At 38.4% G+C, this 127,266-nt stretch overlaps 2 protein-coding genes and 2 pseudogenes across 4 annotated transcripts; 2 read left to right on the top strand and 2 right to left on the bottom strand.

Moving 5' to 3' along the window:
* Positions 1-24,750: 24,750 nt before the first annotated feature.
* Positions 24,751-58,763, bottom strand: DSC2 (desmocollin 2). 2 transcript variants are annotated; one of them, XM_047087038.1, is made up of 16 exons: positions 58,695-58,763; positions 52,089-52,173; positions 51,000-51,199; positions 49,931-50,050; positions 48,597-48,752; positions 45,196-45,340; positions 44,100-44,266; positions 39,441-39,575; positions 39,007-39,192; positions 37,208-37,464; positions 36,944-37,086; positions 32,129-32,356; positions 29,017-29,253; positions 28,524-28,648; positions 25,736-25,993; positions 24,751-24,948 (listed from the first exon to the last, which is right to left on the bottom strand). In XM_047087038.1, exons 1-16 carry the CDS (start codon positions 58,761-58,763, stop codon positions 24,751-24,753), a joined length of 2,709 nt encoding a protein of 902 aa, XP_046942994.1. The 2 variants fall into 2 exon arrangements, with proteins under 2 accessions (XP_046942994.1, XP_046942995.1); XM_047087039.1 differs by lacking the exon at positions 24,751-24,948 and adding an exon at positions 25,045-25,080.
* Positions 58,764-71,819: 13,056 nt separating this feature from the next.
* Positions 71,820-71,920, top strand: LOC124517664 (uncharacterized; annotated as a pseudogene).
* Positions 71,921-82,388: 10,468 nt separating this feature from the next.
* DSC1 (desmocollin 1) lies at positions 82,389-110,428 on the bottom strand. Of its 2 annotated transcripts, none has more exons than XM_047087008.1 (16): positions 110,366-110,428; positions 107,581-107,665; positions 106,031-106,233; positions 104,707-104,826; positions 103,558-103,713; positions 98,202-98,346; positions 96,494-96,660; positions 95,883-96,017; positions 94,281-94,466; positions 92,180-92,439; positions 91,954-92,096; positions 87,641-87,853; positions 85,954-86,196; positions 84,204-84,322; positions 83,458-83,703; positions 82,389-82,586 (listed from the first exon to the last, which is right to left on the bottom strand). In XM_047087008.1, exons 1-16 carry the CDS (start codon positions 110,426-110,428, stop codon positions 82,389-82,391), a joined length of 2,682 nt encoding a protein of 893 aa, XP_046942964.1. The 2 variants fall into 2 exon arrangements, with proteins under 2 accessions (XP_046942964.1, XP_046942965.1); XM_047087009.1 differs by lacking the exon at positions 82,389-82,586 and adding an exon at positions 82,678-82,713.
* Positions 86,969-87,439, top strand: LOC124517602 (60S ribosomal protein L27a-like; annotated as a pseudogene).
* Positions 110,429-127,266: the final 16,838 nt, after the last annotated feature.

Here is a 127,266-nt window from a genome sequence, read left to right as displayed (position 1 = left end):
ATGAAAACCCTTCCTAGGGTTTGCTTGCTTGCTTTTACTAGTCCTTGCTTACTTTTACTACTTCTCAGTAGTTCGTTGAAGAAGTGTAGGATTTCACATGTAGCCAATCCTATAGCTGGCAAAATGGCAGATTTCTTTTCCTTAAATCCTTAACCTCTTTTCCTATTGCTGTTACATATTTTATCTCATGTATGTCCTCGTTAGGACCTCCCGTAGCTGCTGAATAGGGACAGCTATAGTGACCATTGTGGATTTGTTTCTAACTTTAAAGATAACACATTTACCATTTCACCATTCATTATGAGTTTCCTTCCTGCCTGCCTTCCTTCCTGCCTTCCTCCCTCCCTCCCTCCTCCTTCCTCCTTTCCTGTCCTTTCCTTTCCTTTCCTTTCCTTTCCTTTCCTTTCCTATCCTGGCCTCTTTTCCATTTTTTCTTTCTTCCTTTCTCTTTTTTTCAATCATTAAGTATTGTTAGGTATGCTTCAGTATGTTAAAAAAATAAAGTACATTCCCCTACACTCCTAGTCTACTAAGAATATTTTATAGCAATAAAAATAATTTCTTACTTAGTTTGAAACATAATAATATTTCTCTCTGAATATATTACTATGTTAAAATACAATAATAGATTTTCTAATGTGAAACCATTTTTCCATTCCTGAGACAAATCTTGCATGGACATGCTAACTTTTTAAATATGTTATTGGTTTGGCTTGTTGGTATCTATTTTAGTACTTCAAATATATGTTCACAAGTGAGATCAGGCTACTATTTTTCAATATCATAAATCCTTACTAAATGCGTTAAAGACAGTTCCACTTTTTTCTGTCCTTTGAATCAATTTACATAAGATAGAGATTATCCATTCCATATAATTATGGAAGAATTCATCTACCACAAGCCTGGACTTGATGAATATATGAAGGTGTCTGTGTGTGAAGACATTTAGCCTTTAATTCAATATCTTTAATGGTTTTAAGTCTATTTAAGTTTTGTATACCTCTTTGAGCCAATGTTGGTAATTTGTATTTCGTAGGAAATTGCTCATTTTGTCTGTATTTTCAAATTAATTGAAATAATACATTAATATTACTGTTTGTCTAAAACATCTGTCTTCTCCATGACTGTACCTCCTTTTATTCCTAATATTGCTTTATCTGTGTCTTCTCTATTGTTTACTTGCCCAATCATAATAGCATTTGTGTTTACTTTCAAAGAATAGCTTTTGGTTTTGTTGATTTCTATTGCTGGTTTCTTTTTTTAATGTTCTTTGTAAGACAGAGTATACATACAAAAGACTATATATATATATATATATATATATATATATACTTACATACACATATAGCGTACATGTGTGTTTTAAGAAACAATAAGATGAACACTAGGGCACTCACCTTCAAAGTTAAGAAATAAAATATTACTATTATTTTCAATGTTTCTATATATCGCTCCTCAGTAGCATTTTCTTCCCTCCCACACCCCCTAAAACTCAGGTCATCACTAATGGATGATTTTTGTGTTAATCATTTACTTTCCTTCCTCTGCTTAATTTTATCCCATGTATATGTGTCTTTTTTTTTATTTTTTTTTTTAACGTTTATTTATTTTTGAGACAGAAAGAGACAGAGCATGAACGGGGGAGGGTCAGAGAGAGGGAGACACAGAATCTGAAGCAGGCCCCGGGCTCGGAGCTATCAGCATAGAGCCGGGCAGGGCTTCGAACTCACAAACCACCAGATCATGACCTGAGCCGAAGTCGACCGCCCAACCGACTGAGCCACCCAGGCGCCCCTATGTATATATGTCTTTAAAGAAGATACAGTTTTATTTTGCCAATTTTTAGCTTTTACGTATATGCAGCCATATGCTAATTATATGCTACTTGATTTCATTGCTCAAATTATGTTTGTGAAATTTATCCATGCTGAACATACAGAGAGGTTCATTCATTTTCATTGCTATATAGGACATCATTAGAAATAATGCACAATTAATTCATTAATATAATTTTTGAAAGGGATAATATTCATATATAAATTTAAGTTATGTCATGCTTCTTAAAACTATAAAATAATTTGATACTATATTTGTGGAGATTGGACATATTATTGAATGTAAAATTAAAAATGTAAAGGCACCATTAGATTTTCAATGATGAATTAATGACCTTTAAAGTTAATTTAAAAATAAATTTTGTATGGAAGAATGCCCAATTACAAAATGCAACATCCAAAAATAATTTTAAGATTAATGAGTTATTGGGGTGCTTGGGTGGCTCAGTCAGTTAAGTGTCGGACACTTGAATTGGCTCAGGTCATGATCTCACGGTTTTGTGAGTTCCAGCCCTGCTTTGGGCTCTACGCACTGACCTCGCAGAGGGATTCTCTCTTTCCTCTCTCTCTGTCCCTCTCCCCTCACACTCTGTCAGTCTCTCTCAAAATAAATAGCTTTAAAAAAAAGATTAACGAATTATGGATTGACAATTTGAGTTCAAAAAAATCTCTTTTAATGGAAAATCCTCCAGGTCAACTTTAAATATCTCATTTATAAAGCTGAGAGCTGCACAACTTTAAATTAAAATGTAGCAAATGGATTTTTAAAAAAGATAATATAAAGTATCCTCCATGTAGTCTGGGAAAAATAATTAATTTGTTTCATTTTACAGTATCATCCAAATTTTATTAATTGTATGATAGAAAGCTATCATACTAATAATAAATCTTGATAAGAAAATTAACGCCAAAAGGAGAGTGAAAGTGAGAGGGGTTATCTGAGATTGTTTTACTTTTCCTGTGGACAGTTTTACAGTGAATTCACAGGGAGGCTTTCTAAAATGACATCCTTTTTCAACAGAGGAAAAAGAAGCCAAAGAATGGAAATTTATGGAAAGTCCAAAAAGTAAATGGGATCTTCTTAGTTGAGCATAATAGTTATGGAATTTTAAATCTGTTATTTCTTCTCTAGGCATTTACCTTCTGCAAAATGGAAATACTACTTTCAAATTCTCACCAGCTCAAAGGTAAATCGTTAAGACTGACTTCTCTGGGGCGCCTGGGTGGCGCAGTCGGTTAAGCTTCTGACTTCAGCCAGGTCACGATCTCGCGGTCCGGGAGTTCGAGCCCCGCGTCAGGCTCTGGGCTGATGGCTCAGAGCCTGGAGCCTGTTTCCGATTCTGTGTCTCCCTCTCTCTCTGCCCCTCCCCCGTTCATGCTCTGTCTCTCTCTGTCCCAAAAATAAATAAACGTTGAAAAAAAAAATTAAAAAAAAAAAAAAACTTTGAAAAAAAAAAAAAAAAAAAGACTGACCTCTCTGTAACTCTCGGTACTTAGGTCATGCCATTAAATTTCTTTCCAACCAAACTCTTTGTAAGGCAAGAGTTCTAGTTAAATGAAAAGCATGATGAACCACAGGTAACCACAGGCTCCATATATGGAATGGAAACTGGCAAGGGGATTACAATAGGACCAAAAAATGTGCATAGGCTTACATGTATTTAGTGATTCAGCAGGTGTTTCAGAATCTAGCTGTATCTCAATATGAACATCAACAATCTACTTTCAAAAAGGTAGCTGAGGGGTGCCTGGGTGGCCCACCTGGTGAAGTGACGGACTCCTGCTCAGGTCATGATCTCACTCATGGTCTTGAGATTGAGCCCCGTGTAGGGCTCCCGCTCTGGGCTCTGGGCCTGGAGTCTGCTTAGTATTCTCACTCTCCCTCTCTCTGCCCCTCCCCTGCTTGCTCTCTTTCTCTAAGAAAAAAAAAAAAAAAAGATACCTGATAATGCACCCACTAAATATATACCAAAACTTGACTTTCTTAGGATTATGATTTTAAAATAGACTAGTTCTCATTTACTTCCTTTATTTGCCTAAGGCTTTTTATCACTAATGCAAAAGCTAATAGAAATTATTGTACTCTTATTTTTAAAAGATTACTACATCAAATGTTATCAACAAGAAGAACAACAAAAAGTCTGCTAAAGCAGTCACGTTATTCTTGTTAATTAACGCTATAAAATCGGAAAAGCTAGAATGCCCATTTGTCAGCATAGATTACAGGCAGAATTCATATATTCCAAGGGGAAAAAGTATTCTATGCTAGAACAAAAAACCTATTTTAATTCCTTTTGAAGGAAAATGATAGATTAACTGTGCCCAAGTCCATACTATTTAAAATATATAATAGTAATGATTCCCCAAGTGGATTTGAGGCAATGAACAATATTAAACGCATATTTGAAAGGATCCCGTTATTTGTAATGGGACAGAAGGAGAGCTGAGCTCATGCAAATTCGTTTTCAATTTTTGTTACAGTCAGAGGAGAAACATTTTAAGAGACATTCGGTACTACACTTTCAACAGTCCAGTGATGGTCTGATATATTTATTTTCTAGTCCCCAATCCCCACCCCTGATCTTTTTTTCTTTTTCTTTTTTTCTTTTTCTTTGTGTCTGGGGGAGGGAGTGGCGGTGGCCATTAGGAGTTGTATTTTGTGGCAATTTACAGAGTACTGAGGACAGAGGGCTGTGAAAGATGGAGAAGGGTGCAAATGGGAAGATTCCTCAGCCTATGGGCCAGCTCAGTGGAAAGGCTAACCTGTTAAAAGTCTCAGTTTTGTGTTAAAGACTTGCTTTGAAGCGCTCTCCCTTCAAACAAGGAATTGTTTTTGAGATCCGTTAAGGTATCTATAAAAGGAAAAGTGTTGTGATTTTAATATTATACTGAAAAGTTGACGGTCCGATGAATCAAAAGGAAATACAACAGAAGATGGTCAGTAGAGACCTTAATTTACCCATCAGGGAAGAAATCCAAGGTATCTGTATACTGGGGATTTCGGATGAAATAAATTATTCTATATACACTCTCCAGTATTCAAGTCTCCTCATTTAGTCTAAACTTTAGGAAATTCTTCTTTAAAGCAATCCTAAACGAATATGTCATATACTAGAGCTGATGCTATCTCCATTTAGAGTAACGCACACTCCTTTGCCTTGCCACACCCCAACACCCGCACACCCCCACCCCGCCCCCGTTCTGGGCACCGCAACAGTTCCTTGAATTCCACACCCTCCCCTGGGGGAATACAGGGGAAATCTTGGCAACACAGCACCTTTGCAGTTTCCTCTCCCCATTCTCTAGTCCCTTTCGCAGAAAAATCACACAACACTAAACCCACGCTTTTAAACATCAAAACTGGGAAACTCAAATTTATTACAAAAGATCACACTTTGAGACCAGTTCCTATTTGTAAAGAGTCATTTCATCAGCTCATTTTGTTGGAACAGCTGCCTTGCAGGGCGACGCGCTCATTTGTACAAGTCATTGTCCATAAATTAACTTAGATCTTAAATACCAACCCAATATTCATAACTCGCTGATTCAAAGAGAAGACAAAGCTTTGATCCACTAGCCCCAAAGGCAGAGGAGCAGCAAGAATCCGTGTAGCCACAGCCAACCTACTCCCCAGCTAGGTAGGTTCTCTCCGAATCCGACCCCAGGCCCATCCTTAGATTCGGGTTTGCTGGGTCGCGCGCGGCTCCTTTCCACAGCACAGCCTGAGCGCGACCCTGGTCTAGTCTGAATCTCCGCACGTAATCGCGCCGACAGAGTTCTGGCTTCTTCGCCGTGTGTCTCCTGAATTCTCAGAGAATTGTCCCTAACTTCCTATCCAGGTGAATCTGGTCCTGGGTGGCAGGTTTCCGGGGCACGTACGGCCCGAAGGTGGACTCTGGGTTTGCGCAGTCCTTCCCGGAGCTGGACACTGGACCACCCAAGCCCACGCCTATCCCCCCACTCCACCCACCCGGACTCTACGCTCTCTGCCCACCCCGACAGTCCCCCCTCCCCCGCATCACCAACCGCGACCCCAACCGCAGCCAGGATCCAGCCTTCCCACGCCCCCCGTCCCTCAGGCACACTTCTCCTCCGGCCAGGAGACTCTGGGGTGAGCTCCGAGTAACACTTAGCGGAGGCAGAATCTGGAAGCCGGTTTTCAGAGTTCACTCCACGCCGGGACCCAGAGGCACCGTTCCAGCCCCTCCAGTCACTAACGTCCCCATCCCAGGTAAGCCTGGGGTGGGGCAGCCTCCTGAACCCCATCTCACACCTGTGTTTCGCTCACTCAGGGATCCTGAAACACCTGCCCAAGTACAGTTCGTCGCTCTCCACACAGACGTGCCACCCCCTCCCCCCCCCACCTTCGTCCCTAGCCTGGGGAGCCAGGGGGAGGACGTGAGCCCCAGGCACCGTCGACCGCCCGGGAGAGCGCAGACAGGCCGGGGCGCGACCGTGATGTCCCAAACACAAAACCCCGTTCCGAGTCGTCCCTCCAAGACTCGTTTTCTGCCCTCACCCGTCCAGGCCCAAACTTGGCTGGTCCTGCCCCGCAGGACTGAGCGGAGGCGCGGCGGTCCGCTCTCGGTCCGCTTGGCCCGGGCTCCGCTCTCCCCGCGGGACAGGGCGGGTCCAGCCCTTCCCGATCCCGGCTCCCACTCACCACGAGGGTCAGCAGCAGCCCGGAGAGGGCTCTGCGCAGGGGGATCGGACGCTCGGCGGCGGCCATCGGGGGGCGGGAAAGGGGCCGCGAGGCAGGAAGGGGGCCGCGGGCGCCGGGCGGGAGGCCAGAGACCGGAGCGGGCGGAGGTGCAGCGGCGCGCGCGGTGCGGGCGTGCCTCGCTGCCGCTCCTCTCCAAGTCCCCTTGGATCTGTCAGGCTTGCCTGCCCGGGAGCGTGTTCGCTCCTGAGACGGGATTGGACGCGGCAGACGCCGGGCCGCCCCTCCTGGTTATTTCTCAAGTCGAATCACGCGGGCAGCCGGGGAGCTGCCCGAGCCTGCCCCTCCGCTCCCCCGGGGCCGCGCCGGGCGCTGGCTCTCGCGCGAAAGCGGTCCCAGGCCCACCCTCTGCCGCCTTTCCCACGCCCCACGCCCCTCGTCCGCCCCGCCTTCCCTCCGCGTGGCCCGGGCCGCCCAGACCTTCCCGGAGCGAACCCCCTGGCGGACGCCGCCTGCGCGCTCCCGCTGCAGGACCCAAATCCGCCTGCAGGGATCCCTGTCCCAACACGGGCGCTCCGGGGTGCCAGGAACACCTCCGTCATTGCATCAGCGCATCCTCCCTTCATTCCGCTCCTGATCGAATGCCGGCCAATGTCTCCCGGGTAATAAACCATTTATGTATTCTTTACAGATTTGACTAACATGGTAAGATAAACGACCGAGGGAAGATTATCCCAAGTGGCTTGAATAAACTGGCATTCGGTATACCAGAAATCAAAACCAAGTAGAAGAAACTCCGATATCTGACCATTTGAAGTGTCCAAAATATGAGTGATTACATGAAGAGTCTTCTTTACCGCCAATTTTGTGACCTTATATGAACCTTCTAAGAAAGAATTTGTTCTTCTATGTGAAGTATTGATTTAGTAATTACATGGTAAGTGTGCTAAGGTGCCATTTTTCAGTCTGTGGTAAAAGGAAAGTAAATCTACCACCCAAAAGCTTCTACTCTAAAATGAAGCTTGCAAATTCAATATTACTCAATAAATGTCACCCAGGTCACCAAGGCATTGTGCGAGGGGCTGGAGGAAAGAGAATGTACAAAACCCAGTTGCAGCCCAAAGCAACCCAAAGTCTAGGAGGGCATAAAGGCATCTTAGCCCAGCAGGGTAAATGTTTTAATGGAGAGGTAGCTAACAACACCTGGACACATTCCTTTATTTCCCTCTCGATGGAATTTTGTATCCCCAAAGCCCCCACTTGTCGGATTCAGGAGGAACTCCTTCTTAGGTGCGTTGCTGTTCCTCAAAGTCTATGTACAAGTTCCAATGTCAGAACCCTCAGATAGTCTAGATTAATCAGGGAAGGTGCTATGGCCTTCATTCATCCCACCCTGCCCATCCAGTAGGCTTGTAAACTGAAGTCTGGGGCTTCCCTGAAACTCACAGGCTCTGAGGATTCAGACACTAAATTCACTTCCAGTCCCAGCTCCGAGGCACCCATCAGAAATCCTGTCTCACCTCTGGAGGCCTCTGAATGAAAGAAGCCTTCCAGTCTCAGAGAAAGTTCTCCAAACTTTTCTCCGCCCCAATCATTTTCCTGTTACCCAAGACCTCAGAAAAAGGCTCTCAAAGATTCCTCTGGCTCTAGACAGCCTTTAGAAACACAAGTGAATCATGGCTTTCCTGTAACATAGGTGATACCGTAGACTGAACTGTGTCCCCTCAAAATTCATATGGTGAAGAACTAACCTGCCTATGACTGCATTTGGAGATAGGGCCGATGAGGAAGGAATTGACATTAATGACATTATGATGGTGGGGCCCTGATCTGATGGAATTAGTGTCCTTATGAGAAGAGACACCAGAGAGAGCTCCCCTCCTCTGTCTTTCTGTGTCTCTGTCTGTCTCTCCCTGCTCCGTGTGTGGACACAGTGAGAAGGTGGGTGTTTACAAACCAGAAAGAGAGTCCTCATCAGAGGTCAAATAGGCCAACACCTTAATTTTGAACCCTCAACCCTCAGAAATGAGAACAAATGCTTGATATAAGAACCAACAGAGAAAAGGAGAGGGCAGGACCATGTTCCAGACAAAGGCAACAATACTGGTGTAGCACTGAAGAGCCTGGTAACACCTTCCTACATCAGGAATACAGGAAGGGAGATTCTTCAGAACCACTGGAGTTCAGACGAAGTCCAATGACTGGGAATTAGGTTAGAAAGCTAGGCTTGTAAGAAACCAGGTTGAGGAGCTGAATTTCATCCTGGAAAAGATGGAAGAATCATCTACTCAATCTATAATAACAGTTGCTAACTACAGTTACAGAATTATCACTTTGGGTGAGTTAATGAAGTCATTACCTTCCTTCATAACCTGTTTATGTCTTCATATAGCTTTCCTAGGGAATAAAAGGCTTGAAATGTTTTCCTTTATTCTAAGTAGTCTTACTTTTCAGTGATTTCGGTTTTATCTACTAGAGCGAGTCTGACCTATCTATTACTGTCATCCAAATGACTAAAACTATAAGATAGCTATTATCTGCTTGTTTCAGCTCTACTGGGTAATTGAGGCGATTGTTAAGCCTACTGACTATGTAACAGTTACTCTGAGCTTCCATTTTTAGCTCCTACAAAATAAAAGTTATAGGAATCTATTCCAGAAATATGATAAAAAAGCATATTGGGGATATTTTCGATTTAAATTGCAAATTCCGAATAACAGACGTACTTTTAATTACCGTGTTGACATTTCCTGTTTTGCTATAGCATGTACTTGCCCATCATGAGTAGATTGGTCTACGCTCTAATGAAAATGCATTTTTATAGCTTAGAAGAATCTTCCTACGCAGTTATAATTATAAATGTGACTTGAGGATAAATTAAAATTACTTTTATTTTTCCTGTGTAAATTATAATATAAAATGAGTTTGTTAAAAATCTATTTACAATATGAACCTCAGTTTGAGCATTGTGAGAACTGGATCCTTCTGTAATCAAGTCAACTTTAAATCACCATGAGACGTCATAAAGCGTAAAGAGTTATTCTGAAATGTCTTTATTTTAATACTCATTTCCCAAGCTGCCAAATCAGTTGGAAGTCACTCCTAAAAGGATAATGTACAAAAATGGGAAAGAAGCATTATTTCCCCTTGTTACTTTCTTAGTCTGAGTAGCTGTAATAAAGGTAAGGGCAGCAATAATAAAGGATCAATATGGGAAATGATTTTAGGCTGAAGTACAAAACTTCAGGAATCCAGGTGAATTCGAAAATGTTCAGTAGAAAGCAAACCTAAGATTATTAAGAGTTCTCTGTACTTAGGAGGGATCTCTGGCCACAGAAAGAGTGGAAGAGAGGTGGAAGCTAACCCCCGGCCCACTGACAAGGCTGCCTTGCACAACTCAATGCCAACAGGCTCTGGTCTCACACACCTACTCGCCCCTGTGGCTTGCATGGGCGATGACATGGCAAGTGTGGGTCTCCTCAAACCACGCCTATAAAATACAACCAGGGCAACTGTATGATTTTTGGAACAAACTTGCTAGTAAGGAAAGAAGTGTATGAAAAGAAGCCTGAATTAAAATCAAGTGAAAGATTGGTTTGAATAGTGCTTCTGAAGACGTAACATGAGTTCTGCCATGAACTCAAGTTCATGTAGCACTTTTAGAATAGTAGCTCAGAAGCACTTTTAGAATACTGCTTAGGATAAATGGTCACAGTAATAAACAGTAATTGAGCAAATTACTTGTTGAGTCAACAGTGAGGAATACCATACAAATGTGTCCTCACATGCTGGGAGCCCTTGCAGACTTTATTTTTGGGAGTTAGCTCTCCTTAGTATACCCACTTGCTCTTTCGGAGACACTCCTTCCTCATACTTGGGAACCAAGTGGTCATTTTCCTTCAAGAGTAACCACCTCCTGCTATTGCTACTCAGGTTCCAGGAGAGGACACTGCTTTTCCTGTATCACCTTTCCAAAGTGTGTCTAGAGGCTCTCCACTAATTTCCCAGAACACCACTGAGAACAGCCTTGACTTTTTGGTCATTTAAAAAGACTGCTGGAGACTTGGGGATACTAGACAATTGAAGTCAAGAATAACATAAAAAAAAAAAACAAAACAAAACAAAAACAAAAAACTATGATACTGCATTGCTGCCCAGAAAAAGAGCCATCCCAGAATCCCTGTCTGCCTCCTTCTTCTCCTGTCTTTCCATGGCAAGTACATTTCCCCCATGGAAATTCTCCAAGCAGCTAAGAGAACCTCAAGTCTAGACCAGAATGACCCTGGCCCACCAGGCAGAGAAGTTTCCCCTTCACATTTTCTATGCTGGGTCTGTCAGTGTCAGGTCACTCTAGAATTCGTTTCTACCCAGAGTGATTGGCAGAGGGACTACACATGCCCTTGAGGAGAAAACTTACTCCCATCCACAGGGGTGTAGCTTTTCACTATATCCTTGGCAGCAATCGTACAAAAATTGGACCTTTGTACATTTCCCAAATTCAGAATTGTCCAATATAAGTAACACCATGACGATCATCCAATCCAGACAGAATGTGCCAGGCTCAGAGAGGCTCCTTTTAGGAGCGCCTGGGTGGCTCAGGCAGTTGAGTGACCGACTCTAGGTTTGGGCCCAGGTCGAATCTCACGTTTCCAGGGTGTGAGCCCTTCGTCAACCTCCACCATGCTGATAGGGTGGGGTCTGCTTGGGATTCTCTTCCCCCCTCACCCTCTTTCTCTGCCCCTCCCCCACTCGCACTCTCTCTCAAAATAAATAAGTAAACATTAAAAAAATTTAAAGAAAGAAAGTGTCCTTTCAGTCTCTCCTTATTAATTAATGATTCAAGAACTATTATAAGAATTTCAGCAAATCTTCTCCCACTAAAATCTTGAGACACCCTTACAAACATCTTCTGCGCATGGGCCTTTTTAAAGCAGGGAAGTGGTCTTCCAGTGACTTCTCACTGGGCTGGAAGGAATGGTGATTTCCCCTGAGAAAACAAAACTCCATTGTATGGGTAATAACTCCCTCCAGGAACCGGATAAAAGCAATGTAACAAAGCTCTGGTACAAGGTGAAATTTTAGTCCCTCTCATCCATCGTGGAATCATCCCATGATTCTTCACTTCCCTTTACTTCAGAGTGGAACTCTCCTCCCAGCGGGTGAGGCTGTCGTCTCTCCTGGACATTCTCATGTTCCTAAGAGCTCATTGTGCGCATCTGTCTGTTCAAAGGACATTGCTCAAGCATGAAGGTTTACAGGTGTGAGTGGGCTGACATCCAGATCTCCTGTGTCATTTATCTCCACGTCATCCTCTGATTCACTGCCCCATCAGCCTTCTTTTCTCCCACACGTTTGAGAGGACGGTTCCTCAACCACAGCTCGAGGAAGCAGCATATCCCCCAGCTCAAGTGCCTATCATCTAGCTCACAACTAGAAAACTGCTTTTCCCACCAGTTCCCTATATGGGCAGTAAATTATTTCTTCAACATGTATTGATTTATTGTTATTAATTCATTTTATTGATCATCAATGATCCATTCGTAATTTTTATTTGCTCAAGATTTATTACTCTTGATTTGTCTCTTCTTTTCAGCCTGCCCAGTTTCTCAAGCCCTCTGTCACTAGATGAGGTTTTCCACCAATGAGCTATTCAGTGTTTGCTAAATTGTTCAGCCAGTGCCCCCATTCTTTCTTTGCATTCCTTTCAAGGGTCCTATTTGTTTGCCTTTCAATGTTATAAGCTGCACAATTTCCTAAACGGTAAGCCGTAGTTTTTGTTTCTTTGTTTTTTTAAGTTGGCTCCACACTCAGCGTGAAGCCCAACATGGGGCCTCGAACTCCTGACCCTGAGATCAAGACCTGAGCTGAGATCAAGCATTGGACCCTTAGCCAGCTGAGCCACCCAGGCGCCCCTGGTAAGCTGTAGTCTTAATGTGCATGTATCTATGTAAGATTATACCAGAATCTTACTCCTCTAAACAACCCTAATGCAATGGTCCTTCCTGAATATTTACAAAGATGTAAACAAAAAGACGGAAGAGCTAGTAATATTTCTAGTAGGTATGTGAGCGTGTATCAGGAAAGCTATTTTGTTGTCACTTTCCACTAACTTTGTTTTTTAAGTTTGTTTGTTTGTTTGTTTATATAATCTCTACATCCAATGTGGGGCTCATGCTCATGACTCTAAGATCAAGAGTCGCAGGCTTTTCCAACTAATCCATCCAGGCACCCCCTACTTTCGACTAACTTTGCCAGTGTTCCTTATTTTTTAATATTTTTATTTATTTAAATTTTTCTTAATGCTTTCTATTTATTTTTGAGAGAGAGGGAGAGATAAAGAGTAAGAGGAGGAGGGATAGAGAGAGATGGAGATACAGAATCCGAAGCAGGCTCCAGGCTCTGAGCTGTCAGCACACTGAGCCACCCAGGTGCCCCTGCAGTATTCTTTACATGTTCAATAAAACTGGCTGTCTCTCCCAGATTACAAGTTCTATTCATATGGTGGTCGGAGAAAGGTCTAATCTGAACTATAATATGTCCCTTTTAAACAAGAATCTTTGGCCAAAATCTCCCTGCTAGGCCCTCAAAGTAATAAGTATTTTTTTTTACAAGTCTCAGAATAAATGATTCCAAACTCAGAGGCATCCATAAGAACTTTATTTCCTATTCAAGAGAACATTTAGGTAGCAATCAGATATTATCTGGAACAGCTTTTTAACATCTAATGACGAGTTATCTGACCTCAGCTGCTGTCCTGTTCCTAAGTCTGGGCAGAGCCTGGAGACCACTGTCTCCCACACTCCTCTCATCCAGAAAGGGGAGACAAAAAAGAATTGGGGAGGAACAAGCACTATGGATATGGCTTGGACATCTTTTGTCCTTTACGATGACCTGCCTTTCTGTAATATTTCTAAGATAATTGACACCAGTGTCACCCAATCTCACGTGTTCCTTTCTCATTTGGTACAATGAGATTCAGGTTTTCTCTCTCCAGAGATACTGGTAATTGATAAGCACACACAAGTTCTTATGACAAAACGAAAGACAAAGGATATATTGTTTTCTGCCATGTTCCCATATTGTAACATATAGATGATTCCCTGAGAATAAGGTGGCCTGAGCCTTGCTGCACCAGGCTCTCCCATGACAGTCTTCAAAATTCATCTGTTTATAGAAGGAAGTACTGTGTTGTGGCAGTTGGCCAGGAATATGCCAGGTCCCCCTCCCCCCAAGTTTGTTCAAAGGCCTCGAGTTTTTTCCTCCCCTTCATTCCCTCTTTTAATTTTGAACAAATGGAAACAGTGGTCTTTAGGTCACAATAGATCTTTGTACTTGGCTATTGTTGAGGCAAAATGAAAGAGACTGTTTTGGCAACAGCATTATATTAATAAAATGAAGAAAAACACTTCAAAAATAACAAGAATTCAAGGGGTGACTGGTTCTTTCAGTCAGTAGAACATGTGACTCTTGATCTCAAGGCCATAAGGTCAAGTCCCATGTTGGGTATAGAGATGACTTTAAAAAATAAATAAATAAAAAGGAAACAAAAGATGAAAATTTAAGTCAGCATGACCTGGGTATTCTAGCTCCATTGTTTAGAGATTCTAAGTAAAGTTATAAATTGTTTGTTTTCAACATAATTGTCCTGGGGTAACCCTATTTGGTTTTGGAATCTCTGGCTTTTCCATCGTGTGAAAACATACAATTCTACGAAAGTTTTTTCCTTCCCATTTGATCCAACTATGTGATTGATCTATATACCTGAGTAGGTCCCAATTTACCTCACCCAAATGGTCAAACATGATGCTTCTGGAACCTTTTATTTTTCTTTATTGGGGTATAATTTACATAGAGTACAATTCATAGACCTCAAATGGACACTTCAATAAGTCTTGACAAATGTATATATATATACTGGTGTTACCATCATTCAAATCAAGATATAGAACATTTTTTGGGGGGCGCCTGGGTGTCTCTGTCAGTTGGGTGTCCACCTCTTTGTTTCAGCTCAGGTCATGATCTCACAGTTCCTGGGTTAGAGCCCCACATCAGGTTCTGCACTGCCTGCCTGGGATTCTCTCTCTCTCCTTCTCTCTCTGTGTCTGTCCTTCTCTCCCTGCTCCTCCTGCATGTTCTCTCTCTCTCTCTCTCAAAATTAAAAGCAACAATAAAAAAAATTAAAAAGAAAAAGAAAAATGTTTTGACCCAAGTCAATACCTATCCCCATGCTGAGGCAACCGCGTTCTGCTTTCAATCATTAAGTAATTTTGACTTCCTTGTAATGTCACATAAATGGAATGACATGCTGCATTACCATCACACACAGTTATCTATTACTGCATCACTTTTTATCTATTGGACATCACTTTTGCAATATTCCACAATTTAGTGGTTTAAAACAAGAACTCATGATCTCACAGTTTCTACAGAATGCAGGAGTGGCTTAGCTAGCTGTCTCTGGCTCAGGCACTCGCAAAAAGGTGTTTAGCTGACATTGCCATCATCTCAAGGCTCCACAGGATCTGTTTCTTAGTTCACTTATGTGACTTTTGACAAGCTTCCTTTGAGACATCAGTTCCTTGCCACATGGTCCTCTCTAGGGAGAGGCTTCCTTCAGAGCAAGCAAGAAAGATCAGGTAACCAAAGTGGATGTCACATACAGTCTGTTTGTAATCTAGTGTCGGAAGTGATCTTTTAGCTCTGCCTAATTATGTTGGCTAGAAGTAAGTCACCAGAGATACTCTAAAGTCAACAGAAGATGATTACATAGGGGCATGAATACTGGGAGGCAGAGATCTTTGGATGCCATCTTCTAGGTTTTTGTGTCTAGGCTTTTGTGTCCTTGTTCGTCCTACTAATAATTAGAATAATGATTTGTTTCACTTAAAATATAAAAACTTTCACAGACAGGTGTTAGAATGTTAATGTTGTCTTCTCTCTTTGATGGTTTATACTATCAGAATAAAAGAGTTGATAAGCATTTTGTTTATTTAACTCAAGTTTATATCCTACCCACTTTTAAAAAGGCTTATCAAATTAAATTATATAAAGCAGATAAAAAATAACCAGGTATCAATAAAGCAATTGAGGTGGGTTATTTACTATCATTGAGTCCTAGATTTTGCTTATTAACTTCCTGGATATTCAGGCAAAGTATGATACTTTTAATTTTGGAGTTACATGGCTCTCATTATGCAATAAAAGAGAATACAAAAGTTCATCCATAGTGTTAAACTTTATCTTAACTTTGTATTAGAATGTTAAGAGAACCATTAGGTGAAAGCAATGAATCTAGTTTTCAAATATGCTTTTTCAAAAACGTAAAGCATTATTTGAACATGATATCCTAATATGGAACATATTCAAATGCAAATGGAATTTATATGTAATTTCTGTCCTATCTCAAATGGGATGACTTTTGAATGTAGGGCCATCCTTCTCTACAATATTACCCATTAGCACAGGGAGCCCTGGATCATATCAAGACATCTGCTGGGAAGCCATTCAGTTCATCCTTTCTTTAGAGGGTTAACTTTACAAGGCTTAATAAGACTTCCTTTAAAGGAAAAATGGTAAAATGACTAAAAAAACAAATGATGGAATGTTGCCATCTTAAATTTCCTATACAAATGCTGAGATTCAGGGAGGAACTTTGTCTAAGTTACAAGAGACTAGAAATTGCCAAAAATATTATTGACAACTTTACTAAAGAAACTCGTATTGAAAAATCAAAAGGGAACTTCCTTAGGAATTCAGTTTCAGGTGAAGACAAATGATACAAATCCAAGCATCAGAAGAGTCCCAGGATTAAGACAGAGACCTATGCATTTGTCAGCTAAAGACATGTTATCAGGACCACTTACCAGATTCATGGAGGTGTGGAGCTAAAACCAAACTAACCCAATCACTACATTCCAAGTTAGTAAGTATTCCCAAGTTAGTAAGTTAGTTTTAAGTATTACTAATACTGAATTACCATTTCACTCATATTTAATTCATATAAAACCCTAGAAAATTATACCTAAAAGTGGCTATATATTTAATCTAGTACAATTTCTCATTTTATTGAAGAAACATATACCCAAAGAGGGAGTTAGGTGACTTACCTTAAGATGAGAAGGCTTAGATAACACTCCAGAATTTTAGACCCCTATTCCTTTCCCTTAAAAAACCTTATGGAGACAAATGAATCAGCTAATCAAAACCAAAATGGTTGAAAGCAATAGTGTTGTTTTCTTTCTCTCCTGCTTAAACCTAAAATGTTTTGGCAAGGCTTAAATTATTATCATTCTTGGAAGAAATAGTACGCCCAGTTATAACTGTGGAAAACAAAACTGAATCTGCAAGTTAAGTCCTGTTCTGATTTCTAGGAAACTATCCAAATTCTTTTATTGTCCTATAACTTATTTTCTGAAGCCTTATGTGCAATGAACTATATGGAGCTTTAAGAAATATTTTTATTATGTAGAAAGTTTTAAAAATGATCTTTATATGCTTTCTATATGTGTTATGCAAAAAAAAAAAAAAAGGGAATTTAAATTAACTGATGTTTGGGGCGCCTGGGTGGTTCAGTTGGTTAAGCATCCAACTTTGGCTCAGGTCATGATCTCACAGTTCGTGAGTTCAAGCCCCGCATCGGGCTCTGTGCTGACAACTCAGAGCCTGGAGCCTGCTTCAGATTCTGTGTCTCCCTCTCTCTCTGCCCCTCTCCCACTCATGTTCTGTCTCTCTCTCTCTGTCTTAAAAATAAATAAAACATTAAAAAAATAAAAATAAATTGACTGATGTTTATTTTAAAAACTTTGTAAAAGGGAACATTAAAATATAATAGTGTTAGATGCTGAATTTTTTTCTTGCTCCAATTCAGTCATTTACTGTGAATATAATATGTTCATTGTAGGCTTGACATAGTAAGGCTGAGATTTAAGGCTTTTCTTCACGGTCAGCAAATCTTCAAAAATCCTAAAGCCTATGAGTTTTTTGTTTTGTTTTTTTTTTTTTTTGTAAGTTTATTTATTTATTTTGGAGAGAGAGCATGAGCAGGGGAGGGACAAAGAGAGGGGGAGAGAGAGAATCCCAAGCAGGCTCCCTACTGTCAGTAGAGCTAAATGCAGGCCTCAGGCTTAGAAACAGTGAAATCATGACCTGAGCCGAAACCATGAGACGCTTAACTGATTGAGCCACCCAGACGCCCCTATGAGCTTATTTTTCCTCTATATTTCATTCTATTAATTTCTCCCATTTGTAAATAGTAATGTTCATTATAAAATGGAAACATGGAAACATATAATAAAGAAATATTCCCACCACCCAGGGATTACCACTCAATATTTTAGTGTATTACATATAATCGTATATTTATAGGAATTTGGGATTAAACTGATTTAGCAAATTATTCTACTTTTTCATTAACACTGTATTTTATGCCTGTCCTTATTTAATTAGTCTTCAAAATAAAATGATTGCATTATATTCCCTTATCATCATTGTCACAAAAATGACAGTAGCTACCATTTATTGATATATTCAGGAACCAAGCACTAAGATAGGATCTTTATGTATTTATTCCTATTTTGTCCCCATATTGTATGTAAGGCATCTGAGGCTTGTGTGACTTTCCAAGGTTACTCAGTTAGTATGAACAAAGCTACAGCTCGAATTCAGTCTTCCTGACTACAAAGTCGTGTCCATGATCATTATATCCATTATCCTCAATTGCGGTACATTGTATTATGGTAATATATTATAAATTATTTACTTTTTTGTTATGGAGCAATTAGTTTATTTCCAATTATCCACATATTTAATGTCACTGAGATAAACATCTTTGCATGTGTATGGGATCTTTGTGCCATCATCTTACTTCTTTAGGATAAATTCCTTTTATCTGATTTGACTGGTAATTTTGCATTGAAGCTTGTATGTCGACACCCCCCCCCCCCACCACCTTCCATCTCTGGCTTTCTGAACTCATCATTCCGTATGAGATCCCCTCATGTTTTTGGTTCCTAGAAATTTTCCAGTTGGCCTCCTTCCCATGGAAACATTCCTTAGACTGAAAACTCTTGACTTTCCCCTTATGCCCCTCTCTTGTTTCATAGGCCCCTCTGAACGTCCTGGCCATAATAATCACCCAGTGAACATCACCTGTCACCCTACCTGACAAGGCTCCCACACGATGGCATAGTGCTGCCAAATAGCTACCATGGACAGAGTCACCAGATGCATCTGCTGTTGACCTCTCTGGTACTATTGGTCTCTGGATATTTGACAATTATTTTTGGAAAATGTACAATATAATTTGGACGCATCTTATTGGCTAGCCACATTTATGTAGCAAAATTAGTTCATTTTTATTGAGCATTTACTAAATGTCCTGGTCCCGTGGTCCTATCCTAAGATTATGCCACCGGTTCACTCCAAGTGGTGAGTAGGAATCATGGAGTAGAGTACATTCTAAAACGGTTCATTTGCTGAAAGTGTGGAAGTTTACTAATCAGTGTGTTTCAACTCTTTGGTATAATCCCAGCATCTTGTTTAATGCATCTTATATGAAGAAAGAAGCTGAAAATACTTAAGTTTCATAAACCTCCAAACCATACATAGACCCAGTCAGTAAATCCCTATCAATGGTTCTCAAACTTGAGAGGGTGTAAAAGTCGCCTAGCAAACTTCCTAAAATTGAAGTCTTCCATACTTCCTCCCTGTCCTCCTTGTGATTCTGATTCCATAGTGGATCTTTATTTTGACAAACACCAAAGGTGATTGGGTGCAGATGGTCTGTAAACCACACTGTAAAAAAAGTAATGCAAATATTTTCACAAGTTCACTCTAATCTTTGTCAACTGCAAAAGAAACAATATTCTGCTCTGTCCTCTCTCCTGTATCTTAACATAATAACTTAAAAAAAAAAAGAGAGAGAGAGAGAGACAAGTAGTAGAAACTCCATAGTTCTAACCTCTTACCTATGTCCAGATTTCCTGCCGGGGAACGAGGGTATAGTCACAGAGCTAAAGAGTGGCCCAAAACAGCCCTTGACTTTTGCTTCCAACCAAGGGCCACAATGAGATTCTTCTCCTGAGTCTCATATATAACAAGAATGTAAAACATACCAGATGGGTTTAAACATAGAGAGTATGTCCCAAAGCCACGACACAGTAATATTCCTCTATAAAATGTGTTTTTTAACAAAATCAGATCAAAGTGTTCTGCTTACTGCACTAGCTATCTGCAAAACACTAGTTTCCTTTTTATTTCCTGTTTTGTCAGCACTCTGTTGTTTTGTTTTACATGAAGACATTATGCTGTGTGTTTAATTTAAAATGCAGCTGGAGGATGCATTTATTTGCTCTATTTTAAGACGTTAAGCAGAAGTGACTTAAATCGTTCAACTATTGAGGTAGTAAGGGGCAGGGTGAAGGTGAGGACAGAGGACAGGAAAAACAGGATTTTTAAGATTTCAGGGGTGCCTGGCTGGCTCAGTCAGTAAAGCATTGATCTTGGGGTCATGAGTTCAAGCCCCACACTGGGTGTAGAACTTACTTAAAAAAAAAAAAAGACATAGTAACTTATTAAGATTTCAGTCTGAGGACTGAAATCTAGACCCTGGGGAGAAGAAATAATAGAGGAAGGCATATTAATGATTCCTAAAACCAAAAACCCAGAAGCATAGCTGACTTGCTATTTACTAAGCCTTGCCCACCATTGGCTGGATAGGTCTGTTCCTTATAACGGCAGGACAGTCCTCTCTATCTTATGTGTTATCTTCAGGCAACATTATCAGCTCACAGTGCAGTATAGTCATTGCCTCCCAGGCTCACAGTTGCACATGTCCTTTCCTTTCCTCAAAAGGTTTCCTTCTCATGGTGTTCTTGAGCACTGTGGTGCCCTGTTACAGAATGTTGTCCCACTCTAACTCAGAGGAATCGGAAGTTCTTAGATCTGCACCATTCCCTTGCCTTCTCGTTCCTCAAGGTACTTTTTAAGTCAAGGCCTGACTTTCAACCATCACAAATAATTAACCTGGCTTTGGCAAACCCATAAGAATCATTTGTTGGATTTCTAAAATATAACTGACGTTTCGTTGCTTTTCCTCAGGAAGTTAGTGAGCAGTCCTTGAGAAAAACTAGTGTTAGAACATGCTGACAATGAAATGATGGTCACAACTAAGATTTGCACATTGGTCAATGAGTTTCACATTGAGGAAGAAATGGCTCTTTACACAAAGCTGCAGTCCAATCTCAGTCAGTACCTATGTGAATCCATTCATCCATTCATATAACAAACACACGGAAAGCCTACTGTTCTATATGCTGGGCATACAGTGGTGAAGATGAGGAAAAACCTTTGAGGGTTACATTTCAGGGTAGTGTAGCTGGTTCTGAGGTCATGCAGTTGCTGGAGGCGGGAAGGAATTAGCTAACCTGAACCACAATGTACAGATAGGATCTGCCACTCCCAGGACCCCAAGGGGAGAAGCAGAAGGGATTCCAGAACCTCACCACCTCACTTTCTAAGTAGTGAATGCATATGTTTGATATTCTGTGCATTCGATGTCCAGTGTTGAAAAAAGAATTCAATGCAGAATCTAATATACATCACATCTTTAATGGAAAACCTATGTCAAGGGAAAGTTATTGTGGTGTGCTAAGAATCCGATAACTTAATTTGTAATCTTTCTTTTTTTTTTTTTTTTTCCCTTTGTGACCTGGGCAATACAATTTGACTCATCAGAATGTATTGATGGCCAGAGTTCAATGTGCATACAAATGAGAACACCTTTCTTTGTCTTCAGTAAGCTTCCTATATGACAGAACATACAGACACACATGCACACACACGTATGCGTGTTTGCACACACACATACAAACATACATATGAACATACATATAAACCTAAAAATGAACATTTTACAGCAATATGCTCTAGACACATAAATGTTGTATGACTAAAAAAAATGTCATATGCTAAAGAAGTGGTTTTTGAACTAGATCTTCTAAAAAGTACTTTTGCAACAAAGAAGTGGATAACAAGTAAATAAAAACACTGCAAAAGGAAACCCTATTATGAACAAGGCACAAAGAAGTGTGTGGGGTACAGGAAGATTGGTATTTGAATGTGATTTGCATTTCAAATTTATCCTTCAAAGCCCTTAGGCAGGAGAATGCCATGGTCGCGTGTTCTTTGACAGGAGGTGGAAGGAGAGAAGGGGGAAGAGATGCGTGGCACAGTCACTGTTGGAGCTCAGTGGCACCAAGGATGGGAGCCGGGGTACTGGTGGGAAGAATGTATGAAGAGAGGAATGGAGGACAGTAGAGGTAGGGCACTCACGCTCAAAACGCTTAGCAGGAGAGTAGCAGGAGCGTATCTTCACTCCCTAGAATTCTATAGTTCTTTTATATCACCTGGAATTTTTTCACCTATATCAAGCACTTACCATGTGCCAGGTATCATGCAATGTGTTTTACAGGCATTGGACCATTCCATACCCACATCCACTCAATACTACACCCTATCTTGTCTTGTAGTAGAGTGGGTGGGTAGGGAGAGTAGCTAATTCATCTTGCACAATCTGCATTAGAAGGCTACACTGGGAAGGCATTAAAGGACTGTATGCAAAGGAATGAATGAATAAACTTGTATTAAAACTTGTATTAAACTTGTATTAAAAATTCTCAGAAAGTTTGGCAGTTTGGAGGCAACAAATAGGATGTGTTGTGCTATGCAAATAAGATAAAAAAGGAATTGAGTTGGGGTGCCTGGGTGGCTCAGTCGGTCAAGCACCTGACTCTTAGTTTGGGCTTAGGTCACGACTGCACAGTTCATGAGTTCAAGCCCCGAGTCAGGCTCTGCACTGACAGCACAGAGCCTGCTTGGGATTCTCTCTGTCCTTCTTTCTGTCCTTCCCCAACTTGCGTACATGCTCTTTCTCTCTAAATAAATTTAAAAACTTAAAAAAAAAATTAGGTAATGCTTTGCAGATGCTTCAGAAATCTTTGCAATGTATGTGCTAAAACATTGGATATAGAAGACCCAGGCATCAGGTAATCATTATGAAGAGACATATTCTCAACTGGCAAACATTCTGAAGTAAAACAAAGCAAAACAGGCTTTCGATTATCCTATTTTCTTAATGGATTTTAGTGAATATGAAGTGGGGTTGTACATGTGATATATTTTAAATCACTTAGTATTACAGGAGTGCCTTTTAGGTGGACCACTCTGTATGAGTTTCATGCTTAAAAACCATTTTTTATTCAAACGTCTTACAGCCACCCTAGGAAAAGAGTTAAGTTATTATCCCCCGTTTTATGATGAAATTAAAAAAAAAAGACACAGAGAAACTATGCAACTTAACCAATATCCCATAGCATCACAACCTTTAGAATAGCAAAATTATATACATGTGATAACCATGGACCAATGATCTCTCCACATCAAACTCTAAAATTCTAAAAAAATGTAGAACACAATTCTAAAGAAGACACTTCTCAAAGTAAGACAAATACAATCTTATGAGCTCCTTTCAGACACATGATTAACAAACTCATACAATAATATTTTAAAATTACCTGATTTTCTTTATCGTAACCAGTAATATACAACACTGTGTGCATGCTTTATTTAAAGTATCTTTAAGAAATAGTATTTTTAACTGAACAATAAGAAAACTATTGAAAAGATAAATTGATTATGGAATAATTACCCAGTGTTAATCTTTAGGAATAATTGTCATAAGCCAACCTTGCGAATTTAAGATAGGCATATTCCTAACAATCATAGATAACAGAAATACATTTCAAATGTCCATGTGGTTAGTGTACATAGAAAATTCACTGACTGAAATCAGCTGTGAAGCCTGGCCTGGAATTTGGTTGGCTGTTAAGTTTGATTTTGTCTTACTGTTTCAAAATATAAATAGTTTGGCCCACTCTACATTAGTTAAAAACTGTAACCTTAAAATATGAAAAAAAAGACTTCTGAAACAGATAGACATAACTAGCCATTTCATCTAAAAAGTTATAAAATACTTATTCCTAGAGAGCTTTCATGATCCCTGTTCTGCAAAGCTTATTTCAAAATCCCTCACTATTTTGCATTTATAAACTGTGTCCTTGCATTAACGATATGAACTATAAACATGCTATTATATACCAAATAACCACATTCCAATTTTAAATATCCTTTTGTTAACACAGAATGTTGTATCTAATAAAAGCATGACATATTTTTACAGTTTTAATGGCAGAATTAAAGTTCCTTTGTTGAGGCAATAATGAAGCAATAACCAAGATACTTGAAACAATAACATCAACATGACATTAATTTCGAGAAAAACAGAGAATAATACACTTACATAAAACAAAAACAGAATAACTTGCTTTATAAAAGAAGAGTGATGGCTTTTTAAAATATTTAGACTCTCCAACCCAAGTAGAAATTTAAAAAATAAAGAGAAGAGAAAGAGAAGTAGAGAGAGAGAAACAGACACAGAGGGAAAGGGGGAGAGACAGAGAGAGAGAGAGACCAAAGACCAAGGCCTTGCAGAAATAAAAATACATTCTTAGAGCAGTTTTTAAAACTAAATTTTCCTGACAAGGTTGGTAACAGAGAAATTTAGATTCAGTTCAGGATTTTGTATAGAATACAACCTAGAAACTAAAGTCCACCAAAATGGAATTGTATTAACAGTCAATGCCTGGTTGGGACTCTCCCTTTACCTTGAGAAAGGTAATGCTGTGAGAATAAAACATTATCAAGAATGCAATATACACACTTCATAATGTTCAGGACAGCAACAGTTTTTAAGCACCACACAATTCATTAATTAGGTAAATGAATATAATGCTAAAGCCAGTTCTCTGAAATTTTCTATTAGGTTATATTTCAAGTAGCTTATGATATATACTTGAATTAATTACATTTTATTGCACTATAAGTTGGCTATTGACATTATACCCAAATGTAAACAATAATGTGGACTTCCTTAATTTTTCTACCTGTAGACCTCCTTGGATGGAAGACAACTAATTTATAACTATGTAAAAAATGGGTAATTTGTATGCTTATTTACAGCATTTTTCTGTAAATATGCATTTGGCTAAAGAGATCTCATCAAAATAAAGAAGGGGAAAACCCAAAACATAGCATCTTCTATTTTTAAAAAATCCTGGCTTGTATTTAAAAAAGTGGGGGCGGGTGGGGGGCTGGGGAACAGATAAAGCCACTGGCTTTTGTAGACTTACTAGAATCCACTCATCTCCTTATGCACGCTTCTGCTAGTGTCCTAAATTTGGGTTCCAGATGATCCAAAAATTCAAGCCCATCTTCTTCTTGTCGTTCACTGCAACAACCTATAGAACCAGCCACTGATCCTTTTCCTTCATAGTTATACGTAAGGACGTAGTCTTGAGCATGCTTATGATTGTCATCCTGATCACACAGTTGCACCTTCTGCCAGGGGAGAAACACAATATATTTTATTATTATTATTTTAAACACCAAAACTTACTAACATAAAAATAATTGCTTTGATTTACCTTTCATTGTTTAATTTTTAACCAGAGTGTGTCCTCTAATGGATTCCTACATATAAAAAATGCACATGATTGGTCTGTATCATAAATCACTCTATAAATTCACTCTATAGCATGTTTCTAAAAATCACATATGTGGCAGCAAGTATCCTAGGGTTCACGTTACATAATCACGTCTAGAGTGAAATGCAAAATCCCATTAAACTGAACCCAAATGGTGTGGGCTCAGATCTTTCCAGATAGGCTTACTGACCATAAGGCTAGAATTGCCTCGTAGCACACTTTTGGTTTCTAAGATACGATTTATCACATGGGAAATATTAACACAAAGTCATGGGAAAAAAAATAATTTGAATGTCATCACACAGATAACTTTTGTATTTTAAAAATAAAATCACATAACCTGGGATAAAGATTCTTTTCAATTGTTCTTCTACCAAATAAATAAGAGAGTTCCTGTCCAGTAAGTAAGTAAATATCATCTAACATTATTTCAGTAAGAACTAAAAACCAAACAAAATGAGAGGAAAAGTAAATATCCACTTAATATCTGAGCATTATTAAATCAAAATTGAGGAAAAACAACTTTCCAATTAAGTAGATTAATAATTAATTGAAAATAAAGGTGAGGCCACTAAATTGTAACAATTCAGAATGCTGAAAAGATATCAAAATCAATTCTTAGGACACCGAGGGAAACTCACTTCACCAAGGCGGGGCTGGGTGAAATTATGCCACTCGGAGTAGGTGTATCTGCAGTTGTCCGTCTCCACGTGTCCTCCCCTGCAGGAATCCAGGGTGTGATGATGCCCCGTCCCCCGGCACGATTCCAGGGTCTGGTGTCCGCCTTTCACCATTTCAATGGTCTCCTGGCCTCCATTTTTCACTCCTGATCCCAAGGTGCCACAAATTCCCTGAGCCGAACTGCCCACGGTATGGGTTGTGAAGCCATTCGTGGAACACTGAAACGGAAACAGTTGGCATTGGGGAAGTACAGAGAACAACCACCACCACAACAAAAAGTAAATAATGTTATAAATTCTTGTGTTATAAGGTAAGCTCTCTGAGGGCAGGAACTAAATCTGTCTTGGCTATCCTGACCACCTGACTGTCGTAACCCCAGGACTTCATGCAGTGTCCTGGAAATCGCCAACTGTCAAGTGGTCTATCCTTGAGACAAATCAGAAAGCTTAATGTATATTCCTCCTTTGAAAACTTCTTAGAGTATTGTACAACATCACTTATTAAATCCTTCCAACATCTCAAGCCTCAAAATCAGGATTCCGTTATCAATGTCTCACATGTATTTACCCTGCTGGGTTTAAATTCATTCCCTTCACCTGCCTAGAGCAGAAACAGAAATGAGGATTGTGGGGAATAAGCTAATTAGCAAAAGAAAGATGCCTTGTTGACCCTGAGGTAGCAGGATCTCACTGTTTTAGTCCCTAGGCAGGCTAAGATAAACAGACTCAGAGCCTCGGGCATGCCAGAAATAACCACCTGCCTGGATCCAGACCCCTAACACCAAAACCCCCTTTCCTTCACACACATGAGTTAACGTTGACGGTTTCATTGTCTCTTTGCACACGTCCATCACACTTGTATGCCTTCTGATCGCAATAAAAATGGAGCAAGGACCCTTACTCGGGGCTCTTGTTTCCTCCCGAACATTAGCCTCTCTTGTATTTTAATCCTGCGTCCACTCTCTGCCTGAGAACTCCAGACCCAGAGTCTACAACACATGATCAGTATTTTTTTTTAATTTTTAAATTTTTTTTAATCTATTTTTTAGAGAGAAAGAGAACAGGGCAGAGGCCCAGAGAGAGGGGGACAGAGGATCTGAAGCACGCTTCACACTGATAGCAGAGAGCCTAATGTGGGGCTTGAAGCCATGAACCATGAGATGATGACCTGAGCCAAAATTGGATGCTTAACCCACTGAGCCACCCAGGCGCCCCGATTGGTATTTTTATTCAATGTCTAATCTAGTTCCCCTCAACTAGAACAAAAATATAGAAATAAAATTGCCATAAACATCTTGGCTAGAATAATAAATCCTTGCAATCTTGGGGTGCCTTTTGTGGCTCAGTCAGTTGAGCTTCTTGACTCTTGATTTTGGCTCAGGTCATAATCTCAGGGTTATGAGATCAAGCCCCGTGTCAGGCTCCATGCTGGGTGTGCAGCCTACTCAAGATTCTTTCCCTCTGCCTCTCCCACCCTTCCTGCTTGTGTGTACTCTCTCTCCTTAGAAATAATTAATTAAAAAAAAATTTTTTTAACGTTTTATTTATTTTTAAGACAGGGAGAGACAGAGCATGAACAGGGGAGGGTCAGAGAGAGGGAGACACAGAATCTGAAACAGGCTCCAGGCTCTGAGCCGTCAGCACAGAGCCCAACGCAGGGCTCCGGACCGCGAGATCACGACCTGAGCCAAAGTCGGCCGCTTAACCGACTGAGCCACCCAGGCGCCCCTAAAAGTAATTAATTAATTAATTAAAAATAAAATCCTTGCAATCTCAATAAACAAAAATAAATCAGCAGAGATGCTTCTCTGGCCACTAATTTTCCATGGTTTGTTTTTGTAGGAAACTCTAAGTTTTGTTTTATTTTACTTTTTTTTTTACACATTTTACACTTTTTAAAGTTTTCTAAATCTGTCCTGTTCTTATCATCATTACGCTTTTTGTAGAAAATTTACATGTTCCTCATCCACATACTAGGCCAGAAACCAAAGCTGGATCTCTGTAGTCACTGGCTAGCACTGCTGGATCATAAATTTGACCTCAGGCTTCTTTCTAACCCACATTAGCACCGGAAAGACTCCATTAAAGTTATTCCCACACAGATCAAAGCTGGTAGTCATTTTATTGCTGCTGCCAGGAAAAAAAAAAAAAACAAAACTTAAAATAATTATGCTGATGATCTGTGAATAATTAAATGAAATATTTTTACAGCACAAACAGCAGTTTCAATATATAAAAAAGACCTAAAGTTGAAATCATGAAACACTTCAAGTAGGAATAATAATGACAGGCTGAAGGATTTTTTTTTTTTTTAATTTTTTTTTTCAACGTTTATTTATTTTTGGGACAGAGAGAGACAGAGCATGAACGGGGGAGGGGCAGAGAGAGAGGGAGACACAGAGTCGGAAACAGGCTCCAGGTTCCGAGATGTCAGCACAGAGCCCGACGCGGGGCTCGAACTCCCGGACCCCGAGATCGTGACCTGGCTGAAGTCGGACGCTTAACAAACTGCGCCACCCAGGCGCCCCCAGGCTGAAGGATTTTTAGTGTGAAGTAACACCCTATGACCACAGTGAAATATCACATATCATCATGAGAACCAACCTAATTTTATCTACTTCCACAGGAACAATGGGATTTTATATATTGTAAGGTACCCGATTGCAAAAGAACTTGTCCCGGAAAGAGAATTCTAGTTGGTTAGGCCAGTTTGTCCTTTGTGTTTATTTTAGAAAGACAAACTACTTACCATTTTGTCATCTCCAGGAGCTTCAGTGTTTGACACGATGAGGTTCTGCTGGGCTAAATCATCGGGAAACGCTTTGGGCTGTTTAGCTGTCCCGGTAGCCCCACAGACTAAGGTAAATAGGATACCTGGAGGATGAGAGAAATTGCTTCCGTTTATCATAAAACAATGTGAAGTTACGAATTTAGGATGACTAATATGAAGACAGCTTTCCAGAAAACATACACACGATGGCCTATGGTGAAATCGTAGGCCAATTGGCAAGTCCGCCCTAAGCAGAGATGCCGCGAAGACGTGCTATAAGGGCTGTATTTTTGCGCTGAATTTTAGGTCTGTGCTGAGAGAACACTAGTTTCAATATATAAATTAAATATGTTGTGCTAAATTGAAATAGAACTATCTTCAAATGGCCAGCTACAGAGAGCAGTGTTGATTCAAAGAATGAGTCTTGAAAGTTATTTCAGAGGCTCTTATTTGAGTTCATGCAGGGACTTACAAAAGAGCAATGCTATGCCCAGCAGTATTGCAAGGATGGCCCATTTTCCAAGCCTCACTTCTCCGCTGCCAGTCCTTGGGTCTGTGCGAAGTGCGCAATCATTTTCAGTAACACAGTCACATAGTATAACTTTTAATGGAGTGACGACTGACAGGCCATGTCTGTCTCTAACTCTGACAGGTACTTGATATGGTCCAAATGGAAGGTCGTTCTTATAGAAAAGACGAGCTGCTGTATCTGAAAGAAAATAAAACCGAGTGATATAGAATGTCACAAATGCCTCCTATGTTAGGATGTTCACCAAATTTCTCCACAAATGGATCTTCCTGATGGGAGGGCACAGCCGGCACAGGATCGTGAATGGGAACGGACTGAGGAGTTCTCATCTACCTCGATGGTAAACATACCGCAAAGAAAACTTTATCCCTGCTGTGTCTTATAGAAATGTCTTTTGGCTTTTGGAATAATATATTTTTCCATCCATAAACAAACCTTTTCCAATCACAAGTAATAGGCTTGTTAAGACATTGGTCTTTATCACCACTTTAAAAATTTCTAAGAGAAACATACAGTGCAATTTTCATTTATACACGATTCATCATAGAGTAACAGTCTGAAATTCTGGACATTTCTCCTTACTTTGTTTGCATATATTGTGCCAAACAGTATTACACAGTTGTGACTTACTGTCAGAGACTGATTCTGACAACTTAGAACGTGGCTGACCTTGAACATACCAGCAGGCATGAGCGGTCCTGCTGCTACGGTATCTCATGGTCCTATAGGACACTGGGGCCTGTATTTGCTTTTAGGTCAAGGGTGGAAAATATCCACATCAAAATCCAGTTGAGTCTTAAGCACATATCCAAAGATATAATATTATCCTCAACGTAAACACCACATGCGCATGTCCAAGAATAATCCCCCCGCAGTGTGACAATTCCATTGATTTTTAAGGTGTTTGAAGCTGTAGATATAAATTTGGATGTTTGGGTAAAGAAATCAGTGAATAAGTCTATTATAAAGGAAAGGATGGTGTGCGCCTGGGTGGCTCAGTCGGTTGAGCGTCCAGCTTCAGCTCAGCTCACGATCTCATAGCTTGTGAGTTTAAGCCTCGCAACAGAGTCTCTGCTGTCAGCGCGGAGCCCGCGTTCGATTCTGTGTCTCCCTCTCTCTCTGCCCCTCTCCCACTAGCTCTCTCTCTCTCTCTCAAAAATAAATAAACATTTTAAAAAAGAAAACCAAATAAAAGAAAGCATGGTTAACTTGGTAAGTTTATGTGTAGGAAATAATAATAAGAGTAACAAAACCAAAATTGATGGTGCATAATGTGCCATGGTCTGATGCATTCATTATCCTGTTTACTCCCTCAAATAATCCCATTTTACATATGAGTAAGTTAAGGCCCAAAGAGAATAAATAGCATGGTCATATTTATGTCACTAATAAACAGTGGAGCCAGCATTTAACACAGCCTATCTGACTTCAAAGCCTCTTTAGGATACGTTCTTCTTGATTTGGTGTTTCCCAGACTTTGGGTTATTTCACAGATGAGTAAAACTTTAAAGTAGCAAAGCTTTGACCAACATAATCCTGCCACTGTTTTACTGTATGAAGTAGGAATATTAAAAAAAAAATTACCATCTCGTTCCACATTATCTAAAAAGAAATGATATTATGACACCAAATCAGTAGAAAGAACAAAATCTAAAAATAAGGTTAGTTGTTCCCAAGAAAGAACAGTTGATAACCTTACACACATACACACACACCAGAACAGTGTTTTTAGAAAGGCTGAAAATGCTCCTGGTCCACAGAGCAGGATTCGGGACACAGGGTCTTAACTTGTCGCCGTAGCTTCTATGTGTCCTTGTTTTACTTCCCTCTTCCTATTTCCCTTCCCTTGGCTCACAACTTTTGTTTTTTAATTTGTCATAAAAGAAATAGAGGAATATTCATTGGAAGCATGGGGTTGAAAACCATTCAAGGACACCATAAGGGCAAACCCTCTGTTTATGGCAGATCTTGAACTGTGAACGCTGAAGTGGGGGGCGACCAGGCCATCAGGGCCCGTGGGCAGTACAGTCAGGAGATGCCGAGAGCACCGCAGAGTGAAGAGCCGATGGAGTGAGTGAGGCAGCTGGCATGGAGAGGCCCCTCCATTTTGCCATTCTTACCACCATAGATCCTCTCATGGGGAAAGTCAGAAGTACAGACTAGGAACTAAGTTGGGGGAGAATCCCAACTAGCAAACAAAAGACAAGAAAAGGTCAGAGGTCAATGCAGTGCAGAGACAAGGGACAGCAGAGTGGACACTGTGACGCATACCCAGATTCCCTGCACTCAGGGACATACTGTCCTCACATTGTCCCAGCTGTTTGGGGAGGCCATAAGCTTCTTCAATGTCTGTGCCATTTTGCCAAAAGTCACGCCCCTCAAGGCACCCACTCCACTGACTGAGCCATGAAAGAGTAGAGAGGCTCAACTTGGGGCCCCCTGAAGGGCCATTAACTCAGACTCCCTGTGGGGTTAACTACAGCTGTTCTTTGACTTGGCTGCAGCTTGGCTTTTCTCTGCCCAATTCTGCTTTCCTTCCTTTCACATCTACTGATGCCAAGCAAATTCCTTATTAATACTCTGCCTGAGAAACTCTTGTCTCAGAGTTTACTTCCTAGGGAACAGACCTGCAACATATAGTGATCGCCTTACGACCTAGGAAACCATTAGTGAGTGAAGAATCTATGTGGAGGAGAGGTCAGCAAGTCAGGAAGTGATGGCATTAGACCCAGGCTAAGGTGGGATATGTACAGGGGAGGGGAATGGGGACTCACACAGCCCCTAACAGAATCTTGACACAGGAGAGATTAGAAACGGTGCAAGAGGGGCACCTGGGTGGCTCAGTCAGTTAAGCAACCGGCTCTTGATTTTGGTTCAGGTCATGGTCTCAGGGTTCCTGAGTTTGAGTCCTACTTCCCACCACACCGGAATGGAGGAACTTTCCTTCTTTTATTGGTGGTTCCCACACGGTGATTATTCTCATGTTGCATCAAGAAAAAAATATTTTAGACATCCGGATGCTGAAAAGAACAAAGTCATGTTTAGTAATACGTACCATTAATTTTTGTCAGTCTCCACATTCTTTCTATGCCTGCATCAGGAACACTCTCCAAACTGAAGTCAAAGGGTGGGCCATTTATAGGATCGTCAGGATCCACTGCAGAGATGTCCGCAGATGACATGACGGTTTTGCAGATGACCACCGTCTGTTTTGGGATAACTGGGCCATTATCGTTCACGTCTTCAAGTATAATTCCCAGTGTCCCAGTACACGTTCTCCCATCTAGAAAATTGGATATAAAAATAGAACATTTTAATGTTCTGAGTTTTAACTAGGAAATTCTACATTGGAAAAAAAAAGTTTTAAATGTGAATTTGGCACTTGTGACATATCAATGACAAGCGCAAAGCTGTGCCCTTAAGGAATGTTAAAAAAAAATTGTCACTTTCGGATGGGTGGGAGAGATAATAACTATTTAGATTTGTCATCTATTCACTATCCATGCAACTGAGATGGAAACTGTTATAGAGGTTAGTTTTGACTGATTCTTAAAAAGGAGAAAAGAGGATGAACAAGGGCATTTCTGGTATACTTAAAAGCACAAGGACATTCAGGAAGGTGGGAAAGCATAACATGCACATCCATGTTCTAGACATAATGAAGGGGAAGGCAAATTGGTTGGAGTTCAAAACCTCAGAGAAGAGCCAAGGGTCCTTGAAAGCCATTCTAAGGAGCCTGGAGTTTAATATACATCTAGGAAGTGAGTAAGGTTTTGGAGCAGGGGAACTGAAAGGTAAGACTGTGGATATGGAAGATTAGAACAACATAGTACATAGGGCCATTTGAAGGAGGAAAGACTCCAGAAGCAGAAAATCACTTGCAAACCAAACTAATCAGAGTGGCTGTAGCCTAAGGAATGCATCTATCTATATATTTATTTTATTTTTTATGTTTATTTATTTGTTTTGAGAGAGAACAAGAGAACGAGCAGGGAAGGGGCAGAGAGAGAAGGAGAGAGAATCCCAAGCAGGCCCCTCTGTGTCAGCACGAGCCTAACTTGGGGCATGAACCCACGAACTATGAGATCATGACCTGACAAGAAACCAAGAGTTGGACGCATAACGGACTGAGCCACCCAGGCACCCCTCATCTGTCTATATATATTTAATAAAAACTTACTGAATAACCACTTTGTACAGGGCACTGTGCTGGCAAACAACCTAGGGGATTCAAAGAGGAAGTGAGCATGTGTCTAGGCCACAAACCAGTAACACAGTTGCGAAGCCCGAAGCTGAACACAAATCCAGGACTTCTGTCTCTAAACCACTTATTCTTTCTTCCATTTAATAAGAAGGGCTTGGATATCAAGCGGGGAGAAGAGGGGAACAAACCTGTGCTGCCTGCTGCCTGGGGCCGTGTCTTCGATAAAACTGCCAACCTAGGAGAGCTGGAAGATGGGGCACAGCCCTACAGTCACAACCTCAACCCAGGCAACAGGACCTATGATACTTGCAGTGTCTTCAAGGGCCAGAACTGGTTCTGAAACGTGGGGCACAGCAAAGGACAAGGTGGGGGCAACTCTAAGACTCCTATGGGGTGAAGCGGGAAAGAGGGAGAAACCAACAACAGAGAGACAACCGAACACCTCCCACGTGATAGAAGCTTGCAAGTTAAAATTCCAGAATGAGCAAGATTAATGCTAAAAGGAAAACCAAAATCATCCATCAGAAGATTGATTCACCCTACACAAGACATCTTTGAAACATGTATGTTTAGTATCTTCAAAGACATAAAAAGGGCAACTACTTAAACAACAATGAAATTATAGCTTAAATTCCAGTAGAAATAAAACAGCAACATTCCTCTCATAGGGACTCTAGAAGAAGAGAACAACTAGAACGTCGGGGAAGCAGTATTTAAATACATAATTGCTGAAAATATCCCATAATTAAAGAAAAACATGGTCTTCCGTGCTAGATAAATAAAAATACATTCACACCGTAAATGTTGTATTAAAACTATAGAATGCAACCTAAGGAACTATAAAAGTTATCTAGACATACTATCCACAAAGGGACAATAGTGAGATTGACAGTAGGATAAACATCAGCAACAAGAGATGCCACAAGATAATGGAGTATGACCTGCACAGTGTTGAGGAAAAGAAGGAGTTAACTCAAAACTTTAAACCAAGTCAAATTATCAAATCAAGCATGAGAATATTTTTCAGAGCAAGTCAGGCAGGATTTAACACCTATACCACACCATTGGACGGACTAGTAAAGGACATTCACCAGCAAGAAGAAACGGGGAACCAGGAGAGAAGAAATGAGATGACAAGAGAGAAGAAACAAGCTGCCAAGAAACAATGCAACTATCTCTCATTTTGGACAACTAAACAAAGAGGGAGAAGAAGAGGGAGACAAAGGAAGCAGGGAGATGCGTATTTCATCTACCTGGCATACTTTTCTCAGGGCAGAATAATTTCACTTCTCACAATCTCTTGTTCTCACGCTATGTGCTATTTTCTGGCTCTCTCCGGAAATTGGGACTGCTGGTGGTCTTGAACACTTCTTTTCCATTTGAGTCCACACACTGAGTTGAAAGCACACGGCTTACTGACTGAATCTAATTGCATTGTCTTTGAAAGTTGAAACTCTTCCGTGTTTGCTCTTCTACTACTGTGCTGAATGCCTGAATTTCCTTCCATTAAACATTTGGAGTTGTTCAATACACTCCGTTTTTTTGCACACTGTCATTCATATTGGTGTACAATATGTAAACCAAAGATCTTAGACATCTAATTCAGTGTCTCACAGCTGTTATTCATCTGTTGATTAAATAAATAATCCCCTTATTCAGTGGAGCGTATGCATGCAATGGTCACCTAATGTCAAAGCAATTCTATATAAGTAAGTACTAATTCCAAATATGAAGTCATGCAAAGCCATGGTTTTGTGATTTTTGTGCATGGTGCCCTCCTGGTAAATGTTTCAAACATTTTTTGAAAGCACGCTCCTCCCCAAAACACGAATAATACAACAAACACAGAAACCTTAAACTGAGCTATATGGAGGAGATACTTGAGTGACACTGCCAGGAGAGCTGAATTTGAGAAGATACTGAGAAGAAGAGAAATTGAACGCCAACTGAAGAAATAGCTATGTTCAGGAGAGTGGAAGGTGGTACCAGAAAACATGTGGATAATAGAGGAGTGTGTGGAACAATTTATACACAGAAGCGTTGCAAGAGAGTTTCAGAAAGAGGAAGTAAGTGCTGTAGAGAAGCAGGAGGGTGGGAAGTGAGAATGGACCCAGAGGTCAGTGCTCACTCACGAAAGAGACTCATTAGGAAGCAGCTGGGGTGGGGGTGGGGGGGTAAATGAAATTAGCTAGTATAGATTTTAGAAAAAGGTACAAAAAAACATCCTTTTGTAGAATCTCAGTTCAAGGAATAAATAGACATAAAATTATTTATCCCCTACCCTCTTCAACAGAATTGAATGGGAAAGGCCCCACTACACATTTATTCTATTCTGCAGTGATGATTAACTCATCTAAACTCCATACACATATTTGATCTCTCAATTATTTAATCTCTTCTGCAACAAAGGAGAATGTAGAATAAAATTATATCCCAAATGTCTAATCCCAGATAGCAGTTTTATCTTATCTATCAACAAACCATTTGCCAAGTGCTATTTAAAATATAAAAAGAATAGGGGTGCCTAACTGGCTCAGTCAGTTAAGCATCCGACTTCAGCTTAGGTCATGATTTCATGGTTCGTGGGTTTGAGCCCCACATCAGCCTCTGTGCTGACAGCTCAGAACCTGGAGCCTGCTTCGGATTCTGTGTCTCCCTCTCTCTCTACCCCTCCCCTGGTTGGGCTCTGTCTCTCTCTCTCTCTCTCAAAAATAAACATTAAAAAAAGAATGTAAAAAGAACAGATTTGATTTTCATATCATTCTTCTTTTTCACTTGCCTTTGACCAAAAAGCAGGTCCTGACAACGGGACAAAGGAAGCTGAGGCCTTAAAGGGCAATCTTCAATTAATCAAAGTTAAATTAATAATAATTACAACCTTTCCAATTCAGCCAATGGATATGAACCATCTCTCATTAATTTAGAGAGGACTGAAATACCGAAAACATCTTTCAAAGTCACTTCTAAGTTCCAACTTTGTAAGACCAAAGTGTAATAACTTATGTTTACTGGAGCTGGCATATTTGGTTTATGGATGCACAAAGGTCAAACGTATAACATGTACTAAATGGGTCTCATATATAACCACTGTGCTCATACTTCCCTCAGTTTGGTAGGACTCACAGAACATTTTACATTTCATATGGTTTTATGGATTCACAAAATTTGTCTTTCTAATTTTATAATATACTATTAATTGTATCTATGATTACTTTTATATAATGTCCTTAATCAGAATTCTAACCCCCAAGTATGTTGACAGAACCGTTTTCCAGGAATGCACTATTGGGCAGTAAGTATGTTCTCCCTGCAATGAATTTTCCTTCCACAGTGAATATTTTAAAAAGAGATGACTAGATAAATTGAAGGTAATGTTACCAAAGTAACTTTCTCAATGTTCAATTATTGTTTACTTTTAATAATCCACGGTTTCCAGTATTTCTATAACTAAATTATTTTATAATTACACAAAACGGGGGGTGTTATTAGAAAGCAGACATGAATTAATAAATTACAGCAAACTTCTCACTTGCTCTATGTCTTTTGGGGGAGAAATACATTTTGAAAATATATGCAGCTGATTTAAAAATCTATAATGTTGGCTTAAACACTGAGGATGTAAGTAGGTGAGAATTGATGTAGCAGGATTAAAAACAAAGTTCTTACCTTTGCCTGATGCAAGGATTGTAATATTATATGCACCACCTCTGATGGTCTCTGTCTCTCTATCCAGGCTTCTGAAAGTTGTGATTGATCCTGAGTTTTCATCTACTGTCACCCACCCTTTTGGATCAGTTAATTTCTTATACCTGTTAATAATGATAAATTAAAATGACAAAATGGGTCATAGGCCAAATTATAATTCTGGAATCAAAACAAGTTATGAATTTTAAAAACATGGTAAATTTGGAGTTAACTAAAAGAAGATACCTTATGCCACTGCTACTTTTCGTCTCGGGGTCATATGCTTTATATCCGTCGCTCTTTGTTCCCGGTGGCGCATTTTCTCTAATTTGAACGGTTTGCACTGCAGGGCTACACTCGGGGCCCTCATCCTGATTTTTTACATTAACGGTAACTGTTGCTGTGCTCATGACTGATCGTGAACTAGCCTCTTTAGAATACGGAGCTTCATTAACTACACCAATTTGTAGGTTCACCTGTTGTCTTTCTTCATAATTCAGTGGCTACAAAAGCAAGTGTGTTGAAAATCAGATCAAGACGTTTCATGTTTGGCCATGCTAAGTGGCATACATAACTCGTGCCGGGAATAGTCCTGACAATATTAAACATAGACTCAGAAATGAGGTGGTGGTTGGAAGAGGAGAATCCTTCAACTGATTCAGTATTTGGGTGGACAAAACCAGGAAAACAAAACAAACAAAAACTGTTCCTCAACTGTAAGTAATATCAGAGGTCCTGATAATGATTGCAAAAAGTATGTGAGGTTAACACTTGAGAGGTTAGGAACTCCATAACCTAACCAATAGTTATTTTCTGCTCCATTCATTTTTGGGACAACTTATCCTACCATTCTGACATGAATAAAATTATTTGTACCTGGTTTGGGGTAGAAACTATGGGTCAAATTTTCTGAAATGTTTTTCAGAGAGAACAGAGAAGAAACTGGAAAGCTCATGGACATTACACTTTTGTTAGCTCTTCCATCCCAGGTACTTTCTAAAAAACACTGGTAGTACCAAATTTACTGGAACGTTTTTATTTTATCTTGCCTGATATTAGTTATAATGGGAATGGGTAAAGCCATTCCCTACAAGACAGAGATTTTGTCAGGTGTTAAGACTTCACAGAGATAAGATTCTTTCTTAGAATACCAAGGATTAGGGTAGGGGTTGGATGAGGAAAGAGATAAGATTCAAAGGACATTTCTTTACTCTTTGAAATACAGAAATTAACCCACAAAACTGCAGCTAATTTTCATCATGGTAAGAAGAAAGAATTCGTCACTTTTGATTCATCCTCTTTGTGAAAATGTACAAAAAGGGAAACTACACGGACCCAGGATAGAATCACATTCTAGAGAAAGATACAGCACAATGGAGACTAGGACTGTGTCCAAAACAAATGGAGCTCAGGTGGCTTTATGGGCTAACTGGCTCTGGAAATAGCAGTGAGGCCTTCTGAGATGTTGCAGAATAGTATTAGAAAGAGGTTTTACAAGTATCTGCATCTTTGAATGGTTGACGATTCCCATTCTTAACCAAGAAGCTAAGGTTGTAATGTATGCTAGATATAGATGAACAGATCTACAAACGCTCTCCCTGTGGGTCTTACCAGGAATAACTCACCATTTGGGAAATTCAGTAAATAAGTGGAGTCTCCTGACCCAGCTACAGAAAGAATGGGCCAGGAAAGTTTGGCCCCAAACTTGGCCCCCGTGGGCATCAAAGCTGTGCCAGTATTTGAACTGTTAAGAGATGTTGGTTATAAAGTGCATACTATTGACCATATGTACATGTATATACACACACATATACACACACATATATATATACATATATATATATTATTTTAAAAATCATGCCTTTATAAAAGGTTTCCCAAATTGAATATATCCATCCCATTATAGATATGGAGAACACTTACATTTACCTATATATCTACATTATTCGTATATTTACCAGAATTCTCTTCTTCTCATTAAACCCTAGTATGCTAATCTATGATATTATAAGCTACAAATAACTAATTTACTAATTTATTCTTACCTTAACCACATACAGAACTCCTTCATTGGTTCTGGGATCTGTTACAATTTTAAAATTCCCATTTTCATTGCCCTTTAAAATGGTATAATTGGCTCTCCAATTAGCAGTATTTATTAAATCCTTATCTTCAACGGTAACACGTAAGATTTCCACATCAACTCTATTTTCTTCCACTGATGTCACATACTAAAATAATAAAAAACAACAAAAAAAGGCTTAATTAGTTACTGTAACCAATAGAGCACAGTGGGAAGTAAACTCAATTCTTCTAATTTCCAAGGACTATGGTCACATGATTTTAAACCCTAAGTCCGGGTTACTGTCACGTGACTGGGGATACTGCATTTGAAATCATGCAGCATGGAGAGAGGTATGCATGTTTACCAATTAACACTGGGTCATACATTTTTCTTTTATTACTATCATGTACTTACAGAAGTACGGGTGAATGTTGGCAAGTTGTCATTTACATCTTCAACATTAATGATGCAAGTTGAAGTTGTCTGCAAACCAAAATATTGACCATCCATATCCTGGACTTTTATTTTCAGCTGGTATTTATCAATTAGCTGAAAGGAAAGAATTTAATTATTATGCAAAAGCAACATTATAAATGAAATCTTAATTTACACTCTGTAAATTTTCTTGCATTAAAAATTTAAGAAGAACACTTAAATTTCATAGTTTTCATGTACTAGCAAAAGAATAATTTCCTGACACCCGTATTTTTCTATTAATTTATTAAAATAGAGTAGTTTCTTGAATTTATTTTTATTTTTTTAAAGTTGTTATTCATTTATTTTGAGAGGGAGACAGCAAGAGTGAGCAGGAGAGGGGCAGAGAGAGAGAATCCCAAGCAGGTTCCATGCTGTAAGTGCAGAGCCCAATGTGGGGCTCAAACTCATGAACTGTGAGATCATGACCTGAGCCAAAATCAAGAGTTAGACACTTAACCAACTGAGCCACCAGGTGCCACTAGTTTCTCAAATTTAAAGTGCTACTCATAGAATATAGAAGAATTGGTTTTAGTTTTACTCACCAGAAAGAGAAGATATAGCCACAGCACATTTTAAAATTGCCTAGTAGTTAATCAAAATCTTTATCTCTTTTCCAAAGTACATTTTTAAGCGGAAAAATACATAGCAGTGACTCTCATACCAGTCTTGTAATAATTAGGTGAGATATCCTCACATAAAAAAGGTAGATTTTAAATATTTACATTTGTAAAAAGATTCGGAACTGTAATTTTTTCTCTGGAAAAAATGGAATCTGGTTCTTAGGGCTTTCTATTCATCAGGGATTGAAGAAAGTTCACTTAGAGTTTAAGAAAAATGTGTTTCTTCTCATTATGGTCTCATTTATCTTAAGTACTGAAGCATGAAAGGATTAAAAGCAACTCTAATAATAATGCCTTCTGGATGAACTTTAGAAGTCTTGGGTTCTATTCCTAACTCTAAAGTAACAAATGTAATCTCTCTGGCAGTTGGAAAAGTCATTTAAAACATTTTTTTCATGTTTATTTATTTTTGAGAGACAGAGCACGAGCAGGGAAGGGGCAGGGAGAGACAGGGAGACACAGAATCTGAAACAGGTTCCAGGCTCTGAACTGTCAGCACAGAGCCCGACGCAAAGCTCAAATTCACGAACGAGCCATGAGGTCATAACCTGAGCCGAAGTCAGACACTCAACCGACTGAGCCACCCGGGTGCCCCTGGAAAAGTCTTTTTAGCTAAGTTTTCTCTTCTATAAAATGATAATACTAATACCCTTCTTACATAATTCAACTCTTTTTTTTTTTTAATTTTTTTTTAACATTTATTTATTTTTTGAGAGACAGAGCATGAGCAGGGGAGGGGCAGAGAGAGAGAGACACACACACAGATTTCTGAAGCCATCTCCAGGCTTTGAGCTGTCAGCACAGAGCCCAACGTGGGGCTTGAACTCACAAACTGCGAGATCATGACCTGAGCCGGAGTCGGATGCTTAACGGACTGAGCTACCCAGGTGCCCCTCAACTCTTTTCATAAGACAAAATAACACGTAAAAAACCAGCCTAACCTTCCACCAAGAATGTTTACTCTCCTCTTAATTCCGTCACATCTTAAACTTTCTCGTCTGTGTGTATTGCCTAAAATAAAACTAAAAGTTCTCTATCTCTATGCTTTTTACGCGTGTAATTTTCCTGATTTACTCTTCTCTCATAATCAATCATATAGATAGAGTTAAAAATACTGGCCTCATTTAAAAACTCATGCTAGTGTACTTGCAGGAGAGAATGCATATTTTGTTTGTAGTGAACTGAGGTTTATTGAAAACAATCAACTGGCTGATAAAGCAAAGGAAGAAATGAAGTTTGGGACCTAAATATTAACTTGTGATATCTTGAGATGGAAGACAAATTGTGATGTGTAAAGCGCTTAAGTGGTTGAAGGCAACAGATGAAAGCTGGAATCCTGGCATTAATAAGTGTCTCTAAAACATTCATGGGTGAAAACACTCCCAGACTCCTTCATTAGTCCTGTGTTTTCAACTGACTTATAGAAGGATCTATTTAAGATTTGATGGTCAAAGAGGATTTGGTTTATAATTTGCTTTTCCTGAGCACACAAATTCCATGAAGAATCTGTATAATTTATAGATCTGTAGCAGTAATTCACTCATTCATTTATTCTGCAGATTATACTGTTTTCTTCACTGTCACGCACTCACAGTAAAAATAAATGAATTTATAAATAATAAAATAAAATTTTAATAAAATACAATTTCACTAAGGAATGTCTTTGTAGATGCAGTAAAAAAAAGAAGAATTTTACTAAATTTTCTTAAATTTCAACCCATAGTCTAGTGAAGAAAGGGGACATATGCATAAAGCATTTCTTCTACATAACATAGTATGTATGTTCCCTTCTTCTCAAGGGAAGTACCTGTGTGATTGTTTATGAACTGAATTAGCTATTGTGTGGGTTTTTTAAATAAAATACCATTTTTTACATGAAAGACACTGACAGTTATTTAGACTAGTGTTAGAAGACAATTTGTCATACATAAAGTGAATCTGTCACTTCAAGGAAAACAACTATGTTACCAATGATAAATTGGGGTTTTCAAGTAAGAATGAGAATTCCAGAAAGCCTGTATCGACCAATGTGGTATCAGTGGAGGTGAGAAGGTGACTTTTTCCCATATGGTATATGGAATGTATCAATATATGGAAGGAGGATCTGCATAACTCAGTGAACCACTATTTTCCAAGTGGTCAACACATGATGTTACAAAATCATACATGGGTAAACTATCCACTCACAGTATAAGATAGACAAATGGATTTTAATGTAACAAAGTACAAAACTCATTGATAAGGCACACTGCACACTGCAAAACAAACAAACAAACAAAAAACCCAAAACTGATGAAATATTTATGAAACCAAACCTGTCAAGTTTTGGTGTAGTATTAAAAAAGAGTAGCCATAATGATCTGAAATAACTATTAAAATACTCCTCTCCTTTCTAACTTCATATCATGTTGGATTTTCTTTATATACTTTAGCTAAAGCTACATATTAGAATAAACCAAATGCAGAAAGAGATATGAGAATCCACCAGTCTTATGCTAAGCCAGGTATTAAAGAGACTTGGAAAAATGCATTATAATGTCAGTCTTCCCAGCAGATTATTTACTGTTTTGGAAAATTATCTTTTATAAAAATGTTATTTATGTTAACATGTAATATATTTATGATTTTTTAAATGGGTACATAAATAAATATTTTAAACTTCTGACAGCTTTAAATACTAACGGAGTAAGTATCAATAAATATAACCCACTAAACAAAAGACCTTGGGAATCCTCAATAGCATTTATTGGTCCTGAGACCAGAAAATTTAAGGGCCACTGTTCTAATCCATGAGAAAACAAAAGAGGAAGAAGAAATGAATCTGGTACGAAGTTTTCAGGAATCAAAGATATACCTGACAAACAGGTATTTACTATATTTTAAGATTAAGGATTATAAATGTAGTATGTAGGCCAGATAAACTACTATAAGAATTCAGATGAATAGGGGAGCCTATGTGGCTCAGAACATCAAGTGTCCAATTCTTGGTTTCAACTCAGGTCATAATCTCACAGTTAGTGAGTTCAAGCCCTGTGTTGGGCTCTGTGCTAATAGCTAGAAGCCTGCTTGGGATTCTGTCTCCCTCTCTCTCTCTGCCCCTTCCCCACCTGCTCTTTATTTCTCTCTCAAAACAAACAAAAATAAACTAAAAAAAAAAAAAAAAAGAATTCAGATGAATAAATGCTTGGTGAAGGAAGTAATAGTGAATAACCAAGTGAATGACTCATTAAACTAGGATAGTTGAAGCAGAAATGGACAGAATATAACTAGAAGATAATTTTGGAAGTAACATCAACATGATTTGGAAAGTGATTTGATCAAGGGAGCAAGAGAAGACATCACATACAATTTTGAAGACATGAATCCAAGCTGACAACAGAAAAATTAACAGGAAAAAAATGTACTAATGTCACCTGAACTCAAAAACATTGGAAGAAGAGCATATTTAGATGTAAAGAAGAGTTCAATTTTATATGTATATTGCATCTTAGGTACCTGTGAAACACCCGAGTAAGGATTTCAAGCAATCAATGGAAAATGGTAAATTAGAGATCAAAGAGATAGAAATTAACTTTTCTTATAATTTATATAAGGGGAAGAACATAGATGAGATGGTTGAAGAAGAGATGACACAGGCAAAAAAAAGAAGCATTGTTATCTGTAAATAACAAATTTCCGAACATTTTCAAAAGTTTCACTTCTCATATTTGGCCTTGTTTGTACTACTATACTATAATTATGTTTATATTAGGACAATTGACCGTGTAAAACATACATTTCAAGAGAGAACAAATTAGCAGTTCAAAATTAGCAGACTGTGAGGTTAATGATCTCCAAAACACACTTAAAATACTAACTTTTATAAAATTAGATTCACAACATGCTTTTTCAAAAACACATCTACAGGTGCTAGACAGAGATCTACGATTAAATGGCCATGTGATAATCAGGTTTTGTCCGCCAGTATTTATGTTACCTCTCTGTCTAGCTGAGATGATGACGTGGTGATCACGCCTGTCGTCGGATGCATAGAAAACAGCGTGGCTGACGCTGGCAACTGCTCGATGATGGAGTACTTGAGACGCGTGTGCATCGTGTCAGGTTCATCTTTGTCAGTTGCACATACCTGGCCCACGGTAGAGCCTACATGTTGAAAAATCCTCTTCAGTATACAAACCTTTTACATTTTCAACTTTCCCCTTTTTTCACTCCTCTCCATCTACTCAAAAAACTTTTCGACCTCTTAATTATATGTCAGAGTAATAATTCATACATTTGCAGACTTCTATATGAAGTATCATTTCTTGTAAATATCCCAGCATTCGAACATTTTGGAATTTGGTGACCGTATCCACATTTACTGTATTTAATGTATAATTTATAAATGTTGACAATGCCCCTCCAATTGCCTTTGTATTTCTAGACTAAAGAATTCCAATTATTCTTTAACTTCTTTCTATTTGTAAGTCTCCACTTAAATGGTCAAAAATGTGTCCAAAATTCTTGGTTTGGTTAGATCTTTCTAGAAGACTCAAAGATTGCGTTCTGACTTCCAGCTGAAATGGTTCATTTTAATATGATTGAGAAAACGCATGATTTTCAATGACCTTTATGATTATGCTCAGAATATTGTCAATCATTTAACCACTATGGAATATCAGTAGATCTCTTCAAGGCTAAGACTTCAATTACTTAAAGACTCCTTTTTAGAGTACATTCTCTTAAAAGTATTTATTTTATCTCACACAGGAAGGCAAAATAAGATACTGAATAACTTCTCTATTTTTCAGGTACGATGCGTGGCATTCCAGGTGTATAATGTATCATTTAATCTCCATAACAATCTTGCATATCAATAACCCTTTTTACAGATAAGAAAACTAAGGTTTGTCAAAATTAGGAAGTTTGCCCAGGGTCACAGCTAGTGAAAGGCAGAGTAAAATTCCACCCACAGAGGTCTGAGTGACAAGTGCCTTGTTCTTGCCAGCAAGATATGCTGCCTCCCAATGGCCACCATGAAACTCAACTTATGAAACATTAAGTTACCGTATATTGTTAAGGTAGGTACTCACCAACTCTGCAGTTTTCAGGAACTGTAAATATGTAAGTTGTTTCTGTAAAAATTGGGTAGTTATCATTTTCATCCTCAATTCTGATTACCAGGGGCAGTGGAAGTTCTGGAGTATATCCATCTGGAGTTGTGGCAAAGGCAATCAGCTGTGAGGAGTAAAATAAGAAAAAAAGCAAAATTAAAATATGGTTTACACTTGCTTTGGCTTTAGTTTGGAAACTGTGTGGCATTGCAGTGTGAATTTTGCCATTTGTTATTGTTTTGGGAGGTGGACATGACCTTACTGTGATAAGAGGTGGTTAATCCCGTGGTATACTACAGCATTTTATGTTTATCTAATATAATAACATAGATAATTTTGGTTTCTTCACTAGTGCTGCACGTTTTTCATGAGTGTAATGGCTCTTATCATTATTTCCCAGAACAGTCTTGAAGATTGTTTTGTGGCTTTTTCTTATTTTATTTTGTTTTTTAAGTTTTTTTTTTTTAATTTTAATCCCAGTTGTTAACATACAGTGTTATATTAGTTTCAGGTGTACAATATGGTGATTCAGCAATTCTATAAATTACTCAGTGCTCATCATGATAAATGTACTCTTTAATCGCCCATCCCTATTTCACCCATCTCCCTGCTCCTCCCTCACTCTGGTAGCTAGCAGTTTGTTCTCTACAGTTACCAGTCTGTTTCTTGGACTATCTCTCTTTTTTTTTTTTCCTTTGTGCTTTTGTTTTGTTTATTAAATTCCACAGATGAATGAGATCATATGGTATTTGTCTTTCTCTGACTGACTTATTTTGCTTAGTATAGTACTTGCTACCTCCATCCTTGTCATTGCAAATGGCAAGATCTCATTCTTTTTTATGGCTGAATAATATCCCATTGTATATATCACTCTTCTTTATCCATTCAGTGGATACTTGGGCTGCTTCCACAAATTTGGGCATTGTAAATAATGCTGCCATAAACATAGGGGTGCTTGTATACCTTTAAATTAGTGCTTTTGTATTTGGGGGGTAAATGCCAAGTAATACAATCACTGGATTGTGTGGTAGTTTTATTTTTAACTTTTTGAGGAACCCCCCCAACAGTGGCCACACAAGTTTGCATTCCCATCAACAGCGCCAGAGGATTCCCCTTTCTCCACATCTTTGCCAACACTTGCTTTTTCTCGTGTTTTGATTTTAGCTATTCTGCCGGGTGTGAGGTGATATATCATTGTGGTTTTGACATGCATTTCCCTGCTGATGAGCGATGTTGAGCATCCTTTCATGTGTCTGTTGGCCATCTGGATGTCTTCTTTGGAGAAATGTCTGTTCATGTTTTCTGCCCATTTTTTTAATGGAGTTATTTGTATTTTGGGTGTTGTTTTATAAGTTCTTTATACATTTTGGATACTAACCCTTATCAGATATGTCATTTGAAAATATCTTCCCCCATTCGGTAGGTTGCCTTTTAGTTTTGTGGATTATTTCCTTTGCTGTGCAGAAGCTTTTTATTTTGATGTGGTTCCAATAGTTTATTTTTGCTTTATTTCCCTTGCCTCAGGAGACAACTCAGGAAAAAAGTTGCTATGGCTGATATAAGAGAAATTACTGCCTGTGCTCCCTTCTAGGATTATTATGGTTTCAGATCTCACATTTAGGTCTTTAATCCATTTTGAATTTATTTTTGTGTATGGTATAAGAAAGTGGTTCAGTTTCATTCTTTTGTGTGTTGCTGTCCAGTTTTCCCAACACCATTTGTTGAGAAGACTTTTTCCCTTGGATATTCATTCTTTCTTTGTCAAAGATTAACTGACCATAAAATTGTGGGTCTATTTCTGGGTTTTCAGCCCTGTTCCATTGATCTATGTGTCTTTTTTTTTATGCCAGTACCATACTGTTTTGATTAGTACAGCTTTGTAATACAACTTGGAGTTTGGAACTGTCATGCCTCCAGCTTTGTTTTTCTTTTTTAAGACTGCTTTGGCTATTCAGGGTCTTTTGTGGTTCTATACAAATTTTAACATTGTTTGTTTTAGCTCTGTGAAAAATGCTGTTGGTATTTTGATACGGATTGCATTAAATCTATAGATTGCTTTGCATAGTATAGATATTTTAATAATGTTTGTTCTTCCGACCTACGAGCCTAGAATATCTTTTCATTTCTCTATTATTTTGTTTTGTTTGAAAGTTTTAGGTGCACGGATTTTAAATATAACTTTCTGGATCTTCATTAACTTTGGTTTCTTAGGACTCCAAATTCCCCAGGTGCTGTTAACTAGAATATTATCTTATATTCTACTAATTAGGATTTCAGTTATATTTGGTAGTTATATTTAGATTTTTAAGTTACGACTTTTTAAATTCAAAAAAGGAAAGTCAGAAATAAAGCAAATGCATGGCTATACATTGTGTGTGGAATACAATTTATTTCTTTTACTTTTATAATATGAATTCTAATTCCAAGTTTTCTCATAACAGCTTTCAGAAAAAGCAGAACATCACAGATACTTAGGAGGGCATGTTGCAGCAATTCTAAACATAAATATTTAATTCTAAGTTTGCAAATCTATTCACTTAATTTGGTCTACTGATGAATAAGTAATTCCTCCAAAGTAGACGTAAGATAATTAAAACTGAGTTAAGCAAAATGACCAGGTCCTGTTGGGAAATCAATACAACATTAGATTAAATTCTCCCATATTAATGCTCACGCCACCATGGGAAGTTAACCAGATGATGAAAGACTGGATAATCTTGATTAAGCAATGTCCACACTCCTCACCTATTCACCACAAGTTAACCTTCTCTTGTTGCAAAAATACTGACATCTAACTTGCAAAGTTCACTGACCTCCCATGATATCTCTCTGTACCCTAAAGAGGTTCACAGACCTTTTATGCCAACTGAACCACTGTTTTTCAGAGTGGTATTCCCTTTTTCTTTTGAAAAAAAAAAAAGAAGAAGAAGAAAAGTAAAACTATCATGCCAAGACCCAATCTAAGAATCTAATGCTCTTGGGGCGCCTGGGTGGCGCAGTCGGTTAAGCCTCCGACTTCAGCCAGGTCACGATCTCGCGGTCTGTGAGTTCGAGCCCCGCGTCAGGCTCTGGGCCGATGGCTCAGAGCCTGGAGCCTGTTTCCGATTCTGTGTCTCCCTCTCTCTCTGCCCCTCCCCCGCTCATGCTCTGTCTCTCTCTGTCTCAAAAATAAATAAACGTAAAAAAAAAAAAAAAAAAAAAAAAGAATCTAATGCTCTTTATTCTATAAAGTTTTTTTTGTTTCAAGTCTCTGCTATTGGATGTCGCCAGAGCCTAGATGACAAACTCAGAGAACAGAAGAGGGTAAATGAATTGAGAATGAAAGATAAAGCAGCCAAGCTTAATAATTACTAATACAATATGTAACCTTCAGACTTTACCTCAAAAGATTCATACTGCTCCCGATCCACAGGACGAGTACAAAACAGGTTTCCAGTATCTCTCTCTACATAAAATAAATTTATAGGTTCTCGGTCTACCCCAGGTCCTCTGATGGAATAGAATATAGTGTAGTTTTGTGCGGTGTCAGATTGAATCTAGAAAGTAGATATTATATATATAAGAGACAAATTTTTATTTCAGCAAAACTTTCATCTATACATTCATGCAATCATGTTGCCATTTTTATTGCAATAAGTAATTGCCCTCTTTAATTCATTATCATGTACAAATAAAAAACAGGTAACAGAATAAGGAAACCTAATAACAGAAATTACAAGAGCAAGGCATGAGAAGAAAAATACAGCAGTATCTTAGATTTCCAGAAAGCCTGAGGACTACTTTAAAGGCTAAATGGTACCTATGTGGACCAAACATTTAAGACTGTAACTGTCTGAGAAAACAAAGTATTCTGAGCATGAAAAATTACCCTTTTGTCAATTTTTTAAGCGTGAATTGTTATTATATGCAACACAGGATTTGAGACTCTAGGTTTAAAGTTACTGTGAGCAGGGCAAAAACACGGAAAATGCTTTCCTTAATTAGTTTTCATTATTTGTCAACATCTTTTTTATTATAGGAGCTGAAGAGAAAGAGTGGCAGGAATGGGTGAGAAGAGGAATGATGTAATATCCTGGCAAGTATGATATTCTGGTACTTGATCCAAAAAGCAAATTTTTTCCCAAGTTGTTTTGATACTCTTAGTAAGATCTTGACTGTATATCAGGATGACTAACATAATTATTTTTAAATGATTTCTTTCTCGACTTTAATATGTTCTTCTTTCAGCTGCATTAAATTTGTTGGTGGGATATAAAAAGTTATAAAGAGACAGAAAACGTGGATATAGTCTGATCTAAGTAGTGGACTTGGGGATAAACAATTAACAAGGAGGATGTATGTGTCTTTTCCCCTTCGTGGCATCTGTCTTCTTGTCAGTAATTTTATCTTCTTTAATGGAAGATGTTGTGGGGTTTCTAGACTACACTCTGTGATACCCTTACTAACATGAAAATTCATTAAGGAACCATGTGTTTGAGAGTGCTAGATGAGTTTCACAATTTCATAAAAAGGCTTTGCATGACTAAAACTGCAAAAAAATGCATGACGGTGTAAAGATATATATTTATACCCATAAATTGAAACATACAATACACATCCTCATTCACGCATATATTCATATGCAACTGTTTTCGAAATAACTGCATACTCATTAGCCAAATTAAAAAAAAATGGAAGCCATAGACTTTCACAGTGAAAGGAAAGTAAATTGTACCTGTTGAAGAAAAAGTGGGAAAGGACCCAAGGAATTCTCTTGCATTGAACAAGGAATAGGAGCCCATCTTCTCTTGGCACGTCTTAGAACTTTCTCTCTAGAATGCCTCTTCTTCAGTACCTACATTTAGAAGACAGGAAAAAAATAATAAAGCCAATGAATAATATACTCTCAAACATTGGAACTCTGACACATCTCCTTTCATGGGGAGCTGGGAAGGTGTAAGCCCATGATAGTGCTTGAAAACCAAACTAAATGTCAACACAGCCAAAAGATAACAAAGAAATCATGGTCCTAACTGTTATCACATCAATCTTCTTGAGGAAATAACTTGGTGAGAATATGGAAGAAAGAGAGATGGAACGGGAAGCCTAGAAACAAAATTACGAAGACAAAAATAAAATTGACTACGTTACCGTTGCCATATTGCCATGCAAAACGATGGGAGGAGAGAGATGCAAAGGAAAATGAATGAAGTGAGTGATCTCCTAAATCTAGCATATGTACCTTCCACTCACCAGCAACTAGGAAGAGCCAGGGACCAACAGAGAGATCTGTGTCAGAAGGAGGAGAGAACAGTGGTGATAACTCTCAAACCGCTGCAGTGAATAATGGCCAGTGGCTGAACAGAAGTCATTTGGATCTTTGGTGTCATAATACAATAAGTTCGTATGAGGTCTGAACCTCAACCTAAAACAGTCATCTACTTTTTAAGACTACAAATTATGCTAAGATACATAAGACCTCCAGAAACAGAGTTTTAAAACTTGTTTTGGAAATCGACTCTACAAGAAAGATCAAGATAGGCTTCTCTGTGTCTGATTTCAACTTCTCATGCTGCAGTAGCCCAATTTCTCCTTTTATGTCCCAAATAAAAAGTAATTATAACCTGGAATAACTGATATGGCAAAACCCGTTTCCGCCACTTGAACACTGTTAAGTTGTATGATGGTTTTCATTTTTCATCAAGCAAAACCATCCCACATTGTTTCTGATTCCACATCTTCCCTGGTAATGTTACACCTGCAGAAACCAATTCATTATGCTGCATGTTTATAGTTTGGTATACCTTTGTTTGATGCTGTAAAAGGACAAGTATTTTCTCTTCCTCTTGGTTGTCAGTGTTGGAAAGTAATATGGTAAATTTCCTCTCCTCTGAGGACAAAAGAATAGCATTTGTCGTATAGACTGAACCATCTTCTAAAATTTGGAAGTCAGGATCACTTGAATGAATTAGACTTGCAGATTGAAAGCACTCCTTCAGGTTAACTGTGGAAAATATACAGAACAATCATTTGTAAGGTAAAACAAAATAATACATAGGTTTAACAGTAATCTATGCTTTTGGGGGCGGGAAGCCAAAAACTTAAAATTAATTACACTGACACTTGTAAATGTTGCATTTTTAAAAGTACATATGAAACCATATGGTGAATTAAGTTGTGCATAAACACAGATATCACTTCTAATACCTACTTCATATCCTTCTAAAAAAGAGACATTTGTCCTGAAATAAGGGCATGTGAGTTCTAATGTTTGAATATGTAAACCAACACACAAAAAAGTTTTTCTTTATTAACTGAAATTAGCTATAGAGTAACACATGAGAGAACTGAACTTAAACAGAATCTAGAGAATTAGTCGGCAGCTATTAGATTAAAATATTTCTTAACTCTTTGCATCTATTGTTAAAGAGTCATGATATTCTGTGTTCTCACTGGTCTCCTCCTTCCTTGCACATTTGAGTTATGTGAAAAAAATTAATTGACAAAAAACAATATGTGGAAATAAGTATCAGTAAGATGCCAAAACATTTGAGGATTAAAATCCAAAAACAATACCTTTAAACTCAAGAAACAGTTCCAATGCTATTTCTCAATTTCACAAAAGTATATTATAACATATGCCATACCTTTCATCTAGGATAAATGTTAATAATTATTACTCAAACTAAACCTTTTTATCTACGCATATCATCATGTTTGTCAAGAAAGGACAATATCTCTTATTGGAATGACACCATATGTACATATGTATTACAGATGATAAAATATCATTTTAACCATTAATTCCAATACAGTTACCCTTCTAAAAATTACACTAATTTTACAAGATCGTACCAAATTAGGATTTATTCACTTTTTTTGCAGTTTCTTACCTCTACCAACAAATTTTCCAGCATCTAGTTTGGAGGGAACATGTAGCGTGACTTTTTTGCAGGCATCACAGGCAAATGTTAAGATCTAAAATACCAAATCAATATTACACGTTAAAGAAAGATCCTTTTAATGTGTACATAGTTTATATAAATTATAAATTGGTATAATTATAAATTAGTTTATACAACTTGCAAAATAAAATTTAAAAACATACACTGCAGTAAATTCAGAACAAAATTGTATGGAGGAGAAGAATAAAACAATAGACCAAGAGTCATAGCTCCCTCCTTCACAAAGCATGTAAAGTCTAATAATTCCGTACCCTCTCGGGCTTTTTTTCCTATTCTGCAAAAGGAGTTAATAGTAACTTCACTGATTAATTTAGTGAGTAATCGAGGAATTAATGGCAACCAATGTGAGCACTAAAAACTTAGGAAGGCAGCACAGGTATGTGATTAGGAAAGAGAGAAAAAAAAATTACAGAGCCAGCAAAGTATTTCAGTTAATTGTCAATTGCACATGAGCTACGATATCAAATCAATAATATCCTAAACAAAAACCCAATGCTTTAAAATTTTTTTAATGTTTATTTATTTTTGAGAGAGAGAGAGACAAACAGAGCGCGAGTAGAGGAGGGGCAGAGAGAGAGGGAGACACAGAATCAGAAGCAGGCTCCAGGTTCCGAGATGTCAGCACAGAGTCCAAAGCGGGGCTTGAATCCACGAACTGCGAGATCATGACCTGGGCCAAAGTCGGACACTTAGCCGACTGAGCCACCCAGGAGCCCCTGAAAACCCAATGCTTTAAAGAGAAGCATCAACTCATTTCCATGGAGCAATGTGGAGATGATTTATCTATGACCTCACACAAACAAGCACGTAACTTTGAAATACGTATTTATGTTGAAGGCACATCTTCTCATAAATGACCATTAAGGTCATTTTACAAAATATATCACTTAACATTTTTGAAATGAGTTAGTGATTTGTGGTAACCATTTCCAATACAATATATATTTGAACCCACTGAAATTTAATTCTGTTCTAAAACTTCATAACACACACTTCTGAAAGATTCACAATTTTTTCTACAATTTGGAAAGCTTTTGACAAAAGCAAGACTGCTGACAAGCATTGACACTGTATTTACAAAGGCTAGAAACATTGGGGCGCCTGGGTGGCGCAGTCGGTTGAGCGTCCGACTTCAGCCAGGTCACGATCTCGCGGTCCGTGAGTTCGAGCCCCGCGTCGGGCTCTGGGCTGATGGCTCAGAGCCTGGAGCCTGTTTCCGATTCTGTGTCTCCCTCTCTCTCTGCCCCTCCCCGTTCATGCTCTGTCTCTCTCTGTCCCAAAAATAAATAAACGTTGAAAAAAAAAATTTACAAAGGCTAGAAACATAAATGAAAATAATCAAAATCTGGATTAAAATGTTTATTTCTAATACACATTTTTATTTCCACTACATATGCCAAGACATATTTAATTATCCAACTCAAATTATATAGGAAGGATTAGGCAAGGCTGGGATTACATTTCATTTGGAAATTAGGGATGGATTGGAAATTAAAAGATGAGAAGAATGTTCACTGGCCACATCCTCTAGAGAGAACAGGAGTGGAATGAGAAAGTGAAGAGTCCAGCTCAGGGTGGTTGAAAGCATGCTTCTACTTATTCATTCAACCAACCTTTACAGATTGCTTACTAGGTGGTAGGCAGTGTTCAGCAATGAACAAGGCAAAGTCTTTGACCCCATGGAGATTATCTTATAATGAGAGACAAAAAAATAAATACACAAAGGTCATATAATGCCAAAGTCACAATGCAAAAAGGTCGCATAATGCCAAGAGATAAATGTTGTGAGAAAAATAAAGCAGAGAGAAAAGGTGACAAAGGGAAGACCAGAAGCCTGAATGAAATGAGGAAGCAAACCAGTTCATCAACTGGGGAAGAGTCTTCCAGGTGGAGAAAAAAACAGAACAAAACCCTGGGAAAGGATTTTGCCTGGTGTACGAGAGGAACAAAATGGTGGTCATGGTAGTATAGCACAGTGAGGGAAGAGCGATACCATAGGCATTGAAGTGACAATCATGGGTAGATCACATAGAGTCTCAAAGTAGAAGTCTAAAACTTCTCGACTTTATTCTGAGTGCAAAGAGAAGCACCCATAGGTATAGAAACTGTGGAGAGGGGCGCCTGGGTGGCTCAGTTGGTTAAGTGTCTGACTTCGGCTCAGCTCATGATCACGCGGTTCATGAGTTCGAGCCCAGCGTCGGGCTCTGTGCTGACAGCTCAGACCCTCAAGCCTGCTTCGGATTCTGTGTCTCCCTCTCTCTCTGCCTTTCCGGCGCTCACACTCTCTCAATCTCTCAAAAGCTAACAAACATTTTAGAAAATTAAAAAAAGAAGAAGAAGAAGAAGCAGTTGTGGAGTAGCGTCAGGTGGCGAGCATTTACATAGACTCATTCTGGTGGCCCTGTGAGAACAGACTGTAGAGCAGCAAGAGTGGAAACAAGGACACCAGTTGGGAGGTTCCAGTAGAAATCCAAGAGAGGGAGGATGGTGACTTGGACTAAAGTAAAAACAGCAGAGAAGATGAGATACGGCTAGATTAAGATAATACTTTAGGGAACAGTATTCATCCATTCATTCATGCATTTAACCAATATTTACCAAATGTCTTCTATGTACCAGACACAGAGCAGTAAACATGATCCTCGTGAAACATTCAGTTCAAGGGTAAGACATAGTCATAATTTCAGTAAAGTAGGATAAATGCTCTGCTAGGGAGGTACAGTTGCTATACGATGGCCTTGTGTGAAAGCCAGGTGAGGTCACCTAAAGAGTGGCTGTACATGAGCCATGTCAAGAGGAGGCAGAGCTTATATGTCCCAAACACAGAAACAAGCCTATGTGAAACCCAGAGATGACACAGATCTGAAAACAAAATCTCGAAAGGCTGATGCTACAAGAGGGACAAAGTTTAAACTGGATTCACAGAAGTAGGTTTGGGATAGATTCTGAACAGTGTTAACAACATATGTAGATCTTTTTTTTCCTAAAGATAATAAGAAACCAAATGTTTGTTTCAAGCAGATAAATTACATAAGCAGCTTCCTATTAGAATAAGGTGAGTCTGAGCAGTGTGGAGAATGGATCAGGGAAATGATTTTCATTTCCAATAATGGCAGCTAGGTCATTCAGGAAGGAGAAAAAAACAAACAAAACAAAACAAAAAAACCCACCATGCCCAAACTATAAATGATGGATACATTTATAAAAAAATTTTTTTTTATCTTTATTTATTTTTGAGAGAAAGAAAGAGCATGAGCAGGGGAGGAACACAGAGAGGAGACACAGAATCTGAGGCAGGCTCCAGGCCCTGAGCTGTCAGCACATAACCTGATGCGGGCTCGAACCCACAAACTTCGAGATTGTGACCTGAGCTGAAGTCGGATGCTCAACCGACTGAGCCACCCAGGCGCCCCAAGAAATTATTTTCAAAAGCAATAAAAAGTTAGAATGCCAAGGAGTAAACTTAACAAGAAAGATATAAAGTCTATTGGAGAAAAATCTGAAAACATTTCTGAAAGACACAAAAGTAGACTCACACAAAAAGAAAGATATTATTTTAGATAGAAAAAAATCAACATAAATATTTCAATTTTCACTAAGTTAAATTATAAATTTCATGATCCCAATATAAACCTTAACAGTATGTTTTTCTGGAACTAGACAAGCTGATTTAAAAAGTCTTAAGTAGGGGCGCCTGGGTGGCTCAGTCGGTTAAGCGTCAGACTTCTATATATATATATATACAATTCTATATATATATATATACCATATATATATACCATATATATACCATATATATATATACTATATATATATATATGGTATATATATATATCCTCAATGGTGGGATATGCTATCCATCATAAAATTTCTTTCTGTCTAGTGAATATACAACCTTTATGGGGGTGAGAAGGAGCTGGTAATATATACCAAAAGAATACAGTCATCTATACTTTTGTCTGGCCATCCCATTTCTGGTAATCTATTCTATGCACATACCTGCCAATACATGAAGTGACATATGCACACAAGTTTATTCACCGTGACATTATTTATAATAGCAAAAAGTAATAGCAGGAGTGTTGGAGAGAAGCAGAGATATCCATAAGATATTTCTGAAGATAGACTTAACGGGAGTTAATGATGGATTTGGGCAGGGGAACAGTGAAGAAGGAAAAACAGCTTCCAGACTTCCTACCTGAGCAATAAGGTGTATAGCAGTGTCATTCACTGAAATACATGACACGAGAATAAAAGCAACATTGTCTGAGAAGATAATAAATGCTGTGTCATACATCATACTAGGGAGATATAAAGACTTACTGTTCAATGAAGACATCCCAACTAACAAAATAAATTTAGTACAAGTAGACACCTGTGTATTTCACAGACAGGACCTGTAATAGGGAGCATGATTATGAGTGGTCAGGAAGGTCAAAAGAAAAAAGGAGTGAATTTCAATAAAGACACAATCTACAAGGTGGAATTGTATAAGGAATGGTTTATATTTAGCAGTGGGGATCCCTTATGACCTCAGAGATAAAGCAGCCTCGTTAGGTGTTTAGGTAGAAACCAGCGTTCGAGTGATTAAGACGTGTGCAAGGTGAGGCAATATTAGGAAGTGGAGAGAAGCTGATGTTTAGAATGGTGAAGGATTAGTTGGGTACAAGAACAGGAGGAAATGTAAAGGGCGTTCCCCCAGTGAAGAGGAATTACTCCTTCTTATTTAATAATATCTTCCACTCAGATGCTCTTTGCACATCTATCACACTTGAGGCTCACCACCACAAGAGCCATCTGAAGCAGGCAGGACTTTGTACAGATACATGCATATGAGCATCAGACGAGGCCTTCCAGCTAGAATGCAGCAGGATGAGGGGTGCGTCAGAGCCAGCACTTTTTTTCCTGTCTACCCCACTTCTGGCCTATCCAGCTTTGAAACTAAGAAAAGCCAAGGAATGAGGATTATTCACCTTTAATTTATTCAGTTTATCGACGTTCTTGTAGAAAGGATCTGAGATCACACAGAGAAAGACTTGCGTGTAAGCATATGTAAAGCAACGCTATTTATTGCCCAGGCCTATTATCATCCATGCTTAATCACCCTTTTTCCTTCAAAGAAAATGGCCAGTGGTTTAAAAAGTGGCAACTTTATTAGGGATCTAACCGAAAGTACTTCTTTGTCATCAACTACATATTTTGCAACCGTTATTTATTCCATTCTTGGTTTTCTCAACAGTAAAATATTAACTGCTGTGCACCTGGCCCTTTCTATGATACTAATGTGCCCTGGGAATTTAATTAAGGGTTTTAAAGTCCATAGAATTCCTAGGGAAAGACATAGAATGATAGTACAACTACAATTTCACGACCTAAAATTTTAAGGAATTCACTGCAAGCTAAGAGCGACTGAGAAGCGAAATTATCCGAAAATTTCAGCCCCCCAGTTCCAGCACTCCCAGAAGAAATCTTCCTGCTGTCTGTTCTCCAGGTTTGTCCCCTTGTCCTTCAGAGGACTTGAGCTCCAATGCCTGGGGCTCAACGTGAAACGACACTACCGAGTTGAGTACTCTTTGGCACCTGGTCTGTTTAATTTTTCTCCTTGTAGAGGATTTAGGAACCCAATCTGGGAAACCTCCGATCCCAAAGTCTCCCAGGGGCTGTCCACTCGCACTAAATTCCTGAAGCATCTGCCACCCATCCCCCTCGCCCCCCCCCCGCATGTGATCCCAGTCTTTTCTGCCTGGGAGGGGTACTGTCCCTCCCCAAATAAGGCCACCCCCTTTCGCTCCCAGGGTTAGCTGGGTGGGGTCGTTGCTACAGTTCTTTAAAGTGGGAAAGAAGTTAGAGCAGAGGAATCCAGATGCCTCTGGGGAAAGAGATCCGGACGAATATTTCCCTAAAGACTAAGGGGCTGGCAACCGCACTCGGAGACACGCAATGGGAACTATACAAAGGGTCTCCTAAGGCCCGCCCATCTACCGTTTCCGGGTGCAGAGGGTCGAGACCACTCCCCTACTCTCTCTCCCGATTGCCCCCACCCCCTCCCCCAACACACACACGCTCAGAGAGACTCAGAGCAACCCCCGCAAAGGAGCGCACTCTGTGACCCAAGGGCGCGCACTTTCCGTCCGGTCCGCCCAGCGCTCGCCCCAGCCGGGGCCGGAACCGAGCACCGGGGCAGAAGTGGACCGTACCTTCCCGGGGAATTGCAGAGACCGGGAGGAGCAGCGCTCCCCGCTCGTACCCAGAGGCCACGGTTTTGGAAAGGCGTTTGCAGCTCACGCCTGCGTCTCTCTCTGCCTGCGCTGAGTACATCTACCGCCAACACTACTCCTCCCCTTGGGGATCGAGGCGCCCAGGTCGCCAGCCTCTTTCTGGCAACCTTCCCCTATTCCAACAGCTCCATTTGTTCAACCAGCCGGCGCCCCATTAACCCCCGCTTTGCCCGCCACCCCCACGCACCGCTGCTTCCAGCTTTCCCCCATCGGGAGGAGCCCCCTCGCGGGAGCCGGCAGCCGAGCGGCCACTCACCGTGAGGGTCAGCAGCAGTTGCCGGCAGAGGGCTCCGCTCCGGGAGCGAGTGGGGCGGTCTGACGCCATGGGAGTACTCGGGGACAGGTCACCCGCGCTGCACCGGGAGGCCGGGGCGAGCGGGCTCGGCGGGGCCAAAGGCCGCGGCGAGAGTCAGGCAGGGCCCGCCGCGCAGGAGGAGTGCGAGGCACAGGAGGAGGTGGCGCGCGGGGAGAGGCGCTTTCTTTTCTGGCTTTGGGTGAAGCGCCTGCCTCGCACCCAAGGGGCTTTTCCTCTGGCCCAGGGTGGGGCTCCAGGCGCGTCCGAAAGACACCGATCGGCTCCTCCTTGGGATTTTCTTAAGTCTTCATTTCTTTAAGAGCGCAACAGGTGGGAACTCCCTCTCGCCGCCACCCTTTTACCTGCGCTAGGTGTTTCTCAGCAGCGGACGCCACCTATATGCCCCATGCGCCCCCCCCCCGCGCCGGTGGCCGCCTGGAGGATTAGCAGCTGGCCCTGCCCAGCAGAAGCCCTGACTGTACAAAGACTCACTCCCCGGGCGCGCCGGGCCGCGGGAAGGGGGCGCGGACCTGGGCGCGCTCCCGCGCCCCGACTCCGCCCCGCGCGCTGCCTGCTCCGCCAGCTGTTGGGAAGTCAGTCTCAGACCCGCAGACACCAGAAGAGCTGGAGCCCCGGATTTTATGCGAACGGCTGCCCAAGTCGTACCGAGAGTTGATTCGGTGGCCTCTGCTGGAGTAAATTTACTGCAGACATCCAAGTGCCGTTCAGACAGGGTTTTCATCTGTGGCACACCTTTCTTGGGGGGTCTTATTTTTGTTTTTAGAAATTCCATACCCAATATGGCAGTGATGCAACAAAATTACCAGAAGTTAAAGACGTTAATTGATTAATTAATTAATTAATTAAGGGAATCCAGTTTACAGAATAATAATAATAATAACAAAATCAAGGGTAAGTTACACAGAAAACGGATCTCTTGAGGCCCTAGATGCTGACTAAATGTGAGCTCCTGCTGTTCTCCAAGACCCTCCCTTGTCCCAAATTAAAGCCATCCACCGACCTTCTTATAACTGATCTCCTAAAGCGGACTCCTGGACATCTACTGGAGATGTCTCTCTTCCTTTCCTACCACTGAAACCAGAGTTTGCAGTAAGACAAGAAAAAGAATGGGATGCAATTTATGTTTGGCTTGCATCGTACTTAAACTAGGTGAATTATGGCAGGCCTCAACCTGGAAAATTAAAATATAAAAGCAGTATGCTTGCAGCTCTCCAGAAAACAAGGACAGGGCATTCTGACTCCTTCCTGCACCTCTTTTCAACTGCAGACTTAAACCCAGGAAGTCCCTCCACAAAGGAGAAACTTGTCTGTCCCAATTCATTTGGTTTGTCTCCTCTGGGGTGTTTGGAGAAACCTGTTTGAAAAGCCAACCACGTCACTGACAGCATTTCAGTTCCTGAGAACATGTACCATCCTATACCATTATACACAGAGCCAAAATTATTATAATACTGACCATATAGTTAAACTCAAAAGCGATGTCAAACACTACACGGTTTACAGTCTATGCATTAGTCCCATGCTCTGTTTCGTTCATGAGTGACACATAATGAGTTGTTCTGTTATTTCCATATCCACAGAATTTGTCATTGAACCTTTGCTAGTAAAATAAGCCTGGGTCATCATCATGAGACTATAGCTGACATGCTTCTGTTTCCCTACTTTTTAACCCTCGTGTTTTTCCAGCAATGATTTCATAAACACACCTCATCCTATTAGTGACATCATGATCTCTAGCATGAAGCCTTCCAGAGGACGGAGAAGCAAGCTAGTTTCAGGTTCTAGAAATCTACTCAGGCTATCATCATAGTCTTTGACAATAGGACATTTCCAAACTCTTGTCTTGCCCTTTAACCCCTAATGCCCTAAGGGTAGCTTACGTTTTCTTCCCTCATTCCAGAAAAGGGTGGAAGAGCAATCTGAAAAGAATTAATCTTAGATATTTATTTTCATCTTTCGCAGAAGTACCTAATTGAGGCTATTAAAATGGTGATGGGAGGGGGTGTATTGTGACTTTTGTTAAAACAAAGAATGAAATATAAGGGACTTACCCGAAAGAAGCAGCCTAATTCATTCAGTGTGTTTAGATTAGGCCACAGGGTCACTGAAGTGGATTCCTCTAGAATACAGTTTTGAAATAACAGGTATAAATTTGAAGAGACAATGAAATGGGTGTAGGAGAATTTTTTTAAGAATGTCTTTTGGGGTGCCTGGATGGCTCAGTTGGTTAGGCATCCAACGCTTGCTTTTGGCTCAGGTCATCATCTCACGGGGTTCTGAATTTGAACTCTGCTTCTGTCTCTGCACAGGCAGTGGGGAGGCTGCTTGGGATTTTTTTCTCTCTCTCTCCCTCTCTCTCTGTCCCTCCCCTGCTTGCACTGTTTCTCTCTCTCATTCTCTCTCTCTCTCAAAATAAATAAACATTAAAAAATACTTATGGGGCGCCTGGGTGGCTCAGTTGTTTAAGTGTCCAACTCGGTTTCGGCTCAGATCATGATCTCAAGGTTTGTGGGTTCAAACCCACCACTGGCCCCACAGCTGGCAGTGCCAGTATGGAGACTCTTGGGGATTTTCTCTCTCCCTTTCTCTCTGCCCCCCCAACACTGTCTCTCTCAAAATAAATACACAAACAAATAAAAAATACACATTTAAAAAAATGGCTTGTCTTTTGCCTGTGAAGACGACTCTGCTGACTTGAACTGGTTTTCCAATGTGCTATAGTAAATAGTGCACCAGACCAGAAGTCAGGAGCAACTTCCTTTAAGTCTTGGATGGTTCAAGGAACCTCTCAGGCCTCAACACTCGCGCACAGTTAAGTGAGATCATTAAAGTTAACACTGGGTGCGGTCTATGGTTAACCTGCACTTCTAAAATTGAACTACTTAGACTCCTGGTGGCTGATTTTTTTTTAAAAGGCCAGCTAGAAATGAATGTTTATTTACACACAGAAAATCAGAATCAGAGTGGTCCTTAAGGAGAGGAATGAACAGCAACCCCAGGTCCACAGGGGCACATCTATGCAGCCTGGCTTCCCAGTTTCCTAATTTCAGAAACCGGAAAGTAAACATATTAATGGCGACCAGAAGGCCCAGTTACTCACTGAGGTGTACATGGAGACAGCTCTTCCCGACATGATTTCTGCCAATCCTCCCGCCGCTGGATCCTGGGGAGGAGGGTCCATGGGCACAGGAGATCCTCAGGGCAAATCTGTCTCGGCATGGTGTAGGGCACAGAATGGAACCGAAAAGCAAAGGAAGCACAGACTTACAGGGAAAAGAAAAACTAAAGGACATCACCTAGTTACTTTAGAGGTGCATGTACAGAGGCAAGCCTCTCATAGCCACAACAAAATGAACACAGAGCATTTACCTCTCAGAGTTGTTGCAAAATTAAATGGCATGATGTATGAAAGGCATACAGAATAAGACCTCGCATATTCTAAGTGCTTCCTAAGTGTTGGTTAGTTTGGGCATCCCCCCTCCTGCTGTATGTCTACAAGCCATTCATACCCCCACCCCGCCTCATCCCCACCCCAGCTCTCTACTTCCTGTTTTTCTAGTACCCACCTCAGCTCCTGGCCTGGGGCAGAACCCCAGGGTTAAGTCACTCACCACACCAAAATCCTTCAACCCCCCTTCCCTTCAACATGACCCTCACACCTTGTCTGACACAAAGGGATTGACCATGCAACACTAATATGGGATGCCACCGTCCGTGCTAGTCGTATCTTTTCTGAAAATTTAGACAATTTTTTCTTTAAAAGAATCCTTTTCTGGTAGAACATTTTTGAATGCTGTTCATTTTCCAATAAATAAAATTTTTATTTTTCTAATGCTGTCCATGTTTCTTGGAAGTTCTCCTTTCAAAATTGGCCTCAATAAAGCATAATGTACTAACCAAACTCAATTTCCATGACATTTCAAAGTATATTTTTGAACTTAGTAAGGGATAGAGTGTGAAATAAACTATAAATCAATTCTTATTACCGTACTTTTGACTTAACACACCCTCAATAAAAACAAGCCAATAAAAGAGTTTTGAGGCAATTGTGTTGAACATGACTAGAGATGGTTTGTGACCTCTGCCATTGATATATGGAGTGCCAGGAGTGCTATGAACAAATTTACAAAAACGTAAAACTACAAAATTTTCATTTGTTTGCTTTAATAATTGACTCATATGACAAGTATTTACTGAGAACCTACTATGTCCCAGGCATTGTTCTCAGCATTGGGAATGCTGTGGTGAACAAGACAAGCCACATGCTCAAGGGAAACCCCTAAGGAAAAATAAAATAACTGGGTAGGACAAGAATCACTCTCTATCTGAAATTTACATCCTGCTGACTCCTTTGTAAAAGAAAAGGTTAATATCGAGTTAAGTTCAAAATGGTACGTAAACAGCATTCTACAAGGATTGGTGATTTTAAAAATCACCAGTATGAAAATTGTGTGTTAAGTTTGTTCATAGATTATGAAATGTTACCCTTCTGTTAAGACAAGAAATGCACAGTTCTGTGAGATAACCTAGCCTAGAGGATACTTTTTTCTTCTTCCCTTGCAGACTCCACCCACGCATTCTCGTTGGCTAGCTCCTACTGCTTTGACTCCTAAATATTGACACACACAAACACATCTGCATTTTTTTCAGACCTTTGCACTCAGGCCCTTTCTACCATAGGTGCTTTGTACAAGCTCTTTCCTCTACCTGGAACTTCCTTCCATCTCTCTAGCTTGGTTACCAATCCTGTCCAGCCTGCAGATATCACCTTTTATTTTCTCCTCTTCCAGGTAAAATCCTATCAAGTCAAGTCTTCCTCATTAAACAGCTGCCTCTTATTTAGGGCACTTGTCACAAAGTTAAATTTGTTGGAATCATTATTTGCTTAATATTTGTTTCTTATTGAAGACTGTACAGTTTCCTGACTTCAGAGACTTGCTTTTTCTGGCTCAGCCTTCCAACTCCAGCTCTACCCATCATGAATCCTGGCCCACAGTAGACACCTAATAAGTATTTGCTGAATGTGTGAGTAAATGAATGAATAAATGAGTGATACCTGAGCATTTTTTTGGTAAGTAATTCTTTGTCATTCTTTCTCTGTTTTTAATATTTATTGAGCTATTTAAAGTGATGCCTTGGGTCAAATTTAGCAGGATGAGCGTTCCTAATCTGATCTCATACATGATGGACATGTATTAGTGTAGTTGCTAAAATGTGAGATGGGCCTGCCAAGGATTTCTAGTGTGTTTTTTGCTCAAAAACAGACAAATGTGCTAATAGATTTTAACTTAGAACTCAGAAAGAGACCAGTGCATAAGCGGGAACTGTATATCTGATAAAAATGTGAACAGCACAAACCACTGAGAAGAGGAGAAATTAATTAGTGGTGGCATTAGGAAAACTGAATCATTATGGGAGAAAAACAAAACTGATTCCCTACTTAGCACCACATACAAAGTGGCCTCCAGATGGGTTAAACTTTCCTGTAGTGACAAAGACATAAAGTCCACAGAAGACAATATAGGAGAATATCTACATGATCCACAGGTGGAGAAAGATTTTTGAAATGATACCTAAAAAGCATATATCATATAGTAATAATAATAAAATAAGATATATTTGATTAGATTAAAAGTCACGCTTTCTATTCAGCAAAGGACATCGTGAATAAAATTAAGAGGCTGATGATAGATTGGGAAAGACATCAGCTATGACTAAAACAGACACGGGAATAATCTAGAACATGCAAGGAATGCCTACACATCAATGGGAACATGACAGAAACTTCAATAGGAAAAAATGGCCAGAGTATGCCCAGGTACTTTACAACAGAGGAATCTCAAAGCCTGCGAAGTATATTTTTAAAAATTAGGGAAGCACACATTAAAATCATAAAACATACTCCTACACCTGTTGAGCTGACAAAAGTAGAAGCTGATTATCCCTTGTCAAAGTGACTCCCCAATTAAATCTAACTCTCCAGCTTCCCAGCTGCTGCACACTCATAGTTGAACGTGGCTAACTCTGGACTCATACCCAACTTCAGGAGTTTCACTTCAAGGCCATGGTCAGTGCTTTAAGCAGGAGTTAACACTGCCCACAGCCTTACCCTATCTGTCTGGTCCACCCACTGCCTCATTTTCCTTGGCAATTTTTTCATAACCTCCTTTTCTCTGCTCAAACCTCATGTACAGCCCCCCTTGGTTCTTACTTTCCATTCTGACCTAGTTTTCCATTTTGCAGGTGAAAGAAACTCTCATGAACTTCTACAAGCTTCTCCATGCGCACCACCTGCCTTGCCTCTGTACCATCTACATGGCCTTTTCTTCTGTGCTACGGAAGAACTGCCTCTGTTCGCAGTGAAGTTCAACTTCTCCCTTTGTGGATTCATTCCTGTCTCTTCCCACCTACTGAAGGACATTGGTCCAGCAATTCTGCTCCTTGTCTCCTATGTTATCAATTTAATCCATCACTATCCTCCTTAGTGCTATATAAACTAAACTTAAAATAAAACAAAAACAGCAACAACAAAAAACACCAGAAACCTCTACCTTTCTAAGCCCTATCTCTTTGTCCAGCTATCACACCCCATTTTTCTGTTTTCCTTTACAAAAAAAAAAATCTAGGAAAAGATGTTTTATATTTACTGTCTTTGATTTCTTTCTTTGTTATCGCTTGAACCCTTTCTAATCAGGTTTTCTTGCCTACTGCTTCACCAAATGTGGTGGTGTTTCTTTTTTAAATATTTTTAAAGGTTTGTTTTTATTTATTTATTTTTGAGAGCGAGAGCACAAGCAGGGGAGGGGATGAGAGAGAGAAAGAGAGAGAGAGGATCCCAAGCAGGTTCCCCACCATCAGCAAATGGGGCTTGATCCCAGGATGTGAGATCATGACCTGAGCCAAAATCAGGAGTCGGACACTTAACCAACTGAGCCACCCAGGCGCCCCCAAGTGTGTTTTTACAAAGGTTGCAGAGACTTCCATATTACTATTCTATCCATTTTTCAGCTTCATGTTTTTATCTTAATTGCAGAGAGCTTGCACGCAGTCCTTGAAACACATTCTTCACTTGGTTTCTGTTTTTCCTTCTCCACCTCACTGATTCCTCTTCCTCTCCAGCACGTTTAACTAGTCAAGTGCCCCAGAACTCAGTGGTTGGACCTTTCTTCTGGTTCTATCCCCACCCACTCCCTTGTTGATCTCACCTAGACTTCTAACTTAAAACACCATCTCCAGGGGCGCCTGGGTGGCGCAGTCGGTTAAGCGTCCGACTTCAGCCAGGTCACGATCTCGCGGTCCGTGAGTTCGAGCCCCGCGTCGGGCTCTGGGCTGATGGTTCGGAGCCTGGAGCCTGCTTCCGATTCTGTGTCTCCCTCTCTCTCTGCCCCTCCCCCGTTCATGCTCTGTCTCTCTCTGTCCCAAAAATAAATAAACGTTGGAAAAAAAAAATTAAAAACACCATCTCCATGTTAATGACTGGCAAACCAAAAGGAGTATCCCACACATTTCCCTTGAATTCCAGGCTCCAACTCTCTAGCTTAGACGTGTAGAAAGCATTGCAAAGTTAATCTTTCCAGTTGTGCATTCCTGATTTTCCCCATTAATGATACCCACCCCGCATTCTTTTCCCTTTCAATTAATGGCAACTCCATTCTTCCAATTGTTCTCGTCAAAACCTATTGCAGACTTCCTCTTTTTCTCTTCTACTCTAAATACAATCTGTCAGTAAATCTTATGAACTCTACCTTTAAAATACACCCAGAATCCGTCCTTCCCACCATATCCATCTTGGCCCAGATCACTGCTGTCTCCCCGCTGGGTTATTCAAAAAACCTCCTCATTGGTCTTTCTGTTTCCGACATGCCTCACTTCAATCTGTTTTCAACCCAGCATCTATAATGTCCTTGGTAAAAAATAAGTCAGATCATGACATTTCTCTACCCAAACTCCTCTAGAATGATTCCAAAAATTAAAAGATAAACAAAACAAAACCCTTGGAGGCGCCTCATCTCATTTAGACCAAATCCAGAGTCGGTCCTGTGGTCCACAGGGCCTTACGCATTCCACCGCGACTCCCAGACTCCAATTCTTACTTACCCCTCACACGCTGTGCTGCCATCCACATGGAGCTCTCAGCTGTCCCACAAACATGCTGGGCACACTCCTCCTTGGGCTGTCCCTTCTGTATGCAATGATCCTCCCCTAGATGGCCACACTGCTTGCTCTCACCTCCTTCAGCCTTGACCCTTGTGTCTCCTTCTCTTTGAGGCCTTCCTTGTGCACCGTAGTTAAAATTTCAAACTGCCAGTGACTTTCTCTGGATTCCAGCTAAGAGCCTGGTGGGTTTACTGTGGCTCCTTCCCCTGGCAGGTCTTTGTCTCTTGCACTACAAGACTGTGGAAACGGCTTTCTGTTTATCAGAGGGTTTTGCCTTAGTTTGTTAGCTTCCTACCCTATGAAGGTTTAGAACTCAACAAATGTCTTGAAGGGAAAACCAGAGGTATATGAAATCCCTCAAGTGACGGCCACTCTAGCCCTGTGCAATGACTAAAATTTTGCTCCCTGTTTCTCTCTTCCCACACAATGGCCTTATGCTTTGGCTGAGCCTAGGTTCTTAGAAGCAAGCCAGTGTCCGGTATCTTGAAAGGCTCCCTGGGGGAAAAAGATGAAGTTATCTTACAGAGGATACACTCACTTTTCCCTGGTGCTCTCCCCTCTGGAATATTAGCTTTGCTAGCTCTTGTTGATTCTACAACTTCTGATCTCTCAAAACAGATCAATTTTATATTTCATCTGGCTTTTCTTTTTGGTCTTGGTGGGAGCTTTGGTCTCCTGTGAGCTACTCCATCCTACTATCTGTCTCTCATATTTTACTGATTTTACTTTCTTGGTCTATCTCTCTCTATTAGAATGTCATTTTTGGTGCACCTGGGTGGATTAGTCGTTTGTGTCCAACTTCAGTTCAGGTCATGATCTCACAGTTTGTGGGTTCAAGCCTTGCACTGGGCTCTGTGCTGATGGCTCAGAATCTGGAGCTTGGTTCAGATTCTGTGTCTCCCTCCCTCTCTCTGTCTCTCCCTCACTTGTGCTTGCTCTCTCTCTCTCTCTCTCTTTTTCATGAGGTCTTATATTGGTCTCCACTTTCAGTGGTTATCGTTGTGCCTGTCACAGTGCAGGCCCTTAGTAAACAGTTGTTGAACAAATATGTATATAAGCTATCCAACTACCTGTAACCCATAGACTAATTATTAACAAATGATGACATTACTTTGAGATAAGTGCATGTAAAATGGTGGCTATAAGCAAACCTGAAATTTACACCAGGGCATCCGAGAAGGCATTCCATAAAGAGGCTGTGATCCTTCAAAACAATTGAAAATATGCAGTGAGAAATTTGTGTAATTTCCAGTTGCAGGAAGCGTATGAACAACATTGACAAACAGTGGTCATAAACATGAGACTCAAATTGATAACAAGTCCCAGAATTCCTAATTACAATCATTGGCTCGCAATGAAGCTGTATTCCATTCAGACAATTCTATGGAGCTTGCTCCAGAGACAGTAATAGCAGGAATTGATGGTTGGATTTTTCATCTAATCAGTTTGGGGGAAGCCAGCCAATAAATATTGGATGGATAGATATAGAGGTGGATAGATAGATAGATAGATAGATGAGAGATAGATAGAGCAAGCTATAGGTATCAATAGCTATCCTGCTGAAGATTGAAGTGTCATTATCAGGGGCTAAGAGGTAGAGGAGAGGGGGGGATGCTATTTAAAGGGTTCAAGCCTTCGGTTATAAAATGAATAAGCTTGGAGATCTAATGTATAGCCTGGTGACTATAGTTAATAACATTGTATTTTGTACTTGCAATTTGCTAAGAGGGTAGACCTTAAAGTGTTCTCACCACACACACACACACACACACACAAACCAAAAAAAGGTAACTCTGAATTGATGGATTTCTTAATTAATCTGATTCTGATAATCATGTCATGAAGTATATGTGTAGTAAACCATCACATTGTACACTTTGTGCATATAAATTTTATTTGTCAATTAAACCTCAATAAAACTGAAGAGCAAAACCGAAAACAAGTGCCGTCATTCCCCTGACATTTGCCTGGCCAGTGACTGTGCTAGAATTCCTAGCCGCCCCCACGATTTACAGTCTCAGCCGAGGGGGCCTTCTGGGAAACACAGTCCCGTCAAACACGAACCTGTTCAAGTACTTCCAGTGTGTGCTAGCCTCTTCAAAAGGTCATCTTAATATGCCGCAACTACCTTTCAAACCTTTTCTTCCTTCTTAATGTCCTGTATTCAGTTTGTTGCTGCTTCCTGAACATTTGGATGTAACTCTTTCCTTCTTTCTATTTCTCAACAACTATCACCACATAAATTAAAATAAGCCACCTCCTCTTCTCTGAGCACTTCTTTTTTTTCTCATCTCTTCTTTTTCTTTTTTCTTATAACAAATTTATTGAAATAGAATTCGTGTCTTTCTTTCTCACACTCATTTTACTTCATTCAATAGCAATCCTCACTAGCATATTGCTGGCTAGCATGATTTTCATAACAAATCCTAGAGTCTAGAGTAGGGATGAAGGGGTCCTTGAAGGGAGAGAAGGAAAGAGCTGTAAGGGGGTAATGCCTAGCTGGTCCTTGCTGAGCAGAGGAAAAACAAGACCCTTTGAATATTCATACCAAAAAAATTTATACCACTAGCTACTTAGGCAGGAAGTTAATTTAAAAGGTGGTCCCTGCCATAAATAAACTTCTAATTTGGGGGGATGGATTACTTGGATATGAAGTAATAAAGGGTGGGAGGTGGGACTGGGGAGTGTCAAGTATGTCCTTTCTGACTTTGAGACAGAACAAGCCTTCCTGGAAATCTGACAAATACCTCAAGTTTCAAATGTCTCAAACCAAAGCCATTGTCTTTCCATAAAAACAAACAAAACAAAAACAAAAGCAACTCCTTTGTGTTTCTCTTCCTTGTAGTTAATGGTTTCATGATCTTCCCACTTACTCAAGAAAGGAACCAGGGAATCATCCTCGACATCATCTCTGCTTCACATCCATCGGTCTCCAGGTTAATTGCTGTATTTGACTCCTCATCTCTCATCTGGACCGTCTTCATTGGTCTTCCATCCAGCTCTATGAGCTGTCTAATCCATCCTCCGTAATTGTGGCTTTCCAAGTGTGTTTCTTGGAACTCCAGTTTTCTTGTTTTTTGCTCGTTTTGTTTTGCTTTTGGCTGTTTGGTTGGGGCTCTGTTTTGGGAATCCCTACTTCCACTTCCACTAGAATGCCTCCTTTGATGTTGCGCACAGATCCTTCCCTAGCTTCCCCGCCTAAAGAAAAGCTTTTCCAAGTCTTCCGTGCATACAGGCTCTGACATGTGCCTCTGTTATTTGGTATCTGACCAAAGTGTTGCAATTACTTGATTTATAAATCTGTCTCCTCCGGGAGTGCATTAATTTTCTATTCTTCGTATGCTCAGATAATTGCAGAATTCTGGGTTTGATCTATGTTGGGACGAAGAGTGGATGATACTGTTAGTAATAAAGAGAAGGACGGCAGCAAAATGCTAGTTTGTGAAGGCATTAAATAATTTGCCTCTGAGGATACTGAGTTTGATATTTCTGTGAGCCATAAAGCTGGAAATAGTAAGAAATATGGATGTGGAATTCAGGGGACATCCAGTCTGGAGATGCAAACTTGATTATTAGCAGTATACAGATAACTAGGACAACTCCAAATGGTAACAATTAGTCTATTTGCTCCATAGATTCTGGTGTGGAGAGGATTGTTCTGATGTAAGAAAGTCTATGTTTTGTATCCTCCTTCTCATAGACATTTACCAGCTGAAGATTGAAATTTACATTGTAGGGGTGCCTGGGTGGCTCAGTCAGTTAAGCCTCTGACTTCAGCTCCGGTTGTGATCTTGTGGTTCTTCAGTTCGAGCCCCGTGTTGGGCTCTGCGCTGACAGCTCAACCTGGAGCCTGCTTCAGATTCTGTGTCTCCCTCTCTCTTCCCCCGCTTCCCCTGCTCATGATCTGTCTCTCTTTCTCTCTCAAAAATAAATAAAGATTTTTAAAAATTTAAAAAAAAAAGAAATTTACATTGTAGAATGTCATGAATAAGCAACATAGATTCATAGTTTCCTATAATTCTCTTTTAGGATGAAGAGGTTATAAACATTTTTTCCATTGTATTATAGATATGGAAGGCCACTTGAGGAGAAATGTTCAGGGTGCAACCATTGGTCAGACTTGCATTTAAATCTTGGCTCTATGAAAACCTACCAGTCTGAGCTTGATTAAGTCTGCTAACCTCTGTCAGCGTCAGTTTTCTTATTAGTAAATAGGAATAGTAATGCCTAAATTGTACACATATTGTTAATATTTTCAATGAGATAATATCTGTGAAAAGAAAACTCTGAGGGTGCCTGGGTGGCTTAGTTGGTTAAACGTCCGACTTTGGCTCAGGTCATGATCTCACAGTTCGTGAGTTTGAGCCCCACATGGGGCTCTGTGCTGACGGCTCAGAGCCTGGATCCTGTTTCAGATTCTATGTCTCGTTCTCTCTGTGCCCCTCTGCTGTTCGTGGTCTCTCTCTCTCTCAAACAAAAACATTAAAAAAAGAATATTCTGGAATGCTTGCACATGGTAGGTGCTCAATACATGTCTTCAAAAACCATTTATTGAGTTCCCTCTATGTGCTATGCACTGTTCTAGGCACAAAGATCCCTTCCTTGGTGGAGCTTACACTCCAATGCAGGGAGAGGAGAGGAAACAATAAACAATGAACACAATGAACAAGTAAATTCTATTTTATGCCAAATGACAATGTAATTCATTTGACATTGAAACTCATGTAGTGCAGAGAGCCACAGATTTCAATGCCTGCAGGGGCCAGAAAAGAAATCAAAATAAATATGCCAGGTTGGATGAAAAAAACAGCCCTTTTTAATTATTCTGCTTTTGAGAAAGATAAGAATACAGACAATATGACTCCTTTCTCTTCCTAAATCTACCTTCAAAAAATGATAGTACAGGGCTTGCTTCCGCGACACATGTACTAAAATTGGGACGATACAGAGGATGAGCATGGTCCCTGTGAAAGGATGACACTCAAATGCGTGAAGCATTCCATATTTAAAAAGAAAGAAGGAAGGAAGAAAGGAAGAAAGGAAGAAAGGAAGAAAGAAAGAAAGAAAGACAGGGAGGGAGGGAGGAAGGAATAGTACAAGTGTCATAACAAATGGCAGCTGACACCCTTCCTATCTGAGACACAAATGGCAAGCTTCCCAGGTCACCGGCATCGGCAGAGGGTACTGGGAATGCCACTTTTTCACTTCTAGCCAATTGGTGGCCTTTGGGAACATGGACTCGGGGTCACCAGAACTGCCAAGTCTTCAAGAGAACTCACAAATTTACATTTTGGGTAAAATGTCTTGTTTGGAATACAGCCATGTATTTATAATTTTTTTCAACTGTGAAAGTTTCCCGTCTTCTCCCTTCCTCCTCCCCTCCAAACTTTGCCAGCTACATCTGGCCAGCAGACATAAGCAAGTTTTAATGTCTAACACACCTTACATTTCACTTACTTGACTTTTTTAAATATGTTTTTGCTCTGCAGTATTTTGTCAAACTTGGAGAGTGAAAGAGCATGTCTCTTCACTCTAACTATATAGTCCCTTAACTAATGTATAAGGAATTAATATTTTGTCAAGAATCGTATTGGCCTGGGGCAGAGTGACACTGATTACGAATAAGAAACAGTATCCCTCCTGCACATTTGTCCCCAGATTACCTCATATCATTATGAAGCCCCTCCCTTAGTTACAGTGCCCTGATTTTGTTCAGCTGAAAAACCCTATCTCTCACTCTTTCTTGTTGATAGAGATAAAATTTTGACTAAGTTCTCCCAAGGATATACAGAAGTTGTTGGAGAGAGCTTCTGGAATGCTCCCTAAAAGTCATCTCTTCCTCCTTCCTCCTTCCTCTTTTTTTTTTTTTTTTTTAGGATGGAGAGAGAGTTCAAGTGGGGCAGAGCAGCAGAGGGAGAGAGAAAGAGAGAGAGAGAGACAGAGAGAGAGAGAATGAATTGCAAGCCAACTCGAGGCTCAGCATGGAGCTAGATGTGGGGCTTGATCCCATGACACTGGGATTGTCTTTTTTCCTATCATAGGCACGGATATGATGGCTGGAGCTGCGTTAGTCATCTTGTGATTGTGGAGCAATTCGTACAAACGATGGTTGAGCAGAAAAAATGAAGGTTCTGAGGACATTAAGAAGCGTCCATAGAAATCCAAGACTTTGAACTTGTTTTACATTTAGTGAAAATAAACTTTTACATTGTCTAAGACACTTTATCTCTTTTAAAAAAAAATGTTTATTTATTTTTGAGAGAGAGAGAGAGAGCGGGGGGAGGGGAAGAGAGAAAGGGAGACAGAGGATCTGAACGGGGCTCTGCATTGACTGCAGAGAACACAATGTGGGGCTCGGACTCAGGAACCGTGAGAACATGACCTGAGCCCAAGTCTGAAGTTTAACTGACTGAGCCACCCGGGCGCCCATAAGCCCCTTTATTTCTGTTACCAAGTGGTCTAAGACCAGTCCTAGCCAATTCACTGGAGTCATTTTTTTAAAATCCATTTTTATATAGCCTCTAACATAAAAGGGCAGAATTCCAGCTGAGTCAATTAGCATATGGAATCACCATTTGTCATACAGTAAAATCATAAAATTGTCTTCTTTGTCACATGCTGAAACCTCTGCAATTTCCTGTGTTTGTCAAACTCAACTTTACTCATTTTGAAGTCTATTTAAGTTGCCATAAGTTTTAGATAATGATAGAAATTCACTGGGGGGGCGCCTGGGTGGCTCAGTCGCTTGAGTGTCTGACTTCAGCTCAGGTCAGGATCTCGCGGTTTGTGAATTTGAGCCCCGAGTCTGGAGCCTGCTTCAGACTCTCTCTCTCTCTCTCTCTCTCTCTCTCCCTCCCCCTTCCCTGCTTGTGCTCTCTCTCTCTCTTTCAAAAATAAACATTAAAAAGATTTTTAAAAATGAAATTCATTAGATTAATAGAAAATAAATTTTAAAAATATTTTTATGTTTATTTATTTTTGAAACAGAGAGAGCACAATCAGGGGAGAGACAGAGAGAGACAGACAGACAGACAGAATCTGAAGCAGGCTCCAGGCTCTGTGCTGTCAGCACAGAGCCCCACGAACCATGAGATCATGACCTGTGCCAAAGTCAGATGCTTGACCAACTGAGCCAACGAGGCCCCCTGGAAAAGAGATTTTATTTACGTTTACTTACCTGAAATTAACTGAAAAACAAGATCATGCCTCAGGCTATTAGAAAGCAGCAAAATATTGAATCTTTCAGACTCATAAGGCAACATTACTTTGATCACACAATTCATAGGAACAGAGGATGAAATGGTAAAAGTAGTTCGCTGCATTTCGAAATCTGTGTCTTGGGGCACCGGGCTCGCTCTGTCAGTTACGCATCTGACTCTTGATTGCTGCTCAGGTCACAATCTCACAGTTTGTGAATTTGAGCCCCACACAAGGCTCTGCGCTGCTGGTGTAGAGCCTTGGGATTCGGTCTCTCTCCCTCGCTTTCTGCCCCTCCCACACTTGCACTGTCTCTGTCTCTCTCAAAATAAATAAACTTTAAATATATATACCTATATATACTATATAAATATATATACCTATACATATGTAATATATACACCTATATATATTATAGTTGAAAAGATTGAAACAAATGAGATTCGATGACTTATTAAAGATCATACAAGAGGTCTCTTCACTCCTAGATCCACAGGTTCCTACAGACAGGATTCTGACTTTAGAGAGGCTGGAAAAGTCCATTTTCAAGAGATCCAGAAAAGATACCCCTTTCTTGATTTCCACGGAACAATTAGTACTTCATTTTATCTTGAGACAATTTAGAAAACACTGAGATGTCTTCAAGACTAACCATTTTAAAATCTTAGCCAAAAGAAAATGAGTTCCCAAATTCACTGAATCATGCTTTAGGTAAATCAATTATTCCCATTCAATCTCTGTTCTCTCCTTATATCAGACTAAGATTTGGCTTCATTTAACAGGAAACCTAAAAAGTCATTGCTTAAACACACAAAGGTTTATTCACTCAAGTGAACAAGTCTAAAGGTAGGAAATCCAGGACAGGTTTGGGGCTCCACAAAGTTATCAGGGATCCAGGCTCCTTCTATCTTTATGCTCCCCCATTCTCCATGGTTATTGATTGCTTTCAATATGAAACTCATAACAGGGTTACGTGAGCACTGGGCATCACATCTGTGTTCTAGGCATCATGAAATACAACTGGGCGAAGCAGGGGTACCTGGCTGCCTTAGTGGGTAGAGTATGTGACTCTTGATCTTGGGGTTGCGAGTTCAAGCCCCACATTGTATGTAGAGCTTACTTAAAACAAAACAAAATACAAATGGAGGAAAAAAAACATCTTCCAGATGAATCAGCTCCTTTAAGACACCTTTAAGACCCCTACTCAGAAATCTTATACACAGCATTTCACTTACTTCACTTACTTCTCACTGAATTTAAGGTATGCCACACTCGGTTCAAGGGAGTTGGGAAATCGGGGTCTCTTCGCTGGGCACATAACCACACTGAATGAAATCAGAGCTCTGTCTGTAATGAAGAACTAAGTTAGGAGATGGTTGGTTGACAGCCAGCAGTCTCTGCCATGGCCCTCACAAAATATCAAGGGACATGAGTTTCTAAGTGGCAACTGTCTTCTTAATGTTTAACTTCAAATATATTTAATATCAAAACATCTATACCAAATTAATATTTAAAATTCGTGGTTAATATTGAACACATTTAATAATTACTTACATTCTTGGGGCGCCTGGGTGGCGCAGTCGGTTGAGCGTCCGACTTCAGCCAGGTCACGATCTCGCGGTCCCTGAGTTCGAGCCCCGCGTCAGGCTCTGGGCTGATGGCTCAGAGCCTGGAGCCTGTTTCCGATTCTGTGTCTCCCTTTCTCTCTGCCCCTCCCCCGTTCATGCTCTGTCTCTCTCTCTGTCCCAAAAATAAATAAATAAACGTTGAAAAAAAATTTAAAAAAAATAATTACTTACATTCTTTATTTCTATTTTGTTATATATTTAATACTAATAAGGCACCATATTAAATTAAAAAAATTAAAACAACTCTGGTGCTTACTTTGACAACACATGTACTAAAAATGGGGTGTCTGGGTGGCTCAGTTGGTTAAGCGACAACTCTTAGCTTCAGCTCAGGTCATGATCTTACAGTTTCATGTGTTCGAGCCCAGCATCCGGCTCAACACTAGCAGCGAGGAGCTTGCTTGGAATTCTGTCCCTCTCTCTCCACCCCTCCCTGACTCACGCTATCTCTTTCTCTCTCAAAATAAATAAACTTAAAAACAACACAAAACAAAACAAAGAAACAAACAAAAACAACTCTGAAAGTTTGTCTCAATTTTCTTCTACCTAGTCTGAAACAAAAAGAAATAATCATGACAGAATTTGGTTGCTTAATATAACACAACTGGTTCCGACAGGTTCTCAGCCACACCTATAATACTCAAAGTCAGCTACACCCAGAAAAATAAAACCTTAAAAACGTACATGGAGATAAATTGGCTCAGTAAGAAAAGCATACATTAAGACAGCCATTCACCAAAATAAAATCAGGAAACTGTGAATGTATTGCTTAAATTATCAGGATTATTCAGGTTGGTTTTCAAACATCATTTGGTTAATTTTATTGGATAGGCTTGATCAAAACTCATTAGTATCAAAATGTGATTTTTTTAAATCATGGGTTAGCAGTATTAATTTACTAAGTAAAGTGACAATGAGCATGTCATTTACCTAAATTTGGTTACCTTGTGTGTTATTGTATACTCTCCAATGCAAAGCACTCAGGTATGAAGTTCACAGAGTCAGTTATCCAGCTACAGAAGAACACAGAGTGGGTGGTTCTGCTTTATGGATGGTGAGAGGCAAGCAGTCTTGAATTTGGGCCACCAAGTGAGCTGGGACAATTTCCCTACCACACGGTAGCCACAGACCTGATGCCTGAGGCTACTTGTGCAGCTCATAGGTTCCTCTTGCAGGAACCTACTTGCAGGTTCCTCTCAAGGGATCATCTACATGCTATTCAAGGTTTCAGGTGCATACAGATCTCCTGGGGATCTTGTTGAAAAGCACATTATGATTCAATAGGTCTGGGGGTGGGGCCCGAATCCACTTTCCTCACAAAGTCTCAGATGGAGCCCAAGTAGCAAAGAGCTGGTACAGAGGTGAATTTGATAATACATCAGCCACTCCAGGAGAACCTTAAACCCAGTGTTTCCTATTTAATGGGTCTGGGGGGACAGACCCCAAAATTAGCATTTCTAACATAATCCTTTGTGATGTTGATGCTGCCGGTCTCAGAATCACATATCAAGAACCACTAATAATAGAATTTCAGTGTGGATCTCAAACAGGTGAGAAATACGGTGGGCATAGACAGTAACAAATCTATCTTGTAAAATACCTACTATGGATGAAATGTCTTTGTGAATTTGGATTTCAGATTTTATAGAACTGGACTATATAAATGTCACCCACCCTTAAATCCTGAATTTTCTACATACATCAGGAGAGGCAAAGCCAACGCAAAGAAATTCTTTCATTTCCACTTTGGATTAGAGAGCTCCTTTTAGATTTTCTTGTACTATACTTGGCAGAAAATAATACTACCTGAACTTTTGGCATGAATTCTAGGTCAAACCTTAGCTATCTCCAGCAAAGTTTTGAAGCTTTTTTTAACATTAATAATTCCATGTTATAGCATTTAAAGGTCCCTAAACATAGGCAAATAAGAACATTCCAAAATTATAGGTATTATTTATTGCACACTGACAACTAATTATTTTAAATGTTGAAGTCCTCAGGGTGCCTGGGTGGGTCAGTAGGTTGGTTAAGCATCTGACTCTTGATTTCGGCTCAGGTAATGATCTCACAGTTCATGAGTTTGAGCCCAGCATTGAGCTCTGTGCACACAGAGTCTGCTTGAGATTCTCTCTCTCTCTCTCTCTCTCTCTCTCAAAATAAATAAACTTTAAAAATGTTGAAGTCCAGGGGCACCTGGGTGGCTCAATTGGTTAAGCATCCTACTTCGGCTCAGGTCACAATCTCACAGTTTGTGGGTTCGAGCCCCGTGTCCAGCTCTGTGCTGACAGCTCAGAACCTAGAACCTGCTGGGGATTCTGTCTCTCCCTCTCTCTCTGCCCCTCCCCTGTTTGTGCTCTGTCTCTCTCTGTCTCAAAAGTAAATAAACATTGAAAATAAATAAATAAATAAAATAAATACACATTAAAAATTTTTTTTTTGTAAATGTTGAGGTCCTATGTATTGTTGGGCCAAATACAGAGAAAGGCCATACTTGTTTCTATTTTTTTTTTTTTTCCTCTACAATCTGGAAATAACTTTTAACTCTGTAGATTGGTGTTTTCAAGGGACATTTTATTCTTATCAAAAAACTTACTTTAGGGGCTCCTGGGTGGTTCAGTGGTTGACTGGATTTCAGCTCAGGTCACAATCCCAGGGTCGTGGCATCTAGACCGCCATCAGGCTCTGTTGAGCATGGAGCCTATTGGGATTCTTCTCTCTCTCTGCCCCTTTCACTCTCTCTCTCTAAAAATTAAGAAAATAACAAAACAACAAAAAAACTACTTTGAATAGTATTGGGGGAACTCCAGGGTGGCTTAGTAGGTTAGGCATCAGACTCTTGATTTCCGTTCAAGTCAGGATCTCACAATGCCCCGCCCCTGCCTCCCCATGGTGTTCTCTCTCTTTCGCTTTCTCTCTCTCTTAAAAAAAAAAAAAAAAAATAGTGTTGGAAAAGAAACAACAGGCCCAAAATGGAGTCATTTGCCCCTAGGATGGCAACACGTGACTTAATTTCAGTTTCAAACTCTCCCAGAAATGTGACCTTTAAAGAGTCAATCTGAAATTTCCTGATCAGCATTACTGAGATAATCTGCATAAGACCCTTGCCTGGCTTTTCTTTTGCTAATGACTTTCTCCTTTCCCCCCACCCCCCACCCTCACACTCTCCTTTTGCCTATAAAAACTTTCCATTTTGCACAATGGTAGCGTCTGTCTATGGTATACTAGTGGGGCAGCTGACAAATTCATGAGTTCTTGAATAAAGTCATTTACATTCTCTAATTTACTCAGTTAAAGTTTTGTTCTTTTTTTTTAATGTTTATTTATTTTTGAGAAAGAGAGAGAGAGAGAGAAAGAGACAGACAGTGGAGGAGGGGCAGAGAGAGAGAGAGAGAAGAGAGAGAGAGGGAGACAGAGAATCCCAAGCAGGCTCCGCAGCTTAAGTGCAGGGCCCAATGTAGGGCTCGAACCCATGAACCAGGAGATCATGACTCAAGCCAAAACCAAAAGGCAGACACTTAACCGACTGAGCCACCCAGGTGCCCCATAAAGTTTTGTTCTTTAACAGTGAAGATTTTTAGATAATCTGATCAATATCTACAAAATGTGTGTTATGAATATACTTCATATATTTGTTTTTATGATGCTTCTTAAACAGTCTATTTGTAGGGCCGCCTGGGTGGCTCAGTTGGTTAAGCGTCTGACTTTGGCTCAGGTCATAATCTTACCACATGTGAGGTAAGGCTCCCGTAGGGCTCTGTGCTGACAGCTCAGAGTCTGGAGCCTGCTTCCAATTCTGTGTCTCCTCCTTTCTGCCCTTCCTCTGTTCATACTCTGTCTCTCTCTCTCTCTCAAAAATAAACATTAAAAAAAAAAAAAAGTCTATTCGTATAGTTGGAAGTGGTAATTTTATTGTTAGTGGTAAAGATTTCAGATTAAGTGTGGTTATTTTTATTTTTTTTTAATGCAACACTACCAAAGAGTTTTTTTAAATTATGCTCACTTAATTTTACTGAACCTTACAAAATATACAGGGGTCCATCCATTCTTAGTAATGTTTTCCCCTGCTACAGTTTTATTTTCTTTTCCCTGTGTAAGCAGAAAACCAAATGCAGTATCTGGACAAATGGAATGTTCCTTTGGATTTACTAGAAAAGCAGATAAGAGACCAGAGATGTTTAGCAATACACATGGTCTGTTTTGTTTCATTACCTTAATCTAACAGAGGGTTTTCTACTGGAACAGGACTTTTAAAGCTAAGACACCACAAAATGGAGTTGGCTTTTCTTTTCTGTGATCATAAAAATCCTCAACTCTAAAACATCTATTGTGAGCAATTTCCAAATAACACAGCATATTCCATTTTCTAAAAGTAAGCATAAGCATAGATACCAAGTTTAATAAAACATTTTTAATCAACTCAGGGGAAAGGAAAGCTTGGCAAAGTTAAAGAGGTATTTAACAAAGCCAATTATTATAGCAATTATATCAATTTTCATCTATCTTGGTGCTCCCAAGGAATTTTTTCACATGAAACACTTTGAGATCTGAATCAAGATAAGAAAAATTTAATTGTATATTTTCCATAACTACAGATTTAATTACAGAAAAACAATTCATACCGATTCACTTATTGACAATTGATGGTTAACTTATATGAAATAATCCATAAAATACAATGTTTTATTAACAAACTAAATTGGTCAACAGTACAATGGAGTTTCATAAATTTTCTCAGTCATACAAATAACATTTAATTTTGAGTATAAACAGAGAATGTGAATTTCCTAAATAAAAGACAAGTCATAGTTCCTCTGTGAGATAATTTTTAATAATATTTGAAAATATTTATAATAGCCAAAACTGCTTAAACAAATTCATTTTCCACACCTTCTAACAATTCTGCTAATATTTTTAAAGTGTCTTATTTTGCTAACCTTTGGCCTCTAATTGTACTTTAAGTTCAGATATAAAATTTCTCTTTCCTATTTAAGTAAACGTAAGAAATGAAAACATAAACTAACACATATAAGTTAATGTTCAGCTAAAGATTTTTAATTGTTCAAAAAACATTCTGCACCTATATTCAAGAATATAACATGGCATGAATATATTCCAAATTTTAACATTATATTTAAAAATTTCAAAACTGGTACTATTCTTAGCATAATATATGTCAGACAACAGAAATTGCATTATCCCCCAAAATTATTTTACTCACAATTGCTATAAAAATCATACATTGTTGACATCCTATAAAATAAAATCTTATTTATTAAAACTACTTTTTTATTCTGCTCTAATATCCAATTTCACATCAAGAAACACCTTTAATTCAAAGCGGTAATTGAGAATCAGAGGACTAATTACAAAATTTTACTTACAAAATTTTAAAAAATCACCACTCTTTTTTCAATTGTTAACCAGTTAATAGATTTTTTAAAAAGAAACATTTTTTTTGTCTGAATGAGAAATTCCCGTGTGATATATACTGTCATTGTAAATTTATAGAGTTTGGCACAAAGACTATTAAAATATTATTTAAATGGATATTTCTTTCTAAATTAATTAATGTAATATCCTATTAAGATGTTATATATTCAAAATAATTTATTAACTCGTGTCCATTTATCCATCATTCATTTCAATGGTTTAACATTTACATGCCAGAAATTCATTATTTCTGATTTTCAATTTTCTTAAAGTAATTACCAATGTAAGCAGAGTATTAAATTCTATTACGGATGCTCATTCCATTTTTAGCATATTTAAAGGTCTAAGTACCATGGATCAGGGTTGCAAGCCTAATGCCTTCCAGGCTGGTTTCACAAATGCTTGAAGATGGTGGGCCTCTGTCAAACTAGAGAGTGCATGTTCTTGCCAAGGTATTTACATTTTAAAAAGGTAATAGTACATCCTCCCATCTGATCCTTACAAAATCTCTGTGGCCCCAATTGCCCTGAGCTTCTTCTGCTCCTGTCTTTCCCACAGTCTAGAAGCTGTAGGAATCTGATTACGCATCCATATGGACAGAGATCCAAGGACCAAGCGCTGAAGGCCCCTGAAAGCACAGTACTGGGAACACCTCCGCAGGGTGAAAAGTGTAGTGAGAAATGAACGCCTATTTACCAAACTGAAGACTGTACCAAAGAATACTTAAAAATCCTTCAATACATAGCCACTCAGGTAGAGGAATCAATTCTCTGGCACCAAAGACAATATTTCTAAGAGCGTTTCTAAGAGCAACCTCCCCATGTTGTTGAAGAAAATATTTAATTTTCATCTAAAATTAAAATTCATTTCTCATTTGCCTCCACAATACCCAGCTCTCCCACCATCCACTTCTATAGCATACAGGGTACCATAAATTCCCACACAGAAGATGAAAGAAAGCACACAGCACAGTGCTGCAAAGGGCAATATATACATGCATATAAAAGAAAATTAACACATAAAACTTCTATTTCTAGAGAACATGGAAGTTATATCAGACGAGGAGAATTTAGAGGAGTTTTGTATTTATAGTATCCTTATCTATACATGACTCGGAGTTTACCTCCAATAAACAAACATATTAGCAGATGCTGCTATCATTTTACATTTAATAAACTCCTGCATATGCATTTGTAGATGTTTCTCCATTAAAATGCACATTTTATTTCTTGACACACGTCTTTGCTAGCGTCCTAAATTTGGGTTCCAGATGATCAAGAAACTCAAGCCCTTCTTCTTCCTGCCGATCACTGCAGCAGCCTACAGAGCCGGCCACAGACCCTTTCCCTTCATAGTTATACGAACGAACGTAGTCTTCGGAATGTTTATGCTCCTCGTCTTGTCCACACAGATACACCTTCTGTATCAAAAAAGAGCACATTTTATTATTTTTTTAAAAACACCTAAACATATTAGCTTAAAAATAATGTCTTTGATTTACCTTTTACTGTTTAATTTTTAATCAGAGTGTGTCCTCTAACGGATTCCTACATATAAAAAATGCACATGATTGGTCTGTATTATATTCATTCTGAAAATATAGCAGATATATAAATGCTCCTAGTGAACACATTTATGAAACTTAAAGCTACACACATATCACAAAGCTAACTTCCAATTTCCCATTTGATATAAGGTTTGCATAGTTGCAGCGTATCTTTGTAATTTCTTCACGTATTTGGGGGACCAATATAGGTTATGATTCTTCTGTTTATACATTATTATATAGTGATAATAATGGAATATATTAAAGTGGCTAATACTGGTCAATATTGATTAATCTGAACATAAAACAAGGAACTAACACCCAAAATAAAAACTTAACAGTCTACCTGATTGATGCTGGTAGCTGGTACTTAATGACTACACAGAAGATTTAATACACCAAAAAATATTTACAATTTATGATCAGTCCACATAAATCTTTTACTCCAGGTGATCTTCCTGCTAATTTGGGGGGAAGAAGCTATTGGTCTTTTTATACTTCCTAAACATGTCTACATATGCCACTCCTAGATGCTTCTGTAGTTTCATAAATGTTATTTTAAAACTTAAACTTTAAAAGATCATTTTGCCTTTGGGTTTGGGCCTGAAATCTGCATCTATGGTAATTAAACACTAAAAAGGTGATGAGTTCTAGGTGCATGGAGAGTAAAACTTTTGGGAAATCCTGACTTATAAATCGTGTTTAAACTCTCACGTAATATCATCTTGAAGACATCGGCACTCACTTCGCCAAGCCGAGGTTGGGTGAAGCTGTGCCAGTCTGTGTATGTGTATCTGCCAGTATCCTGTCCTGCTCCCTTGACAGATTCCAAGGTCTGATGTCCACCTCCTTTGCTGGAATCCAAAGTGTAGCCGCCTTTGACCATCTCAAAGCTTTGCTGTGTTTTGACTCCTTGGCCACCAAGAGTGCCACCAGACATGCTTGTGTCACAAATGTTGGACGTCTGTGTGGGCAGTCTAATATTTGCTTCCTAAAAATAAAGTTAGAGTTATAAAATGAATGAATCAAATTGAAGCTAACAGTTTGCTTTCATTTCTTCCCCACCAAAATTCACATATTGAAGTCCTCCTAATCTTCAGGGTCTTAGAATGTAATTTGTTTGAAAACAGGTCATTAGATATGCATTTAGTTAAACTAAGATGAGGTCATACTCAACTAGGGTGGGTCCCTAATCCAAAGGCCAAATTTAAACACAGACATGCACACATGGAGAGAATGCCAACCGAAGATGTGATTTATGTTGCCATAATACAGGAACTACCAGTTTGTGATTCTTTGCAGTCCTGTGAAACTAATACAATAGAATCATGAAGTTTAAATGAATTAATGTATGCAGGTCATGTGAAATTCTGCTTGGCATAGTAAGTGCTCAGTAAACATTAGCTGTTATTATTATTACTGTTATTACATGATAATCAACTGTTATCTTCCATCACCAAACAATTCATAGGAAAGTGAAATCTAATGTACCATCACTTCTTCTCCAGGTCCTTCAGTATTTGACACAATTAAATTTTGCTGGGCTACATCTGGAAAACATTTCTTTACTGTTCTCTTAGCAGTAACACAGAAACAAGTAAACAGAATACCTAAAAAATAAAAAGCATTTAAGTAAAATAGTATTTTTTTCATGCAAGTATATATTAAATCATTTAAATCGTATGATTTTTTTTAAGTTTCTTCACAGAACTTTAAAAAAAATTTTGTTCCATAAATTGAGATCTCTTTGGGTCATAAAATTTAAAACAGAATATTAACAAATGTATTCGTATATAGACCATCTCTGTCTTATTGAGATTATTAGGCTAAATGAGAAAGAAATCAATAAAAAGTAATAAGGATGAAGTGAGCATAGTTTATTAATAAGTCTCTTCCCAAGTTCAGAATTAACTTAAATGATTCTCTTATTTCCTCCACACTTGAACAGCAACTCCCTTTGATGGAAATTTAAGCTTGTATTGTTGGTACTTAAAATCCATACAGAACCCACTTAAAGGGTATTAGGCATAAATACAAACATGAAAGGCAGTTACATAAAATCAGTGCCCAATTTTGAAAGTGTATGCCGACTACTAATAGTGCTAAGGGGAACATCCTATTTCACCTGAAACTCAAATCAATGAGTTAGGACACAGTAAAAACTATGGGGAAAGTCTCTAAATGCAGAAAGATTATAGAGTAAAATAAACTGTTAAAAAAGAAAGGAAAAGGAGTGTGAGTGGAAGGAAGGGCACAGAAGTGTGGGGAGTGATTTCCATCACTTTTGCATCTCTAAAACAACAGTTTGAAGAACACAAAATCTTAACATTCTTTGCATGCATTACTTTTCCTCAGTGGCTTACCATATGATCATTTTCCACACACTGGGTTCCTTTTTGTTTGTTTCTTTTTTTAAGAGTTCTAATGTTCTTTTCTTATTTTTTTTTAAGTTTGTTTGTTTGTTTATTTCTTTGTTTTTAAGTAATCTCTACACCCAATGTGGAGCTTAAACTCACCATCCTGAGAGATTAAGGGTTGCCTCCTCTGACTGAGCCAGCCAGGTGCCTCTCATTGGAGTCTTCTTAAGATGTATGTTAAATCATGGCGCGTGGGTGGCTCAGTCAGTTGAATGTCCCACTCCCGATTTCCACTCAGGTCATGATCTCAAGGTTCATGGGATGGAGCCCCATGTCGGGCTCTGTGTTGACAGTCTGAAACCTACTTGGGATTCTTTCTCTCTCTGTCCCTCCCCCACTCACACACTCTCTCAAAATAAGTAAATAAACTTAAAAAATGTATGTTAAATCACTTCATTAATAACATTGAGCATAAACATCTAAGTGAGTTTTGAAGTACTCTTCACTATTCTTTTTGTGCATAAACTTGACTGGTTAAAAGACTGTTTTGTATGGGATGGAATCTTAACATTACTTTTCTACAACCTCTTTATTTTACTTATGGAAAAATGAGCTCAAAGAAGTGGAAATGATTTATCCAGTATCTCACAGCTTATCATTGGAAGAACTAAGGGGACACCTCTGAAAATTACTTTGAATTTAATCTGCTCTTGCTGATAAGTTTCTTCTGTGAATCAGAACCCCAAGTCATATAGTACATACAAGATTTTCAAAAGGACACATTTACCAAAGGCTATACAGGCCATTAAATAAAGAATTACCATATATATATTTTAAATATTAGATAAAACTTCAACTAATACATTCTAGATAATTATACTTACATAACAGCAATGCAGAACCCAACACCATGGCAAGAATAGCCCATCTTCCAAGTATTACATTTGATGGCTTAAAATCTCTCACATTTTTAATATTCATCTTACAGTCAGATGGGGTTGTACAGTCACATACTCTCACTGTTAACATGTGTTTTGCATCTAAACCATGTCTGTCTTTTATTATGATAGGCACAGTATAATAGTTATAGTCAAGAATTTGTCGCTGACGAAGAATGGCAGTTTTACCTAGAGGGAAAAAAAGGCAGAGAAAAAATATACTTATATGACTTTTTTTTTTTTTAAGAGAGAGAGAGAGAGAGACCACGTGAGCAGGGAAGGGGCAGAGAGAGAGAGGGAGACACAGAATCGGAAGCAGGCTCCAGCCTCCTAGCCGTCAGCACAGAGCCTGATGCGGGGCTCGAACTCACAAACTGCAAGATCATGGCTTGAGCTGAGGTCTGACAGTCGACTGACTGAGCCACCCAGGCACCCCTATGACCTTTCAATGGCAATATTATTCTTCCTTGGTATTCTTGGGGTGGAGGGAGGAGGAGAGAAGGTGCAGGATTAACTTAAAGGAAAAATGCTAGTGGTTCATTTTTATTTCTTAAAAATGATTTTGATTTCTTGAAAAACTAGGAAAATTAATTAATATTACTCTCCACTTATATTAGGCTAAGCTATATTTAATGTTATTCACATATTATATTTATATGTTTTCTTAAAAGATATTTGGAACAAGAGTCTAAACATAAATATATTATCCATTTCTTTAAAAAAAGTAAGGTATTCAGGCTCCGGGTGGCCTAGTCTGTTAAGCGTCCAACTTTGGCTCAGGTCATGATCTCACAGTTCTTGGGTTGGAGCTTCGCATCTGATTCTCTGCTGTCAGCACAGAGCCTGCCTCGGATCTTCTGTCCCCCTCTCCCTCTACTCCTCCCCACCGGTTCTCTCTCTCAAGATAAATAAACTTAAAAAAAAAAAAAAATTAAGGTATTGTTCCTGTCTGGGCTGCAACATGCCATGCACACTGAGGAAAACCCAGAACCTTCGGGGTCACATGAGCCAAAGCCACAGTTGCATCAGCAAGTCCCAGAAGCAGCCAGGAGGCCAGGGTAATAAATAATGCTAGTGACATGCACCACCATAGGATCAACTTCATAGGATCAACTTCAACAAATATCACCTACGTCACTTTGGAAAAGTTGGTAGGAGGCATTACCAGGTAAAGAGGAACCAGAGCTCTGCCCAACTGACAACCTTGATACAGCGTGGACTTTAGTCGGTGAGTAGACATGGGTACGTGCTGTCAAAAACAAGACTGGAGCTGCTCCCATCACTGATGTGGTCCAATCGGGCTACTGCAAAGTTTTGGGGAAGGGAAAGCTCCCCAGACAGCCTGTCATCGTGAAGGCCAGGTTCTCCAGTAGAAGAGCAGAGAAGCTACAGTGGGGTGTGGGGTGAGGGGCTCTGCATCCTGGTAGCCTGAAGCCATGTGGAAGGAGGTTCATTAAAGCTAACAAGGGTTTTTTCAAAAATAAATAAATAAAAGGCAAGGTATTACCTTTTTGGGGTGATCAATAAAATAATTTCCTAAAATGAATGTTTATCATAATGAACTAAAGTGAATGTCAACATCATCAGCCATCCTAAGTTCCTAATGATTAGAAGATTAAGCAGAATTACATACCATCCTTTGTTTCTAAATTCCAAAGTTTGTTGGCAGAATCATCCAGAAAGAATTCAAAAGGTGGACCATTCTCAGGTCCATCTGCATCTACAGGTTCGAGAACGGCATAATCCTTAGCATGCTGGCAAATTGTCACTTCTTTATCAATTTGCGGTGGGTGATCATTATTATCTTCCAGAAGAACTACCAGGGTTCCCGTGCATGATCTGCCAGCTAAGAAAGATTAAAACCAGCATATTTTTAACTTAAGATTTTATTTTCAACATCTCTACGCTACACAGATGACATCTGCTTTCTACTGGCTATCTGAACTTGAATTTCACACACTTTTTAGAGCACAAATACTATTGCTACAAGTACAAATAGTGACATGTCACTCTTCCTTAAAGATTGATGGCTGTATCAGATATCTTGAGGTGCTTTTTAAAATAAAAAGGTGGGGCGCCTGGGTGGCGCAGTCGGTTAAGCGTCCGACTTCAGCCAGGTCACGATCTCGCGGTCCGTGAGTTCGAGCCCCGCGTCAGGCTCTGGGCTGATGGCTCAGAGCCTGGAGCCTGTTTCCGATTCTGTGTCTCCCTCTCTCTCTGTCCCTCCCCCGTTCATGCTCTGTCTCTCTCTGTCCCAAAAATAAATAAACGTTAAAAAAAAAATAAAAAATAAAAAGGTATGAGATTATGAGTAATATCACTACAGAGCAACCAGTTGAAAATAAAATTGATTTCTTACACCTTTCTGAAGAGCACATATTCATCCTGAAAATACAAAGGCTTTGGTCATCAGTCACTTCCTTTGACTTCCTCTCCTGACTCATTTCCTCACATCCTCTTTGCTCAGGCTTTGTGAAACTTATCAAACCCACGAGCTGTGCTCCTTCTTGTCTGCTTTGGTACATTCTGTTGCCACTGCTAGGAATACTTTTGTCTTTCTCTTTGCCTGACAAAATCTGGTTATCCTTCAAGAATCCCCTCAAATATTGCCTCCTCGTGAAACTTGCTGTGACTTATATGGACAATGGTAGCAATATTCTCCTTTGAGTTCCCACAGCACTTTGCTCATCATTGACTCACACACTGAACTGTGAACATGTTCGTCCTAAGAACTGAGTCATACTCACCTTGATAGCCTATTGATCTTCCCAGCATTTATTCGCTAACTTATAACTTCATACTAACACACTGAACATAATAGTAATGCTATTACTATTTTATACTTTCCAAAAAACTTAGTTGAATACACTATAAAAATAAATTTGCACCCCCTCCCTCATTCAATAAATATGTTTTTGACAATAGGAGTTCTTACTCATCTCTAGATGGCCACTGGTATTGTATTAATACTTTACACATTAAGTCTCCAAAAATATTTTTAATGACAACATTGCCCATTATTTGTGTTTAAATGATAATGAAGCTCAAAAAACAAGTTTAAAATTTATCATTTGTGATAGGATAATAAACTACAATAAATGACAAGCTTTCAAATGGAAATAAACAGAAAAATAATTGATAAGTTTTTTTTGCTTCCAATATCAGTCTAAATTTTGAGCGTATATGTTGAATTTATCATAAACACCACTACAAATCATATATAAATATCATCCAATTTTAGTTTGAAATAAGACTTAAGTGATATCTTGAATGCTTTAGTGATTTTTGTCTGTTGAATAACTACAAAATTAATTTTTAAAAGTGACTTTTAAGTTACTTAACAAAAGGCACCCACTATATACCTATTTAGAAACTATTCTATGTGAACAGATTTTACAATATCTACAAATAAAAGAAAGATCTAGGTCTTCTAGTAAGAAATCTGCAATAGGATATAAACATTTTGATACTTCCAGAAATTTGTAGCTAAATCTGAACACAAGTAACAACTTCAAAATCACCAAACTAACAAAGATGTGTTAATTTTCACAATCAATCTAGTTACAGGAACAGAATATACATGAGAAACAATGAAACATCCTTTTATAGAGAAGACACATCACCTGTGATAATTAACATATTATTCCCTGGGAAGGAGGCCTTATGAAGTATTAAGAGAAGACCTGAACACAAACGAGTGGAAACAATCACAGATGTCACTGCCATTCATTTGAAGTTAAGGGACCTGAATCTCAAACAGGTGGGACAGTGCTACACTAGGCAGAGGGTGTATAAAACAGTGTTTTCTAGAGTGACAGCGGGGAAACCAGCCTGCTTAACAAAGAAGACTAACACAAGAAACAAAGCAAATAAATTGGATTCTAGGAAAGCTAGAAGAGTGTCTGGGTCATCATCCTGAAATATTTATGAGCATCAAAAGTAAATGTTCACGTGGAACTATAAGTAATTACTTATATATTTGGTCCTTGGAAATACAGATTAATGGATTAAAGTTCAAATGAACAAAAGCATTGGTGTCACCATATCGTCTTACATTAATACTTGTAATATCCATGTCTTTATTTCTTCTTGAGCACACCCAGGTTATTCATGAGCCTGGGACATAGAATCTTACAGTTTAGATTTGGCATTTCATTTCCTTGTACTTTTAGCAACCAAAGACAAAGTTAATTTCTCATATTTCTGTTCTCCATATTTTCCTTCTCTTCAAATAGTATTTCATTTTCCTATCACCAACCTTCTTCATTTCTTGAAATCTCCCTTTATCCTTTAATCTGGGCAGCTCTTAACTGATTTCTCCCTCTTATGATATCCATACATTTATGGGGAAAGTTGTCATACCAAGAACCTCTTATGAGAATATAATAGTCCTTTAACTGGTATCATGTGAGAATTTGCCCAGTGTTATGAATTCTAGTTTTCATGGTAACATGCCTGGTACTTGGAACTTACTAGACTGTCAACATTTGTGGAATAAATGAGGAGAAATAAATCCTTCTGAATGACATAATAATCATGTTCTTGAATCATTCAGATTTCACTTTTGTTTATACAAGAATAGCAAATCGCCCATGGTTTTAGAGTGGTGGCAACATCATGTTTCTCAGCTAGTGTTTTCACCATTCTTTGGTAGCTTTTTTGTCCTTCCTATCTTGAAAGAACTACATCGAAAGCCTGTGTGAGAGATATCAGGAGGAAGGGAAGATCATATGTACATGGTTATGTAATGATAGCCACATTTACATTTTCTTTTAGATTTTGAAATCTAAGTATTTTGGACACATGGGAATAACATTTAACAATTGCTTGTTTGTATATTTTTATGGTAGATACATTAGCAATAGTAGCACATGTATACAAACATACTGGCAAATATAGGGAGGTTGCTGTGTGCGGATCTCAGCCAGTGGATAACCAATTTTGTGGCTGGACTGACCCTTGTGGTTCTTAGATGATTGCAAGGTGCCATAGCCATCAGGAGGCTTTTGGAGAAAAAAGGTCCTGGAAATTATGTGGCTCAGCTGAGGCCACACAGCAAGGTTGTCGTGGGCAGGAAGAAAAAAAGCAAGCCTGGGGTACTGCTTTTATCGGGGTCAAGAGTTGGGGCTAAGGGTTTCTGGAGCTCATTCTTTACTGGTGAATTTAAAATATTGGAGCAAGAATTTAAAGCACTGGGAAGTGAAAACACAAGCAACCCCAGTGGTCAGTTCCTGAAAGCAAGCAAGATCTCTAAAATGAAGGAGCGTGGGGTATTGGGATGTGGCTTGGGTCTTTGTCTAGTCTGCTTGGCAGACTAGATGGCAGATAGCCATCTTTGAAGTGGATGCCTTAGCAATCAAAGCTTAAGTCAGGCAAGCACTTGCATTACAAAACAAACAAAACTGTCAGGGCACACATTACAATGGTGCACATTCAAAAATGGTTTACTGTAGGAGTGTTCGTTCAAAAGGGTTTTGAAAACACTACTTTATGATATCTGAAGGACACTTCTTCACAAGAAAAGTTCTAGAATTAAGCAGAAGGACTGTAAGCCACAGCAAAAGACTGAAGAGTCATTGTTTGATCATTTCTTTAGGAAATACGATTAAATGCTTTGTTCCCCATTACGAGACGCTCAGAACAAACTTACCTTGAGCCACTGTTATAGGTGGGTTAAACCCTTTCAGCAAGTTCAAACCATAATAATCTAAATCTGTACTCCTGAAGACTGGAGATCCTGGAGGAGGCCACCATGTCTTTGGCCATTCATTCATCACCTCCTAGCTTTGCGTTACTGACGCACTAGCGCTGATGTTGGGTGGTCTCCAATAAATTGAGCAGTCAGTGCAAACATATTTCACACTAAGTTTGGATCTGGCAATAAACAAAGTTCACCCCAAGATTTCCTTAAAGATACATCCTGTATTTCTAGAAAACTGTACTCACCTGCATCCATTGCAACCACGGAAACATTGTATTGGTCGTGTTTTACAAACTTTGATTCTCTATCTAGCACTTTTATAGTTCTCAAGTCACCAGTGTGTTCATTAATTTCAAACCAGTTATCTTCATCTCCTATCTTCTTATACCTAATTTTTAGAAATCAAATGTAAATGCTCAAACCAAAGATTGAACATAATCTCAAAATATGTTATTTTGAAGAATACATTACCTTAAGCCTTCACTGCTGCGTGTTTCCGGATCCAACGCTTTGTATCCCTGGAGTTCTTTTCCAACTGGGAGGCCATCTGTACTCTGAAGAACTTTTACTGGTGGTTGGCATTCAGGGCCCTCATCACTGTCTTTAATTTTAACAGTGACAGTTGTAGTGCACATAGTAGGAGCTTTTGAGTTTGCTGCTTTAGCGAATTGTGCTTCATTAAGTACACCAATTTGCAAAACAACCTCGCGATGGACTTCATAGTTCAATGGCTGTTCAATAAGCACACTTTAATCAGTCAATTTGGAGCACTGTATATAACAGAAGACTTATAAGTATGATTCCAAGTTTTAGCACAAAAAGGAATATCATTTTTGCATATAAAATGTTACCCAAAGCAGGTGCTAATGTAGTTAAAGACGAATAGTTAACTTCCTATAATGAGAAACAAACACTATCAAATACAAAATTGTTGATGATTCAACCAATTTTTCTTCTCCCTTTTCTTTCAGAATGTCTTGCCTTCACTTTTTTCATTACAGGTTTAAATATTAATAGAAATATAGAATAAGTGTTTAAATAAATCCAAATTTATCAAATGAGGTAACAGTGATAACTAAGAGGTATATAAAAAGTATAAATAGAAATATATAAAATAGACTACTAGAACATGAGATTTGGCTATAATGGAGCAGTTGCTTTGAGTGTATGAGTAAAAGTTATGATATTACTGAAGTACATTATATTTATGTTTTTTTTAATGATTATATTTAGGTTTGTATAGCTCCTAATCAAAGTGCTCAGTTCTGAACTGAATAATGGGAAGCATCCTGAAACAAAAGTTAAACAATTAGAGACTAAAATCTATCAGGACAACAACAAAAAAAAGGAAAGCAAGAGAAAGAAACCTAGACCCCTCAAAAAAACAAAAAGAAACAAACAAAAAACCCAAGAAAGAACAAGACAAGTGAGAGAAAGAAAAAGCAATATAATAATTAAATGGCATTTTTAAAAAATCTTAGGAGGAAAGTACAACTTGTGCATATATACACAAGAGTGCATATATGCACAAGAGTACATAAGAAAATACACTGTCCCTAAGAAATTAATCAGGACAATTATGCAACAGGTTAGTGAGGGCTCTGGAAAGAAGGACTCTGAAAAGAATCAGATTTGTCTACAGCTATAACACCCTGAATATGCCTGATCTCATCTGATCTCAGAAGCTAAGCAGGGTCGGGCCTCGTTAGTACTTTGAAGGGAGAAAAAAGAACCAGATTTAGTTCAAGTAATCATTCTGGGTGCCACTAATTGCAACTGAATTTTTAAAATCCCCAAATGCTGGCTACCTCAAATATAGGAGAAAGAATAGGAATAGCTGCTTAATATTTAATAGTCTGTCTTGTACATTATAGAAAAGTAAAAGTATAATATGAGCATGGAGGCACCTGAAAAGTCAAGAGGTCTGACTTCCAGTAGTGATTCTTCTATTTCTGTCTTGTGTTCCATAAAATAAGGGATTTGGACAAGTGGGTATCTAAGGTTTCTTCTAAGACTAATACTTGATTACTAATACAGTATTTCTCTGCCTTGGTTTTCACTACGTATGGAACAATGTGTTTTGTACCCATAACGCCTATCTTCTTCCTCTTTTTTTTTTCTTTATTTTGAAAGAGAGAGAGAGAAAGCACGAGCAGGGGAAGGGCAGAGAGACAGAGAGAGAAAATCCTAAGGAGGCTCCTCGCTGTTAGGGCAGAGCCTAACACGGGGCTCAATTTCACGAACCACAAGATTATGACCTGAGCTGAGATCAAGAGCCATATGCTTAACCAACTGAGTCACTCAGGTGCCCTAATGCCTACCTTCTAAGAATGAAGATGAGGGTAAAATCATCATCATCATCATCATCATCATAACAAAATCATCATAACAAAACATTTATGTAAACCAATAGAAATCATTTCAGCATTGTCTCTATTCACATACATACAGTCAAATGCATATAGAGATATATAGTACATAGGATATAGATATAGATATGTAGATAGCAATGCCCAAGTGTAAGTTAGTGTTTTTTAAAATATTGCTTGATCGTTTTTTTGTTCTTGTTTACCTTGACAACACACAAGACTGCTTCATTTGTATTGGGGTCTGTGCTAATTTTGAAGTTTCCATTTTCATTTCCCTGTAGGATCTTATATATAGCCTTTGAGTGAGGAGTGTTTGGCAAGTCCTGATCATGTACCGCCATTCGTAAAATCTCAACATCAATTCTGTTTTCTTCTACTTCTGTAAAATACTAAAACAATTGTCCCTTGTTATTACAAATTCATAGCATTAACATGATTTTCTACTCTAAAACTTACATTTAAAGAAAAATTAAACAAAGTGATATGAGAACATGCAATCATATATTGGAAAGAATTTACAAATTTCATGTATAGTGTACTTCTCACTAAACTGACTTTTCAAATCTTACTCATTCTTCAAAGACTAATTCATGTCTTAACTTCTAAACTTCTCTAAATCATTCAAGCCCTCAGATTTGTCTCTATTCTGAATCCCCTCAATATTTACAGTCTCTGGCCCCTTTTATATGAACATATTAAACCTTCAATATTTGTAGATAATTATAACCTACATTGATTTCTTATTATTACTGGATGATTTGTTACTATGCCAATTTTTGTTTTTAATTTACTTCTGATTCACTACCAAACATTTTAAGGAAAAAGTTTTTCCTTTTTTGAGAAATTAAATCACATTTTTTCCTCTTCCTCCAAAGAATAAATGTTTACAGAAGCATATTATATTAATTAAAAGACTAAAGAAAGTAGTAAACCAGAATCCTCTAGAGATGTAAGATGAATTCATAGAGGGATGATAGCCTGATACCTTTGGAGTATAACAGATCTTAATTCTAATCCCAGTTTTTTCTCTTACATGGTCTACACGTATGAGATCATGAGCAAGTTGTTTAACTGACTTTTCATTTTCTCAAATAAGATATGGGATAAACATACCCTTAAAAGTTGTAGGGATCTATATAAAACAGTCTATGAATGTACCTATGTCTAGGGGTTCTCTCTTCTTTAACTTGTTCTCTGGTATAGATTAATGAAAAAATGAAGATTACTCACTAAAAGTTCAAGAAAGAAAAACCATTTCCTGGAAGTATCATCCTGTATATATTTCTTGTATTGTGTATTTCCTAAGGGAAAGTATGCTCCTATGTGATGTTGGAAGACTCTGCATATAGATGACGGTGGGGGGGTAGGGGGGAGGTGCACACTGTACTTACTGATCTCCCAGCAGAGCAGAAAACACAAAGCTAGTCTCTTTTTAACATCTTAGGAAGTTAAAGTGAGAAAGATACCAGAGAGAGGGCCACTTCTCCTGTACTCTATAAAAGGAATTTAAATCCAAGGCATCACTAACAGACTTTGGCATCCAAGAAAATGATGAATACATGAACAGCAAGCATCAAGGGTTAAGAGGCCATTAGACAGCCAAGAGAATAGTTTTTTCCCTAGCATTTAGAAATGCCCGGTCCTTCAATTATTGTTACAGAAAATCTTTTTTTGTTTATATGTCATCTGTAAGCAGTAGCTCTTAAAACCAAAAATGTGTAGTCTCACAGAGCTACCAAATTCCAGATGTGTTTTTTTTGAAAAAGTAAGTGAACCTTGGTAAACAAATACAAAGATGTACTCACAGATGTTTCAGTAAAATATGGTGAATTGTCATTTTCATCCTCAAGTGAAATTGTAATTGTTCCTGTATTAAATAAACCAAAAGGTTGCCCCCCCATGTCTCGCACTTCCATTATTAACTGGTATGTATCACATTTCTGAAAAAGAAAAGAAAAGAAAAGAAAAAGGTACATTGATGAACACTTATATTTCCTATAACTTATAATTCTCATAGCCATTGCTTAGGATCTTATTAATTTACACTTCTTTTATTTTATTTTATTTTATTTTATTTTTTTAAAAGGCCACCTTAAATATAAATATAGAACAAGAGACTCGCTAGTCAGTACAATAGAAAACTGATGTACCTAACCTAACATTTCAAAATGTAAAGCTATTTTATCATTCACATCAAATTAGGTCAATGATTTTAAGTGAGAACTTGTCTAATATCTTGTACCTTCCCCGAATCTCTGTAGAGACAAAGAAAGTATCAGAGAAGCCCTAAGGACAGCCTGTATAGAAGCCAGCTGGGGGAGGTGGCTATAGGATGCCTTATTGTAACTTCTCTGGGAGTTCATTATCAGTTTAAATATAGCTTAGTGATTGTAAAATTAATTAATCAGCTCATTACTTCTCTATCCAGTAAAGGTGTAGTTGTGGTGATGACACCTGTATCTGGATGTATGGAGAAATGCTTTGGATGATCTGGGATTTGCTGTAAGATTTTATATTTCAGACGAGTATGTAGAGTGTCAGGTTCATCGTGGTCTATGGCAGTCACTTGTCCCACTGAAGTTCCTGTTTAGATAAATGCAATATCATCAACAATTTAAAAGAGCAATATAATTGAATTACAAACAAGGTATGGTTGTAGTATATTCTCCCCAAAACCACAAGTAGATTGATTTTACAGGTTAGTGGAGCGGCTAAAGCTCTCCCAAACTCCAAGCTACCCTTACTTGGAAACTTCACTTATGTGGGTACTATGAATAACACGGTTTATATTCCACACATTTGAGAATATCCACCCCACCCTTGGTAGCAGCGGTTCTCAAATTCTTCCCCCCTACCCACCACCCCAGTTCATGGACTATTTTTGGATGGGACCTTCTCTGTATATCTTCTTTTATAGCTGAACTTGATAATGTTAATTAGAGGAATAGCACAGCTTTGAATATGATAAGAAAGATTTTACACTTTGATATTTTAATAAATGTGCTGAATTGTTAATATTCAAGTAATGCAGGTAACTATTAATACACTGTGTAGCAGTCTGAATATCATTTGGACAAGCTTTACGGCCCAGAAATCAGTGTATTAGAAATGTTGCTTTACCAAACTACTCACTGTGAAAGAACAATATTAAACATGCATGCATACATAATGACAATAGAATGGATGAGGCATTTCTTGCAACTTTTTACTTTTTTTGAAAGTTTATTTATTTTGAGAGAGAATGAGACAGCGTGCATGTGTGGGAGGGGCAGAGAGAGAGGGAGAGAGAGAATTCTAAGCTAATATACTTAATAGCTAATAGAATTCTAAGCTAATAGAATTAGCGAATAGCACAGAGCCTGATGACAGGGCTCAATCTCATGAACCGTGAGACCATGGCCTGAGCCGAGATCAAGAGTTGGATGCTTAACCAACTGAGCCACACAGGTACCCCTCTTGTAACTTTTTTCTTTTTAAAATAAACCTCATAGTCCTATGCCCATTGATGTGCCTAGGTCACAGTCTTGGCTGCCTAAGAGCAGTAAGCCAGTTTAGCTTTTTTAGTTTGTCTGAAAAATTCGCCAACTAAAGCAATATATTTATTTTTATAAGTCAGATAAACATTTCCATGAGATGATCTATTTCTGGATCCTTGAAAAGTTATTGAAACTTTGTAAAGATTCAAATTATTTATTGCTTTATAAAGGCATCTGTGACACCTATGTACATGGTCAAATCATAAAACATAAACAGCATTTGTCTGTCACACGTTCATATTCATAGCGGATTCAGCTGCCTTCTATATGAGCATCGAAGAAATGAGGACAAAAAGGTTTGCCTCTGAAGAGTATATGATCTTGTAAGACTACAAAGTTTCATGTAGAATATCCTTGACATTCAAGCATTTTAAGAAAAAATATTTATTTATTTAAGTAATCTCTACACCCTACATGGGGCTCAAACTCACAACCCTGAGATCAAGAGTCGCAGACTCTTCCAACTAAGCCAGCCAGGCACCCGTGACATTCAAGCAGTTTTAAATGTTTCGCATACTTGTGTTTCAAGCATGACTGAGGAGTTGAATCAAAGCAAAAATCTAGTGTTTTTCTAAGAAGGGAACTTACCAGTTCGACAATTTTCAGGCACACTAAAGATAGTCACTTTGTTTTCAAAATATGGAGCATTATCGTTATCATCTTCCACTTTGAATAGCAAGGGGAGCGGGTACTCTGGCGCGTAGCCGTCTGCAGTGGTTGCATAGGCATATAGCTGAAAGGTAGACAAACACCATCAGCTCCTTCTCAAATGACAAACGATACATGAAATTAGGCCTAGTGGATGGGGAAAGACATGATGTTTAAAAAGTCCTCCACAAAAGAATATGTAACTAAGAACTTAAGCGATGGAAAACACACCAGCGCAGACAATGACCTTATGGCTTTGATACTCTTGTAGTGTTCACATTCTCCCACCAGGTACCTTGCACCCCAGAATGAGGCTACTCTGCTCTCTGAATTAATCACATGCCCTCTGCTTGTTAGAGCACACAAATTTCCCCCACTTATGCTAATGACAAGTACTTTTTTTAAGTCTACAAAAAACAGGATTCCATTTATTTACAGATTTGCAGAGATGTATACATAGATATCAACTATCTTCAGTGATCCAATTATGAATTCTTTTCTCTACTTATCTGTACTTTCTCATTTTTCTATCATAAATATATATTTGTTATGTATTAAAAGTGCCAATAAAATCATATACATATTTCAAACTCAATCTCATAATAATATATCTTGACCCCAAAGATGGGATTTAATGTGTTTTCCTTGTAAACACCATCAATTTATTTCCTTCTACCTCTTCTATGCTTTATGCATAACAATTGTTCAATAAATAGTCATTGAACTAAATAGATTTTCTCACCGACAGTACCAACTAAATGTGCCCAAGGTAAATTCTGTATTAATTCAGTTCTTCGGAACAATCAATTCTTCCTGATTGTCCTGCTGTGACCATCTTCCAAAATGAACCAGGATTAAAATTCCAGGTATTTAACTCCTCCCTGTCTTTCAATAGCCTGATTAGTTGCCAAGCTCTAGGGATTATGGCATTTCTGTGTCTCTGGCATCCATTATCTCTTTTTAAATCCTTAAAAAATTTTGTTAATCTATTTATTTTGAAAGACAAAGAGAGCCCACACACATAAGCAGGGGAGGGGCAGAGAGAAAGCGAGACAGAATCCCAGGTACTATTTTGGGTACCTGGTTTTATTTTGTTACCAGTGATGAGTTAAGTATCTCCAAAATAAATCAAAACTGAAATCATTATTGTAGAGAGGATGATCCAGATCAGGAATATAGCTAAATTTTAAAGCATAGCCTTGCTCCCGTGGGGAATCCATTTATACTCCAATAATAAAGAAATTATTTATACACTTTCTTATTTAGTCATTAAAGCAACAGTTCCAAAAACTCAATAATAGTAATGGTTTTACAGTTTAGTTCCCATTATTTTATACTGAAAGCAATAATCATATATATTCAAGTATATGAATATTGTTTAAAAGAAGTATAATATAGAATATTATACTTTAAAATCAGTCACATTTTTAGCTGAATTAGAAGAGTATTATTTACATTTCAGGTGTGTTTTTGATATATTGTTTCTCCCTTGAATTCTTCTGTAGCTTGGAGAATCTCATTTCTTTTAGCCCTTTCGCACTGCAATTTGCTGAAATTTTCTTTATCTTTGAGAAGATGCAAATAGTTGCCAACAGAAGTGGGGACTTGAGTTTGACCTTGTAATGAATGATATCTAATGTTGACTGAGCAGAATTATGGAGAGAGCAGTGCCACCAAAGCTGAGTGGGTACAGAATGTGATTTGCAACATACATATAAAGACAATGGGTAGACCTATGAGACTAGAAAAGAAACACATGTTGCAAGATAATAAGGCTCTGGTTGGATAGGTAAGGGATTACACTGAAACCCAATTTTCCCCTATGTATTTACAAAAGATACAGATTATCCTCAACACTCAAAGAGAAAAGTGTTTATAACTGCTTTCTTTCATATATAACTTGGAATTATTGAAGAAAATCCTCTTCTTATTTTTTTGAAAAACTTGGAAAAAATGGCCTTATACACATCCCTGAAAGATAAGATGAATTTAATGGTTTAAGACAAACTCCTCAAACTGCAATAATGGTGCGACTCATCCAGAAAAATATTTACAAGCCAAGATTAAACATGATAACAGGTGGCACGTGAGAGAACAGGAGCACAAAAAGGATATGTATTGAATTAGACTCATGGTTACTTGTTCTCAATAATCAATAAAATTGAATTATTTCAAGTAATAATAACTGGTTAACACATAACATTTATATATAGGTTATATAAATGCAAAAAGTTGGGAAATCCCATCAAAATCCTACTTTGAAGGCAAAATCCTATAGCATGTGTATTGTTTGATCTGCCACTAGAATTGTTTTTAAAGAGCTTTACAGTTTATATATTGATATCACCAATATTATGGTGTTTAATGATGGCAACAGCTCTGAGGTAGGTAAGAGAACTATTAGAAGCCCATAAAATACAGAAGGAAACAGATTCTTGAAGGTTGTGACCCTTCCAAGGCTAAAAGAAAAAGTGGCAGATACTGAAGATCTACTAATTTCCAGAGAAATAAGCTTTCCAATATAAAGCAATGAGTGAAATTGATTTGATAGGAAAGCAAAGACATATTATTATTATTATTATTATTATTTAATGTTTGTTTATTTTTGAGAGAGAGGGAGACACAGAGTGTGAGCTGGGGAGGGTCAGAGAGGGAGACATAGAATCCGAAGCAGGGTACAGGCTCTGAGCTGTCAGCAGAGCCTGACATGGGGCTGGAACTCAAGAACCATGAGATCATGACCTGAGCCAAAGTCGGATGCTCAACTGACTGAGCCACCCAGGTGCCGCAAAGACATATTATTTTAATTTGCACCTTTATGTTGGAATAAGAAGGCTTCCATTCTATATTGCCTCAAGTGATTTCAGAACTTGCATCATGTTTACATCTGTTATACTTTCTTTTATGAATATTACTAATTTGCAAGTGATATTTCTTAATATCAATTCAATCCTATGTTAATTGGAACTAGAGAAATATTGGTAATTCTGAAATAAAAATTAGCCAAAAGCCACTTTAAGCATGAACTCCAAACTATTTTATTCCTTCGTCCTTTAAAGGATGTTAAAAAATAGCAAAGTAACTTTTTTATAAGTAATCTCTGCACCCAATGTGGGGCTCAAACTCATAGCCCTGAGATCAAGAGTCACATGCTCTACCAACTTGAGCCAGCGAGGCATCCCAATGTAACTTATTTTTAAAGTTAAACTATTCTCTCCTCCTTTTTACTGGCAATGATCCAGTGGGAAAAGCTGAAGACCTCCAAATTCCAAAATCCAAAAGCAGAATGTTATCAGCAGAATAAGAAATGAAATGTATGTTGTAGCATACAGAGTATGCACCTTTTTTTTCTCCTCAAGAGACACTACTAATGTTAGATCTTTTCTTCTTGTGAAGAAGCTATAAAAGGGGCAGAGAATTTACATGTTTACACCCATGCACACACATACACACATCTGTATCTATATATTTATCAGTTATTTATTTGTTTTCTAGATAGATCAAAATGTTTGCAATAATGCTTAACACACCTTTCCTGTAAGAGTCCATGCAAGCTATTTTTTTAAGATTTTCTTTTTAACTAATCTCTACACCCAATGCGGGGCTCAAACTCACAACCCCTAGGTCAAGAATGGCACGCTCCACTGAATGAGGAGCCAGGCACCCATATGCAAGCTATTTTTTAAAGTAATGATTTGATATTATTATGAATAAATTTGTTTATTCAGAGAATTGGGGTGGAGCATAAAATTATAAAGAAAATATGTCATTCTGATCCAGTCATTTAATTTAATTATGAAATCCCTAAAGTGGGCCGTTAGTATTGTTCTAAAAATTTCACCACCTTATACGGTGCTTTGACATCCTTAGGATAGGGTGTCCACCCTCTACCCCACCCCACCCCCAATCATTAACTTCTTTCACGGCTGCCTTTATGTGGCTACCACTTCCTACTTACGTTCCAGATATCTAAGATGTTACTGTCTGGACTGCCCAAGTATGAGATAATTTTCCCTTTTATGTACTCCTTTATCAAAGAGTTCTTTCATTATACTCATAATTCACATATCCTAATGCTTAAACAATTTAATTCATCATCTCCCTGAAACTCACTCTGAATTTCTCCTGTATGTCAGATTAGACATCCGAACATAAGGAAATATGTGAAGTTTGAAAGAGAAAAAAAATATTTAATTCTCAGAAGAGCTAAAATTTTCCTTTGGGTCAAATTAGATAGACTAAGAGGAATTGGTAAACTTATTCTGGATTACCAAAGAAGGAAAATAAATATCAAAGGTTTTCATGGCTGGAGGATAGTCAGAGAGAAGAGAAGAAGCACAATATTATTCAAGAAGTGAAAGCAGTGAATGTCAATCTTAGGATACGTTTAGAATTACACTGGGTAACTTCAAATTTTAATTGCCTGGGCCCCATCCCAGAACAATTAAATCAGAATTTCTGGGAAATGACCTGAGCATCAGTAGTGTTTAGAAAGTTCTCATGTGATTTATAATGTACAGTCGGGTTGAGACTAGTTGAACGATGCTATTATAGGGAAATTCAAACTCAACAGAATTTACTATTGTCCCAAGATTCTATAGATCAAAGCCTTTCATTTAAAATTCTGTCATTACGGGGCGCCTGGGTGGCTCAGTCCGTTAACCCTCCGACTTCAGCTCAGGTCACGATCTCGCAGTCCATGAGTTCAAGCCCCGCGTTGGGCTCTGGGCTGATGGCTCAGAGCCTGGAGCCTGCTTCGGATTCTGTGTCTCCCTCTCTCTCTGCCCCTCCCCCGTTCATGCTCTGTCTCTCTCTGTCTCAAAAATAAATAAACGTTAAAAAAAAATTTAAAAAAATAAATAAAATTCTGTCATTACATTAAAAATTTTTAAGTTTATTTATTTATTTAGAGAAAGAGAGACAGAGAGAGAGAGAGAGAAAGCGTGAGCAAGAAGGGGCGGGGCAGAGAGAGGGAGAGAGAGAGAATCTCAAACAGGCTCCACGCTCAAACTCACTGTGAGATCATGACCTGAGCAGATATCAAAAGTCTAACACTTAACATCCTGAGCCACCCAGGTGCCCCATCATTACATTTTCTCCCCTTTCTTCTCTTATGATATCCATTATCTTTCTTTATCAATGGTACTAATAGAAATTTGAAGTTTATGTTATATATTGATAATATTTAAATATTAAGTCAAATAATTGATTCTTCTAACATGCAAATAAGCAGCATTGAAAATATTAATACAGTTATTTGAAAGGTAATTCTGAATAAACAATCCAATAATCTTACCGGAAACTGTTCATATTGCTCACGGTCTATGCTTCGTGTACAAAAGATATCTCCTGTGTCCTTATCTATGTAGAACAAATTGAAGGGCTCTTTGTCCACGCCTGGTCCACTTATGGAGTAAAAGATGGTGTAGTTCTGTGCAGCATCAGATTGGACCTGTAACAATAAGTGACAATTTAGGAAAAGAACAAATATGCGATGATAAACATCTTCAACCTAATATGTGGTGATGTTTCCATTTTTAGCACTTCCTCTCTTTCCTATTCACCTACTCTTTCTTTCCCTTACTTATTTTCTCATCATCTCCCATATTTTTCTAAATTCTTATTCATCTTCTGCAACGTGCAAAGCCACAAACTCAATCATCTATTGGATCCCAAATTCTTTTGAGTGATCTGCATATTTATGGGAAATCTTGGAGCTATACCTTTACAATTCCTATTCACTTAATTATTATTAGTATATAAAGTATAGGAACAATTTCAGTGTGTTGAGTTATTTGGAATGGAAACATTTCTGATTAAAAAAATAGAAATAATGCAACTTTCCTCCCACAATTAATTCATAATTTCAAACCTGACCTACTTTTACACTCCAGCTATCTGACAGTGATGCCACCTTTTTGGTAAACAAAAATACTGGTCTTTTCTGTGTGGATAACTTTATTTATTTATTTATTTATTTATTTAAAGACTTTATTTTTAAGTAATCTCTACACACAACGTGGGGCTTGAACTCACAACCCCAAGATCAAGAGTCGCATATCCTACCCACTGAGCCAGCTAGGCACCCTGGATAAGTATTAATGAAAGGGACAGTTGAATTATGCAAAATCTGCTAGGCATGTCCTCTGTCCAAGAATGCTAAATTCTGGTAGACTATTCAGGAAAATCTGGATATAGACCCAAGAGCATCAACAACTCAGTATCTGAAACTTGTCGCTGAACGTTAAATATGATTTCTGGAGGAAAGTGACAAAACACACTGATTCTTTTCTAGTTCTGGTGAATAGATGATCCTTATTAGTACAAGCAGCTTAAAGTCTTGATTCAATTCAAATGGATTGAATTTTAAAATAAACAAGCAAAATTTTAAAAATAAACAAGCAAAAAGCCTCCACTCTACAAAGTCAAATGAGGTAAAATGTACCTGCTGAACATGTTGCGGAAATGGACCTAAGGAGTTCTCCATCAGTGAACAGGGAATAGGGGCCCATCGCCTCTTGCTGCGCTTGAGAACTGGGTCTTTTGTGTGTCTCTTCTTGGGAACCTGCGTGCGATGAGACATGAAGAAATACAATACTGCCTGTCATCAGGAACTGTGATTTTCACATGTACATTAACATGAGGAAAATAAGTAAGAGTTGTACATAACAAGATCACAGGTAATACCCTCACCATTTCTGTTTTGTATTACTAAGATTCATACACACACGTAGGAACCAGTTTCACCTGATTTAATGAGTTAATCAACCAGAACTTTGTAAGGCATGGATGAAAGATGCCATCTTGAGGAGTATATACCCCCTAAAAATAGGTAATCTGTTAACAAAAGCTAAAAATTAGTTTTATTCCGTTAGGAGTGGTACAACCGACATTTTTTAAAATACTAACTATGGTGCGAAGCATTTGTATAACTATACAGAGACAGAGGTCAGCATTTGTTCAAGTATATTTTATTTTATGTAATGTGAAAACTCTAATAAGAAATAATGTTTTACAAGCCTTTTCCTAAATTTGTAATATATGTAATGCATATTAATATGTAAGCATATTCTAAATTTGGTGAAGAATTCTTATAATCCAAAGGAATTTAACTAGAGGGGGTCTCCCATAAATCAAATCACTTATTAATAAATTATTTCATAAAACCGATTCATTGGGCAGAATTTGGTTAAAGTGAGACCTATGTGAATTTCAGTAACCTCTCCCTTCCCACTCCTTGATCACTATTACTCACTTCGGGAAAATGAGCCTAGAGCCAGAACATTCAAACCAATCTTGTGGACTGGCTATACTTCATTCTCTAAGGAAATGGACCGGTGGAATTGTCTATTAAATTGGGAGTAAGCTTTAGAGAATCTCTTTAAAGAGACTGAAACCCATAGTCACTTGGGAGAAAGCCACTCAGGGTAGAGTGCCACACCTCCAACCTGAATCCATTTCCACTGAGTTTTAGACCCACCCCTGCCTGTTCTTCAGGTTGGTTGTGCTTTTAGCCACACCTCAAACCACTATCTGAAACCTATGATATTCTGAGTTTGCTCCCCGGCCCCAGAGCTGTTCATTCTTACACCATTTTGCAAATAGCTCTCCCACGCCTTAAAACTGTCTAGTCTTTACATAAGTTAATTAGAAGTAGAATAAACAAACAAGCGAGCATTCAGGAACAATGATTTTAACGTGGAAGGAAATCTATGAAATGAAGAGTTCTCATAAAGCAGAGTATTACACTTAAGTCTTGACCTATATACCTTCTTTCCTCTCACATCCAGTACAATTTCTATCTCTTTCTGTTCCTGTCTCTGGTCATCTGAAAGAGAAATGTAAAAGCTTTTCCTTGCAGAAGACAAAATGAGGTCATGTGTTGTGTAGATGGAGCCATCTTCTAGAATTCTGAAGTCGGGATCACTTGACAGGATTAGGCTGGCTGACTGGAAGCATTCTTTTGGATTCACTGCAGGGAAGAAATTCACAGTAATTTGTAAAATAAAACAGGAATAGAACAAGTTTTACAGGCCTGGCAACTGTGAGTGCTTGAGAAGCAGCAAGAGGGAGGTTACCCTTGGAATTTATTGAGTACCTACTATTATAAAATTTAGGGGCCATGGAAATTAAATAATTAAATAAATGGAGTCATGGTTTCTAGTATTTTCATCATAAATTAATTTGTGAATAGATATAAAATATTTCCTTAGTGTCCCTGGATTTACTGTTTCCACTTGAACTCTTATTTATGGGTTTGTACATATATATATACATACATATATACATATATATATATGTACAAACCCATAAATAAGAGTATATATATATATATGTGTATATGTATATATATACATATACACACATATATAAATTTGTGTATATATATATAACAGATATATATATACACAAATTTATCATTTTGTATGTAGTATAACTATATGATATCAGTAAATTTGGAGCTTGTTTGCAATAATCTTTGGTAGTTAAAACTATCTTGCAAAAAGTAAGAAAACTAGTCTATACTTAAGTAATACTTAGTATATATTGTGGTTGTTATCAAAATATTTCCTTACAGATTCATATTTAACATACTTAGCATATTTGCTATATGTCTATAAAATATAGATTGTTTATCTTTCTAAGTGTTTTTAGAAGGTATAAGGCAGCGGATTAATTTAAAACTTCAAAGCACTGGGCAAACGATGTCTGTCTTGGAAAGGATACGACTGCTGTATTGAAGATGTAAACTTAAGGCCAATGAAAAACCTTGATGGAAAGAATGTGAACCTTGGACTTGGACCAACCAACCTACGTTTTAGGGACGGCTCTGAGAGTAAGATTTGTTGCAATTTTGACTTTCACAAGCTATTCTGTGTCATAGATCACAAATTCTTGGTGAATATTTGTTCATTATAATCAACCTTAAGCACAAATATGATGTGGGGGCATTTAAATTTTGACACATTTGTTTTATATCTAATCAATTAAAGAACAACTGGCTTTGGAATTTTGGCAGCAGATTAGCTGATATGGATTAAGATATGCTTCTGGTTTTGGTGCCTTTATTCATTTGAACTAAGCCAATTTAGAGCTTTGATGTTTGCTAACTCTCTGGCAAGAAAAGTATACAACTAACTTGGTACTTTAATTGTTTCTAACCGCTACCAAAACAGAGTAGTCCATCTTTCATTTTATGTCGAATTTTAATGCCAATTAAATTTTAATGCTACATGGCTTTATCCCAGTGTTTACTAGAGCACCCTGAAGCTGGATATAGCAGTGAAAACTATAATACTGTTTTAATACTGTTTCTCACCTTTGCCTACAAGTGTTTCAGCCTGAAGATGAGAAGGAACTTGAAGAGAAATTTTCCGACAAGCATCGCAAGATAATATTAAAACCTCAAAAAAGAAAAAAGAAAAAATCAGGAATTATATTTGATCATAAACTTTCACGTTACAGTTTTGTCTTATTGATAAAAATCGTGTCAATTTCAGAAACAAATTTATCTTCTAGTCCTTCAGCATTTTTCATATTCATTTTAAAAGGGAAGAGCAAAGGAAATGGCTTTAGGGGCACCATAGTCATTCAGTATCAATGAAAAATTAGAGTGAATAGTAGTTCTTAGAACCCAAATCATGTTGTGTCATTTGTAAGAAATGGCTTACAAACCATTGATTTTATATAAAGGTTATCATCTCTAAGACCAATTATAAATGTTACTGTGATTTCTTAGTGTGAAGAAAGCACTTAACTTGAGAATTTAATGATCCAATATTTATACACAAATTATTTCCACAACCCCACACAATTTGAGATTGTAGTTGATTAAGGCTAGAAACCATTGGAGGATTTTTTTAACCTTGTAAAGAACACCACCCACAAATATTCACTCATCTCAGGTGGCTCCTGGGACTGGCTTGGCATAAACATCAAAGTTTAAATGATCTCAAACCAAAAAACTAGTCTAAAAAGAAATATAATTCAAAATATAGAGAGTAGCCTTCAACAGGGTAAAGATCTGTAATTAAATTCAAGACACAACTATTGTTTTAAACAGCTAGATAGTCAAAGGAAAAAAGACAGACCACTTGGGGGAAAAAGTTACTAGTTTAAAAGTATCGTCAGGTTCAAAATATAGTTTGCTTCTTTCTCTTCACATTCTGTATTTATTTGCCTTCTCTCCTGTTTACCACTATGACTGCTTTTTGATTGTTTAAATACAAGATATAGCAGGGCTAGATTTCCCAGGAACAGGTCAATTTTATTATGATTTTTTTCTGAGGACATATTTCTAGTTATGGGACCTATTATTTGGGAGAGAAAGAGGGCATTATTATCCATACTTGGATATACTGCATCAGCCTATTTAAATAGTTTGTAGTTTTACAAAAACACTGTTAGGCAAATAATACCAAACACTGGAATTTAGAAAGTTACATTTGTACTCAGTTTAATTAATTAATTAATTATATTATTATTATTTTTTTAGCTTCCCTGTAATGTTTTTACAACTCCACACATTTTCCTTCCTGGAATGTAGCAGCAGGCTGATCATATAGTCACCTAATGATCTTTCTGTTTCCAGGCCTCTCTTCCAAGAGCTTGCAAGTTACTTAAGAAGAAAAAACACACCTGCCTTGTTCTCTGTTACAAACTCAGTGTCTAGCACAAGGTAGGTATTTAAACATAAGACATTCTTATTTATTTGACTTTTTAATATACTCATCCCTAATGCCAAGGAATAAACTACATTTATATCTCAAGAACTTTCAGAACATAAAGAATTCTATTAGTAACGATCTCAATATATGATGTAGAAAGACTATTTTGTAATTGACAGAATATATATATATATATGTGTGTGTGCACACATCTGTATCTGTATATGTACGTGTTTGTATGTATACACATGTCTAACCTATATATACACATACATTATTCTCATAGGATATAGCCACATCCCTACTCCCACAACCATCTTCTTTCCTACCTGCCCTACGATCCCCACTTGTTTGCTTCTGCCTCTGTAGGCAAAGCCAGTGGAGGTCACCAGAAGTACTACTCCAGTCTTCAACTTAAATTAACAGCTTAATGATTTACAGGGAGCTGGGGTCAGACACCTTTTAATTATTATGGGGGTTAGGGATGGATGGGCAAGGGATGATCCAAAGGATACTGGACACAGAAGAGACCAGAAGCAAAAGAAAACTGGACGAGTCCCTCAAAAATCTTTCACCACATTTTACCTACTGCTAACTCGAGGTGGTCTCTGACGTTGTTGTTATTGTCTCCCCCAGGCAGTTACAGAATGAGAATCTGACCATCAACCCTGCATCATATATTTATATGGAGAAAATGTTTACCCCCATACAGTAAAATCTTTAAATTCTGAAACTAAAATGGAGAGAGAGAAAGAAAGAAAATGCACAGCTCAGAAATGCCAGATGGAGATATGGGACAAGTCTCCTCTCCCTCATCCCCGCCAAAGAAAAATAGCACCTGAGTACACACTTATGAAGCTATGAAAACTCAAGTGGAAGCCAAGGTCATGGATTGTTTTCAATGGCTGTCACATTTTTCTTTATTGTTTTTCTCAAGTTAAACCCCTTGCTTGAACTGGGAGTTCTGCACTTCTCTTAGCTTCGGGTGGGTAAAATGAAAGTCCTGGATAATACACATCCCCACCCAGACTTCCTTCTCCTCCTCTTGCAGCTCAGTGGAACTAAGCGTGACAAACAACTACAGCGCATTTAATGACTGATAGTGAGAAGAAACCTCAGAACCTTCTGGGACAAATGCCCAAGGAATGAATTCACTCCAATGTTCCTTAGGAAAACACCACAGCAAGATTGAACAGGGATTCCCTTGAAAAACTTCAACATGCTGGCAGTGGGCATGCGAAGAATAAACAAAACACCTGCTATCCCGGGTCACATGTATCTCAGCTCTTGCTTGGGTTTTTCTCAGATCTGTTTTTGTTTTCTCAGTCTATCTTCTGGGCCTTCCACTGCCACCCCTGCTCCCTTTCAAGCCCAAACTAGAGGGAGGAAGCGCGTAGTAACATGCATGAATTCCTTGATCCTTTGGTTGTTACTCACCAGGAGACAGAAAAGGAGCTGCTTACGGAAGATGCTCCCTGGGGCAGCAGAGGCCACAGCCATCAGAAGTGGTCCCAATGGTCAGGGATGGTGGCTGGATAATAGGGCAGCTTGGGATGCACAGGGTGGCTTAAGCAGATTCCCAGTGGCTGGCAATTGTGCGGGGTGTTTCTGCTGCCACCTTGATGCAGCCGAGCTTGGTTTGGAAGAGAGTCAGGAGGCCAGTGATAAGAGACAGGAGATGGAGCCGCGGGAGAATTGCTTTCCTCCTATTCCCAGGTCAGTCTTCCTCCTTCCAATTCAATTACTTCTGAATGTAAAGAGGTTTTCCTACAAGTGGGGAGGGTGGGGTACAAAACACCCCAAAGCCCGGTCACTAGCTCCTCCTCACAGCTTTCAAAATTTCTCCTGCCACTTGACACATAGGCAGAAGCAAGAGGGAACACCCTCCATCCTCAAACCTCCTCCTTTTCCCCCCAGGTTGATGCTCCCCGGTTATTACCCACTCCCACGTCCTCCCCTCCTTCTTCTTGGCCTTATTAACCTGTCTTGCCCCTAGGTACAAACACAAATGGTGCACAAACTCCATACATGGAAGTGATGCCTCCTCAGCTGCCGTTTTGGCAAATCAGGGGACATATGCATGTGTAATCACAGCCATCAGAACTTATCTCCCTATCTCAGCGTTTAGGTGTTGTCTGCCTCAGACAGCACCACAGTTCTGCAGGAGATCTGGCGCTCCGGTCACAGCAGCAACTTCTCTGTGTTTACCCCTGTCATCGTCTGTCCACTGTGGTTTGGTCTTCGAGGTGTCACCAAGAATTTAGCAGAGTGTACATAGACCTCATAAAAGTTAGAGAATAAGGAAATAGCTGGCAGATAATTTTTTTATTGCATTCTTTTTTTGTTACTCATTGCGAGGCAATCTATTTTTTTCCTTGACTATCACTATTTGAGAGCAACTACGATCTGGGACCAACTCTCTTTAAAATCACTCCGTTCATCCGAATTACTTACACATTACATGCAAGATATCCTAGCCCAAAAGTAATATATTCCACTGAGGTTAGTTTTTGTTTGTTTGTTTTTCTTTTTTCTTTTTAACTTTATTCGTTTTGAGAGAGAGGGGCAGAGAGAAAATCCCAAGCAGGCTCTGCGTCATCAGTGCAGAACCCAACATGGGGCTCAAACTCGCGAACCGTCAGATTGTGACCTGAGCCGAAATCAAGAGTCAGATTGCTTAACCCACGGAACCACCAAGGCACCCCCATCGAGTATAGTCTTTTGAAAACTAATAACCCTTGCAAGGAGAACCGCAGCATCATTTCTCCTATCACATCTCAGTGAGTTCAGTATTGACTGCACCCATCAGCAGTGATGGAAGTTAGGAAAGGAAGGTAAATATTTTCAAATGGTAATTGTTTAATATAGGGTATAGAGAAGGAACTAAAATTCATACTTCCTGAGCCACTGCTAAAAATCAGGATGTGGCAGGCATTTCAGTGAATCCTCTCAAACAGCCCAGTGAGGGCTCCTTTCAAATGATAAAACCATGAAAAAGGATGTGATCATCCTTTGCCCACTGACCCAATGAAGAAGAAGTTAACATTGGAACCCAAGCCTGACTGCCTCCAAAAGGCCACTTTTTCACTCTCTCCTGCTATTTCGATGATAAGTATATACACATATGTTGAAAAGGAACAGAAAGTGATGATCAGGCAAGTAAGAGTTCAGCCTTGCTCAACAGTAAGTCAGGTTGGAACTAGTAAAATGTATTCAGAAGCAGTTATAATCTATGGTTCTTAATGGCAGCCCATTATTCTGGAATACTGTGGGCACCTGGCCTCTTCTTTTTTTTTTTTTATGTTTATTTATTTTTGAGAGAGAAAGACACGGAGCGTGAACAGGGGAGGGGCAGAGATAGATGGAGGTACAGAATCTAAAGCAGGCTCCAGGCTCAGCTGTGAGCACAGAGCCTGACATGGGGCGCGAATGCACGAACCATGAGATCATGACCTGAGCCGAAGTCAGATGCTTAACCGACTGAGCCACCCAGGTGCTCCCCTGGCCTCTTTTTTGGACAGCCATCCTATAGTCAGGGGAAATGCTTGTTTGCATTTATGTAATGCATTTATGTTATAAATTCTTATAAGTGAAATTACTCCCCTTGCTCCTGCTACTGACATTTCTACCTCGTGTTCAACTGAAAAGTAAAGGCACAACCCAATACCCGTGATGATGAGAAAGAAAGTATGAAAGATTTTCTTTTCATTATTTCACAGTGGGAGCAATTCCTTCTTGCATATAAACGTGGGAATAATAATATAACCGCTTCTTTGAAATTGGAGGCTGGGAATATTTGGGAAATAAAAGACCATGGAAGAAGAACTGAGAGATATCTTGTAGTATATATTGCCAAAGGTATAGCTACTGATACATATATTTTGTGTCTGCATTGGAATTTGGCTCTGAGAAAATAAAATCACTTTAATTGGATATGTTAATATTTGATACTTTGGGAGAAAAGAATAGAAATATAGAAATAGGAATAAAAAAGTATATGTGTAGATCCAAAGGTAATTCTTTCTGTGTATGTTTGGGCATGATTATCTAAGTGTATATTTAAATGCATGTATACTTAAACATATTTATAATATATATTTTTTAGAAAGAGCTCTATTTTATTTTCATTTTTATGTGTGTGTTTGTTGTATTTTGTTTTAATCTATGCCTAAATTACCAGCATAACTGAATGACTGATAGCATAGAACAGTGGTTAAAAGCTCAGATTTTGCAGATTAGGAGTTTAGACTCTGCAGCTAGAATGCCTGGGTTCAACCCCTGTCTTTACTACTTACTAGCAATATACCATTAAGCGAGTTACTTAACTCTTCTGCGCCTCAGACTCTTCATCTATAAAATGGGGGTAATAATAGCTGCTAATCTATAGATTATTATGAGGATAAATGTGATTATACACAGAAAGCACTTTGAACAGTGTTTGGCTCATAGCAAGCACTAATATTTTATACCATATAATTGCCTATGTATGCAATAAAAAGTTAAAGAGATTGCACTTCAAGTAAAACAAACACAAACTTATTGCAAATACAAGGTCTCTTATGTAAAAGCTATCTAAAGATACACAAACAGATGTATTCATGGAACAAATATTTAAGGGTCCAATATGGGGGTCTCACCTCTGCTAAAAGATAAGCACCATATACAGAAAAAAAAGAAAAGAAAAAGGAAGACAGGCATCTTATTAAAATTTTTAAAAGGCACAACTTTGTGGAGGAAAACACAAATGTTTTCTTTCTAGTTCAAAATACAGGGTAAAAGGAGGCACCACGGCAAATATTAAATGTCTTAGAAACTTAGAAATTAAGAACAGACAATGAGGGACGCCTAGGTGGCTCACTAGGTTAAGGGTCGGACTCTTGGTTTCTGGTTCGTGAGTTCTAGCCCCGCATTGGGCTCTGTTCTGACAGTGCAAAGCCTGCTTGGGATTATCTCTCCTTCTCTCTGCCCCTTCCCTGCTCTTGCTCTCTCTCAAAATAAATAAATAAACTTAAAAAAAAAAAGAATAGAGAATGATTACATTCTAAATGCAGAGTCCTATAGAAGAAAAAAATTAAATATGTAAGCATTGCATAATCTGTTTTCTACCACAGATTTATGGCCCTACAGAGAAAGATTTAAATCTAAGGACTCACATGGCCCTTATAAGTCTTTAATTTTTAACTTATGGAAGGCATGTTGAGAAAATATGTCTTATATTAAATTTTCAAGATTGTGTCTCATGGAAATACAGTGACAAATTTCATAAGAAGTGTTTATACACAGCCAACTTGTGGAAAGTGTTGTTTATGAATAAATTCAAAGCTTCAGAATAACCACTTATTGACAGAATTATTATCTCTGTCAGAGGACCCAATTTTCTTTCAAAAGACTCTGAACTGGTAGGAATCTGTATACACTGATGAGCCCATAACAAGGCACTTTGTGTTAAATATACATGACCAAAGATGACAGAAAAACAGGGGTAAATGAGGGTATGTGATCTTAAAATGGGAGGGTAGAAGTGTATGAACAAAGGAAAAAGAAGTCTTGGCTATAGAGAACACATTGGGTTCATGAGTTCAATGTACTGCAGTAGAAAGCCCCTTAAATTCCTTTGGATTCAGAAACTTTTATCTGGGTAAAAGGTTCTTGAAAACTAGAAGTAATTCATAAGTACTGATAACTATTGGCAATGATTTCTTCAGGCTGCTGGCATAGAATACGGATCAATTTTCATTAAAAATGACTACTTCTCATTATTCTCAAAACTGTTGGCAAACCTATGATAAGAAATGTCAGCATAAAGTCTCTGTTTAATTTAGAACTCTATTCAGCACTCACACATAACCCAAACTGGCTTAAGAGAAACAAAATAAAACAAAATAGTTGTGGACAAGGGATTTGTTAGGTCATGTAATTGGAAAGTCCAGGGATAGCTTGGATTCAGGCATAGCTCAAACCAAATGATCAAAGGATCTCACCAAGCTATTGGTGTCCATCTCTTAGCTCTTTCTTTGTGTTGGTTTTATTGTCATTCAATTTCCTTAAAGTGGAGCCAAAGATGGCCACCAGAAGCTCTAAGATTATTTTCTATCAGTTTAGTAATTCATACTTAAAAAAGCGTGTCTTGCTTCCAATAGTTTGAGCAAAACACAGTTCCACTGGTTAAATCCATGAGTTGAACATCAAGGATCATGCCAGACCACGTAGGCAAAAAGTGGTGGAGAAGCCCTTGCCCAAAACAACTGTGGGCTATTGACAGAACAAGAAATATTGTAGATAAGCAGGCAAATCAGAAAATTTCCACCAAACTGACCTTTTCTTTATTGTCATTTCAATAATACCTATTATGCATCAAATCATTTATTAACAGCTTCTGTACTCTCAGCACTACCCATGATACTTATAATAGAAAGCTGAAGAAAACATGACCTCTGCCCTCATGGAGCTTAAAATCTATTACACATTTTGAAAGTTAAAGTACTTCATATGATGTAGTTAGGATTAAAATCTTGGCGAAATGAACATAATGAATATTTTAGACTTTTATTCACTTCCTGAAATCTCCTCCAATTTTTTGTTGTTGTTGTTGTTGTTGGTCTTCAAAGTCAAATGTTTGAAAAGTGTGTTGTTTTTTTTTCTATGATACACGGAATCTTACTGTCAATTATTTATCTTAAATATTAAAAATAATGTTATTAAATGTTGATTTTTATGGATAAGAATATGTATTATCACTACCTAAACTTTGTTAAGATAGAGAATTAGGGAGGAGACCTTCACCCACGATCTAAATGTAATCTTCCATTGCATATCTTCCAATCTAGTTTCTGTGTACAGAATTTTAAACATTGTTACATTGTGCTTTGATTTAACTTTGTAGAATACATTTCCCTTTAATAATTTAATAAAACAAACATTTGTCCCATATTGTGACAAGTCCTATATAGATATGTCAATGACTGTATTAAATTCCTTCAAATAATCACATTACAATTGCTTTAACCACTCTCTAAGATTGAGAATTTAAGTTGCTCCAAATTTTTTTTTCTTATTACAAAACCATCCTGAAAGCTAAAGCCTTTTCTGGATTTAGGATCATTTCTTGAGATAGAGTCCTACACATAGACATTCTAGGTCAAAAGATAATGAGATTTAATGGCTCTTGGTATATAAAGCCAACCTACATTCCCAAAGCAGAGCACTGATGCACATTCTGATTGACGTGAACACAAACAATAAACATCCTAGCCAGGATTGAATATTGGCATTTTGTTAAAAATCCTATTTTGATTAATATGACGTTATCATTTTAATCTGAATCATTTGTCTGATCATGATGTCGAGCTCTTTTCAGAACTGCTAAGCCACTGCATTTTTTTCATGATATATATACTCTTTTAATATATTAGCACATATTTGGAACTATAAGGATAGTAGCGCGTTTGAAGTAAACCCAACAAGTTAATAATTAAAACTCTTTTCAATGGAGCTGCTTCTTTGAAATAAGAAGATTGTTATATTTTTAGTTTTTAGCCTTTTTTATATTTGTAACTGAATCTGATGACAGTACAAAATAGTTTTGCCTTGTTAATCCTTTGAAATGCTAATATTCCCTGAGAAACTATTGGTATTTTCTGAAACAACATCCATAAAAGTCACCTAGAGTTTTATAAATTGATGTTTTGGCTAGATCGCAATGTATATGTTGTCAATTCTGTAGAAAATGTGACACATAGTCAAAGGAATACTTTTTTTTTTAACTTTTTTTTTATATATATGAAATTTATTGACAAATTGGTTTCCATACAACACCCAGTGCTCATCCCAAAAGGTGCCCTCCTCAATACCCATCACCCACCCTCCCCTCCCTCCCACCCCCCATCAACCCTCAGTTTGTTCTCAGTTTTTAGGAGTCTCTTATGCTTTGGCTCTCTCCCACTCTAACCTCTTTTTTTTTTTCCTTCCCCTCCCCCATGGTTTCCTGTTAAGTTTCTCAGGATCCACATAAGAGTGAAACCATATGGTATCTGTCTTTCTCTGTATGGCTTATTTCACTTAGCATCACACTCTCCAGTTCCATCCACGTTGCTACAAAAGGCCGTATTTCATTCTCTCTCATTGCCACATAGTATTCCATTGTGTATATAAACCACAATTTCTTTATCCATTCATCAGTTGATGGACATTTAGGCTCTTTCCATAATTTGGCTATTGTTGAGAGTGCTGCTATGAACATTGGGGTACAAGTGCCCCTATGCATCAGTACTCCTGTATCCCTTGGATAAATTCCTAGCAGTGCTATTGCTGGGTCATAGGGTAGGTCTATTTTTAATTTTCTGAGGAACCTCCACACTGCTTTCCAGAGCGGCTGCACCAATTTGCATTCCCACCAACAGTGCAAGAGGGTTCCCGTTTCTCCACATCCTCGCCAGCATCTATAGTCTCCTGATTTGTTCATTTTGGCCACTCTGACTGGCGTGAGGTGATACCTGAGTGTGGTTTTGATTTGTATTTCCCTGATAAGGAGCGACGCTGAACATCTTTTCATGTGCCTGTTGGCCATCTGGATGTCTTCTTTAGAGAAGTGTCTATTCATGTTTTCTGCCCATTTCTTCACTGGGTTATTTGTTTTTCGGGTGTGGAGTTTGGTGAGCTCTTTATAGATTTTAGATAGTAGCCCTTTGTCCGATATGTCATTTGCAAATATCTTTTCCCATTCCGTTGGTTGCCTTTTAGTTTTGTTGGTTGTTTCCTTTGCTGTGCAGAAGCTTTTTATCTTCATAAGGTCCCAGTAATTCACTTTTGCTTTTAATTCCCTTGCCTTTGGGGATGTGTCGAGTAAGAGATTGCTACGGCTGAGGTCAGAGAGGTCTTTTCCTGCTTTCTCCTCTAAGGTTTTGATGGTTTCCTGTCTCACATTCAGGTCCTTTATCCATTTTGAATTTATTTTTGTGAATGGTGTGAGAAAGTGGTCTAGTTTCAACCTTCTGCATGTTGCTGTCCAGTTCTCCCAGCACCATTTGTTAAAGAGGCTGTCTTTTTTCCATTGGATGTTCTTTCCTGCTTTGTCAAAGATGAGTTGGCCATATGTTTGTGGGTCTAGTTCTGGGGTTTCTATTCTATTCCATTGGTCTGTGTGTCTGTTTTTGTGCCAATACCATGCTGTCTTGATGATGACAGCTTTGTAGTAGAGGCTGAAGTCTGGGATTGTGATGCCTCCTGCTTTGGTCTTCTTCTTCAAAATTCCTTTGGCTATTCGGGGCCTTTTGTGGTTCCATATGAATTTTAGGATTGCTTGTTCTAGTTTCGAGAAGAATGCTGGTGCAATTTTGATTGGGATTGCATTGAATGTGTAGATAGCTTTGGGTAGTATTGACATTTTGACAATATTTATTTTTCCAATCCATGAGCAGGGAATGTCTTTCCATTTCTTTAAATCTTCTTCAATTACCTTCATAAGTTTTCTATAGTTTTCAGCATACAGATCCTTTACATCTTTGGTTAGATTTATTCCTAGGTATTTTATGCTTCTTGGTGCAATTGTGAATGGGATCAGTTTCTTTATTTGTCTTTCTGTTGCTTCGTTGTTAGTGTATAAGAATGCAACTGATTTCTGTACATTGATTTTGTATCCTGCAACTTTGCTGAATTCATTTATCAGTTCTAGCAGACTTTTGGTGGAGTCTATCGGATTTTCCACGTATAATATCATGTCATCTGCAAGAAGCGAAAGCTTGACTTCATCTTTGCCAATTTTGATGCCTTTTATTTCCTTTTGTTGTCTGATTGCTGATGCTAGAACTTCCAGCACTATGTTAAACAACAGCGGTGAGAGTGGGCATCCCTGTCGTGTTCCTGATCTCAGGGAAAAAGCTCTCAGTTTTTCCCCGTTGAGGATGATGTTAGCTGTGGGCTTTTCATAAATGGCTTTTATGATCTTTAAGTATGTTCCTTCTATCCCGACTTTCTCAAGGGTTTTTATTAAGAAAGGGTGCTGAATTTTGTCAAAGGCCTTTTCTGCATCGATTGACAGGATCATATGGTTCTTCTCTTTTTTTTTGTTAATGTAATGTATCACGTTGATTGATTTGCGAATGTTGAACCAGCCCTGCATCCCAGGAATGAATCCCACTTGATCATGGTGAATAATTCTTTTTATATGCTGTTGAATTCGATTTGCTAGTATCTTATTGAGAATTTTTGCATCCATATTCATCAGGGATATTGGCCTGTAGTTCTCTTTTTTTACTGGGTCTCTGTCTGGTTTAGGAATCAAAGTAATACTGGCTTCATAGAATGAGTCTGGGAGTTTTCCTTCCCTTTCTATTTCTTGGAATAGCTTGAGAAGGATAGGTATTATCTCTGCTTTAAATGTCTGGTAGAACTCCCCTGGGAAGCCATCTGGTCCTGGACTCTTATTTGTTGGGAGATTTTTGATAACCGATTCAATTTCTTCGCTGGTTATGGGTCTGTTCAAGCTTTCTATTTCCTCCTGATTGAGTTTTGGAAGAGTGTGGGTGTTCAGGAATTTGTCCATTTCTTCCAGGTTGTCCAATTTGTTGGCATATAATTTTTCATAGTATTCCCTGATAATTGTTTGTATCTCTGAGGGATTGGTTGTGATAATTCCATTTTCATTCATGATTTTATCTATTTGGGTCATCTCCCTTTTCTTTTTGAGAAGCCTGGCTAGCGGTTTGTCAATTTTGTTTATTTTTTCAAAAAACCAACTCTTGGTTTCGTTGATCTGCTCTACAGTTTTTTTAGATTCTATATTGTTTATTTCTGCTCTGATCTTTATTATTTCTCTTCTTCTGCTGGGTTTAGGCTGCCTTTGCTTTTTTAACTTTTTTTAATGTTTATTTATTTTTTAAGAGAGAGAGAGAGACGGAGTGCAAGTGGGGGAAGGGCAGAGAGAGAGGGAGATACAGAATTCGAAGCAGGCTCCAGGCTCTACACTGTCAGCACAGAGCCCGATATGGGGCTCGAACCCACAAACCGTGGGATCATGATCTGAACCAGAGTCGGATGCTTAGTGGACTGAGCCACCCACGCTCCCCAAGGAACCATTTCTAATGTATGTGTTATTGAACTGAAAATAAAAGCCATTCACCAAGCTTCCTGCAGCTTGTTTTGGATATAACAAAAATAAATGTTTCTTGATCAGATCCTGTATAGTATTTCATGAAGCACCTCTAAGAATTTGTCGTTATCTAAGGTTAATTGACCGGACTGGCATCTCAGTGGTCCTCTGTTGCTTCATGGCTCTAAGGTGAAGATGAGGAATTAGACTGCTGGTCTTTACAAGGGTGGTTATGAACCGCTGCTATTTCTTACACACTGGAAGATAATTCGAAAGACGGGAATGGAAAGCAGAAACTGTTCTGCGTGATCAAACAAAACAATGTTCCCCTGCGTGGATAGAGAAACATTTTGTAAACCATGCTATCTTTTGGTAAAAGTTGCCCTATATGAATTGGAACTAAAATGTTTCTGACACTTTCTGCCCATACTTCAAAGATGTGCATGGGTGCACCGCGTGCCTCCTAAAACAGGTCAGAGGTCTCAGGCGCAGTGAAAAAGCTCAGAGTTACTTCAGCTTAGCTTAGACTGTTAAGCTAACTGTTGCTTTTTTACTACTATCCTGAAAAGAAAGCACGAGTATGATATGTTTTGCTTAAGCCCTGGCAGTGTTTGTTATTTTACACCAAATGATTTGACTTCTAGAGCGTGTGTTGCTATACCACTCTATCCCGTGGACTATTCTGGTCAAGGGAGGAGGATCGATATTGATCTTACTGGAGAGGAAGGTATATAGATTCACACCATGAACACCTGAAGACACAATATGGGGCCGGCCCAGGAAGTGGAATCAGGGAATAATTTCTGGTGACTTTCTATTTTCTGGGCTTGAGAGGAATATTTAGGTTTTGCATTGTTCTAATTTCTCTGATGTTGTAAAATGTTATATATTCTTATATATGTATAATTTCAATACCTAAATGTAAGTTTATATAGTATATCATACATTATATATTATAGAGAGAGAGTGAGAAAGAGAAAGAGAACCTAAGTCTAGGAAGACAATCATTGGGTGAACCAAGTCACAGAGGAGAAGCCCGCTGCAACTTACATTGGTTCATGGAAAGCCTGGAAAATGCCCTCTTTACCTATTGTACTGAAAACAGATACTAGAAAATGAACACACCTTGATGGAATAGTTGAGTCATGCTACTTAAAAAATGGAATGTAGAACATTCTACAATTCTAGTCTTTCTTAAATGAAATAATTGCATACATCTCGTGTATCAGAACAATGTATCAGGGTTTTTAAATTCTGTGACACAAAATTAAAGACAGGAGTAATGGTAAAAAAAAAATTAATAGACAATACCCAAGTTTATAAGTTTAAAAATAATATGCTTGACAAAAACATTACAAAATAATAAGAGTTGAAAAGACCAGGGGTAAGAAGAAGAGACAAGACATGAAAAAGACAAAAAGAGGGTAGGATGATCGATGCAACTAGCTGTACTCAGTGCCCATTATGTACCATGCACTAGATCAGGATTTGCCCAAAGAAAAGTGAAAAGTGACAGGGCTACAATAAGCTCACTGTCTAGTGGGGCACAAAGGGTTCATAACTAACCAACTCAGAGCAGAAGGGGCAGGGAGATCTTTCCAGAAACATGACATTTGAAATGAGTCTTAAAAGAGGTGTAGGAATGTATCAGTAAAAATGGAACGAGAAAAAGGTATTCCATGTCAACAGGGCAATAAACAATGGCACAAAAAGAGAGAGAACTCAAAGATTTTCAACGTGATCAAAGCACTCTGCATGGCTAAAACAAAAGGAAGCACAATAAAAACATGTTTATTTCACAGGTGATTAAGAAAAAACACTATAAGTCAACGTGGAATAATTCCTCTGAGCTGCACACCTTATAAGTGTCCAGACCAACCTGGGAAAGTTTGATTGAATGTAACATTGCTTTTACCAAAAAGAACAGGAAGCCTTGTTAAATTCATTTTCTAGGTCCCTGATACTAAAGACCATGAAAAACAGAGCTCTTAAGGTATTAGTTGTTTAGGTTTTACTTTTTTTCCTTCACATTTTATAATTTAGGGTATTTTCTTAAAAGTATTAAAATATTGTATTAGAGTTGATGAAACCCTTTCATATACATTATCTCACTTAGTCCTCCATTTCCAGATGAGAAAACTAAGAGAAAAAGGATGTGCCCAAGGTTGCACCATTGACCTTGGATATAATGAAATCAAGATCTTTTGCCCATTAAGTCCATAGATCTGGCTTACTGATTTGAGTAGTAAATTAGTGAAAAACAGAAAATTCAAGGCTGTAAGACAAGAAGTTTTTTCCACAATCATAATTTCTAGAATTGGATGTTAGGTGCTCTATGATCTCAGCATACAATTCAGATGTCTAAATCCTGCAAACCTTGGGGCGCCTGGGTGGCTCAGTCGGTTGAGCGTCCGACTTCAGCTCAGGTCATGATCTCACAGTCCGTGAGTTCAAGCCCCGCGTCAGGCTCTGTACTGACAGCTCAGAGCCTGGAGCCTGCTTCGGATTCTGTGTCTCCCTCTCTCTCTGCCTCTCCCCCGCTTATGCGCTCTCTCTCTCTCTCTCTCTCTCTGCCAAAAAAATAAATAAACAAAAAAAAATAAAAAAAATAAATAAATTCTGCAAACCTCTTAGTGAATTTCAGTTAAAAGAAATGGCAAAATTGGGAAAATCTTTAATATTATTAGTTGTGTCATAAAACAAATAGACAAAAGATAGAATGAAAAGAAATCCTTTCTTAGACATCTATATTTCTATTTTCATTAATAAAGTATATAAGAACTTCTAACTTTCAAATGCAGTGTAGGATGTATAAAATAGTTACAGATGGAGAAAGAGAAGGTAGTAGCCCGTGAATATTTTTAGACTAAACTACATTAAAAATATACTTCTACACTTTACATTTATGGTAATTGTGGTTTCCCTAGTACAAATGGATTAAGAGTGAGCAACACTGAACAAAAGAAACTACACCCTTTTAAAGCACACTCCCTCTTAAGAATTAGCCTCAGTTAGCCACCGGGCTCAAATTATTATTGCATTGTAAGTGCTTCTGCAATCAATTGGTAACAGACGATTCCTATGCCATGAGATAATTCAGGAAAAGTTAATCTAGAAAATGCAGAGTTTGAAACTTCCCAATTTCATTCACAGAGTGTGGATTCAGATTCAATATTTTATCAGGTCCTCAGTTGGTATGAGTCTAGAAGTCCACTATTCATTAAGTATTTGGGAAGATCAATTATGCTCTAAAAATGCTTACAGTGTTGCTAGGCAGACAAAATGTATATGTATCAAAGCAAAAACAGAACAGCAACTATACAATCACATGCTAAGTATGGGTACAGAATTAAAGTTTCCAGAATTCAGAGGAAGGGCATTCAGTGAAGAATAGGATAATCAGAAAACCAAACGATCAGCACATATTAATGAGCCAATTCATTAGTCTAATGGGGTGACCTGTGAGGAACACAAGCATAGCATAAGACACAGGTCTTTAGCTCAGACAAACTAAAAGTATATTAAAACAAGGAGAGGTGAATTAATCGTGTCTTGCTAACTATAAAGGAAACAGGTTCAGAGAGAGAGGAGTATGTCCTGTAAATGGAAACATGAAAGGTAGATAGGAATTGGATAAGTAGAATGAGGATGGGAACACCTGAAATAAGAGAGATGCAGGAGAACTGACCAAAATGGATTAGAAGGAAAAGCTATTCCATGTAGAACCAACTTCATTGACTGGTATCTCCTTCTATGTGTCTGTGCTTTTCTAGGTTTTCAGCATACAGAACAGCCTCTACTCACAGCATAACAAGAGACAGAGATGAGAAAAATATTACAGCAGAGCATGATGAAATAACAGCTATGAACAAATGCCATGAGTACAGAGAAGAAAGTCATTTGGCATGGCGGACAAGAAAGGCAAGGTTATTAGATTTGGTGTGTTGCAAGGGAGGAGGTGCTATTTTAGTGGCTCTTGAAAGAGAATAGGGGTTAACCAGAAAGGGGTGTCCCAAGGAAGGACAATCTCCAGAGAACTGTATAGTCAAAACTAAAAAAAGCATGGAAGAGCGATGCTTATTCAGGAAATGATCAGAAACTCCTAGACAGAGACTAAATTTTCAAGTTGTATCATGAAAAGAATGGTTCAACAAAAGGGGAATTTTCATCCTACAGAAGAGGACAGTGATGATAGCATAGAATATTTGTTTTCAACTATCACATAGGAGAAATTTTATACTTGGTTCTCCTGTTCTTGTTTTTATGCTTTAGAAGTTTCAGGTTTGCAAAGACGGCACAAAGAGTTCCCATATACTTTGCACTTACTTTCCCCTTATTACTATTTTATTGATAATTATCAACATCATTAGTTATTAATATCATTAGTATGGTATATTCGATATTATTAATGAATCTGATTGATACATTGATACATTATTGTTAACTGAAGTCCATACTTGATTCAGATATCCTTAGTTTTTATCTAGTATGCTTTTTCTGTTCCAGTATCCCATCAAGGATAACACATTACATCAGGTAATTATGTCTTCTTGGGTTCCTCTTGACTGCAACAGTCTCTCAGGCTGTCCTTGTTTTTGGTGACCTTGACCGTTTTAAGGAGAACTGGTATTGCATGTTCTATTTGGATTTGTCCGATGTTTTTCTCGTAATTAGATTGGGGTAAAGTGCCATGTTCATTACAACCTATCGAGGGTACATACTATCAACATGACTTACCCCATAATTAATTTAAAACATGCTAAGAAGTAGAAAACATTCAAAAGGAGGTAATTAAAAAGCAAGAGTTAAATACATTATTTCCAAAGACTGAGGATCAGAGAGCATGAACTTGCCTGAGTTCACCTGGCCAATAAGGAGCCAGACCAAGACTCAGACCCAATTGTCCTTATTTTAAATTGCGTGTTTCTTCTTCTACTTCATCAGGTTATAATGGTTATTAAATGAGTAAATGTCAATAAAGCTCCTGCCTGGGGTGTGCTATAAAGCTGCGTGTCCTGCTTCTCTATAGCCAATTGTGCATTATCTCTTCTAAAATCTGCACTCAGAGACATTGAGTTGGTAGCTTGAGATCAGCTATGGTGGCAGTATTTACACCATGGCAATCATTGCATGTTCTAAATCAGATGGGTTTTCTTGATAACTTGATTTTTTTCCAGAAGTTCATTGTTAAGCAACCAACAAGGAAAGCATTGATTGTCTATTTTGTATTTTTGTTTGTTTGTTTGTTTGTTTGTTTTTAGACCTGGACAATCTCATTCTATTTCCAATAGTAAATCAAGAAAAAAAAAAGACAAGGAAATAATACCATACATTTAATTTTCTCATAGAGGAATTAAAACAAAGGAAAAATTCTGAGCCTGCATAAAAAAATCTAACTGCAGAGGGTTTGAAGATCTAAGTGAAAAATATCCACAGGTAAAAAGGGAAGAATATAGTGAAGAAGGAAAAGAAAGAAAACCTTATTTGTTATTGCCTCAAAATGTATCATTTTTATATTATTGTTGATGATGATGCTGTTTTATTCATTTGTGTTGGTTTTGTTTGCTAAACATGGAAATCCTACTGTGTCTAGAGCAACAACTTGATATTTACTAAATACTAGCTGCAAAATAGTCTTTCTAGGTGACATATGGGTTTCTAGAAGCCCATGCTGATTTGAGAAGTACAAATGTACATAGCAGATACTGTAAATTAAAATGCTGTATATGATATTTAAACTATGACAATATAGGAGTTCTTTCATCCCTACTCCACCCACTTGGACTTGGTAGTTGCATCTGATCTTGGTTGAAAGACACCTGTCTGACAAAAAGCAGCTTTGCAGTGTCTTACTGGGCAGAGCCTCTGGGAAAGGCTGGTCAGCAGAAAAACTCCCTTCCCACCCCCAATTAGTGGTAATCTTTAAAATGCGGATGAGCTTAAGGTGTTCTGGTGGGGAAGATTTGAAAATTGAAGGAAAATGTGCTTGATTATATGCATTCTAGACCCAGTGCTGTCAGACTCTAAGAATGTCAGTTAAGGATCTCAATTTGTTTGGATAGAATATGATGATTCAGAACTGGTAAGGAAAGAAGGATCTGATTGTAGAGAAAGAAATGCTCCCCGAAAAAAAAATATCACTTAAAAATGTGTTTTTGGTGTTTAGAGTGATTATATAAACACAAATATTTTACCACTATTTAGTTTGTTGTTTTTATACGTTGTGTGCATATGTGAATGCATATAAAATAAATATTGCAAATTGGTTCTTGAATGCCCTGAAAGGGATTGATGGATAGCTAAACTAAATATATGTACACAAACACATACAACCACAGAAAAAAAGTAGAAAAATTTAAAAGGAAATTTTTTTTCAGTGAGAGGCTGCAGTAAGATGAGTTTGAGGAAATTTTGTCATAAAGCAAAAACCAGACCAGTCTAGCGTGTTCTGTATTTTTATTGGATGCCTCCAGTGTTTCTCAAACTTGGCTAGTTATCAGAAACACTTAGGGTGCTTCTTAAAGTGTAGGTTCCCGTGGTCCACCTCAGGCTTATGGAATCAGATTCTTGAGGGAGGGGCATAGGAATCTGTATTTTTAACAAGTGCCCCAGGTGATTTGGTTGAGTAGCCAGGATGAGAAACACTGGGTAGATCAGGGATTTTCAACTTTGGCTACACACTTCAATCAGTTTAGAGTTAAAAAACAAAATACTGATGTCTGGGCACCACCTCAGACCAAGTAAATCAGAACCTCTGGGATTGGAGGTTCAGGCACAGCTCAGGCACATCCATTAAAACAAAACCAACTAAACAAAAGCAACAAAACTGGTGATTTTGATGTGATTTGAGAGTGAGAATCACTGGCCTTACCTCAATAATAAGACAGAATACTGTCTTATTACCTCAATAATAGTGACAGAATACTACTCTAAAACAGGAACCAATGAAATCATAATGAGAAAACACCGATTGTCTAATCTGTGGATACCACAGAAATTTAGAAGAGAAAGTAGCAAATTTGAGGCATTTCTAGATGTTTTGATGACTATAGAGGTGAATCTCTCCCTTCCTCCTGTCATTTAATGTATGCATTTTTGGACAAATAGAGAGCTGGAAGGGAAGGAGGAAATAAAATGAAAGAAGCCCCAGCATATTCTGAGTATTTAAAATCTCTGTGGATATCTCACCCATTCCCCTTAACAATTTAAACTTGAGCCTATCCTGTTTGTATAAGTATCTACTTGTTATTTA

Source organism: Lynx rufus, unplaced genomic scaffold (genome assembly GCF_022079265.1).
Source record: "Lynx rufus isolate CCGP_SWC_20201006 ecotype Redwood Valley unplaced genomic scaffold, mLynRuf1.p SCAF_22, whole genome shotgun sequence".
Taxonomy (NCBI): Eukaryota; Metazoa; Chordata; class Mammalia; order Carnivora; family Felidae; genus Lynx; species Lynx rufus.
Note: the sequence above shows the minus strand (reverse complement) of the source record. Positions and strands in the feature narration are given on the sequence as shown.

Bases quoted from the DNA above. Each gene is read 5' to 3' on its own strand.
- DSC1 (XM_047087008.1), bottom strand. From the start codon at position 110,428: ATGGCTGTGGCCTCTGCTGCCCCAGGGAGCATCTTCCGTAAGCAGCTC. The intron at 94,467-95,882 runs GTGAGTACATCT...CAATTGTTTTAG, and splicing joins CATATTTTACTGAAACATCT to TATTTTACAGAAGTAGAAGA. The intron at 92,440-94,280 runs GTAAACAAGAAC...CTTATTGAACAG, and splicing joins CAGTCTTGTGTGTTGTCAAG to CCATTGAACTATGAAGTCCA.
- DSC2 (XM_047087038.1), bottom strand. From the start codon at position 58,763: ATGGCGTCAGACCGCCCCACTCGCTCCCGGAGCGGAGCCCTCTGCCGG. The intron at 52,174-58,694 runs GTGAGTGGCCGC...TTGGTATTTTAG, and splicing joins AACTGCTGCTGACCCTCACG to ATCTTAACATTTGCCTGTGA. The intron at 37,465-39,006 runs GTAAGAATAAAT...TTGCTTTTGTAG, and splicing joins GAGTTCTGTATGTGGTTAAG to CCACTGAATTATGAAGAAAG.